The sequence below is a fragment of the Halichoeres trimaculatus genome, unplaced genomic scaffold, assembly GCF_033239565.1.
Source record: "Halichoeres trimaculatus isolate MK-OKI-2021-1 unplaced genomic scaffold, fHalTri1.1 fHalTri1_scaffold_12, whole genome shotgun sequence".
NCBI classification, from domain to species: Eukaryota; Metazoa; Chordata; class Actinopteri; order Labriformes; family Labridae; genus Halichoeres; species Halichoeres trimaculatus.
In genome coordinates, this window is record NW_027437190.1 from 14,694,068 (window position 1) to 14,815,963 (window position 121,896).

Below are 121,896 nucleotides of genomic sequence, written 5' to 3' on the forward strand. Positions count from 1 at the left end.
TTATATTTGATCCCAGCCTTTCACTCTTCCACCTAAAGAAGGCTCACTGGTGAGACTCACAGAGTCCCTGAAGACTGAGTTCTGGAGCAAAACTAAAGACAATCACTGTTGAGTATCGATACAAATTGACATGCAAACATGAACCTTCTGATCTACTGTCGCTGTATGTGATGTGGACACCAAAATACCTCCATCCACCATGACGAGTGTAGCCAGTAATCCAATGCTAGGCTAAAACTGAACTTTTGATTGATTTGCTTTGACAAAACCTTCTAGGATATATAGATTATATTCCCATGGTCTAAATGATTATTGGCAAAACATCTACTACACCATCCTTCATCTTCGCATAAGTCAACAGCATTGTACCCTTGTTTGCTAAATTGTGCAATACTGGTTTAAAAAACAACCCATCTGGGATTATGGGGCATCAAACCAGTTTGAGGTCACAAATGTTTTGAATGAGTAAAAAAATATTTTTGGGACAACTATCCAATCGGCGCAAGGAGCTGTGAGAAGTCTGTTTTTTTACCCATTTAACTGAATTGAATTTCACTGCTGACTTTCTAGAGTCTCTTCTGATGCCTTGTTTGAGCCAGCAACTTCAATATGTAAGTTCAGCGCTGGACACTGTAGGAGTCAAAGCTTTGGAGATGATTCATCAGTAGTTTACATCATCTGATGAGTGGAGGATGGATTAGCTGGACCGTTGGTGCCAATGATAAACCTTTAAAAACTATAACACACAACAAACACATGCTGCTCTTTTATTTACCTATATGCTAAATACTTTTCCTGACTCTACTAGCTAACAGTTTATGGAGAGTTGAAATGGCAGACTCACTCTATTACATGTTATTCATTGTCCTGTTTGGGAGTTTCCCCTAAACCTGATAATCCTTTCTGCTCTGATTAAGAAACAAACAGACAAACAAACAAAATACAACAAACAAAAAAACTGCATGTTGCTTCGAAAAAGGATGCAAATGTTTGGGTAATATTTGGTCCCGTTCCAAACAGAAGCTCTGGGGGGTATTCCACGAAGCTGGCTAAAGAAGGCTGGGCTATCGCCGGTAAGCGTGGCTTGAATAAGCGGCCACTTTAATCTTAGCTGCAAGTCGTTCCACTAACGAGGCTCAGCTGATTTTCAGAGACGCTTATTCAAGCCAGGCTGATCTAAGCTGCGGCTAAGCGCGCGTCCGCGGTAGATAAAAAGCCCCGACGTGTCGATTGTCGAAATGACCAAATCATGTCAAAACCGAGAGCGGAGATGTTTCCCTCAGCGGAGAAAACATTCCTACATGGAGTCGTATGATGACTACAAAGTGAAAATCACATAAAAGGGTAACACGGTGGCAATTAATAAAGCCAGAGACGCTGCTGGTTCAAGAATGTCATACTTATGTGTCAAATCAACACTGACTGTTTCTGCTGAGTTTGATGACCCTTTTTCTTCTCACTCTGAAGCTCCTCACACTGCTGTGGCTCAGAGGAGATTCTTCTTGATTAAATTAAAGCTGTTCATATATATAGGCCTATATACTTCATGGGGTGATGTTTCATCAAACACTGACTAAAACAGCAGAAAAAGACATGTAGATGAGATGTCATTTTTTTTTTTTATTAGAGATGATTTAGCTGTCAGATGAGATGTGTCAGTGATACAGTGCCCTATATTTAAATAAGGAGGAAGACACAAAGTTATGTCACCATGTGGAATCACCTTTACATTATCTTCATGATCAGAACGGACCGCCGGTAAAGGAGGGTATTTCTATGGAAAATTGTGGCTGTTGTCACCTTTTATATCATAAGACAATTTGTGCCTTTATTCTGTTATATGTTGACTGTACTTTGAGGGTGACAGAAGAAAGAAAATCGTTATTTCAAATAGTTACAAGTGGGATCGAGCCCACGCCGCAATCAAAGCATGGATAACCGTGCGTTTGTGCCCTACTCTCTAACCTCTCAGCCACCAACTTTCCTACCGTACAGTTAGACAGTCTAGTATCTGACATGTCTTGACTCACGGTTATTCCAGTCTAGTATAACTGGGGGCGGTTCACCTGTCAAAGGATCACGCAGGTGTCCTAAAGCGAGCTCAGGGAAGACGGAAACCTCCCGTGGAGCTGAAGGACAAAAGCTCGCTTGATCTTGATTTTCAGTATGAATACGGACCGTGAAAGCGGAGCCTCACGATCCTTCTGACTTTTTGGTTTTTAGCAGGTGTCAGAAAAGTTACCAAAAGGTCTCAGTTTATGTTTCTGAACAAGAACATCATCTATTACAGATATAGATTAATTTAATGTGACACCTGCAGTTCACAAGGCGTCTTTTAGAAGCCGGTCTGACCTTCTCTGAGACGCAGCTAAGGTAAGCCTGACGTTTAGCCTGACCGGGACCAGGCTAGTCGCACTGGCTAATTTACCATGGTTACCAAGCCACGCTAGCCCTAAGCCTCGTTTGTGGAACCCAACTCTCGCTAAAGTTAGCGCGGCTAACCCAAATAAGCCAGGCTTTGAGCTAAGCCAGCTTCGTGGAATACCCCCCTGGTAATGTCACAATCTATAGCTTTGCTTGTTTTGGCACAATGCTCCATGGGTAAGATGTTCCTCTTGTGCTGTGTGTGCTTTTAAAGCAGCGATGTGACCTCAGCAGAGTGCACAGTGTACAGTGTGTGTGAATGTGCCTCCTCTAAATATTTCCAAACACAGGTTAAGATGAAACACTACATCTTTATAATGATACAGGCCATGTCTTATCCAGGTGCATATAAAACACATTTGGTTCTCTCTCTATATGAAGAAAGAACATGTTGGGCTTAAACACATATCGTTGGAGAAACAGGTGAAAGCAGGTGAACTGATCCAGTCGATTAAAACTGTTTTAATAAACAACCAGGTCTAGACGACAGAGGCCCAAAATATAATAGTTTGGGATTTTTTGAGACATTTAATTTGAACTGTACTTTGAGTGTGTGTGTGTGTGTGTGTGTGTGTGTGTGTGTGTGTGTGTGTGTGTGTGTGTGGGCTGAGGTTCTGAACCAGTCTGTGAAAAGAGGGTGATGACAGGACAGAGATGCAGTAATGACAGAGATTTCACAATTTCATGCCACAACACAAATCAAACTCACCCTGGTCTGGTATCTGTGCTATTACCTCTCCTGAAAAAGGGTTTATTCACCCAAGGGAGCGGTTATCCTGTCCCGCTAGCCCATTATCCTGGGGAGTTTTTCGCCCTGTGCCTATGTTTGGTGCAGACTTTCTCTCTGCTTGTGCTGCCTCGTACAATGTGAGACAAACTTTTAGGGCTCAGCGTGGATCACGCAGCACTGAGTCAGGAAACTGAGATGTTTTAAATTAAGCTGTACTCGGGGAGCACATGACTTTGTGGATCTGACATCATCCTGAGGGTGCAAAGGGGAAACACATGTTCTAGTTGAACTGGATGATTGGAGCAGGCTGACAGTGCAGCTTCAGCTGGAGGAGATAAGCGGGACATTGTCTGTGTGTTGCTGGAGTACATTAATAAAAAATGCTCACAAGTTCATCGAAAGTTCTCCAAGACTTCAAACAGCCCTGGCTTAGATATTGAGCTCTCACATTATAAAGCAGAAATCCACTTCTTTTTGACACAACATAAAAACTGCTGTTATAAAGACTTTTTGCCAAAAGTTCAAGGGAATTTCATTTCTTTTAGTCCCAATTTTTGTTCCACTCAGTTCAACATTTAATTCAACAATTAGTTTCTGGCAGAGCTCATTGTTGCCTGTATTTCCACCAAGGGATGTAGTCCAGTGGAAATTATGCAAATCAGTGATGTCAGAATAAAAAAAAGGTAGTTGCACTGCTCTGCCAGACCAATAGAGAACAAAAATAAAGGTACTGGCCATTTACCATGGATGATGCTGTGAACAGCAACAGACGGGCTGACATCATTATGTGCAACACTACAGTTAGCCTATTAGCATGGAGGAGATTCATCTTGTGCACTTTTTGCACCATAAATGGATTCGTTGAATCAACACTTTAAAAGAAGGTTTTGTTACATTAGTAACAAAACTGAAACATATGAGTTGAGTGTAAAGACAGATTGTTTCAGCCATGGCAGAGATTTGGCTTGAAGAGTGACCCTGTTAAAGCCCCATTTCCACCAAGCAGTCCTGTTTAGATCAATGCGCTTTGGATCAGTTGCCTATAGCCGCATCAGTCACATAATAGCGTGATGCCATAACAGCCCGACAGTGTACCCAGCTGATAAATCCAACAAAGAAGAAAAACAACAACTCACCTTCTATGTGGTTTCCATGTGGCTCTTTGTTACAAGGCACATCAAGCTTTGTTCCAGAGAAGACTGTGTGCTGCCAAGAGGAACACAGTCGTAGCTGTTGCACAGAAAGTGACGATTCTTTCCACCAACCAGCGGTCTGTAGTGTTCTAAGTCCACCTTCTTGGATTGGATCTGTTTAGTCTGGCACCCCAATGGAAGGGTACCAAAAAGTGGGATGGCTCGTCTCGATCACATAAAAGCCCCGTTTCCACCAAGCAGTCCGGGTTGGTTCAGTACAGTTTGCCTCGGTTTGGTACAGTTAAGCCTGATCCCGTTTGTGTTTCCACAGCAAACTGAGCCCTTTTGTGGGAGGCGGCTTGTAAGCTGGATGCAGCAAGCCGCAGGTGTTAAACAATAGCATGAAGCCGTAGCAGAGCGACACAGTTTACCCCGCTAATTAATTCAACGAAGAAGAAAAACACAACACAGTAAATGAAGAGCATAGATGGAAGACATGCAGCATCTTGTCTTCTCTGTGATTGACACGTAGCTCTTTGATACAAAGTGCAATCAAGCTTTGTTTCAGAGAAGCCTGTGTGCCACCAGGAGAAATGCAGCCGCTGTGTGGGTAAGTGACGATTCTTTTGACCAATCAACGGTTTGCAGTGTGTTGCTCCACCTTCGGAGAGCGGATCGGTTCAGTCTTACACTGATATGGATGGGTCCCAAAAAAGTAGGCCGGCTCGTCTCAATTATTTGGGGATCTTTTCTGGGATAAGTCAGTGGAAACGCCACAAAATGCACGCCGTATTGAGAAGAGGCGAACCAAACCAGTCTGCTTGGTGGAAACGCGGCTAAAATGTGTGTCGTACCGAGACGAACCGAAGTGAACCACTGGGTGGAAACAGGGCTCAAGTGCTGACTGTCAGGTGGACGCATCCCTCCCAAATGGCTCAAGATGATCGCTATACTTATCTGCTGATGATATTTCGACATATTGATAAAGAATTAACCAGGATGTGTTCTTGATGTTCACTGTTAAACAGCACATCTATCTCAATGTCACCACTTTACATGGTCACTCTTCTAAGTGCTGTAAAGACAAATTTATGGTATTACACTAGATAAAGACGACTGTTTAGGGGTTATCAAAGTCAAGTGAAACACATCTGTGTGTGTGTTGTTATTGTGCCCCTCAAAGGAAAGTACAACCCCCTGAAGCAGAGGCTTTTTCAAGGGGAGAGTTTAACTACCCCAGAACTCGATTCAGACCCTGGTTCCTGTTATCAAAATGCACAAAGTTTTTCAAAACCTTCTAACTTTTAAAATGTTGATACTCACTAAATTCTGATGAATTTAATTCACTTTATTTTTGTTGATTACATTAGGCATGAAGATGTCAAATCTCTGTGTTTAAGCATGAAAACATTGAGATACAAGGTCTCCCCTGAACTGTAATGAAACCATAAAAGTATAGACAGGAACAAAGTCATAAATCGTGCCTGGTCTTGAAGGGCCTAAGCTTTCTTTCATTGACTCAGAGGTCAGACTGGGAACGGAGGAGCTTTTGGTTTGATGGCTGGTTAAAAAAACACTATAGCCTTTACACATGTACTACCCTGGGAATCAGACAAGACTGAGCTCATGTTTTTATTTGCTCTGGCAGATGTAGCTGGTCTGCTTCCCATTCAGACAGATTTCCCTGCTGCTTGATTTAGGCTGGACAATCAGCAGTTCAGCTAACATGAAATGGGTTAAAGGCGAGACGGCTACAACTACAACTGATGTCAAACCATCTTAACCTGCTTGTTTCCCATCATTGAACTTACTCGCTAGTTGAAAATGTTTCATAGGACCAGTGTTTATGACTAAACCATCCCGTCCAAAGTGTCTCTGCATGAAGCCACATCAAATAAACTGCATGTTGGAAATAGATACCTAGAGGCGTAGAGTTACATCTCATGTTTAGAGCTATGTTGGTCCAGAAACCAGGTGGCAAAGTACTTTAAAGTTGTAGGTCAAATAAAACAATCCTTTCTCCAAATGAGCAGTTAAAGTGATATATTTAAGCATGATTAAGCAGAAACCAAGAGCAGCTTTGTTCAGTGCTAACTCTCAATTAAACAAACAAAAAAACAAAGAAACAAAAAATCTTGAATGGAGACCTCTTACTTTTAAAATTTCTTGCATAGATAATGAACTAGTTAAACCAGAAGACTGATTATTTGCTATAATTCAAATGAAACTTAACACATATTTAAAAACTAACTTAGCTTACTTGCTACCATCACTATCACTAGTGTGACTACAGCTTATGGTTTAAATTATTTTGCTGTGATTGGCAAGTGTGAGACGCAACTACCAGCCCAGCTGCCCTTGCCTGGATTGCAGGACAGGATCTCGCTCCCTATCAGAGACAGACAAGGCCAAGTAGCTCCTCAGGCTTCACACATCTGAGTAAGTGTCATTAATCCCCGACTCTTAAGACCAGCCTGAGATGTAAAGTATTATTTTGGACGCTGTGACTCAGTTGGTTGTCACTCAATCAGAAGGTTGGAGTTCGAGTACAACTCCCGCAGTCACATGTTGAAGTAATATTGGGAAAAACAGTCAGTTTGTTAACATACAGCTTCAGAAATCAGACAATGAGCTTTGTCAGTGCAAGATCAGAGTATTGAAATGTACGTTAATAGCTTAGTTGAACCGAAATCGGACAAAGCGTACCTCGATAGACACACCCAGATAATGCGATTGTTGTCAGAGGACCCCCCAGCGTTCAGATGGAAGAGGAAGTAGATGATGTAGAAGATGCGCTCTACTGTGGTCTGTGGCTCAAACACAACAAACAAACACCATGGCACATACTTACATACAAATATAGAGAGCTACAACAGCGTCCATTTCCGCCATTGTGGTTAGAATGTTGCTTTCTCTTCAGGTGAGCCGAAGCTAGTTTGACACACCCGTAGCTTTGCTTCTCAAAAAGGACACAGCACCTCCTGTTGAATTGGAGTGAGACATTCTCAGCCAGAAATCCCATTCCCCTCTGCTTGTACAGTAAATGCAGACAGGACCAGACCCCTTGCTGTGGCGTTACGATTGAGCTAGTTGAACTGCTGTGTGCATGCTAACATTGCTCCTGCAAACTGCTCCTGCTGTTGCTGTTAATTTTGTAGTGGTGGTGGACACTGTAGCCTAACTATCCATCCATCTTCTACCGCTTATCCATGGTCTGGTCGCGAGAGCAGCAGCCTAAGCAGGGAAGCCCAGACTTCCTTCTCCCTAGCCACTTCGTCCAGCTCTTCCCGGGGGATCCCGAGACGTTCCCAGGCCAGCCGAGAGACGGTCTCCTCCCAGTGGGAACGTGCCCTGAACACCTCACCAGGGAGGTGTCCGGGAGGCATCCGTACCAGATGCCCAAGCCACCTCATCTGGCTCCTCTCAACGCGGAGGAGCAGCGGCTCTGCTCCGAGCTCCTCCCAGATAGCTGAGCTTCTCACCCTATCTCTAAGGGAGAGCCCGGCCACCCTATGGAGGAAGCTCATTTCGGCCGCTTGTACCCGCGATCTTGTTCTTTCGGTCACTACCCAAAGCTCATGACCATAGGTGAGGGTGGGAACGAAGATCGACCAGTAAACAGAGAGCTTCGCCTTCCAGCTCAGCTCCCTCTTCACCATGACAGACCTGTGCAGAGCCCGCATTACTGCAGACGCTGCACCGATCCGCCTGTCGATCTCTCCCTCCATCCTTCCCTCACTCGCGAACAAGACCCCGAGATCCTAACTATCAGACAGAAAAAGAATAGAAGCCCAGAAGAAGGCTTAATGGTAGAGTGATACAGCCTGGGCTAAAGGCTAATTAGCCTTTAGCTGGGGCTGTATCACTCTATAACACACAGGCTAAACTGTTTGTGCTAATGTTCATTCCAACCCACAGTCAGCAGTTATTCTGCAGTGGTCTGTTCAAACTTGAGAGTCTATCAATAAAATGAAGAGTGAGGTTACGTTAGCTGACTGGCACGACATAGCTAACCAGGATTTACTAACGTTACACATTATGGACTCATCTTAGAGCATCAGGCTGTCAGCTGCGCTAAATATAAATAGCTACTTAACTACACACAAACTGATGGTGTTTACTTGTTGTCACATTAACCTAAAGATACGTCAGAGCACGTCGGCTAACATATAGCCGGCTGCTACGTTTGCTTGATGTCACGTTTCAAACTGTAGCCCTATGTAATTAGCGCTATGGTAAGTCCCTTACCTCAGCCTGTTGTATCCACTAAAAAGTTGTCTTGAACAAATAAAATTTGTTTTGATCTGATCTCCATTTAATTCCAAAACAAACAGACGCCGCACTAAAAGTAATTACGACAGTGTGCGGAGACTCTGGGGGCGAAGGTAGCGAGGGGGTGCAATTAAAAATTAAAACAGATCCTCCTCATAACATCTTTAAATTAACTTCAGTATAACCCCCCAAAAAGCCATAAATACAATCTATGAACTTTTAAGGTATGTCTGTGATGAATTAAAAAACAAAGTGCTGTCGTTTCTTTGTCTTTGAAGACAAAACAGCACCTCATTAATCTCTACAATAACCTAAAACAGCAGATTTAGATCAGAGAGCTGAGACTCAGATGCAGCTGGACACTCGTTAGACTCAGGCTGTGAATAACCAGACAAATGTGTGTGTGTGTGTGTGTGTGTGTGTGTGTGTGTGTGTGTGTGTGTGTGTGTGTGTGTGTGTGTGTGTGTGTGTGTGTGTGTTCAGGTCAGTGTATTTACTCATTTAGAAAGTGATGTCATGATCACCCAGTAGAACATGCTAGAAAATGCCAGAGCAGAGCGGAGGGGGACAGGACAGTCTCTACTCAGGGGATGGGAGGTGGAGTGTATGGAGTGTGAGGTGGGGTCGGGTTGGGTGGGGGGTCACAAAAATAGCTTTTGGAGGGGAAATAGAATCTGTTATTTCACTCAGGGTTGAGGGAGCGTGGGGGTGTCGCCACAGATCCAAGCGACTGCTGGAGAGGCAAAATAAAGTGTGAGAGACACTTGCGCACACAGGGAGAGCCAGCACTGAGCATTCCTGGCATTACAGCCCGCTGACAAACAATCCTAACTTTATCCAGTGAGCCGGGCCAACTGAATGGCTGCAGTGTGTAGAGTTTACCCTCTAAGGGGGGCAGTGCCTCCCCTATCCTCGTCCAAACACTGTTATAACTGGAGTGGAACCGTCAACCTGATGTCGGAAATCTTAGAATCTTCAGTGTTTGGACGTGAACAAGAAATTCTCTATGTTGATTTCATTTTATTGTTGTTCTTTTTATAGCGATACCAGATGTCCAATGTTTCTTGGCTTAAAGATTTATACACAATAACATGTTAATGGGTTCTGCCAGATACATATGCACATGTCTGCTTCTACAAATAAAAAATAAAGTCCAGTCAGCTGGGATTAAAGATTTGAGAGCACAGAACAACATCCGCCTCCTTCAACTATAAAAGAGATTTTATGGGAACTCAAAGGGTCAACACCCTCCGCTCTGTGGCAAAGATCAAACTATTGCCTGTAAATTTAGCATCACACCCACGCAGACACACATGTATGTGCTCTGAACAACAACTATGTCACATAACTCTTATTGTCGTCTCATGTAAGGATAAAAGTAGACTAATGAATCTTCTCTTCACTGTTTTCTTTAATTTCAGCATGAAAACAACAGACATATTTATAACAACAGCATAGTGTCCAGTCTTAGCTCAGAAGCTAACTTGACACACCGAGTCTGAAAGATTTGTCTTCCTACACATACTACTAACTCTTAAAGTTAAGACAGTTCCACATATGTCCTGCTTACTGTTACCATTATTAAACTCTTCTTTGCTCTGGTGTATTCTGTTGACTCAAACAGATTGTAAAGTTGCAGGTTAGCATAGAAAATACCCAATAATGACACAGCTACAAGGAGTAAATGTATTGAGTTGAATCCAGTTTGATGTAAAGTTTAGACCTGAGTGGGTGCGGCCCAACCTGTGCAAATCTATGAATTCTGTTCTTCACCCACAGAGATATCAGTCATTTCTATCTCCAGTTTTTTCTCTCCAGCATAAGTTCAGTTTTTTCTAAATAGTACCAAGGCCACCAGATAAATCTTGAGCATACTCAGTTATTGTTAAGATAGCACAGTATTTCCTCAAAAGGCCTCTGGGTGAGTTTTTTCTAGGGTGGGCTGCAGTTTTAGTCACCATTTGATGCCCTTGTTTGGACCATTTCTCACCACTTTGACATCATGTGGAGCCGGTCTATGAGGCCCCTTTCACTGATGTCCCTCTCAATGAATTCTTGGAACAGGACAGGAAGTGTTGCTCTGAGAGAAAGCCTTGGTTGTGCACTTCAACAACACTGCTTGGAGTAGTTTTGTTGAGATCTCTACTCTAACAGTGTGTGATGGTGGTGACTCATGTGTGAGAACCTGGGGCCAAGCTGATGTGGATTTGTTTACCCGAGGCCCAGTCAAAGTCACTGTTCCACACTTTAAGTTTCCACATGTCTCAGAACTTTTCTTCCCCCCTGAAGTCGTCCGTCTGCTCGGCCCCCCTGCTGCATGTGAGTGCAGTTATTGGCTGCCATCTCATTCCAGCAAATCAGTTCAGTCTGGTAATAATAAGTTCATGGCTTTGTGTTGTTAATAATCTGAATGAAATCATTAAACGCTCCATGTCTCGATGTTGCTCCAAGGTCATTGGAGGACATTTGAAGATGGCAGTTTCCCCACTTGAAAACAACATTTCTGTCAAACAGTATTTTTCTGCTCTGTTTGCAAGTGAGATCAGATGGAAAATGCAGCCTAATAAATCAGATATTTGTTTAATCATTGAGCTTTTTGGGACAACGATGTTCCTCCGTAATATCAACATCAAGCATCAGAGGACTGTCAAAAAGATTGCGAAACTTTTACATATGTTTCTCCTATTTCTGATCAAACAAACGTTATTAAATTCAAGGAGAACAAATTGTGTGTTTGATACATTCATGTTGGGTAAAGGCTATAAACTGAGTCACAAGAAATGAGCTTCAGGCGTGAGAACAGATTCCAGGTGCATTTGAGGGATCTCTACCTGGGAACCAAATTAAAAGCTTATCATGCTCCTCTTCCTTGGAGTCATACCAGTCAGGTCTGCAAGGCAGACATCCTCTCTTCTTCAAAGAGTAGGCTTCAAACTGGTAAAACGTGCAGTTGGAGTGTGTTCTACACTGGACCAGGTCTTTGCTGTGCTACAATAGGCTCATACTCATAGGGTAAAAAGCTGTGAACCAAAAACAATTGTTCCAAAGGCCTTGGTAAGGGTCACGTCTTCATGGTGGTAAGTACAAGTGCTTATGGGATCATGGAAAGACACCAACTTTTCCAGATAGTCCTCACAGCCCTTTGAAAACAGAAATTCTCAAGATTAAAAAATATTTAAAAGCATTTTTTCTTGGCATGAATACTCAAGGATTTCTAATTGATTTCTAAAACCCATTTCCAAGCATTAAAGCGTGGTTGTAAAACAGCCACAGCCAAATTACGAGCACCAAAGCGCCATGGTGTGCTCCAGTTCTTTTGTTGATCATCTCAAAGCTTGTCAGATTTTTATAGTGAGACATAAAACTCAGCAGTTCCTTTTCTCATGAAATCATTTTGTCTGTCTACCACAAGTATAGTTTATTGTTTAAAGACTTGGCATGAGCAAGACAACCCCAGAATTAATAATAAACAGAACTGTTTTCCTTGGTGCGATAGGCACCAGAAACTCATTGTTATCTATTAAATTTTAAACACACGGCTGAAAGGATGTGTTCCTATTAATAAAATGAATATAGATTTCCGATCTGCAGTGTATTGTGTTGACTTTGGTCAGTCTGGTGTGTTCTCGGGCCAGTATGTTTTCCAGTCTCGGGTTTTATCCTGACTGGCTGGAAGCTCATGACCACAATGTTTGTATTGGGAACAAATGGTTTAATCCATATATGTCAGCCTACAGATTCATGTCGACTTTTACAGAGGATAAAATCACAGGAACTGGACAGTTTGCTCTGTGGTATCTGGCCACTGATGGCTGTGGTGTTCCCCGAGGCTCAGTGTTGGGACTCGCTGTTTATTGAGCAAGGCCTAGGATGTGTCCTGAAGTTTCTCCAATGAAATGGCACGTTTTCTGATTGTGTTTGTGTACCTTTATTTATTGTTGTTGTCCCAATTAATTCTGCCAGTTACCTTTTCCACACAACACATTTTGTTTTAACAGCCACAAAATCAGCCGTTTAATTTTGTGAAAATATTACAAATAAAATGCCTGTTGTTTACATACGGTGGCCTGCCGGTGTCAGACGATTTGCAAAAGCTACAACACAATGAAAGTACATCCAAAGCAGAAGTTAAAAGAGGTTAATCATCCTAACGAACACAGAAAAGTTGTAAAAATAAGTAAATAATTAACTTCATCTATGATAAATATAGCTTCATAGGGGTGTCACCTTGTGATATCTTTCATAGTACTTATATTTCTTTATTTACATTAGCATTAGAGCTATATTCATCATAGCTAAAGCTATAAAAAACAATCTTTTACTCACTTTCACAACTTTTCCGTGTCTATTAGAAAAACTGTCTTCCTAACTTCTGTTGTGGCTGTATTTCTCTTGTGTTGTGGTTTTTGCGTTCATGTTGTGGCTCTTGAATTTGCGTTGTGGTGTTTGCATTCGTGTTGTTGCATTTGCAAATCAGCTGACACCTATTGGCCACTGGATTTACATGACACCTGACCATTTCAAGCACTTTTAAAAAATATTTTAAACTTTTATTCCCAAAAAAGTTCAATCAATCATGTATTTTTTCAGCCTGATACACACCACCCTAATCCCATTCTTTTCTTTTAAAATCAATTAATACTATAATAATGGTGATAATTGATTCATTCATTCCTTTTCTACGGCTCATCCTGTTCAGGGTCGTGGCTGACTGGAGCCTATAGGGCGAGAGGAAGAGTACACCCTGGACTGGACTCAATCACAGAGTTTACACACAGAGATAGACAATCTTTCATGCACACGCTCACTCACACTTACAAGCAGTTTAATGCCTGCAGTTAACCTGATGGGCATGTTTTTGTGCTGTGGGAGAAAGCTGCAGTACCCAGAGAGAACCCATGCATGCACGGGGGACCATGTAGACTCTATACAGAAAGGCCCACCTTGTCCAAACCAGGGTTCAGATGATTTAAACAACCATTTTTTTTTTTACGTTTTGTGGTGTGTTATCTTTTTAAGGCAGCATAAAGCAAGCTGTAGGTCAGATGTCAAATTAGGATGAAATTTAGGTATGTCGGGCAGAGCACGGCCATGCAGTTGAACCAGCAGACATGGAAAATGTGCGTCATCCTTGTTGTCATGTGATCTGTTCACAGGAAGCAGATGAATGAAGGAATCCCATCCTCAGAGGAGACCCCTCCTCTGCTCTGAGACTTCCAAACTTCCTGGGCCCCACATAGACAGAGAGGATCTGTGTGCTGTCAGTGAACTGAAACAGAAACAAAAACATACATCATTCTTTCCCCACCAGCCCCCCAAAAGACAGGAACACACCCCCACATCATCTGTTTAGGCTCTCTGTGCGCACACACACATACACACACACACACACACACACACACACACACACACACACACACACACACACACACACACACACACACACACACACACACACACACACACACACACACACACACACACACACACACACGCAGTGCTGGTCCTGACATGGACCATGCATTAACACTTCTGCTCGTGAAGACCTCGGGGTGACCTCTGAAACCATCAGGAGACTTTTTTCTTTCGCGCTCTTGGACAGAGCTCCTTGTTTCCTCAGGGCTGTTTAATCTCGTGTGGTCGTAATAAATCCACCACAAACTTGAAACAAACACAACAGTAAAAGATTTTCGGGTAGCCCTTTGTGCCTCTATTTAAAAATCTGACCATTATTTTTGTTGACTTTGTTTTGTTCCTGATTTTAAATCTCAGTTTCTCACACACAGTGTGCGCAGTCCAGGGAGCATTAACAGCAAACGGATGAAGTAACTGATCGTTGTCTTTTTGTCCAAAGTCCAAAGCTATAAAACAATAGTTTATAAAAGGAAATGTGTTCAGCACTGTTATGTAACATGACTTGCACTGAAAATAAGACAGCTTACCATTTAAAAACAAACCTGCATTCATATAAATGAACTTTACTCAAATTAGTCCTTTATATCTTTAATTTTTTATCCCAATAGGATGGTGAGGACAGGCTGTTAAAGGTAACCATGAAGGCCGATGCTTGCATCAGTGTTTCATTCAAAGGAAACTTCAGGAGAGAAAAAATTCATAGCCTGCAGCTACGCACAAGCTGCATAGTCTTCATCATTCTGAACATAACGCAGAAGTCGCCTTAGGCTACATCTGAAAGGAGAGTGAAAAAAAGCTCTCCTAAAGGTAAAAAGATCCTCCTCTTCAGGGTCTTTTTTAAAGCTCTGAAAGATGAAAATAGAAATAAAAAGTCTGCCCCTTTTTAAGACACAAACTGTCCAACAGAAGATGTCAGTTTTATGTTTTTTGGGGGGGTTGTGTTAGTTGTATAATATGGTTCAACATGATGCAATCCAAAAATTCACTTAGACAACACAATATGATATAATCCCGCAAATTACAACATGGAATCAGCAATAGGTTTTGATGTCAAAGGATACAACACAATACAACAAATTTAAATTTTAAATTGGGAATGAGTTGGGAACTCAGTATCTGGGAGGTTTAGTGTGCAGATCTTGATCCTCATGTATGGGGGATGGACCCAAAAGTTTGTAATTCCTTTATCACACTCTAGGACTTCAGTGCTGCTGAAGCTCAGTGGCAGAAAAAGTTTTCTCTCAGTCAGAAAGCTGCAAGCCTACATGTCAGGCATCAGTAGGTGAGATACCAAATTCTGAACTGCTTCTGACAGCAATGATGTTTAGATGTGTTTGAATAATATCAGTATATATATCAGTAAGTAGTTTGCACAGCAGCGTCTAATGTGTGAACGCTGCCAAAAACTAAAATCAAAGCAAGTGTCTATGTCTTGTCTTGCTTAATATGAGCTACATTCGCCTGACAAGTCTGGAGCATGTTGTATTTCAAGATGTTGAGAGACAAAAATGATGCCTGAAGTGCTTAAAAAGAGTAAGAATATATATATTTGCCAGAAAGGTAATAAAATTTGCTTGTGAAGTTTTTTGAAATAATAATAATAATATTTTGTTTAATGCCAGAGACTGAACAAGCACATATTTTTTAATCCTCTGAAAGATTTTTCTTCACTCTTAACACAACTCAGGCATCATTTATGTTTTTCAACATCATTAAATGATGAGTTGTGTTTATACATGTTGTTTCCTCCAGAGTAGGATAGAATAGAATATTCCTTATTGATGCCTCTTAGGGAAAATTTTGGTGTCACAGCAGCTCACAGTAACCAAAGTGCAAAAATGCACTAATGAAAATTTAAGATAACTGCAAATTAGAAATGTAAAAAAAGAGTTAAAAATAAATCTCCACTCACACAAGAAAAAAAATAAAAATAAAAATAAATAATAATAATAATAATAAAAGCTTCATTTATATAGCACTTTTCAAAACAGAGTTTCAAAGTGCTTTACATCATAAAAACAAACAGTAAAAAGAATTTAAAGAGAAGAATAAGTACAAGAGAGGTAAAAGAGAAATGTGAGGATAACTATAGAAATATATAAAAGGCTAAAGGTACCAAATTAATGAAAGGAAAATATCTGTAAAAAAAAACAGTTTAAAGCAAGTAAGGATAAAAGATTTAAAGTCCTGCCCATGATACTGACAAAGAAAAAAAGTTAAAATAAACAAAATGAAATAAAAGCAGCATTTTGACAATTAAAACACACTCAGCTAAACTCTCCAAATAAGTACAAAATTAAACAATGAACAATGAATGCTGAGTTGACGTAGAAAAAAATGCTTTATTTTTTGAATACTGGATGGCATACGACTTGTTTTGATATGTTATAAATTTTCACTGCAGATGAGAGGAATGAGCTGCGATGATGCTCCGTCACGCAGGGTGGGGGTCTCAGTCTGCTGCTGAACCAGATCCTCAAGGCCCCCCCACAGTCTCATGCAGTGGATGAGAGGGGTTGTCCATAATGGATGCAAGCTTTGCCAGGATCCTCCTCTCATCCACCTCCTCCTTCAGGGGGTCCAAGGAGCAGTCCAGGAAAGAACTGTCCCTCCTGACCTGTCTGCTCGGTCTCTTTCTGTCCCTCTCTGTACCCCCTGCCCCCCAGCAGACCACTGAGAAGAAAAGTGCAGAAGCCACCACAGTGTCATAGAAAGTCCTGAGCTCTCCAAAGGACCTGTCTCCTCGACAGGTGGAGACGACTTCTGGCCTTCTTGTACAGGATTAGGTGTAAAGATGAAGCTGTATGAACTATTAATGTTTTCAGTAAATCCAGCTAATGAGGCAAAGATAACACAAAATGATGACCTTTGACCCCCAGGTTAACTATTTCAATCTTGACAGCAATGGATTCATCTCTTAAGAAAGTGAGTTTTCTTTGGGATCACACAGGTTTGGAAGTGAAAAGTGTCTGTGAGAGTTAAAACATTTTTTTAAAGTTCACCCTGAGTTTTAGGTACACACTTTTCCACCCAAGTCAAAACTGAGCCAAAAAAGTGATTCCTCTGCTTGTTCCTCTCCAACTGGATGACATAACGCTAAGTCCAGTTCCTGCTTTTCTTAAGTCACAGCATTGGTGTGAAAGCTGCTGATACACAGAGGAAAGGTAACTGTTTCAAGTTTTCAACTATAGAGCTCTAAAGGGATTAGTGAGCAGTTAAAAAGAAATTGGAGTAAGAGGGGATTTACACACTAACACAATTTGGCCATCTCGCGCCGGCAATTAGCATCGCTTAATCTGAAGGATTTGTGGGATGTGATGTTTGTAAACAGTTTATAACAGATTATGCTGAAATGAGTACGGTTGTTGCATCCTATTTTCTGTTGTTTGACTTGATACTGAAGCAAAAAATCTGCAGGATTATTCCAAATTACTCTGACAGGTTTGTGTCGGCCTGGTTCTTTATTTTGAAGGCTGGTTTCCTCTCTGAGTCTGAGGCCAAAGAGGTCACGGCTCTTTTTTGTAGGCATAAAAGGGAAATTTAAGCACACATATACAGGGGTTCAGGGATTAAAATCGCAGCCTTTGGAAGAACCACAGGACCTTTTTGCAGACACACTACACAAGTGACTCAGTCCGTCCAATGTGCCAATGTGTAATTGATGGTTGTAGAGGAGTTATAGAATGTATTTTACATATCCCTTTCAAGCTTTTTTGTCTCTCTAAAGGGCACGTTTGGAGCTGCAGAATGAAAGATTTTCTTCTTCTCATTTCTTTTCAATCTGAAGTTCGGCTGACCTACTGTAAAGGTAGTTTATACTGTGAGGAATTGGGTTAAACACCTCCTGCTCGGTGCATAATTCAGATTCAGTTCGGTCAGTCATTTAGATATTTTGGTCGGATTTCGTCTAACTGCAGCACCACCAGTTATTTTCGGCACAGGTAGCCTAAAATAGTGGCACCACCAAAACTGTTGTGGATCTTGCACATTTAGAGTGTGTGTGTGTGTGTGTGTGTGTGTGTGTGTGTGTGTGTGTGTGTGTGTGTGTGTGTGTGTGTGTGTGTGTGTGTGTGTGTGTGTGTAAATAGAGCCTTAACGACAGCTGGGGATACAAGGATGTTCTTAAAGTCTTTGGGTGGTCCAGCCTCTAAGGGAGGTTCAGCCTACCTTTTGTTGGTGCCAACACTGAACAGTGGTCATTATTAGCAGACGACGCAGCCCCACCAGGCTGGGATTACCTTCCAGCCGACTGCAGATGTGAACGTCTAAACAGTTCTCCCACTCTGTTTTGACGTGCTCTATTGCAGGTTCCGCGCGCTGCACCAAATCCAGAAAAAAAATCGACAGCTAAATGAAATCATTCATTTTCTGGTCTGATTTCATCCAAAAATTGCCATAATTGCCGAGGCCTGGCGTCACTGGTCTGTGACTGGCAGAGACACCAGCGCTGGGCGAGGTGCACGGGAGGGAAGCAGACAGGAGGACGTTCCCAGTCAGATCTGGGTTAACTCTTTGTCTGGTTAGGAGACAGAACAGTGCTGCAGTACAGTAAGGTGTGCTCGACCACTTTCTTCTGTCTGCGTTAAAACAAGCAACGGCATGACAGGACTTGATGTGGTCAGAGCAGAGAGACTAATGATAGACTCTGAGATCCAGCAGCAGAGGCTCAGGGTACTTCAGTTCACTGTATGGGTATGCACACAAGATGCACTTATGTAACCACAAGAGCCACCAGGAATCCAGAGCAAAGCAGATCCACCAACTACTCAACACATCAAAGACTCACTCCAGTCTGACAATTTTTGTTTTCTCAGGACGTCACAACTTTCTGCCATGTGCAAAGGTCTTCTGTTACCACAATGTCAAAACATCAAGTCCTGCATTCACTTCAAAAGAAAAGGTACATCTGTATTGGAATCAAAGAATCAGTTATGCTGTGATGTGCCTAAATTTTTAAATCATGATTAAAAGCAGAATTTTATTAGTTAATTGCAGTTTATCACTTTTAGAATTGTCGATCTTATACATCAGATGCAGTGAACTGAGTCTGCTGGATGTTTTTCACAGCAACTGTTTGATGAAAAGAGCATGAAGAGCCTGAAGTATTAATACTTAATCTGTAGTCCAGTGTGTGATGGCAGCTGCTTTCTTGTGTTTTTGCAGATTCAGAGACAGTACATACTAATACATATTTTGTGTTAGCAGTCCACTTAAGTTCTAGTTTGTGTGAGTTTATATCTGGTTTTCAATGAGTCCACGTGAGTTTCATGAACTTATTTACATGTACACAGTCATCAACTGGATCTCTGTCAGCATCCTTTAGAGCCATGGCTGAGGTAAGTTGCTTAAAAGAGCTGGGAGAAGTTTGGTCTTGAAAAAGTTTCCCTTCTAGATTTATGCCCGATTGTACTCAAAACTTTAAAACGAGATTATCAGCATCAATATAAGTTATTTGGAAATGCTACTTTGTAGGTTCCCGATCAGGTCGACCAGGACCAGATTGATTTACTGCACGTCCACGTGTCTATGACAACACCATGCCGGCTGACAAAATGTATAAGTGAGAAGAGATGTCTGTGTTTTTCTCTGCTTGAAAACAATTTCTGTGATTAATTTTGTAGTGATGGTGGACACAGGAGCCTAACTGTCAGACAGAAAAAGGACAGAAGAGCAGAAGAAAGATAAACAGGAGAGTGATACAGCCCAAGCTAAAGGCTAAAAGGGCTAAACTGTTAGTGATAATATGTGATAACCCACAGTCAGCAGTTATTCTGCAGTAGTCTGTTCAAACTGAGTGATATTGTGTTAGCTTTGCTTGGTAGATGAGCACTAGCACTAACGTTACATGTTACCGACACATCTCACAGCATTGGGCTGTCAGTGGCACTACGCATAGCCAGCTACTTAACGACTGTATGAATTGACAGTTTGGTTGTTGTCACGTTAGCCAATGGATACCCCATAGCACCGGGCTGCTAATCACGCTACATATAGCCGGCTACTGACGTACGGTGCAAACTTACAACGGTTGCTTGATGTCACATTTCGAACAACAGCGCTGATAAATACATTACCTCCTCGCATTGTATTAGTTAAAAAGTTGTCTTGAACAAAAACATACGTGTTGTAAAAGTGAAAGCTTTATGACAGAGTGAGGCAGTCCAATTAAAACAGATCCTCCTCATAGAAGCTTTAACACGGCAAAATGAAAAAAATATGTTTTATGTCTATTTCTACACTTTATGGAACACACATTTATGTTCATTTACTGGAATGTTGTTAATATAACAACTTTTTGCATTTATAAACAAGAATATTAGCTCTGCAGCTATTTTATATTTAACTTACTCTCCCTGTATTGTACTGCATAATCTGTAACGTACTAACTGCAAGGCTGACCAAAGATCATTATCTGCTCAAGCACAGACAGTACAAGCCCCGACATGCCCCATGTAAATATCTGATTCAAGGATGTGTTTATTTCATTTTTTATAATATTGTTATCTGTTATCTGTTTTTTTATATTGTGTTCCGTTTTCTGAAATGCAACACTCTGGAATTGTAAAGTAGCCAACAATCTGTTCTGTAATGCTCCCATTAACAAATTAATATGAAGAGAAAGGGTTTAGAAATTATTTGCGGGTCAGCCTAGTTTGAGTTTTGAGTATGGAGGCACAAGATGTACACAGAAAGATCTTTTCTTGAGAATAAAGAGATTAGATCTGTTATTTGTCTGAGCGTCTATAGAAACCAGGTTAGAGGTTGCAGGAGAGGAACAGCTCTTCCCCTTCATCCTCTGCTTTTCCTTTCCCTGACCTTTAAGTTGAAGGGTTTAAAACAAAGAGTTAAAGGATGTGAGTCTTGATCACTGGCTCTTCCTCTTGGCCTGCTTCCTCTCTTACCTCATGGTGACCTGTCCCACTTCTCTACTTGGCCAGCTCCGTCTCTACCTGCCAGACACACCGCAACCTCTAGGGACAAGGATCTACACCCAGCCTGTTGTGTAACAGAGGAGTAAAGAGATAATACTCTTTGCTCAAGACAAGCTTTCAGACTGTACTTTCACCTGCCGTCGTTAACACAGTTATCTTCAAATCCCTTCATGGCAAACAGCAGTGTCACACTTTGATCCTAGATTAATGGGACATGGTCCACATTTAAGGGTTTAAAACCTGAGTGCACTGTTGTATAGAAACTTTAACTTTACCTTTTAGGCTGACTTCAAAGTTTCCCAGCCAATACTGCTCTGTAATGACATACAATTAAGTCAGGGAGCATTCTGTCTACATAAACTGTGTCCACACAAACTGATGGGTACATTTCTAAATCCAAACTGATTAAAACCTCAAGTCTTCATCCTCTGATATTTAATCTTACTTTAAAAAAAGCAAAATGTTGCAACTTGCATCTCCCATGTCCTCGCATCCCACAAACGTCAAGACATCCGGCAGCAGGGATGTCTCAGAGGACTGCAAGAGGGCTCAGTTCCCAGTGGATTGTGGGAGTAATTGCCTGCACGGATTCAGTTCTGGGAGTGTGCTTCCCCCTGCACAAGGCTTCCTATGAAAACAGTCTGTAAGTGATTGCTTCCAAGAAGTTGTCAGGGATAATATATAAGCACATTTTTTACAAGGACACCACGGCTGTTGTAGAAAGCACTTGCTCCAATAATGGCGAGGAAATTCTTTCTGTGAATGTTTGTTTAACTGACCTCAGCTGTGTACAAATTAGGAGTCAAAGGAGGACTGTGGCAGCAGCACAGACTTATGCAATGACAGGACTAAGACATGTCAAGTAAAAATAACAACAGTTTAGTTTGACGATATCTGTTTAAACTCTGGGTATCAATGTTTTACCAGGAAGACAGCTATAATAGTCAGAATACGCATACTTATAATATCAATTTGAGAAGATATGCTATCAGTGTTTTTTTGTTATTTAAAAAAAGGAACAAATAATTTTAAGGTTCAACTTGCAATAAATGTAGCTTTAATTATTGGTATCTTTTTTTAAATCCAGAGAAATAAATGGAAGAAAAAAAAAATACAAAGTGCAAAGTCAGTGCTTCAAAGGGAAATGTCATGACAGGATCTAAACTGTTCTCCTGTGAAGCTGTTGGAGCTTCTGGACTTGCATCACAGCGCCCTCTGGTGGAAAACATTTATAATCAGGTTCATGAACAGATTCTTTCTTTCTTTCTTTCTTTCTTTCTTTCTTTCTTTCTTTCAAAAAACTTACCTATGAAAACTTTAGTTTAAATCTTGTTTTCCTCCCCTTCTGTACACTAAAGTGCAAAACTTGATTATTAACTGTGATCCAGAGCAGAAACTGAGACATGAAGCTAATAAACATCTTGGGAAATGATGCAGTCAGTGTTCTAAACACTTTACTCAAACAGCTGCCTCTATATCATCAGATTATCAGATTATAAAGTTAAAATGATATGAGATAATTTAAAAAAAAAATCCTTGGCTCTGATTGGCTGCTTGAATCGCGCTTAGGAGGAAATACAGCGTTGGAGTCTTTTAAAGGAAGTGTGATTGAACTGCATTGCATTGTGGCATTTCAGATAGTGGTGTTGCACTATGTGTCTGCTTGGGTCTATATTTAGTTGTTGTCATGTGTGGGGCAGGTCAGCTGGGATCCTGCAGCAGGACACGCCTCTGGCTGAATGGAGCGCGCCGCGCGTAAAGTCCGACCTCAGCGGATACTCATTTTTTTTAACTTAACTTTGTTTTTTTCCTCAGTTGTTAACCGACATAATCGTTTCGTTCTTTGTTAAGTAAATGCAGCAATGACACGAGATGAGGATCTCATCCGGATTGCCAAAAAACTGGACAAGATGGTGTCTAGAAATAACACGGTGAGTCTGTATTTTGACAACCACAGGTGGCGTGTTACTCTGCCACCTCGTGTTGTGCAGAAGGCCCGTGAACGCCTCTTGACGAAATGAAACGGTTTACTCCGGATTAAAGTCGAAGAAAATCTCTGACCTCGTTTGAATGTGTATTTGGACGGTGTGTGTGGCTGTAATCTGAACCTGACGGTGCTGTAACAAACGATCAACAGGTGTTTGACACATGTTCGCACACATTTCGCTCGCAGGACGTGAAGTTCTCCCTGAGTCTGCAGCGACACATGCAGCAAGTCTTGTCAGTTCATCGACAAAGTGTGCGCGAAAGTTTTGCTGGTGGCCATATTGAGTTTGATCGCTAACTCATGCAACAGAAAGTAAACAACGCTGCCAAGGTCGTGTGTGTGTGTGTGTGTGTGTGTGTGTGTGTGTGTGTGTGTGTGTGTGTGTCTGCAAACAGGGCGCCGTTTCATGGCGCTCGTGCACAGTTGCAGTAACAGTTGCAGCAGACGAAAGTGTAGCAGTCAGCAAAAACTGCAGAAACTGTTATGATACTGAGTAAAGCAAAGAGACACACAGCGTTACATGTTTGAGTTCTATGTGATCTGCTTCTACATTGTTACAACGCATCAATTAAAAGTTTTAAAGGTTAAAAGTGATTGGTTGTTATCTCCAGGAAGGAGCCATTGACCTGCTGAGGGAACTGAAAGGTTTCAATATGACACTCAAACTTCTCCAGGTAGGTTTCACTCCATGATGTGTGACTGTTTACTGCCTCATTGTCTGTAGTTATTCATTTAACTTATAGGATACATCAAATTATTTGGTTTAAAGCTCCCGTGAGGAGTTTTTCACTGGTATTGAAACAGGCTAAGTTAATACTGATGCACCGTTATCAAGGTTAAAGGTAGTCTTATTGTCAGTTCTGCAACATGTGTACATATACAGAGGATTGAAATTGTGATGCTCAAGGGCCCATGGTGCCACAGTTAACATGAGTAACAAAACAGTAAATGTTTGGCATAAAAAAACAAGAGTATAAAATAAGAATTAGTCAACTGTAAAATCTAGAAAAGCACTCAGAGAGCACAGACCTCCGCCAAGCATGTTGTGATTGTCACGCAACACATTAGTCCTACTTTAATGTTATACTTCCTTTCAGCAGACTGTCTGCTACAATTTGGTGTTTCTTGCAGGTTTGTACAATAATTTGTTACCTGACAGTGTTGAAAATTATGATGACCCAGTACATATTCCAGATCTTACTATCCAGAATAATTTCAGGATGTGGATTGTACTTTTAAATCTGTCAGAAATTATGGTGACCTTGTCTTGTATTGTTTTGCAAAGCAATCTGACCATTTATCGTGGAGTTATATACACATATGGTGAAAATGGCCTGATCTCACAATGATAAGGGGCCCTTAAAAAAAATCCTGAATCCAGACAGTGATCCAGATCACCTCAAAAATTTAATCACTTCTTCCTTCTCCCATTGTGAACATTTCCTGAAAATTTCACCAATATCTGTTTGTTACTTTCTGAGTTATGTTGTTCACAGACAGACAAACTCTCCCAAAAAGATAACCTCCTTGGCTGAGGTAAATATGAAAAATATAAAATCATTGAGGAGAAAGGAAACAATTGTGCAGAAAAAAATGGTTGTGCAGTACAAGTCAAAGAAGGAGTGGAGAATCTAGGCACATGTAGTTACAGTTTTAAAAATTGTACCTTCTGTAGACGGCAGTGTGGAGTCTCTTGAACAGGTAAAGAGTTCAGCTTCCTGACAGCCTGGGGGATAAAACTGTCCTTAAGACAAACTGGCTCGCAGACTTGGCTGTCTTCTTCTTGATGGAAGCAGGCTGAAGAGGCTGTGGGATGAGTGGGTGGCATCCCCTGCATAAGGAGGGCTGAGTGGGTGAGGCGGGTGCTGTAAATGTCCTGCAGGGAGGGGAGAGTTCCCTATGATTATTTCAGCTGCCCTCACTATGCCATGGAGGGTCATGGGCAGGATGTGGCGCAGGCTCTGAACCATGCAGGGATGCAGCTGGTCAGGATGCCCTCTGTGGTTCCTCTGAACGAGTACTTGATGGGGGTCGAGGCTCTGGCTCTGCTCAGTGATGACGTGTTGCTGGTCCAGTAGATGTCCTCGGTGATGTACACTCCCAGGAACTTGGTGCTGCTCACTTTCTCCACTGCAGCATCAATGGTGCTCAGAGGAGCATGCTGCTTCATGCTTATGAGCAAAATAAGCAAACCAGATCATCAGCAAAAAAAATCAGTGATTTACACTCTGTTATACATTTTCCTGCAAACACTGAATACAGGGACATCTCTCCACTATGGATAGATAAATGCATAAAAAATTAAACTGAAGACTGTTTGGAACAAAATCAGCATGGAGATAACAAAGACTGCTCAGTCCTCTGTGGTGTCAAAATGTACAAAGAAACTTCCTCACAGGAGCTTTAAAAATGTTCACTAAAACAACACATTCATGTTTGGTAAACTTTCATTTCTGTGTTTAAGGAAACAAGGATTGGCATGTCCGTCAACGGCATCAGAAAGCACTGCACAGACGAGGAAGTCATTGCTCTGGCAAAGGTCCTCATTAAAGATTGGAAACGACTCCTGGGTACTCTTCTTCATAATGTGTGGCATGATTTACATTTGTACAAAATTTACAGAAGTCTGTGCAATTGACAAACACATGCGATGACTTGCTGTCATGATTCATCCACACACTCCCACAGACTCAGGCAGCTCTCACAGTGAGAAACCGGCAGACACGAAGAACGGTCTGGACTCCAGCAAAGCGGTGCCGTCTCCTCACAGCTCCCCCTCTGACACCCAGAGCAGGTCAGTGTCTGCTTCACAGGGACACACATGACACCAAACACACACACACATGGCACACAGATGTTTGGTGTTTTCTCAGTCAGCACACCTGACTGCGTGTGACCTGGCTGCTTTCAAGGGACAGTTTTTTGTCATAAAGAGGGTTGTATGAGTTACTGGTCCCACAGGGGTCAGTTTGGCCCCGTAGCTGAGAAACAGGCCAGGTTGACTGGCACAGAAGCTTGGCTATCAACTGCTGCAGACTGGGTCAAGGCTGCCATGTTGTTAAGCAAACTGAACGAGGATAGTCCAACAAAAACACTGATGATGGTTGAAGTGTATGCTTTATTTAGAAACACGTCAGTGCTTTACCTCACTGCCAGAAAGACACTTTGTTTTAGTGTTATTCACAGATGCAACACATGCATGTTTTGCTAAGACTGACCCAGTTTGTGACAGCGGACTGCTTCACCTCAATCAAAGATACTCTCTTGGTTTCTCAGTCGAGCGATAGACTTGATGTGCTTCCTCTGGAGGTGCCACACTTTTTATTGACAAGTACCTCACACAACCTTCACTTCAGGAGGCCTGAATGGCACAGGGAAACATTTGCACAGCTTTAAACAGACAGCATTAGTACATGTTAAGACGTGTCTGATCTACGATACCTGCCTTTGAATGACTCTGCAGGAGGTTTTACAGAAACCACTCGAGAAAGTTTAAGGTGAAAGAAAATTGTCATGAGTAAGAAACCACGGCTGCTCTGAGGATTACTTTGAAGCAGGAAAATGAATATTTGTTTCAGGATGACGTAAAATGATACAAAGACAATTTATGTTTTTGTGCTATGGGAGACTTAAAATCTCTCTTCCTTCACCTCTTTGTCATATTCATTGACTTTCGTCATCATTTTATTTTGAAGAAGTGTAATTTTGTACCCACTGATGGCTGACAGAATCATCATGGTATGCAGTAAAAACACCTTTATTTCTGTAATAATTAGTTACTTTGCAGGGTATTCAGATCTCTCTGGGAACTTCGGAAAAGATGATTTCCTGCTCTAAAAACAAAGTCATATACCTAGACTGAGAAAAAGATTTGGTAACACTTTGTATTGGGGAACACATATTCCCTTTTAATTAGCTGCTAGCTAACATTCATTTAAGTAGCATGCTAGCTCTTCATTAGTGTTTATTAAGCACTTATTAAAGGTCCCATATTCTGCTCATTTTTTGCAGTTTAATATGGATCATTGATGTCTACATGAAATGTTAGTAACATGTTTTGGTCCAAAAAGCCAACAAATCAAGCACAGCAGCATTGTTTCCAGGCTCTCATAGCCCCTCTGTTCAGAACGATCAGATTTAGTGGGCGTGACCTTCATATGTAAATGAGCCACCGCTGATACCGCCCCGCTCTTCCGCGTCACTGAGAGTGGCGCCATGAACTCCGAGTGCACAATGCTTAGAAAACAGCGAAGCTCGTTACCGTAACATTACATGCTTAAACAACAGGCTAACCGCAGCTACAGTTAGCATCCTGAAGCTAACACAGAGACAGGGGGGACACTGAGGAAAAGCTCTTACATCTGCTCCACAGCACACAGCGTTTAAAATACTCACATTTCCAGGGTCTGAGGTTTGTTGGCGGATGGTTGGTAATGCGCCTGGATTCAGGACCAGTCTATTCACTAGCCCTCTGTTGTACTGTCCAAAGTTGGAAAAGCAGTCGGCCGTGAAGTGACTAGCACACACATGCACAGTTTTACTGAGTGTAGCTGGCACATTTCCCTCATAAATGAACTCTAGCCACTTAGTCTTGTCTTCTTCTGAGATGGGAAGCTTGTGCATGGAACTACGTGGCTGTTTACAGCCCAAAACAAAGCAGTGATGGCAGTGATGTCTGCTGGAGCAGCAGCAGGGAGGGGAGTGGGCAGGGAGGGAGTTCGGGGGCTGGACCAACTAGGTCAGACTTGCTCCTGATTGGTCAAAAAAGGGAATCGCTGATGTCAGCAAATCACCAAAATCCAAACAGCTGGTTTTAGGTCAGGATTTTACATTCACAGGCACTACTAAGAACAGGTTTTGTCATTAAATATCACATTTTGTGGACTGGGAGGAAAGCCAAAGTCCCACAAATTTCACTAAAAGACTTAATAAAGTGATTTTTGCATAATATGGGACCTTTAACACTTTATTCTACAAACCCTTTTCTTCATCTTTTATGATATGAATTAAGATTTTTTATTGTAAAAGCTCATAATTAACACTTCTGGACAGTGAATAATTGCACTGTTGATTCTAAATAATAATGTGAATAATGGTGTGGGTTAATAGGCCTTGTAAAGGGCCAGTAGTACAAGAATAGTAATTCTTCCTTTGTCACTCTAAAATCTTAAAATATGTGGACCCTGAAATTCACACACACACACACACACACACACACACACACACTGGTAATGGTAATGATATATACATATATATATATATATATATATATATATATATATATATATATATATATATATATATATATATATATATATATATATATATATATATATATGTATATATGTATATTTGCACAGTCAATAAGTGACAATCAAGAGTTAATTAAGTGAAACATTTTAGTTCATATCGTAATTAAGGTAGAATAAGGTGTTTACAAGTGCTTGATAAATACTAACGAAAGACTAGTATGTTACTTTTATGCACAGTAGTTAGCACCTAATTAATTGTAAATTGATTAATAGTAAATGTGTGTTTCCTAACATAAAGTGTTACCAAAAAAATTTTTGAGTTTCTTGTTGTGGAAGTGGAAAGTTTGTCCAATCTGCAAAGAACATCTGGAAACAGCTGTTAGAAGTTATATATAGTGTAAAGCTGTGTTAAGTAATTAGCGCTACCATTATAAAGAAGGATTACCTTTTCCTCTCAGGTTATCAGATTGGATAAGTGATCAGGAGGATTATTAAGTCATCCTGCAGTTTCAGTTATGAGACAATGCAGCCTAAGTTGCATTAGGATAACAGAGCTGAACGAGGTGAAACAAATGAACGTCCTCTGGCACCTGAACAGCAGTAAATACTGATGCTCCTTTATTTCCATTAGTCACAGGAGACTGGATATCAAACCAAAGCAGGACACAGATCCTGACAAAAAACAGCCTGAGATAACCAGAGAAGAGAAACACAATGACGAACACAAAAACAAAAAGAGACACGATGAAGACCCCGGCCATGAGAAGCGCCCACAAGAGCACCAACATGAGAAAAAATCCCAAGAAATCCAAAGAGAGAAGTACCTTGAAGAGCTCAAAAAACACAGAACTGTTGAAAACCACAAAGCAGACGTCTATGAAAAGAAACAAAAGCACGTTCAAGACCTGCAAAATGAGAAACACAAGCCAGAACCAAGAAGGGAACGGTCTTTTGAAGACCCAAAAAAGATGAGACTGATGGAAGAGGTGAGAAAGGACAAACACCAAGAGGAGGTGAAGAAGCACGGTTTCACAGACGACATGAAGAGACACAGAGAGGACAGCAGGCACGAGAGGCCCGTGAACAGCCTGCATCGAGACAGGCCGCCGTGTGAGAAGCCTGCAGACGCTCATAGGCCGTTATTTGAAAGGTGAGAGAGGCGATGGCTAACAACAGATTATCACTAAGGAAACAAACATCCAGCAGAGCTTCAGCCTGACTGGTTTATTTCAGGAGAGGAGTGTTGGACAGCAGCATCCTGTATCCCACTCGGTTCCCCTCTCCGCGACCTGAACGACCTCCTCTGCTGATCAAACGTCTGTCTGTGGAGCAGAAAAAGGAAAGGTCAGGACTCCTCTTTAGCCTGATCTGAAGAGCATGACTGACTGAGGTGTTCCTGCATGACAGGACTCTTTCTGAGTCACTCATTTGCAATAAAAAATTCCCTACAGATTTTTAACTCGACTCTCGGCCTCACAGGAAACCCTGTGTGCATGATGCATGTTGTGATGGTCAGTCAGGTGTGTTGTTATTTAAGAAGTTTTAAATTCAGCTTGGAGGGCATGACACATTGTCTCTGATTCTTGACTTGCTCTGCCTTTTACTGCTGTACCTCAGGAAAGATGTTAAGGACTCTGTCTCCAGACATCCCTGTCCTCGTCCTGCCTCTCCCCCGGCAAAGCGTCTTTCACTGGAAGTAAAGAAAGAAAGGTCAGGCGTACTCAGGTGCACGTCTATGGTGTGTGATTTGAGTTCATTGCAGGTTTTTGTCACGTTTTCTGTCAAACAAATGTTGATTTTTGCATCAGGAAAGTCCCACCTGACCCCAACGCTCCCATCGCTCCTCTTCCTCTGCACCTTCATCCTCCTCCACTCAGGTCTGGCTGTGCATGCTCACTGCGTTGCCTCGTATGATAATCACCCTAAAGACTTTCAGCTCAGGTCAATGCTGCGTTTTTCAAACAGAAGAGAACCTCCCGACCCAAACGCTCCTCTTCCTCCGCTCCCCCTTCACCTCCACCCCCCACCTCCAGTGAAGCGTCCCTCTCTGGACGGGAAAAAGGAGAGGTCTGGATCTCATGAGTTTCATGTCGGACTGCATGTGGCCCCTTGGATTATTTTGGAAAAAAATAAGCTGAGTTGTTCCTTCTCTGCATTGAATCCTTGTGTTGTTTGTCACAGCAGGAAGGAGTCATCAGACTGTAAACCTTCATCACAAAAGAAGACGTCAGATCGGGAAGAAAAGAGTGTGAAGAAAGACAGGTTCAGGATCTGGAAATTATCTCATCCCTCATTAAGCCTTGATTAAATGATGTTTGTGTTGTCTCTGGTGGATCAGTGACTCCAACTGTACTCAATGTTTCTTATTTGGATGTGAAGTATTGACACAGTGCAGCGTCAATACACTGTGTGTTTTGCAGTCATAAGAGATCATGTTTTGCTCTTGCAGGAAGGACTCATCTGATAGCAAAGTGCCAAAAAAACACTCAGAGGAAGCCAAGAGAGAAAGGTTGGCAAGGCACGAGTGTGAAAAGCTTGTCCAGACAGAAAGAGGCTTTTTGATTCTTTCTCTGTGATGGTTTCAATGCACGAGGAGTTTTTAATTTAAAACTATTACCAACCAGATCAAGTCGATGCCTTTGAACATAAAACAGATGTTTCCTTTTGTCAGGAAAGATTCATGTGACTCTAAACCGCTGCCTCCAAAAAAGCCCAGTACGGATGTCAGAAAAGAAAAACCAAGGTGTGCACAATCAGGAAAGTGAAACCCACAATGCATTGCATTTCTGTTCATGAGGCCTAGCGTCTAGTGCCGTTCTTTTTCTTTTTCTCCTCATCAGTGGTTTTAAAGCTAAAGTGTCACATCTCTTTTGTTGCAGGAAAGACTCATGCGACTCGAAGCCCAGCCATCCTGTGAAGCGTCAATCCTCTGACTCCAAACCTGACAGGTAGTGCTTCAAATTTCATTCAGACCTAAAAATGAGATGTAAACAAACAAAACCAGATTCTCTGAGAGTCTGTTGTTACTCACTGCAGGCGAGAATCTACTGATTCAAAGAAAAGCAGCCCACCACCAGCAAAGAAGCTCACAAGTGAGAGGTAAACCAGACGGTTGAGAAAGATAATTTTTGTTAATGACACATTCAGTGGTAATGATTCTGACTTTGACTTGAAGGAGGGAGTCTCATGGATCCAAGACCGTCCAGCCTGGACCCCCACTGAGGAAAGCCTCCACTGACAGTGTTGAAAGGTTTGTTCCCAGAGCTGTGAGTCACTGCAGCTTTATCACACTCCATACTGATGATGTTCATAAACACATGATGCTGTGGAGTTAAACTGTTGCTCTCAGGTCTTAGTTTGAGCTCAGTGAGCGAACATAAAGCCGATGAAATAGAGATAAACAACCAGGGCACTCAAAGCAAGACTAACCAGTCAATAACAGACGTATGCAAAGGGTTTGAAAAACAAACTCTCATTTTAGTGAAAATAACTGCAGAGAGAAAACATCACATTTTGTAAAGAAAAATTTTCATTCGAGAAAATTATTTTAAATCTTTAGATTTTGCACTAGAAACACGTACTAAATAAACTGTGTCTCTGCCATGTTTGCCTTTCTGTTTGCATCACCTCTGTGACTAGAGATGGGTACCAAACGAGGTACTTTTATAGGTCCCAACCAAATTCTGTCAAAAGTAACCGGTACCGATTCTTGAAAAACCAAAAGGTACGATGTTGTGGGGTAGTGTAAGAGTAGGTGATTTTCCATGGTGGACATAAAAACAGCATTACAAGGTTATATATTGGAGAATTAACAAGTTAAGTTGAAAAATTTTATATTGTATTTTTAAACAAATTGATATTTTTGCCATATAAACACAAAAAAGTACAGAAAATTGGTCTTCCTTTCCTTCTGTTTTTTTTTCTTTTTGTATTACACAACCTCAATGTATTACTGTCCCTGTCCCAGCTTTTTAGAAACATGTTGCTGGAATTGAATTTAAAAGGAAAAGGTAATCCCACAAGAAAGATGAATAACATTTCATGAGTTGTCTTTGCTCTGTCTTTGATGAAATATCAAGTTAAAATGTTTAAAGATCTGTTTTTTTTAACTTAACACAACTTTCCAGTCCTTTTGAATTTGGGGTTTTACACATTTTTTAAATCATCTTGCAGAAATTTCTTACATCTTAGGTCAATGCTCATCAATTGCAGAATTATAGTTTCCATCATCTCTTCAGTTTTGATGATAGCTTCAGCATCATTCAATTCAGATGTTGTGTTTTTATTGTATATTTTTTAACAGTCCTCTGGATTCTGTATTTTTCAGTGTCACAACCTCTTTTCTGCAACAGACCGATTATTTGGATAGTTGGAAAACCTCAAGGCCGCTAAACTTTAAGTACGACAACTTGTTAGCAGACAGCTGATTTAATTTGGTTAGAAAACTGAAAAGATGTTACACACTTTAGACTTACTTTAATTGTAATCAGTCTATTTCACAACCAGAGACTCCCCACAGGACCTTTGATGTAGAGTTTTATTGGTAGTATTCATTTATTTCACATAGTTAATTTTGGTTAGGTTAGGTAAGGGTTAGGGTCAAGTTAGACTTCACACTTCAGTTTTCAGACTTCTGACTGTTCTGAGGTTGTTGCTCTTCTTCTCTTTCAGAAAAGGCAGGATGGACACCCCTAAAACTCCCACCACCCCGACCAGCCCAATGTCGCCCAGCTTCAGCTCTCCTGGGGGTCCTCTGTCCCCTCACCTTGCTACTGGAGACTCTGTCAGAGACAAGTGCATCGAGATGCTGGCAGCTGCTCTACGCACAGACAGTGAGGACGACTTTACAATCAATAAGAGTTTGAAACACCTGCACAGATACACACTGCAGAGGAGCCACGTGAGAAACTAATATTTACCTGCAGAGCAGATCATGAGGTGTTTTTCTCTTCTCTTCACAGATGACTACAAAGACTTTGGAACCAACTGTGACAGCATGGCTGCAGAGCTTGAAGATCATATCCTTCAGTTGTTGAACCTGGGTTTGGGTGGTTTGCTGAGTTCATTCTGTGATGATCCAAATTATAATTACCTCATTCATCATCACTGCTGTGATCTTTCTTGACTGTACAGTTGCACATATCTACCAGGAGTCCAGGGCCACTGATATGAAATATAAAAACAGAGTGCGCAGCCGCATCAGCAACTTAAAGGACCCGAAGAACCCGGGGCTCCGCAAGAACGTCCTTGCAGGAAGCATTGAACTGAGTCGCTTCGCCACCATGTCTGCTGAGGTACTCAGCGCTGGAGCTGGATGCTAAACTCCGATGAAGTTATTTCACTAACAGTCTTTCACTTTGTCACCTCTGCTCTGTGTTTTCACACCTGGGTCTCTGCAGGAGATGGCCAGTGACGAGCTGAAACAGCTGAGGAACGTTCTCACGCAGGAGGCTATCAGGGAACACCAAATGGCCAAAACAGGAGGCACCACCACCGACCTGCTGCAGTGCGGCAAGTGCAAGAAGAAGAACTGCACCTACAACCAGGTAACAGACCCACATGAGAGACATGGACGGAAATATTTGCTCCATTAAACCTTCAGGGACAGGAAATGTGTTTTTGATGTTTTATTATGCAGAAGTTGTCAGGGCATGGAGGGAAATGATAAAATGCAAGTAGGCAGGTTTTGATGAATAATGCATAGAATAAATGTGCATGTCTGTATTTCTCCTTGTTATGTTTCTTAAACGAGAAAGAGTTCAGTACTTCACAAGTTTAAATGTTAAATCTGAGTCATAGTGGTTGAAATTTGTCCTTTGCTCTGTAAAACACAGTTCACATGAACACAGCTCCCTAAGCCCTCCTGTGCATGTGCGTGTGTGTGTGTGTGTGTGTGTTTGTTGTAGGTGCAGACACGCAGTGCTGATGAGCCGATGACCACATTTGTTTTGTGTAATGAGTGTGGTAACCGCTGGAAGGTAAGTCTGTCCCTTTATTTCAATAATTCATTCTTCTAAAGTAGAAACTCTTGCTGTAATATTTTTTTCCACTCTGTGTTTCAGTTCTGCTGATGCCTTCCAGGTGGAGCCAGGTTTTTATTTTTCTGAGCATATTGAAATGCTTTTTTTTCTATTTTTCAATGGGGTGGGGAGGGGGTGGGGGGTGGGATGAGGTTGGTAAATTATTGCAGTTTGTGATTTGAAGAGATAAAAGTATTCTTACAATTTTTACTCATGTTTTTCAGATTTATAAGCATGTGCTAACAATCAGGGTTTGCTGTAAACTTAATGGATCAGAGACTGAGCATGAACTTCAGTGTGATGACTGATATGAATTATGATCATGGTGCTGCCAACTTTCAGACACAACCCAGTAATCACCTGGGTGAATACTGTCTTCACACTCTTCTGTTTCTATTGAATTTCAATAAAACAGCTTCAGGACGATGGCTCGTTGAACTCATGACTCCTTCACTTACCTTTTATATCATCATCAAATCCTGGTTTGCTCCTACATCACACAGTATGGCTTTATTTGCTTTATTCTATCATGTATAAACACATACATATTTTATTCTACTACAGTTGCTTCTTTTTGGCAGTATAACTTGTAAAGATGACATGCAGACTGTCAAAAATTTGGTATTTGAAGAAAGAAAAAACAACCAAGCGAGGAAGCAAGAAAACAACTAAAGAAAGTAGTTATGAGTGAGCACCACAGCTTCAGTTGGTCTCCCACCTTTAATGTTATTGAAGCTGAAACGGAGCTCATTTTGTCCCTTCATTGGTCTCAAAAGGCTGCAAACACATGTATGATGTGGAGCGAGGACCAAGTAAACTTGTAGGAAATCAGACATGTAAACAGTGAAGAGGACGGATGTGTCATTACTCGTTCAGAGACATTGGCTGTGTCCCAATTCAGGGTCTGCAGCCTACGAAGGCTGAATTTGAAGGCCGATTACATCACAGCGGTGCATTAAGGCTGTCCCATTTCAAAGACTCCTCCAAATGCGGCCAACGAATCCGGCCTCCTTTTCAGGTGCCACGAAGGACAGATTCGGTGAATCCTTCATAGCCTCACATATCCCAAGATACATTGCGCATGAACGCCGCAGGAGTCCTGATTTATCCAGATGTGAAGGATATCTGGCAACAACTATGTGATTGTATTTCTAAAACATTAAATAAACTTAGGTTTACTGTGTAAAAATGTGTTGTTTGGGTTTTTTTTAAGTAATAATACTGAGGAAAAACAGTTCTTTATGAATTTTCTCATTATTAAATAAAAATAAGTTCATAAATGTAAATTCTCTGGAGAAAAAAAAATATTATTTTTTTTTTTTAATTAATTAATTTATTTATTTTTACAGGGAATTCAAAAAAGACATCAAATAATTTCAGCAGCTTTTATTTCATACTTTTTTTTTATCCATCGTCCCCCCAGCACTTGTTCCAATGTTGAAAATGTACGTTGTTGCCTAGCTCTCATGTAAATGGTGGTTCTATACTCTATCAGTAAAGAAATTAAAGAAAATAATAATAATAATAATAATAATAATAATAATAATAATAATAATAATAATAATAATAATAATAATAATAATAAAAATGATAATAATAATAAAGCAAAGTAAAATAAAAGATATAGTAAAAAAAAAATCATACTGTTTGAAATGTGAGGTTTTGGTTTACGTGTGTTTTAAAATATTGTAGGTGAGGGCAGTGCTGTGTGACGTCGAGGGTGACAAACAGGAAATGCTTCGTAGACCAGACCGTCTCAATTCAGTTCGGCCTTTGCGGTCTACGCACGCTACAAAGGCCGGGTCCTCCGAGGGCTACAGCCCACGGAGGCTGCAGCCCCTGAATTGTGACACAGCTAACGTGTCACTGGTTGAAAACTGTTTGTTCATGAAGTTTCTGTTGTACTACTCAAAGCTAACAGCAGATGGCACCAAGTCATCATGACCCCAAACACAACAGCATCGGGTCGTTTTGTTTTCCTTTGTCAGGTTACCATCTTTGACATAGTCAGGCTGATGCTTGTTCAGGTCAGTCCAACAATTTTCTAATGCCAAAATAAAGAGCTGCTGAAGGCTGACATGACAGCATTCAAGCTGAAACAAACTGTATTCCCGAACATTACTGGATTTGGTAAATAAGAAAACAGAATTCTTCTCAGTCATTTTGTGTTTCTCTGTTGTGGACAGTCATCTAGAAGAAATGACAGAGAGCAAAAGCTCCCCAGCAGCCCCCTGGCTGAGTGTTTACCATCTGGTTTCCTGCGAGTTGAGACCGCATCCATTTACTTCTTCTGCATCATTTCCAGCGTTAGAGGACTTCTGTTGTTGTGCAGACTGAGCTCAGAGAGCACCAAGAGGAGTTATTTAACACTGCTGCATCAGGGTAAGGGCCATCAAACAACACAGAATACAAAAGTAAACTGTGAATACAACACACAGAAATTCACACATAGCTAGAATGAATAACCTGTGCGTGAACTGAAACCCTAAAGACAATGTGGCAGTGAAAGAACTACAGTTTATCACATGTAGAGTCGATGCAGCTCCTAAAGCCAACAAAGCTCCCATTACTGAAATGGCAGAAGTGCGTCATAGTCAGGGTTGTTGTTGATGGGGTTGGTGAGTAAGTAGATATCCAGCTGTGCTCTACAAGCTATGTTCACTTCCTTAGCCTGATGAAAGGCTTCTGCTACCACATGACACAAAAATCACTCTATTTAACCAAACATGAGGCGAAACTAACTTTCACCAGCCACTGAATAGGTCACAAAGAAAGTCAGCCCAGATAATATGACATACGCTAAACCCTTACCACTCTGTAGCACCACCATCCCTTCCAGATATGGCAGCTTTTGGAGGATCACAGGCGTGTTGTTTAATACAAAGCCAGCCCTAATACTGTTAAAAGGGGTGTTTAGCCTGCTTTATTCCCATGTAGGGTGGCCTTCCCTGTCGTCACACAGGCTAAAACATTGATCTCTTCATTTATAAGTGTATCCTAGGTCTTCTTCCACTCTATCACCTTACCTATATTGTGCAGAAAAGTGCAGGAACCCAAGCCCTTCAATCGCAGGATCTTATTTTACGTTCTGTCCCCAGGGTCAGGACTGAACTTGGCAAAAAATCTTTCAAGTTCGCAGCGTCCACTAGGTGGAACAATCTTCAGGAAGACTTGAAACTTTGTGAACTGTGCTCTCTGGATGCTTTTAAACAAACCCTTAATAAAGTGCCTTGTCTGATATAACATGTTTTTAATTCCTGGAGGTATTTGCCATATTACCGTGCTGTGTAGTGTATAGGGATGGCTACCTTTCACATTTGAAACAATACAGTACCTGGCAATCAGTATCAGTACTCAACAGTACCAATTTTTGATAATTTTTGTGTTTATTTGGTAAAAAAAAAATTGGTTGATAATAAAAACTCTATTAAAAAATTTTTTTTTAGGATACTTATTCCTCCATATGTAGCCTTGCAATGCTGTGTTTATGTCTGGCATGGAAAATCCCCTACACTTCCAGTCATTCACAGTCGCAAGAATGTATTTAGGTACCTATTCATGATACCCTTATTACGTGAATTGGTACCCGGTACCTTTGACTGAATTCGGTCGGTACCTATAAAAGTACCTAATTTGGTACCCATCCCTAGTTGTGTATAGTGTGTATTTGTGGTGGAAATGTAACTTTGCTGCTCCTGTCTTGGCCAGGAAACTCTTGGAAAAGAGATTTTTAATCTCAATGAGTCTTTTTCCTGATTAAATAAAGATTTAATAATAATAATAATGATAATAATAATAATAATAATAATAATAATAATAATAATAATAATAATAATAATATATAATAGCACACAGGTCGTGTGTGTGTTTCCCCTGTGCTCATCTGGCTCCTAACGAGAGCTGACACTCAGATTGATTTGATTAGCGTCCTAAATAACATCCCCTAGGGTTAGAGCCTATTGTCTATCATGAGGATATAGTAATCTTTATGTCCTAACCATTCACCTTGTAAAATAGATACACTGGCCTATGAGCTAACCTTGGTGCTGAAAGACTGTTAGTCATAAGGGATGTTTCTTGTGTTTGATGTTTGTTTTTTTTTCAATGTAATTTCCACAGTAATAGGGTTTATTTACTATGTTGAGTGACAGTGTGTTTGGCATACTTAACTTATACAGAAGGAACATTTGGTTTCAGTAGTGATGTGTTTTTTAGCAAACAACCCTAACTAACCGCCTGGCTAACTTGACAGGTAAGCAACCGAGGCCCATGCTTTGCCTCATCTAAATACAGTCCATGATCTAAACTCAAACAAAGCTGGATTGAATTCAACATTTCCAATTAGGCACCAACCAACAATTGGCTTCAAAACTTTGTATCAGAAACAAATAGACGATGTCACGGACCCTACGTCCATTTATTGTACCATGTGTTTTAGTCATGAAGTCTTCTATAAAATTTTCAATAAGGGAGCACAATTTGTTCAACTGTTTAATCTTTCAGTGTTAGGGAACTGGAGTCTATTCACTTTTAGATTTTCCTCATTAGAGGAAGACTGAGGAGGTTGTCATCAGGATAATGGTTGTGGACGACATAGGTGTGGCTAAAGGGATAAATAACATACAATAAACAAAACAAACAAAAAATCATGGAAGAAGTCTAATTTCATTGTTAGAAGATTTATCATACTATTAAGATTTTTAACACTATCTAACACATCAAGTGAAGAAACCAGGGATGAGCTGACAAGATCCCAGCAGACCCTGGTTCAGAAATGTCATCACATACTGACAACCACACTGAAGACAGTTAAAACAACATTTTTATAGGAGCCTTGAGTGAATCTGACAGTCTCAATGACACAGTGGAGGATCTGTTTTCTGCTGTGGTTGCTGATGTAAGAAGAAGATGTTTTTTTTTTTTTTTTCTGATGGGCCCAATCAATGCGTTTGGTGATGCATCAATCATGAACAAAGACGTGTCAATCAAGATGAAACTCCCCAATGGATTCCTGGAGAAAGACGCGGGCTCAGGTGTATTCAGAGAATCAGAATTATGGCATGAATTCTCCGGCGGATGCATAGTGAGTGCCTACGTCAACGTTCCCTGCTTCAGGCATGATTACCAAACTTATGAGTGGCATGGAAACCACTGGAAGAGCACTTTTCAAAGACTGGCTTTCAGTCAGATATTTTCTTTTAGGAGGTAACATCACTTTAAACTCGCTGAAAGTGGTGAATTTCGTTGTCATTCTCAGCACATTTTTGATTATAGACGTTTTCTTGAAGATGGTGCTCCGTTACATGTCAGGTACAATAAGCTAATTTCAGCTTGGTTACATGACAATAATGAATGCTGCAGCATCCTGTCTCCTAGATACAAAGTTTAAGCAATCTGATGTACCAGACAGAATCTGGTCCTTTGAGAAGTCCTGACTTCTGTGATTTCTCCTTTGCTTTCTTTGTTTTGACCCCTGTGGATCCAGTTAGGCTGATCTGTAATATCATTGTGCACACGATACTTATCTATCTATCTATCTATCTATCTATCTATCTATCTATCTATCTATCTATCTATCTATCTATCTATCTATCTATCTATCTATCTATCTATCTATCTATCTATCTATCTATCTATCTATCTATCTATCTATCTATCTATCTATCTATCTGACTAAGGACTAAGAACAGCTGGTCTGGTGTTAGAAGAGACCAGTATATGTCTGTCTACTGTTATGTCAGTGTTTGAGGTTGTAGCTTCAGAGCCTTTAGTCTTATGGGGTCCACACAACAAGCTATGACCTTCAATAGGGCCACAACCTTTTATCCATCTGTTACAGAAGAGTCTGACTTTCAGTGAAGCAGCACTTAAAAGGTTTCTTTATCTTATTTAAAAAAATGCACATGGTCCGTTCATCTAAATGTCTGACAGCTTCAATAGAAACCTTTTATCAGCTCAGATGACAGATTTATTTCCTCTTTACATCAAAAAGAACAAGAGATTGAGTGATTCTGTTGAGCTCCAGTTTATTCCTCACATCATTCTTTGTATCAGTGTGTTTTATTAATTTTTGATACTGAGGACGTACTTTACCCTCATGTTCTGCACCATGATACAAGTGTTGGTCTATTTTTCTGGTGTGACCTATATCACAGATCTATACATGTGTCATAGTGACATGTAATGTCAAGCAAATCAAAGATGCATGCTGATGCAAACTGGATATAGATGTTACGGTCTCCAGAGAAAAGTGTGCCAATGCATCTCAAACAGCCACATTTAGACATCAACGAATGTCAGAGCTCTGTCAGCGTGAAAACACCAAGACCTCAGGAGGCAGAGTGGCTGCCAGTCAGGATGCATTTATTTCACTACACAGCAGATCATTTGGCCACAGTCTCTTCTCTCTAGAGAAGAACAGACTTTGTGGGAATTTTTTGAGTGCGTTCATTCATATAAGCCTTAATTACATTTACACCTCTTGAGATTTTAAAAAAATGCTCTTATAATGTGAGCGTGTGATTTTTCTGACTTGTGATAATCTTCGTCTTAAATGATGTTAACATGTTTTCACCTGATGTTGCACTCAACCTTTTCCTGTATGAAAACAAATAACACTTAATGGGATAGAGAGCTTGCCACTGCTCAAAGTCAGGATGGTAAGGCTGTAAGAGAAAAAAAAAAGCTCTGCCTACGGCTGTGAACGGTCTCATATGGTAGAATTGAGGCTGAAAAATGAACTATTTCAAGGAATGGTGGTTCAGCGATGATGTTTGTTGTCTAATGGCCATTTCTCTCATACTGATCGAAAACAGTAAAACTAAATTCTAGTATTTCATGGTTTTATACGATTAAATGCTACAGTTGTACTAACAGCTCAGTTCTACTTTCAGATTGTGGTGATTATAGCATAATGCAGACATTAACATGCTAACATGATCACATGACAGATACAAATGTGGTTATGCAGGAGGAATGTTTGCCTATGGAACAAGGTGTTAGCTAATGGGCAACATCCAGTTTGGAAAAATGAAGCCCATGTGGAATTGAAAAGTTGCTTTTCATTGAGATTCCACATGAGGCTGGCAGCAGAAAAACCAGAAACCATGTATACACCAATTAAAAAAACAAACAAAAACAAAACAAAACAAAACAAAACAACAACAACAAAAAAACCTGGCTCTTACGGCATAAAAAACACCAAAATATTTACAGCCTGGTTTGAAAAACAGCTTGGGTCTGAAATGTTTATTTTGATATCAGCAAACACTGTATGGTGATGACTTCTTTTTTCCGACTCAGGGGTTTAGAAGATATTTTTTATTGTCTGATTGTCCAATCAGAGACACAGCTCAGCTCACGTGACTATAGCTGTTAGAGAGGAAGCTGAAAGCCCATGCCATGTCCAATATGGCTGCATCCGCCGATTGGCTTCATTTTACTGTAACAGATGGGTAATGTTGCGGAGACCAAGGTTATAATAGTTTTGGATTTGTTATTATAGTTTAGTTTCAGTTCGTTTTGACATTGCTTTTCCCATTATAGTTTAGTTTTAATTAGTTTTAGAGCGGGCATTCTAGCTTTCATTTAGTTTTGATTTTTATCCAACATAGTGCTCACTGCTCAGTCAATGCTGTTACTAAACGGTTGGCTGCTGCCTTCAACACAAGAAAATAATATAAACTTAATATAAAAAATGTAAACATAGATTATATGAAGCAATATAATTTGAGCTTAAATGATTAGAAATTTGGATTCTGTAACAATAAAGGCAGACTCAAATACAATTTAAGTCAGACTCACATTAAATTAAACTATTACAGATGCTCTGATTCATTGCTCCACTACGTTTCGTCGCAGCACAGCGCACAGCCAGTCAGTGCAGTAAACAAGCTCGTCCCAGTACATCACTATGATGGTGCTGTGCGGCACTGACAACTGCCGATGGGAAAATGTGTCGGATTAATTTAAATCCGACAGGCTATTATAATTGTAAAAACGATAAGGAAGGACAATTTGTCTTTAATTTTGGTTAGTTTCAGTTAGTTTTGGGAACACAAGATACAGTTTTAGTTTACTTATCGTTTATGTTTTCTTTTGTAGTTTTTATTAGTTTGAGTTAACTGCAATGTATTTTACATTTTAGTTTTAGTTTTTAGTTTCATTTTAGATAATTATCATAACCTTGGCGGAGACTACGTTCATTTTTTTATACAGTCTATGGTGTTAGCATTCTGACATTTCCTAAGTATCATTAAAACCACAGTACATGAGAAATCTGTGTGATTCATACATTCAGAGTTAGGCTTAGGTTGAAGAACAAAAGCAGTAGTTTTAGTTTGGCAAACAGAAAAATCAAAGAGGACTGGATTCTGCGTGGCATGGTTTGGGTTAGTCCAGTCACAGCCCTTATGGAGGTTGTTTACACAACTTGTTTACGACCAGGAAGCCAGACTGTTTTGTGGTGACTTATGAAGCTAGATATTCTATTGTGTCAGTATGAAACATATCAGGAGATGGTTCACTTGACATTATAATACATTAACATGGTGAATGCTTCAATACTCCATCATGTCAAACATTTATATTTTACTGAAACAAGTTTTTATTTAACCTTTATTTAACCAGGTAAAAAAAACCCATTGAGATCATGATGTCTTTCACAAGGGTGACCTGGCCAAGAGGTCAGCAACACACGTCATGGTAAAAACAAATTGTTAGAAACAGTATACAACATAATAATGATTAGAAATACATTGTGGTGAATTAAGGAAGTGCAGTAAAGGGCAGAAGATTATTAAACATACATAGCTGTTTAGAAACACAGGCATTGCTGAATGGATTCACGCTGTTTATCCATCAACAAGGATCAAAAGGCTCCAAGTGAGATGAGCTCTGAGAGCTTCAGTTAAAGTCAATTTTCCTTGCATGCCAAGGCCACACCACAATAAACTTTTCTGTTTGGTTTGCATTCAGTCATGACACCCCATTTAAATTGGAAATGAGGACAGGTTCCAGACAAATGTGGTTGACAAAGAAAAGCAACAAAAGATGAGGTCACCAGCCATCTCTCAGTGCAGCATGTTTCAAAGAGTTTCACTTTGTGCTCAAAGAGTTATTATTCTTCTTAATGTCACATTTTCCTAGTTAATCTCAGCTTGTCACTGTGAGTAAGAACGATTCTGTACCTTTACAGACAGCTGAGAGAGTTCTGTATATGTAAAAGCAAACACATAAACAAGGTTCAACAAGAATGAACCTTGCTGCAGATCCCTGCAGAGGCTGTGGGGAAGAATGCGTCTTCACAGATGATTGCAATATCCAGTGAATAAGAGGTCAGGAGTAGGTAAAGTCAAGAGGGTTGGAGGAGGTTTAAAGCGAGAGCAGAACATATTCATGAGTCAGAGCCAAGCTCCAACCTCTAGTCTCAAGATACATCCTCAAGAGACCACAACAAACTCGCTGCAGAGACACCAGCCACGTACAAACAACTCAAAAAAATATATAATATAGCAGAAACAACTCTACAGGAACGTATCTCCCTTTGAAGACATCATATGTGTATCCCCCAAAGATGTTACATCCTGTACACGCTGTGGCTGATACTAAACTATTTCAATGTAAAAATCTTTTTCTTTATTCTTGATGAAGCAGAGCTTGTCTTTTTTCAAGCTTAAGGAGGATGTATATCTGTATTCACTGCAGCAGTAGTCACAGAAGCATGTATTCGTTATAATGCCTAATGACTTGAAACCACTGGGTTTAATAATTAACTCTATGAGTGGGCATGAAATTGCAAATGTTCACCTTTACTGATGCTGAGTCAGATGAAAGCGTGAGGCCTGAGACTTTGAAAGTACGGGTAAATGCAGCAAAGAAATGAGGGAATGGTTGATCTCTAACTCTGGCCTCCTGTGGAGATGACAACCTCTCTCAGCCTCCCGCTCTTTGCTCTCAAGCAAGCAGATGTTGCTTTCAAGTGGCTTTGGCTCTCAAACGGGGGAATGAAATGCGACTGATATTGAAAACGATTGGGCTGGAAAACTTCCATCCAGGTATGCATGTTTCTCTCTTAAATCTAAAATCCCAAAGCAAAGCACTTTCCTTACATGTGGGGTGAATTAATTATCCCACAGTCAGTGGGCCACAGCCTTAATACAGTAGATTCTTAACTAAATGTGTGTATAGTTTATAGTTTGGGGATTTCGGTACGGCCGACAGGTTGCTTGATGTTTCCTCACTCTCAAAGTTCTTTTTGCAAGACTGACAGATCCAACATTTACAGCAGAAAGTGAAAAAGAAAGAGTGTCATATTTTGGGCATTGATTTACTGAGACTGCAGCTTATCAGATTGTTTGGATTAAGTTTTATCCAGGTAAAAATCAGGTCATTTTGTATGCTTGTGTAACGCTGGAATAAATGGCCTGGACCAGATGGGACACAGTATCAGCTGGAGCAAGTCTGAGGACAAGCAGCAGGACTCCTCATCTTTAGTCCAAGGTTTCCTGACTTAAAATGCCCATATTATGCTCCTTTTCTGCATTCTGACATGGATCATTGATGTCTTCATGAAATGGTATTAACATGTTTTGGTCCAAAAACCAATAAATCAAGCACAGCAGCATTGTTTCCAGGCTCTCATAGTCCGTCTGTTCAGAACGCTCTGATTTAGTGGGCGTGACCTTCATATGTAAATGAGTCACCGCTGATACCGCCCCGCTCTTCAGCGTCACTGAGAGCGGCACCACGTAACCATGACATCTGTTTTTTAGGAAAATCATGCAGACCCTACCTTTAAGTCAGATAAACAAAACCAGATTTGAAAAAAAGTCTCAGAATTGTGGGAACATGGGGCCTATTTTTGGAACTTTTTTTTTTTTTTTCTGAAATGTGGGAACATAGTGCTGTGTGAATATAGGCACTCTCTTGGATGGCCAACCAACAAATCTTAGTATGAATATGTAAATGCTAGTGAATGATGCCCAAAATGTCATGTTCATTTCAGACGGTCCTTATCAACACTATTATCATGAGTAATGAGGCTGAAGCCATTCTCATGGAAATATTCTCCCCTCTCCTTTTGTGCTAAAAATTATTCAGTGGGTCTTGTAGAGCCCCGAGAGGTGGAAAAACTGAGGCAGAGACACGTCATTTGAAGTGGGCAATAACAAGACTGTTTTTGTGCTGCAGAAAGTTTGAGAACTGTACACTTTTGCTTTAAAACCATTTTGTCGTACAGGTGTCTTCAAAATTCAGATGTTTCAACTGAAAACAAGAATACATGTAAAAATGAATCTGCTTTTGTGTTTCTCTGCTTTTATCTTGCTGTTGGACAAATGAATTTATAATGCTGTGATTGTCAGTCAGAGACCTTGGGATGTCATCAGTGCAATAAAGGTTTCTTTGATAACATCAATAAGATATACACGCCTTTGGGTATGTGTGTCTAGCATAATAACATAGATATTTAAAAAGCAGAACATGAGTGCCGGACAAATGTAGACCACCACCCAGAGTAAGATGTTTGCCACCACTACTCTATCTAAAATAAAATAGCTGTTGTTATCCATGAATTTTCAAATGTAATGTTTAAAAAAGGAAAGCACATTAATATTTTTGATTGAGTCAAATTTGGGATTAAAAACTTGAAATCAGTTTAAAACTCTCCAGTCCTTTAAAAATGGTGAAGTGGTGGAAAGTCTATGAAAAACAAGGGCTGTTTCCCCAACCCCCTACTACATACTACATGTGAATGTGGAATGTAGTAGGCACTGCATACTGCCTGTGGTATGGAGTACGACTGTTCTGTTGGGTCTGTTTTGTAGTATACTACTCTGGTTTTCATTTTTCAGAAAGTGCAGCTACAGCTGATGTTTTTTTTTTTATTTTGCCTTTGTTATAAATGTACAAAATAAGCTATGGGCAGATCTTGACATTTTAGTTATTTTGTTAATCAAATCATAGCAGAATAATCACATTTTATTTTTTAACCCAACACCAAAAATTATATTGTCTATTAGGAATATATATGGAAGGGATTTCTTTCTTTCTTTCTTTCATTTTTTTAAAATTTTATTTATTTATTTATTTATTTATTTATTTATTTATTTATTTATTTTTTACAGCTGATGGAAAAACCACTTTCATACAATCCAGGAATGGTTTGAAAAATGTGAATTACTTGTTTACATAGGCTTTGATAAATTTGTAGAAGTACACACCTTTTTTTTAACTGGAAGTGACAAGATTTAAAGGTCCCATATTATGCAAAAATTATTTTATTAAGTCTTTTGGTGAAATTTGTGGGTCTTTGGCTTTCCTCCCAGCCCACAAAATGTGATATTTAATGACAAAACCTGTACCTAGTAGTGCTTGAGAATGTAAAATCCTGATCTAAAACAAGCCGTTCAGATTTTGGGGATTTGCTGACATCAGTGATTCCCTTTTTTGACCAATCAGGAGCAAGTCTGACCTGATTGGTCCACTGAGCAGTTACCCACAAACCCCCTCCCTGCCCACTCCCCTCCCCGTTGCTGGTCCAGTAGCCATCACTGCTTTGTTTTTGGCTGTGAATAGTCACATAGTTCCATATACAAACTTCCCATCTCGGAAGTGGTTAGAGTTCATTTATCAAGGAAATGTGTCAGCCACACTCAGTAAAACTGTGCATGTGTGTGCTAGTCACTTCACGGCCGACTGCTTTTCCAACTTTGGACAGTACAACAGAGGGCTAGCAAATAGACTGGAATCAGAGCGTTCTGAACAGAGGAGCTATGAGAGCCTGGAAACAATGCTGCTGTGCTTGATTTATTGGTTTTTGGACCAAAACATGTTACTACCATTTCATGAAGACATCAATGATCCATATTAAACTGTAGAAAAGGAGCATAATATGGGACCTTCAACAGAGTTATTATTTTGCATCACTTCACTTCTGCCTCACTGACCATCTAACGTTAATGTCGATGTATTGACATATAGTGATTTTTGACATACTAAAGATTTTGCACACAAATGGCAAATTATATCTCCAGAGATCTTCTGTTTTTAACAGCATTGAACACAAGAGGGATGTATGGACGAGGATGAAGGCAACTGAAAAAAAAAGATACATGCATTTTTTCCCCTTTTTTACTAAGATAAAGTCAGAATTTTTCAGCGGGCCTTATCCTCTTTAGTTGGAAGGTGATCATTAAATGTTACATGCTTTCTAATGAGACAAGCATGGTGATATGATTACATGTGGGTGGTTTGTGCTATTTTAAGAGCATTCCTCCCGGCGAAGCAAACATGAATACAACCTTGTTTACGACCTAATCCCTGTGATCTGATTCTACATCCTTTCTGTTGAGCCAACAGGGCCGATGATGTGGAGGTCGTTTGGAGCCTGGTGGCACCTGGTACAATGCTTCTCCTCTCTGTCCTCTGTTATTACCATACCAGCAGGGAAAGCACAGAGCGTGAGAAGGGAAGCAGCTGCAATGTTCACTCTGGCTCCTGTTTCCTCGGCTGAGTAGTCTCAACCAAGTTGGATTGGTTAACATCACTCTGAGAAAGGAGCTAATGAGGGCTTTGGTTTGCAGCCGGCCTTCTGACAGTGAAAGCTCTGACGTGTGTGTGAAGCAAAACAGGAAGCTTTGATTGCAATTATCCACTTTGGTGGCAGCTTTTAAAACATGCCTCAGAATCCTTGTTTTTTGATGGACGCTTTCACTGCTTTTCTACAGCAGAGACCTTCTCCGGACACAAGGTGCTGTAACTTCTATGTCCACATTCTTTTATCTGGATATGTGTAATGCTCGTTGGATTCATTTGTGGATACGATTTTATGCATTGTATTCATTTCTGTTTCAGATCTCTGGAGTTTAAAATGGATTGTTATTACAATAATACATAATTATTGGTATTCATTTCTTTTAGAGCTGCAACTATAGAATAAATGATGTTGTTGAAATAAAAAAATAATTTTCAGTTTCTCTGTTGTTGCAGCATGTCAGTCACTTGACAGTCACCATCAAAGCTTCATCTTATCATCTTGTGTCGGAGCCTCTTGAGGCTTTGTCAATGCAAGATGTGTCGAAGCTCATCCATATAATCTCCTCCCAGAGTCAAGCACAGCACTGGGTCACTCCAGCAGCATTAATTGCCTCCTATGTACATTACACATTCATTACACCTAAATCTCATTAAATCTGCTGCTTTAGAGAGCCCAAAGGCCCTCTGGTCACCCTCTTGGTCTGATTGAGAGACGCTTTCAGAACAGACCTATGCTTCACAATTCAAACTCATCTTCTAGGTGATTAAAACACTTTGAACAGGTCTCATATTTAATGAGGATCTGTACCTGTTGGCGCCTGGCTCACCTGCTCAGTCTGTAAGTTTAAAATGAAGCTGCCTGGCTAAAATTAAAGTCGTGTTGGGTTACCATTGCTTTACGAGCTCAAACCTAACATTTCCTGGACATTCGTGGACATTTCCTCTCAACTGTGAATGTCAGGATAAGCTATCCACTTCACCCATAATCATAGCAACGAACAGCAAAAGGCTGAATGACATTTACACACAGTATTTTGTGTCTGTGTGATACGTGGGCATCAAACTCCATCCTGTCCGTCTCTTTCTCCTCTAAGCCTTATTGTCTCCCTCTTCTGCTCTCTTGTCCTCACCTTTGAGTGCCCTCCTTGACTGTTTAAGGTCACTGCTTCCACCTCAGCTCATTAGCTCAGTATCAGTCGATTCACAGGAGCGTGTGGTGACTCTATTTCAGCCCCTACACATGGGAACGGTGTCAACACATACATGTTCGAGCAGTAATGGCACCCTGTCAGGCCTGGTCCTGAGGCTCCACATCATCCTTAGTTTATTTATTTATTTATTTATAGAAACCCTGCAGACTCTTTTTTCACAAACTAACAGCCTAATCAATAGTATGAAAATTCATGCTGGACACACTTCTCTAGTTTCCAGTCCATGTGTGGCTCTGGAAAGGCTGATACTTCCTATAAAGCAAATCTTCATGAGGTGTTCAAAGCAACTGGGGTAACATTAAAATCTTACGATGATTTGTGTCCCCAGTAAAAACATTGCGGTTCTGAAATCCTAAAACCCTAAAATTTCATTTAGCAGACGCTTTTGTCGCTTTTGTTGACGTAAAACACAAGCATCAATTTAGACAGAAGGGAAAACCTAAGTTAGTGCGCCAGAGGGCTTCAAGTTATTTGCAATAGCTGCAGGTACTGCCATAGAAGAAGTGTTTTTTCCCCCCATTTTGAATAATGTAGCCATAACTAACCATAATTAATTGCTGTAACAATATAACTCAACCTTCAAAAACATTCAATGATCAGAGCTAAGAGCTGGGTCTGAGACTTTCTGACTCATTCTACCCCTGAGGACAAAGAGGAGAAGGGTCAGATTAAGTGCCTAAGTGTTCCCTGAACAGGGGAGTTTTCAGACATCTCTTAAAGTAGAAAGGGACTGTGGATCGTTAAGAGTTAGGTAACTCAGTCCACCATTTGAGCACAACAGAGGAGAAGAGTCTGGCTAGAGATTTGGAGCCGCGCTGGGCTGGGAGCACCAGGCATCTTTCACAAGCAGAGCGTATTGGGGCGAGAAGGAGTGTAGACCTGGATGAGGGACCCCAGGTAGTCAGGAGTCATTCTGAGCAATGTTTCTTAAGCCAGAAGAAGAGCTTTGAATTTGATTCGAGCTGCCACTGGGATCCAGTGAAGAGAGATTAACAGCGAGGTGACGTGCTGTTTTGGGCTGGTTAAAGACCAGACATGCTGCTGCATTCTGGGTAATCTGCAGAGGTTCAAATGTACACACAGAGAGGCCTGCCAGGAGGGAGTTGCAGTAGTTGATGCGTGAAATCACAAGGGCCTGTACCAGCTTTGTGGCTGAGCTGAGACTGTTGTGTCGTCTGGTGGAAAAGAAGGTAAAAACGGAGTGTTGTCAGCACAGCAGTGGTAGAAGCCATGAGAGCAGATCACTGCTCCAAGAGAGGTGGTGAATAAAGAGAAGAGTAGGGGACCAAGCACTGACCCCTGGGGTACCCCTGTCGATAGGCCATGTGATTTAGCCTCTTCCTCTTGCCATGGCACTCTGAAGGATCTACCTGTGAGGAGGACTTGAACCGCAACAGCAACAGGGGTTACGAAACTTTGATGACAGCACTCCAAAGAACAACAATAGGGCTTTGCATTTCATTTAAAAACCTGCTACCTCCAGTATCTATGTGGTGTTCAGGACGTGTATTTAAAGACGTGTGAAGAATCACAACCCTACAGAAAAGAACAACACGGACCACAATAACAACAGGATAAACCAAAATCAATCAATATAAGCACTGATGATGCGTTTTGCACACTGCTTCACAGCAGGTATAATGATGGTCTCAAGGCAGCTCACACTCCATTGTGTGGATTGTCTGTTCTGGATCAATATTTCTCAAGAATGGGGACCAGATAGTGCAGAACAGCAAAACTGAACACTTTGACCCATATGTCATATATTTCAGAGGTTTTTTAAATGACCTTGTGCCACACATTGTCTATTGTTAAATTCTGTTTACTTGTGTTGATTGGCAGAAAGTAGATTTAGTTTATTAAAATGAAACATCAACTACTAGAACTGATACTTATGAGCAACTTTTGATGTAGTTTGTGCCAAGCATCCTCACTTTTTACTGCTCAGCTCTCAGGTGGGTCCCATCCTAACTTTAGTCCCCTTTTATCCAGCCTGCAGAGTCCCCTCAGTCTGTGTGCAGGTTCAGAGTCTGTCGCTGTCCTGCAGGTGTCACAGCGAGGGCTTTGGACCTCTCATAGGAAGCAAAAGGCAGCACTATTGAGGTGGTGTCCTCTGCTCTTTCAGGGACGATTCATATGGAGATTAGGCTTCTGTTTCCTTGACAACCAAATTTTCCAGCTTAGTTTTTGTCATACTGATCGCAGGGACCTCCAAGCACCCATTATCTTTTTTTTTTTTCAGCTGGCGTAAACGTACTTTCCTCTCAACCTTCCTCAAACATCAACTCTCAAGCTCAGCTTTCATCTCATTGTTGTGTACCTGCTCAAATGTGCAGACTCTACTCTCAAGCTTTCTTGTGATTCATTCAGCCCGTCTTTCTGGAAGTCAGAATATTTTCTTCACTGAATTCATCTTCATATTTCAGTCTGCTTTTTTTTTTTATTGATCTGATTGCTGTAGCTACTCTGTTACCTGCGGTTATACAGTATCTATAGACCTGAAAAGCTCACTCTCAGCTTGTGTCCTAATAGGACCCTGCATATTTAAAAGCTTGGAAAGCCTTTGGAAGATTGGCCATCCCACCAGGGCACATGAAAGTCAAATCCATTTCACCCTTTCAGAGGGTTTCTCTCCTGCAGGAGAAGCTAATGATCATTTGCCACTCCTACACTCGTGTGTGCAATCACATGTGACCTGTGCCTCAATGCTGTGTTGCATAAACCCTTCACCAGATGCATTTTTTCAACTTTCTGTTTTAATAAAAACAATATTTGCACATTGTTTGGAGTGTGCATCAAGAGTGTATGCACATGTGTGTTATAATAAATCTCCTCTCTGGTATGTTGTGCTCACTTCCAGCTCATTTCACACCTTTTTTGACACTAATACACTGCCCCTTCACTGCGAAATTAGTGCAAATATCCAGTGACTGCCTGAAACAGTGCTGTAAGAACAGGGATGGGTACCTTGTGCCTGGTGCCTAGCAAACAGTTTCAGTACTCAACGGTAACAATTTTAGTACTTTTGTGTGTGTTTATGAGGTAACAAATATATATATTTTTTAATAATAAAAAAATTCAAAGTTTTTCAATTTAACACATTTATTTCTGAATGTATAAACTTGCAATGCCGTGTTCTTGTCCATCATGGAAAATCCCCTACTCTTCCACTCCCTCACAGTCACAAGGATGTGTTTATGTGGGGAAGTGCTAAAATCTAGTGTTTCACAAGTGTCCGCTTGAGGATGGCTCTGGAAGTATTTACAGTCTGGTTCAAAAAACATCCCTTGTCTGAATCGCTTATTTATTATCCGCACACACTGTAGGGGGCTGAATTTTTTCTAAATCGGTGGTTCAGAGGATATTAAGATTGGGAGGTTGCCCAATCAGAGGCTCAGCTCAGGTCACATGACTGAAGGGTGCCCAATAGCTGTACATGAAGCCCTTGCCACTTCCAATATGGCCGCGATAGCCAATATGCTTCATTTTACGTGAACGGGTACTTGGTAATACAGATGGAATTCTACCTATAAAAGTACCTAAATTAGCACTCATCCCTATGTAAGAATGACAATAATTGGGTCAGTATCTCCTGAGGTGAGTTGGAACTGAAAAAGTTACAGAAAGCAATGCCATTAGATAAAAAAAATGTTGTTAGAAAAAAGCACAAAACTACATTTTTTTGATTATTAATGAAAAATAAAATACATCCTGAGGAGAAAGAAAGGCAGTCAAGGCCATTCTCATGTGTTCACAGTTATAAACAACAACTGAACATGAACATGAACTCAGCAAGCTTCAACATCTTGTGCACAGAGTGCTCCTTTTGTTTTGAAACGCAGTCCACTGACACCTCATTTTATTTTATTCATGCTGGAATCATTGTAACCAATTAATGTAAACAGTGGCTTTCTTCATCTTGAATCTGCTTCACAGTGCAGCTCTTTTCACATCGTGGTTTTTTTTTCTATCCAACACAGAGAGCGGTCTTAAGTCTGACAAGAAATGGCTTTTTGTGGGTCAAGGACAGCCACTCTGCCACCGCACATAACCTCCAGTGAGTGACTGAACATGACTAACACTGCTCAAATAAGGAGCTGGCTCAGACTTTAATGTGAAGACGAAGCTTTGGAAATCTCTAAAAAAAGACTGATCAGTCCGTCCAAGGCTGTTCACTTCACTTCACTGACCCTGTTGTCTTTGAATATTTGCCACTTTGACAGAGGGAACGACAAAGAAAGCTTCAGTGCAGCCCCCTGTTTCTCTACGGTAATCAAAATGTTTTAATAACAGAGACAAAGTGTGTTAGTTTAAATGTATTTTCAGAGAGTGCATGCTTCCTCTGTCTTGTCAAATCTAAAGTGCTTCCTGCCTCCATCAGACAGAAATCATCAGAAAAACTAATCAAGTCCTCGACACAGCCAAATTGCTGTTGCGTAACTAATTGTCAACCGCTGAAAAACAAACCAGATGAAAAAAAAAAACATTGTAATGGTGGAACTGTAAAATTTTCTCTCTGCAGAAAATCTCACTTTTCTCTCAAGGGAAACCACAACTGTAAGAGTGTCAATTTGACAAATATTATCACAGCTAAAGGTAGCAGTCTTCACAGTTTGCACTGAAGAAGGATTTATCACCTCACTAATTATGTTCATAAAAAATGGATTTGCCAAGCATCAGTAACTTTGCAATCAGAGGCAGTGACTGAGGTTGATGGGATAAACTATTAGTGTGACTAATTAGTTTCTTGTAAACCACTAAGTCAACTTTAAATTATGCAACATTATAATTATATATTTTTGGTTATGTTGAATGACCGAAGAGGCTGAACCTCCATGTGGGAAAGACTGTAACCAAATTATGAGTAGTATTTCTTTCTGACATGAAGTACTGTGTAGCATTATCGTGTCAGGAATTTAAGACATATAACTGTAAGTGGAAGGAAGCAGCTAACATATAAAACATCATATGTACAGTTAACATTTTTCAGATGTCCCTGAGACACACGTGCCTTTCAAAGTTAGTATATGTAGCGCCCACAGGTTACCCCCTTGGTGCTTTGGAGCTACTGACCAAATATAAGTTATTACTTTTATAAATGAAAAACTAAAATATGCGTGGAAAGATTTGATGAGTTTCAGCCATGCCATAACCATTAAATTAGTAATTTATTAAAAGAAATGTTGATAAAAATGAATTGATTGATTCAGAATCAAACTACTTTTCTATCCTCACAAATCCTAACCGATCATTTCCATTCAGTACCTGTAGGCTTGTAACTGAGCTGACTGTCTGAGGGGGAAGAGTGCCGAGTGGTGCAAATAGTACAGAGGTTAAAAAACACCAAAAGAAAAATGAGAAGTGTTTCAGATGAGCCTGTGTCAGCACTAAGCCAGATATTTCTCATTGTGGTGCAGGACCACGCCCCAACTGCACCTCTTCCAGTACTCTTTTAAATATGAACCCATTCCTCCTCTCCTACTTCATTAAACACATTTCACACCTCCCCTTGCCTCTCTTTTCTTCTGTACATCCGGCTCGAACCCCTGAGCTTTTGCAAACCAAAACCAGCAGCAAGTTCAACGTCATATTCAGAATCATAAAACAATAAATCATTGCTGAATTACATCCTGTTCAAAGTGTGGGCGTTGTTGGTGAAATAACAAAAGATTATCACAAAGTGAAACAATCACTAATGAGACATGTGCTACAGCTGGCTAAGATACCAAACAAAATGTTTTACCCATCTATTTATGTATTTTAACGGTCCTTTTATATATATATATATATATATATATATATATATATATATATATATATATATAGTTAACGCGTTATTTTCGCGTTATTTTCAGTCTATTAACGCCGTTGAATATTTTATCGCACATTAGTGCATGTTGCTCACATGCTTTTATTTTGTAAATGTCTGTTGCTGACCACGGCGGAACCGGAAGTGAAATTGGCGGAAAAACACGATGAGAAACCAAAACAAGCATGGAGAAGAGGGGCAACACCACGGAACTTAAAGGCGCTCGCCGCTTAGTGTATCAGTCCGCGCACGCGGCGTGCCAGATACAAACAAACGCAGGTAGTCTGCCAGGACGAAGAGACACGATGAGAACTAGAGCCTTATTTAGCGGCGTTTTTGTGTGAAAGTAACGCACTGAAAATTCTCTAAATAAAGTGTGAATGCAGACAGATATCAGATTTTTTTGGTGGGAGTCCGATTATTTGTGTGTTTGGTCAAGTAAAAAATGGCCCCGTCTGAGTGCAGAGGAAACCGACAGAGGAGCAGGGAGGGGGAGTTTGTTGCAAGCGCTCTGGGCTTCTGCTGCACAAAAACACTGCTGTAGGGGTAATTTCTGCCCTAATCCTTGTGATAGGACCCAACTTGTTCCATCCCGGAGTATCACTTTAATGCCCCGACATTGGCAATAAGCTTAATTTTGTAAATTTGATTTGCACTAAATATGTGATTTAACTATTACTATATAACAAGTACTGATTTAGTGTTTGCATGATAGATGTTATGGCACTTTTGTTCATATGGCAGAACATTCCAATAAAAGTGCGCTATACACTACTTTTGAATTCATTATTAGAGTTTGAATTTACAATGCAATTAATTATGATTAATCAGGGAAATCATGCAATTGATTACAATTAAAAGTTTTAATCATTGCCCAGCCCTAATAGTTATATAAACACACACACACACACACACACACACACACACACACACACACACACACACACACACACACACACACACACACACACACACACACACACACACACACACACACACACACATACACAAGGAATAGATAAGAGGAAAGGGGGAAGAAGTTTGTTGACATGCTACCTTGGAGTTGTCCTTTACAAATGTTTTGTCAATTGCAGAAAATGTGGGGGAAAAAAACCCACTGAACATTATAAGGGAAACAACACCTAGGTTTCAAGTTCTTAGTTAACTGGAGGTTAAACATAAAGTGCCTGAAAAACAAGGGGGATAAAAAACTGCTGAGGTGTTGCTGCTGGGAACGTGGGAGAGTGAGTGGCAAATGAGGAGGCCTGATAGACTCAGGCCGGCCGTCTGCAGGTGCTGACAGACAGGTGAAATTAACAGAAGGCACCAGAGGGAGCACTAAACAAACAGAAGCAGCATGTCTGCTGTTAGTACTGTTCCCTCCATATCAAAGGTCTCATGTCATGAAAAAAACACATTTTCCTTGAACATAGAATTTATCCATCTTCCAGCCTGGTAGTTCAGACATTATGTTTACAAAAAGCCTTGAAAAATATTCCTTTGGCCTGCCTTACAGGAAAACAGCTTCTTCAAGGCGATTTGAATTATTTCCATTTGGTCCCTAGAGCTGTGATCCACTCTTCAAGGCAATGATACCAACAACGTGAAAACACTTTCATGAGTTGTAAATATGCTGCAGTTAGGCAGACGTCTGTAACAGCCTAGAGAAGCTTAGAAATAGGTCACAGGATGGCGTTTACTTTTGTCACACAATTTCACACCACAGCTGCTGTCGCTTTTCTACAAATCAAAAGATGCACACTTACATCTCTTGTACTTAATGCACTAAGTGGGCTATCACTTTCCCTTTATGTAACAATGTTTTTCTTTTTTAAGGCAAAATTTTCAAAGGCTCGTGTTGTTGTAATCTCTGTAAATGCTCAGCAGTTGTGACTTAATTTCTAAATGGTTCAGGTTGCTGGCTGAATAATCTCTCAAGGACATGGAGTCTTGAGTGTGTCCTATTTCTCTGCTTCATTGAACACTTATTCAGTGAAACATAAAAACACAAAATGTCGACTTTACGAATAAATGACTTGTTTATTGACCTGTTACCTGTAGCACAGACGTCTTTGCTGCACAGTTAAATGACCACTGATTGTCAGATACAGTTGTATGGCGTGGTTGTGTCACAGTGATGCTTCTTTGAGTGTAAATTTGTTTGGTGTTCAATAGCAGGACATCAATATCAGGGAAAGACGACGCTCAGTCACTCACACATCTATTGATCTAGAAGGAGACATGGTGGCGAGGCAAAAACATCATTTGTGTGTGATTATGTTACATGAACATGTCATTTAGAAATCTCTTCTTCATCCTAGCCTATCCAGGAGCAAGAAAATAACTTGAGCTTACACTTGATGGGTGGTTGTATGACATAGTTGTGCAGTCCTCTGTACTGCTTCAGCTGCAAACAAACATGTAGCTTCTGACCCTTCAAAAGTTATGAAGCAGACCTGTTTGCATCAGTATGGCTGGAGTGCTGGAGATACTGCATCTCAGTCTGACTGAAGACATGAAACACTTCTACTCATAACAGCAGCAACACATAAAACACAAAAAAAGACCCCAAGAGCCACCGGTGAGACAATTCAGCTGATACAAGCTGATATTTGAGTGCAATAAGCTGCAGCTGGTTGGAGTCTCCCTCCCATGTGATGATCAGAAACATGAAAATGCATCATCATCACTCCACCTTTATGTAAAAACACAACACGAAGCTGTCTGTTAACTGCCAGCACCCTGTTTCTCCTTGCGCGAATGTGATGGGTTTTGGGGAGGCAGAGTAATAGTTCCCAAGGTTTCCATTGGGCTGATGAGTGATGCGAGTAATCAGGCTGTCTGTACAGTCTAATCATGACTGATTCTCCCTGAGGGGAGAACAGAAAACATAAACACAAAAATGTTCCCAGCACTTTGCTCCTGTTGGCTTCTGTACCATCCTGGTCCATTTCTCCCTTTTTGTTTCATATCACATTACAAAAAATGTCTCCTCCTATCCACTCAGCGTGCTGCCATTACCGAGAGTACACACCATCCATACCAGGGTTTCTAGGTTTTCTTTAATAAAGGCACTAAGTTCAAGCCAGAATATAATCACAGCCCCTGCAGCACTTGCAGGTGTCAAACACAGCCTTCCCCCGTAGCTGCAACATATATTAAACTTTCTATATTTACTTCCTGAACTGCTATGTAAGTAATTTTATCCTGTCCCATGTGGACTATTATTGCAGAGATTGTGGGATGTGATCAGAGTTGTGAAGGTATACACGGTAGATAACTGTCAAACACCAGTTTTTATGACGGAGTGCTCTGGAGATAGTGTGGGCTGGATTTAATAAAACATTAGTGAACCCTCTGACCTCTGGTTTCTCACCATCCTTATCTTACACCTACAAAAGACGCATTCAAACAGTTTAACCTAAGGATTTATTATTTCTGTTCAATCAGTTTTGATATGTTTATCATTTACCTTCACTTACTTTTAACTGTGCGTGATGTTTGCCATTGATGACTCTTTATATTTCCCTTTTAATCCATAGCAAGCTATACATCATCCCCTCAGTCTAAACCCAGTAATAGGTTCGGCAAAAGTGTGTGTGGGTGCAGCAGTGTTTTAAGCTAAATGCTAATATGCGATTACTATGCTAGAATCCAAAAGCTAAATTGTTTATGTTCAGCAGACATTATGTTTACTTTTTTTTGCTTCTTAGTTCACATTTAAGCATGTGTTGCAATGACTAACAAAAATATTGCACAAATACGGTGGCTGATAGGTGTCAGACAATTTGCAAAAGCCAAAATATAAAATACATAAGTGCCAACACCACAACGCCACAAGAAAAAAGAGGTTAGTTTTTCCAACAGACAGAAAAATTGTGAAAATGTAAGTGGATGAATGTTTCTTAACTTCAGTTATGATGATTACAGCTTTGTCTCACCTTGGGATGTTCTTCATAGTACTTATATTTCTGTATGTACCAGTAAAGTGTGATCTTATATTTAGCTTTATGAATCAGTCATGTCATAACGTTAGCATTATAGCTTTATATATCAGCTGAAGTTAAAAAAGAAAACAATCATTTACTTACTTTTACTTCTTTTCTGTGTCCATTGGGATAACTGACCTCTTTACTTACTTTGTGTCGTGGCTTTTCACATTTGAGTTGTTGCTTTCACAAATTGTCTGACACCTACCGGCCACCGTACACAAGTGATATTTTAGATCCAAAAGAACAACAAAGCTGACGAAAACAAGTTCTCCGATCAAACAAGAGGCTCGTGAGGCTGAACTTAGTCATGGCTGTTAATTTTTCTGACTTTTTGACTTTAAATGTTTTAGATTACAAAATATGATATGGACTACAAGACTGACGATAGACACTTTCTGCTACGTTTTGCTAACATGCTCAGGTGCTATTTGCACCATATTCATTTCAACAGCATGACATCTACTGACCAGCAATAAGCACAGCTGATCCCTAAAGGAAGGTCATCATCATTAGTTTTAGTTACAATAATCAAATGTTTGGTTAAAGTGAGTTCAGGAGCTAAGGATACAGAGTGTTACAGATCAACTCCTGGTTTTCAGTATTTTCCCACTCACCTCTCTGCGGCTGCTGCTCTTAGCCTGATGGTCACGCCCACCTCATCAAACACCTCAGTGCACCTAAGCACCCAGCTGCAGCTCATCTGCAATCAGGCCAGTGTTTAAACCTCCTCTGCCAGGTTGTTCTCAGCTTCAGTGCTGCAATGTCTCAGCACTTCAACATGTTTAAGTTTTCTGCTGCTGACCCTCTGCCTGTCTTTGATCTGTCATCTGTCTTCCCCTTTTTAGCTCCTGTGTTATGACAGACTGATGTCTGGTTTTGATTCATGTGCCCTCTTGATGACATTCTGTTTTCATACTGGAATTTACCAACAGGAAGGATGATTGGAAACTTTTACCAAACTTGAACAGACTGGCATCAGTAAAACATTTAATTTAGCTAAATCTCTCTCAGCTGATGTTAAGAAATGTCAAACCTGAGCCAAAGTGGTGGACTAACTGGACAACCAGCACACTGTTACAATGATTCACATTAATTATTTTGCACTGTGTAATGCTCTCAAAGTATCAAGAAACTGTCTGTTAAACAAAGGACCCCCAGGCCAGCAAATTAAACACTCATATTTTGCAGTTAGATATATTCACCTTTAGGGGGGATGCTGTAAAAGTGGCTTACAGAAAAAGAGCAGTGTGCCAAATGTCTATGAGCTCACTTCATTTTTCTTCACACAGTATCCCCATTATAGTCACTTCTCCAGCTAATGATCCTGACACATCCTCATCCATGCCAGGTTTTTTTTTACACTCATATGCCCAAAAATCTAAAAGTCTCATTGCACGGTAGGCATAAAATTTTTCTGGTGACATCTGAGATGGCTGACAACTTTTGCTAAGTGTAGTGTGCTTTGCCAACCCTAAACAATAATAGACTGTGTTCTCAAAAACAGCCTAAGCTCCATGTGTTTGTCAATTTATTCTATTTTGACTAATGTGTCTGTGTTTATAGATATACAGACGGATGTAGAGGATCCAGAGCTCTGACTGCTCCTCCAACCCCGAGGAGATCTGACCACCATCAACAAGTTTAGTTTGAAGTGGTTGGTCACTTCTGATGGTCACATTAGATTTTACAGGTTAGCAGAAATATTCAACAATGTAATGCTGTTTATTTTAGTCATGAAAATGTAATTGTATTAAAGGTCCCATATTATGCAAAATTCACTTTATTAAGTCTTTTAGTGAAATTTGTGGGTCTTTGGCTTTCCTCCCAGCCCACAAAATGTGATATTTAATGACAAAACCTGTACTTAGAAGGTCTCGAGAATGTAAAATCCTGACCTTAAAGGAGCTGTTTGGATTTTGGGGATTTGCCGACATCAGCAATTCCCTTTTTTGACTAATCAGGAGCAAGTCTGACCTGATTGGTCCACCGGAGCAGATACCCCCGAACCCCCTCCCCGCTGCTGCTCAAGCAGCCATCAGTGCCATCACTGCTCTGTTTTTGGCTGTAAACAGCTGCATAGTTCCATGCACAAGCTTCCCATCTCTGGAGAAGACAAGACTAAGTGGCTAGAGTTCATTTATCAAGGAAATGTGCCAGCTACACTCAGTAAAACTTTGCATGTGTGTGCTAGTCACTTCATGGCCGACTGCTTTTCCAACTTTGGACAGTACAACAGAGGGCTAGCGAATAGACTGGTCCTGAATCCAGGCGCATTACCAACCATCCTCCAACAACCTGGGACCCTGGAAATGTGAGTATTTTAAATGCTGTGTGCTGTGGAGCAGATGTAAGAGCTTTTACTCAGTGTCCCCCTGTCTCTGTGTTAGCTTCAGGATGCTAACTCTAGCTGCAGTTAGCCTGTTGTTTTAGCCTGTAATGTTACACTAAACGAGCTTCACTGTTTTCTAAACATTGTGCACTCGGAGCTCATGGTACCGCTCTCAGTGACGTGGAAGAGCGGGGCGGTATCAGCGGTGGCTCATTTACATATGAAGGTCACGCCCACCAAATCAGAGCGTTCTGAACAGAGGGGCTATGAGAGCCTGGAAACAATGCTGCTGTGCTTGATTTATTGGCTTTTTGGACCAAAACATGTTACTACCATTTCATGAAGACATCAATGATCCATATTAAACTGTAGAAAAGGAGCAGAATATGGGACCTTAAACAGAAATTACAATTATGATACTAAAATATCTCATATAGACACTTAATAAACTAAGATTACATTACACATTCCTTCAAGCTACCGCTCTGACGCTGCTCCCAGTCTCTGAACCAGAAGTCAAGGCATGGCCTCATGTTGATCACTGAAATGATGCACGCACAGAGCCAGTGAAATGCACTGAAAAAACATCCACCATTAATTAAAGAAAATAGGCTCACTGAACTCCTAAAGTGAGCTAGATCTCTTTAATTACTGCCCTTCATCGTAGGAGAACACGCATGATCTATCTTTAGAGGCTGGAAAGAGGAAGGATTCAGAGCTTTGTTCAGCAAGCTGGCCCTATTCTTCTGGCTGTCCTGGCTTTGTGCTGCACTGATGGTGCTTGCTCAAAGGAAGACTTCTGTAAAGGTCACATTGCAAAGTACAAAAAGACAGCTGCAGTTATGAACAGCACAGACACCGCCACAGGAGGCTTTTAATGTGTCAAATAAACAATTACCCCGGAGAAACACTGTTGTCCAGATTCCTAACTCCCACATGTGTATGTCAGATTTAGCAGAGCTACGCCATCACACACTGCTTGGTGCTCCTATTGGTTTCTATTGTTCATAGGATTGGGCTAAAACAATGAGGGGCACTTTTTATAAGTGAGTAGTATGAAACTGTAAATTTAGGCAACAGTTTAATGCAGAAACCTGGTTTTTAATGGTAGTTTTATTATTATTATTATTTGTGACTTTCATTCTTTGAATCTCTTTTTTTCTTTCCTTTATGGTCTATTGGTGCATTTATATTTCATAATACTGACTGTTTTTTCCTCCATCTTCCACTGTATTGTTCAGCTCTCTGAAGTGATTTCTCTGACTGAAAGACGCTGTAAAGATCAATAAATGATGTTTATAACTAAAAGACACACCCACTCTCCATGAAAAGCCAAAAATCCATATAAAATGAGTTACAGTATTTCTTTGTTGCATGGCATGCTGTAGACTGCAAAGGTCAAGTGTAGTATATCTAAAGATTTTACCTTCAACTGCCTCATCAAATTTTTAAACCCATGAAATATTCACAGCGTGATAAAAGCCAAACCATGTGGAAATCTTGCAAATGCTAGGAAACCATGATATTTTTGTTTTATCCTGCAGAGCATGTGCAGCATTGACAATATTGACCCATGAGAGCTCTTAAATGAATGCACCTGCATGTTTGTCTACCTGCTTCATTGTGTTTGCTCATACACATGTAATTGATACCAGCACAAGCTGCCCAAGCAGCAAATATAAAGGGTTAACGAGATCATTTGTAGGATTATCTTCACACTCAGCACTGCTGTAGGCTATCAAAACCCATCTTTATCATCTCATCAGCCTTTTTACTGCCTGGTGACTGCCACTCTCCCGTGGTGTCAGTCAGGTAATTTCGTGAAGATGCCTGCCTGCTGAGAGCAGTCAGACAGCTCCAGTAATGCAGCGACCACAGAGGAGAGCAGGGGGGAGAGAAGAAGTACCTGAGGGGTGAAGGCAGGCAGCAATAAGCAGAATGGCTCAATACAGACGTGTCTAATGGAGCTGTGGTGCTAATGAGAGATGCTCAGATTAAGTTTGACTGACATTATAAGACGAGGTGCTGGGTGTCAGCTGGAACAGGTGGATCATTTAGACAAGGGACAAATCTAATAAATAATGATAAAGATACAGTATTAAATAAAAACATATGATGAAGGATTTTCATATGTTAGAGCTAATAAAAGCACTTTGACGAATAGTTTTCCATTAGGCTGTATAAAAAATGGGCAGGACAGCGGTTCCCTGACATATTTCTTTGAGCTCCAGTGTGTGTGTGTGTGTGTGTGTGTGTGTGTGTGTGTGTGTGTGTGTGTGTGTGTGTGTGTGTGTGTGTGTGTGTGAAAGAGAGAGAGAGAGAGAGAGAGAGAGAGAGAGAGAGGAGGGAGACAACCCTCCTCTGGGCGCCTCATCACTAATTTGCAGTCCAGCTCTTGTGCGCTCTTGTGCACCTGCTTTGAAAACCACGGACTATACGCACGCTACAATTCCACCTGCCCACTTCTCCCTCAGAAATGGAGTTTTCCACTCTTTCTCCTGAATTTGCTGCCGATTTGTACGAGCGCTTCTCGGTCTCCGTGGGTCCTTTTAACGCCACCTTCTCCGAGGATGCGCTGCGCGCGTCTTCAAACAGCAGCGAGACCAACAGGGCTCCGAGCAGAGACACCACGAGTCTCATCATCGCCGTCTGCATCACGGCTCTCTACTCTCTCGTCTGTGTGGTGGGGCTGCTGGGTAACGTGCTTGTAATGTACGGGGTGGTCAGGTAAGAAACATAGATAACTTAAAAACAACTTTTTCATCAAAAGTATGAAAAAAAAAATCATCACTGTAGGTAGCAACATAACTTTAGTAGTGGAGCTTACCGTTGGCAATCAAAACACAACATATTACTACTAGAAAAATACCCAAAAAACAAGATGAAACAATGAAGTGATACTGAAACATTTACAGTTTAAGAGTATTTGACATTTTATGACTTAAATAATAATTTCCAAAAATTCACTTCTGTATTACTTTATTAATGATGGCTATTTGAGAAAATGACTGAGGATGTGAGTGATCCCCTCCAACGCCTACTTATCCACCCACTCACACTTACACACACACCCTCTACATAGAAAAGGGAAGAAGGACGGGGGAGGGCACTGATTTACAGCCATGAGCTGAAATTACCTCACTGCAACAATACTTTCCATCAGGACTAATGTTGTCATCTCAGAGGACCCGTTTGCATGTAGGGAAATAAGTGGCACGTTGAACCCCTCACCTGCAATCATTGTGGAGCTGTGTCCTGATCCAGAGATTTGAGGGTTCCTCCTGCCCTTTTGATTTAACTGAGAACTGAGAGGCCCTGACTGAGCTGCTTTCTAAATCCCAGCTGAAATTTGCCAGAGATGAAATGTGAGCCTCTGTGCCTCGGTTTGTCTGGTTGACAATGATTAAACAAAGTGAAAGCTAAAGGTATTGTGCCCACTCTCCCTGGTAATGCAATTACAGAGAAACATTGTGTGTAATAGAATAAATCTCTTTACATCCCTTTGTCTTCCCTTATCCCTTTAGAGCCTGCAATCAAACAAATATGACCAGCAACTGGCATGTTGTTGACTTGGAGAGCAATCCACCCTGCAGATGTGACAGAAACCACTCTGCAGATGTGAAAATAGAGAGGATTTTTGGAGTATTTTTCAGGAAATCAAGGCATAGAAGTGTAATTTAATGGAGGCTTGCAATCATTGGGGGAACGAAGTCCTCATGCATTCACTGTAGTGCCATCAAAACATTAAGCATCTGAAAAGCTCTTTTGTTGTTCAGTATTTTCAAGAGAAATAGCAGCTCATTGGTCTTGAAGAGGAAATGAATTAGACTGAAGAATAAATCAGTAATGTGCCTTGAAAGGTTTTAGCGGAAATTGTGAATCAGCCCCAGCCTGCATCTACCCTGAAACACAGAAGTAGACAGACCTTAAAAAATGTCTAACAACACTCGGGTGTGAGTCAGAAGTTTTTAAGCACTGCCTCTTTTTCCCAGGTACACCAAGATGAAGACTGCTACCAACATCTATATCTTTAACCTGGCCCTTGCTGATGCCCTCGCCACCAGCACCCTCCCCTTCCAGAGCGCCAAGTACCTGATGAGCACATGGCCATTCGGGGAGCTGCTGTGTAAAGTGGTCATTGCTATTGACTACTACAACATGTTCACTAGCATCTTCACGCTCACCATGATGAGTGTGGACCGCTATGTAGCTGTTTGTCATCCCGTGAGAGCTCTTGACTTCCGCACACCAGCCAAAGCCAAGCTCATCAATGTCTGCATCTGGATCGTGTCCTCTGCCGTTGGAGTCCCTGTGATGATTATGGCCGTAACCAAGGTTACAGATAAAGGTAAGGGACTTTCATTTCTTTTGATGCACAACTGGCAGGTATGTAGCTTTAAAAATGATTTTAAACTATATATTTATATATATATATATATATATATATATATATATATATATATATATATATATATATATATATATATATATATATAAACAAAAGATAAAGATAAAGATAAAAAATACTTTATTAATCCCAGAAGGGAAATTCATTTATATATATATATATATATATATATATATATATATATATATATATATATATATATATATATATATATATATATATAATATATATATATATATATATATATATATATATATATATATATATATATATATATATATATATATATATACAGTGTTTAAAATCATTTTAAGAGCTAAATAACTAAATATAATATCCGCAAATAATTAAAGATAAACAAATCTAAAAGTACTGACAGAGCAAACCAAGGCAGCTGAATCAAGCACTGCTAAACATGTAGGGTAGTCCAGTCTATCACCTGTGTGGTAAGGTCAGAAAACATTGATGACTAGCATTATGTCAGTCAGCAGAAGGTATTGCCACTTGCTTGAGAGGGGCTGAAATGCAATACCATCAAGTAGTAGTTTTGCACATTAGCATAAGAAGGGCTTGGGCACTGAGCCAATGGAATTTTAGTTTGAACAAATAAACAGCTAACATTTGTTCCCACAGACATAAAGTTTGCTTGGACAAATTGCTAGCTAGGATCTACTGTCTTGCAAATATTAGCCTACCTTAGATAAGAACGAGCTAACATACTTTCTAGCAGATGTTAAGTAGTATCCGGTCTACATGTTGACAAAGGACTGTCCAACCTAATGTTAGCTTAATAAACCCCACCCAGCTCATATTCCTTTTTAAAAAATGTGATATACCTCTGAGCTCACATGTTAGTTTGAACAAATAACAGTTAAGTTTTGAGCAGAGGCTCAGAATGACTAATTTTCTTGTACATGCCACATACTTTCTAGCTAGCTTAAACATATGATTACATGACATCCTTTCTAGCTAACATAACACTATCTTAATGCTATATGGGACTAGAGATTGCTCACATTAGCTGTTGTGTGATGGTAACAAATGGGTCGTTTTATTTTCTCTTTACACTTAAACAGTCCAGTGTCACTCAGGATTTCAGGTGTGTGTTTAGTCCTCTGTTGTCCGTTTATCTGATCAATTTTCAAAATGCCTCAATCGACAATGATTTTTAGCTAACCTGCATTTGATGACCTACAATTATATCATTATTTTGCCATTTGAGCTCCGATTCCTGTTTCCAGAGAAAAACAGCCACTGTGTGCTGATTTATTTTTACTGCGTAAAAGCTTGTGTTATGTAAGGGGGTGATCACAGTGTTAAAGAGAAAAACATTTGAGCTGGGTTATTAACTTGAATTAGCCCAACCACATGGCTGCCTATTAAAGCTCTAATTATTTCAACTCCACAGGAAACACTGCCTGTGCTCTCAGATTCCCCAAACCGGAGTGGTACTGGGACATAGTGATGAAGATCTGTGTCTTCATCATTGCCTTTGTGGTTCCCGTCCTTGTCATCACCATCTGCTATGGACTGATGATCCTGAGGCTCAAGAGTGTTCGTCTGCTCTCAGGCTCCAAAGAAAAGGATCGAAACCTGCGGCGGATCACTCGGATGGTCCTTGTGGTTGTAGCAGCGTTCATTATCTGCTGGACTCCTATCCACATCTTCATCATTGTGAGAACCATGGTGGATATCGATAACAAGAACCTGCTGGTGGTGGCCAGCTGGCATCTGTGCATCGCATTGGGTTACACAAACAGCAGTCTGAACCCAGTACTGTACGCCTTCCTGGATGAGAACTTCAAAAGGTGCTTCAGGGATTTCTGTCTCCCCTACCGCTCCCGGCTGGAACAGAACAGCTTCTCTAGAGCACGAAACAGCATCCGCGAGCCCATCTCTGTTTGTGCTCCTGCACCGACAGAAAGACCGCCAGTATGACTAGACATGGGTCAGTTAGAGGGCAGGACGGTTCAGGAGGACCTCCAGACTGAGGTGACACAGTTCTCCACCACAGGGGTCTGAGGCTGCTTGTAGGATTATCCCCATTTACCTCACGTAAATGGTAGATTGTGTTTTTGGTTTCATCTAATGAAACTTGCGCTGAATGTCCCTATAGCTTTGTGAAACACATGGAGATTATCTATCAGAACGGCTGTAAACATGCTTGTGTGTGCCTGTGCTTATGAACATGAGGAAAGGTACACATATGAAGAAGGAGTGTGTACAAAGCTCATGCATGAAGCAGCGATACAGTATGAAGAAACACCTGTTGGCTGAATATTTTAAGGCTTAACTTTTCTTCAGTGTAGAACCATCTCCTGAAGATCTGAGAACAAGTTGATTAGATACATTACAGAACCAAACAGCACAATATGATACCGTTTTCTATTCAAGAAAAGTATAAAAAAGACAGGTACAGCATACCACTGATTCAGGGTTGAGAGGATGAAGCACAAAATATATTTAGTCCTATACCTTTTTTCCATATTAAATGAGGTGAGTATAATCCCTCAAACACAGACTGAGGCAATCAAGTAACGCTACAACAATATGATGTGATAAGATACAATCTGATAGGATATAATAGGAGAACAGGGTGGAACACATTAGGCATGATACGACTTGATGTTGTGATACATATAGTTCCCCTGTAAAGAAATTAGCCATGGATTTGAATACTGCTTATACTGAGCTCACTTACAAAGCCCGTGTGACCACTACAGAAGAAGACAACAAGGTCAGCTCTTCAGTTTTATATTTTTCTTTCATTTTCATAGATGAAAGCCATTTGGTGCCAAAACTGGGGAAGTTACATCTGTTTGGGAACAGATTGGCTCTGGTTTTGCCATTGTTCCTAAAGCAGTACAATCACTGAGACTCTTCATCGCTGTAAGGGAACAGATGATTGCCCTGGAAAAATTACACCCTTACTTTCATCATAAGTCTGTTTCATAAACAAATTGATGAGTACGATAAAACAGGGTTACTCTTTTTGTTGGTATTGTCACATTTATCTTTAAGGGCATTCAGATCCATAAAAGGATAACAGTACAGGACTTCAGAGGGTAATCAGTCAGTTCACACAGAAACAAAAGGATGACGTTGTCCAGAAAGACAATGTTCCTAAACACAAACTGAAAGCGGACTGAAGAACCTCTACAGCAAATATGTGATTGGTTAATTTATCCACTTGACCTCAATCAGAGAGATCTTCATCTGATGAAAACCAGAGTTAGAGTAAATATGCCCCGTGGCAGCAAGAAGTGAGTCCACAGACCATCAAAGCAGAAAATCAATGTTAAAAATACCTCTGTACCAGACGATCGTTTCATATGGTAGTACCTTAGATTTAGGCTTATTTGTGAAAGACCTACTGTACCCTTACCATTAAAATAAAACTTTCAGAGATAAACACTTGTTGTCCCCTAACCCTCCTGCAGTTACTTTATAATTATGATTATTTTTAATATAATATTATTATTAATCTAAGTTATGTACAGTTACATACAAAAGCTTGTTGCTGAATCAGAGTAGAGGACAGTTTTAAGTGATTTAGGGTAACTGTAAAAAGTGTCTGTGACTTTTTTTGGACCATCTCATGCCTCTTAGAGAAGATTTGTAATAAAACAATCTTCATGAGTGAGCAGAGATGACTGGTGCCTCCAGCAAATATTCACCGTGAACAGCAGTGCTCAGCTGAGTCACTGTTTCCACTCCTCGAGCTGTTGGGATTCTGCTCTATGTTTCTGCACAGACAAACGCTGGGCTGACAGTAAGCTGAGAATCCGGTGGGGGAAGTGGCACCACTGTTTCCTTTTAAAGTTGTAACCATATGACCTTAAGCTGGCACAGAGAGAAAACCAAACTGGATGGAAAGCATCAGTGAACAACCAGAAGCTTGATACTCAATGGACAGCTAATGGACAAGGAGCCACTGATGGACATTTACAACAGATTTTACAAAGACATTTTTACACATTGTAGGTAAGGGAAACAGTCATATTGATGGCCTTTTTCTCCAAACAGCATATTTTTAAGAAGAGCAGAAATGAAACTGATCTGTAACCTTATATAAGTGATGTCATTTATTTTGTGTATTGTGCTACTGTAACAGAAATCTTTGCTTGTAGCCAACTAGTAAATACAAGTGTTATTTGACAAACGTGGTATATATATATATATATCAACACAAAGTGCTATAAATGTTAGGTGAATTTTTTTTTTTTCAACTTCACCCGTTTCCACCAAGCGGTTTAGATCAGTACGGTTTGGTATGAGTTGGCACGATTAAGCTTTGTCCTGTTTGCGCTTCCACAGCCAACCATGCCCCCTTGTGGTAGGCAGCGCGTAATCTGGATGCCGACAGCCGCATCAGTAATATAATAGCGTGACGCCACAGCAGTGCGACACAGTGTACCCGGCTAATAAGTCCAACGTAGAGGAAAAACGTGACAGTAAACAAAGAGCCATGATGGAAGACATGCAGCATTTCGTCCTCTTTGTGATTGGCATGTGGTTCTTTGATACAAAGTGCAATCAGGCTTTGTTTCAGAGGAGGCTGTGCTGCCAGGTGAAATGCACATCTGCTGTTGCACAATAAGTGACGATTCTTTCGACCAATCAATGGTCTGTAGTGTTGTAGCTCCACCTTTCGAGATTAGATCGGTTTACTCTGGCACCGCTACAGAAGGGTGCCAAAAAGTGGGACGTCTCGCCTTGGTTATTTGGTGGTCTGTCCCAGGATTTGTCAACATGAAATGTGAGCCATGCCGAGACGAACCGAACTAAACCTCTTGTTGGAAACAGGGTGATATATATTGCTCCTGTTTCGTTTCTGGGCTATCTTGTAGCTTTTTTAACACCATCAATGTAAGAAATGTATTCTTGTGGTTGACAGGACGTTCAGCTGAATGAAAACGCACCATATTGCCTTATTCAGCATTATGTTTCAATCTTTTTGAAAAAGTAAGTTGTGCTTAATATTTTCAGTCCCATAATTAGTGTTTTGGCTTATAAAGTATATTGAAGTATGATATTGTTTAGGTATTATTGCTGCTTTGTATTGTTTTGTCAACTTAAACAGCAATCATGTGTATCAGCAGTGGAAATTTGTAAGTGCTTTAAATCTTTGGATATTTTTTTTCTGGTGCTTTTATTTTATCAAAGATTTCTTTCAATTTAAAGTTTTTACAGTGTTATATTTTCTTTCTTCAGAAATGAACCAATTATGATATTCACAAGGATAAATAAATGCATTATAAATGTGAGTAAATCTATGACTGCAGATGGAATAATGCCTCTTTATGGATGGAACACACACACACACACACACACACACACACACACACATATATATATATATATTGTGTGTGTGTGTGTGTGTGTGTGTGTGTGTGTGTGTGTGTGTGTGTGTGTGTGTGTGTGTGTGTGTCTGATAACAACATCATCAGCTCAGGATAAGACAGATCTATGTCTACAGGGGGCGCCAAAATTAACATGACTCATTTCTTACAACATTTCAACATTTTAGTAGAGTCAAATAGAATCACATTCATCTTACAAGCCTAGAAAAGCATATTAATCCAACAGAAATAGAGACAAAAAAAACACCAGAGTACAATGAAGTGAGAGAAAAAATTCCAAGGAGGTCAGAAAGAATGACTGGTTAAGTTTCTTGAATTAATACATTGGTTTGTTTTCTCTATGCCACTTCAAGTTTATTTTTTCTCACTTAAATCAACTGACGTGTCCGTCTATATTTTGTTTCTAGATTCATCAGGTTAACATCTTATAGATCGTATTCAGTCAGACAGGATGCTTTTACTGAAATAAGGTATAAGCACTTGGTTAAGTTTTTGCAGTGCTTAGGAAATATCATTTAAAAAGTTTGGAATAAATTTTATGAGGACCTGTAACATCTTTTTTCATCCTTCCAAACAATTATCAGACAGAATTTCTCACAATTGATGTCACAAGCCCTATTCTTTAGCAGCTCAAAGGGACACAAACCCCAAATTAATAGAAACTAAACCAACGCTGTCTTTCTTAAGAACAAAATTCCCACAGTAATAAGATTTAATCTCAGCTCACACTGAACTATAATAATTAAATGCAACATGAGTGAGTATGATGGAGACATATGTATTATATCTTAATGTCTTCTCCAAATGAATTTGTTGCACGCATTAAAAGGCTGAACTCACTCACGACTCACAGACTGATGATGATGTTGTGGAGAACAGAAACAGTGATTAGAAGTAATCAGTCATCCTTGTTGCTCTATGCGCAGCTGTCAAAACTGGGACTAAGATGATTTTGGCGAGGGAGGTTGAGTCTGAATATCAGCGATGCTCCTCAAAGAGCGCCTCGTGGCAGTGACATTTGGGAGAGGCTGGTTGTGAGGTAATTTCCTCAGAGCTGAGAGTTGTATGTGTCCTATAAAATATACATATTTCAACCTATGTTCACTGTGTGCATGACAACAAGAAAAACACTACCAAATGAATAATACAGCCAGAGAGCAGAAGCTGGACTGCTTGCTGCCTAAAGCATTAAATCCAAAGGGCTTTGTTCAGTGGAGCAGTCAGGAGCGTCTGTCATGTTTGACAACTCAAGTGTAACTATAATCTCCAGCATACAGAAACAGGTCTTATTCAAAACCCATCTGTCTCCTCGAGCTTGAATGAAGAGGCAGCTCTTTTTAATCTCCTCTCTATCGGACACATACAGCTACCTGTAGGGATGCTCTAAACTGCTTCCAGAGAAACAGGCAGATAATTAAACGCTTTCATCTTCTGACCTGAACAATTGCTGTTCGCACACTCAAACAAATTAACACATTGAAACAGGAACAGAGAGAATTGCTGTTGTGTTGTGAATATTGCCTCTGCAGCATGAAACACTCAAAGCATCTCTTCAGATTAAAAGCTAAATGTTTTCTCTCATTTTCATCTGGCAGACACATTTGCATGTCAGGTTTGTTGATTGTTTTTTGTTGAGTTCTCCTGAAAACAAATGAAAACACACCTTGCTTGCTGCCAGGATGAAAGCACGACTCTAGGTCCTTTATATACTACAATATTACAGCCTTGAAATTCTTTCAGCGAGACAGGCTTTCAGGCATCACATTGGTAGACACCCACATGCTGTGCGTGAGCTTTTCACAACACAGCATCCTCACTGACATCGCACAACCTGTCAGAGCTGACTCACAATCCTACTGTACATCACAAGACTGACGAGGAAAAACACTCGCAGAAGGAATTTGTTTGTAAGGTGATGATCGAGCAGACAGTGTGATGATGGACTTTCTTTGTGCTTTGATACAGTCAGAAAATCCTGCCTGAGGTTGTTATGAAATGCTAGAAGTGCAAAAAACTCTTAAGTTGTTAAACTAAATGTTCTATAGGCAGCCAACACCGTCTTTAGCTCCCGCTGAGGAGCACGGACAGGGATGCAAACTGGGTGCCATCTGCCAGCTGAGTCATAGAGGGCTGTGTGAAAATGGATTGAGTGCTGAAATAAGACTGAAACTTATACCTAACTTAACTTTATTTATGTTAAAAAAAAGTTCTCCTTAAAAGGTTATAAATGATAAATTTAAAGTTGTGTAGTGGCTTAAATGTAGCAGTCAGAGAGGCAACCTCGCCAACATACTTGCAACCAAAAGCCCATACGGCTGTCACTCTCCAGTCTGTGAATGAAGTCATCAAAAGCTGGCCCTCCCCTGTCCACTAGGGACAAAACCATAAAATCCTCTGCCCTTTGCCCTCTTAAAGAGTCAGTTGCATGTTTGAGGCCAGCCTTGACAAAGAATAACTTAAAGAAAAGTTAAATATGATCAAGAAAACAAAAAGAATTGACTTAAAAATCTTTAAAGTCCCCTAACGGCAAATTGGTTTGTAACAGAAGTTTAAATATACATTCATACAACCCTGACTAGCACAGTAAAAGCAGGTAAAACACATACAGCCCACAATGCCTGAATCAATGTATTCACAGCAACATGGCCGTCCTTTACCTTTGCCTGCCCACTCAGAACACTCAGAAACAGGAAACCATCATGAACCTTCCAAAAATACACCCAAGGAAAAAGCGTCTGTCACCCAAACTCGTTACCCAAAGGAAGACAGCCAATCTACATCTGGTAGAGAATGGACAGCTAACACTATAAAGTACAAAAAACGCTGGAGTCTGCAGGAGGCCTTAGGAAGCCCCCCATACACCCAAAAGACTTTCAGCAGAACCACTTTGACCCACTGAACTGAACTATGCCAACGTAACTGTCCTTCAATATCTGTTACCTCTGCCTCCAGGTTACATTCAGACGAAGATGCACTCACCAGCCAGAACATTTACCATGATAGGTTTCTCAGTGAGTATTAATTAATGGTTTTTGGCAAGAGCTAATGTCATGATTTGGTTTTGGGTTTGTGTTTTTTTGTATTTCAGAGTTTAGGATTCTTCTTGTCTCACTTGTGTTTCCTATTTGAGTTTGTTTTTTTTTGTTATGAATAATAATAATAATAATAATAATAATAATAATAATAATAATAATAATAATAATAATAATGTCTTAATACAAGAAACTTCTCTTTTGTTCAACTGGCAGATTTTTTAAACTTGTTATAATTCAGCAACTCAGACCTCACTTTTGTCTTTGAATAACTTGAAACAGGACATTGTTCTGGACTTGTCAGGTGAATGTGGCTCATATTAAGTCTCCAAAGACATTTTCTTCTGAAAATATGACAAAAATTTTTGATACAATTTCAGTTTTTTGCAGGGTACTCATGGTGGGTTAAGACGTGATCAGACCGTTTTTGTCTCAAAGTCAAACAGCTGTTATCTTGGGATTGAAATCAGTATTGAAAACTGTCCTTTACTTCTGCAATTTAATGCAGTAAAAGTGGGTTTGTTATTGAAATGGTTATAAAGCCTGTACTCACAGTAACTGTATACATTATCCAGAAATAAACACATGTACCAGCATTTCTAAAAATATATTTAACAAAACTAACCATCAAAACCCTGAAAAACAAGAGCTGTCTTTTGTGTTGGGCTCTCACGATGAGGGGTTCACTTGTTTTTGGGCGCTCTTTGTGTTTGCTCACTTGATGAGTAAGTTGAACTATTGTTCAAGCTCTTCTACTGTTGGGTAGTTTTCCTTTTTTCTGTCATTTTTGGGGCAATTTTTTGCCCTATTTGGAACTGAAGAGAGATGGAAATGTGGGGAGCAAGGAGAGAGGAAAAACATGCTTTTTTTATTGGAGAAAGGAGATTGGGGGGGGGGGGTTTCCTGTTTTTTTATGTGTTTTATTTTTCTCAATTTTTCTATTATTACCTTGTGATTGATGTACTTTAAATGACATTTAAAATAATTTATGTACTTTAGAAAAAAGATTTTCATTTTTGTGTTGCTGGGCTTATAAATTCAACTGTGGTCCATACCAGCTACTGTATGAGGTAATATTCTTTGAAGCTTTATTAGTGATAAGCACAAAACTAATGTGACACTAATGTGTAACAAGAGAAGGGATGAGTCACTCTCCATGCTTCTTCATTAGTGTGGTTTGATTCCTGTTGACATCTGCTCCACATAACAGATCTGCAAACTAAATCACATCAACAGAACAGCCCTTCTTAGAGTCTCTGCACAGCTGTTGGTCCTCCGCTGTGAGGCTCCTGAGGAGCTCTCAGCCCGCTGGACGAGGAGTTCACTCTTTAGAGCCAATCTGCTTTAATTACAAGTATGATCTGCAGGCGTGGAGTAGCAGCAGCTTAACAGCAAGAGGGGTTCTCATTTGACAATAACACCCTATTTGATTTCCTATGCAAACGCTCACAGAAACACATGTTTTTCTCAGTGTAAACTGTTCACCAAAACAACACCCACTCTGCCATGGCAACAGTTGAGTCTTTAACCTGTGCAGTACTTCATGGATCACTTAATGCGTCCAGTAATAACTGGGGATGAACACGATGTTGTTGTTGTTGTGTAACTGCCACATGAAAGGCAGCTTTTTTTTCCATCAGGTTTCAAACATGTGAATGCATACTGTATTCACACTAATGATGATGACGAAAATAGTAATATAATAATAATAATAATACACTTATACTAATTACTCTTTAGATGTTGTAATATCATCTGAGGGTAAAGAGCAGAATTCCGGCTGTTGAGTTTACAGCTTTGCTCTGAAGCTGATGTTGTGCTGATGTGTGATTTTACAATATTAACAATGAAATCACTGCAGAGCAGGGAGAAGTTTTTTTATTCTTCTTTTTTACGTAATTGCCCACTCATTATACATTATCCCACTTTTCCTCAGCCTACCAAGCCAAGATATTAACAAGAAGACGTTAACTGTGTACTGAACTTTAATCTTATTGATTCAGAAATGATGAACAAAATCATTTCTCATTATCATATCTGATGACTGGTAGCACTTTCATGGCAAGCGTATGCCTATCAGCCTACTTGTGAGTACTATACAAGCGGCAACCCCCAGTCTAAAAATATGAGACATTGAGGAAGTGCTAAAACCTGCTGTTTTTCCAAGCGTCCACCACGGTTATAATAGTTTTGGATTTGTCATTACAGTTTTGTTTCAGTTAGTTTTGACATTTTATTTTCCATTACAGTTTAGTTTTAATTAGTTTTAGAGCAGGCATTCTTTTTTTTATTTAGTTTTGATTTTTGCAACAAGGCTTAGTTTTAGTTTAGTTTTAGTTTTAGTTTTAGTTTTTTCATACCTTATTAACCAGATGCAGGATTCAAAAAGGTCAGAGTAAATATTTTGTCATACTGTCTATTTTCAAGTCCAACATAGTGCTCACTGCTCAGTCAATGCTGATACCGAAATGTTGGCTGCTGCCTTAAACACATGAAAATAATATAAACTTAGTATAAAAAATATAAGCATCAATGATATAAAATAATGTTGACATAAATTACATAAAAATAATACTAACATAAATTTTTAAAAGAACAATATAATATGAGCTTCAATAAATAAAAACGTGGACTCTGTAACAATTAAACTATTACAGATGCTCTGATTCATTGCTCCTTGACATTTCATCGCAGCACAGCGCACAGCCAGTCAGCGCAGTAAACAAGCTCGTCCCTATACGTCCCTATGATGCTGTGTAGCACTGACAACTGCCTAAAACTGTCTAAAATTGGTTGGGAAAAGGTGTCGGATTAATTCAAATCCTAAAGGCTATTAATATTGTCAGAAACTATAACTAAGGAAATTTTGTCTATCATTTACTTAGTTTCAGTTAGTTTTGTGAACACAAGATTCAGTTTTAGTTAACTCATCGTTTTTGTTTTCTTTTCTAGTTTTTATTAGTTTGAGTTAACTGCAATGTATTTTAAATTTTAGTTTTTGTTTTTAGTTTCGTTTTAGTTAACTATTATAACCTTGGCGTCCCCTAGTGGCTGAGTCTGGAGGTACCGAAAGTCACATACACACATCAGCCAAAAATAAGCTGTTTTACGTGTGAGTTTTTTTTCTAATTGGCAGTTGAGAAGATATTAAAATTGCAAGCTCGCCCAATCAGATGCACAGCTCAGCTCACAGGCGCCCTGTAGCTGTTAGTGTTGAGACTTAAAACTTGTGTCCATTCCAATATGGCCACTGCAGCCCATCTGCTTCAAAAATCAGTTTCAGAGACAGACGGGTGACGTCAGGGAGACTATTTCCATTCATTATACTGTCTATGGTGCTATCAAACCCTCCAGGTTGTCAACTAATGTAGTAAAAACAAGTATTTTTCCACAGCAGCAGAAAGAGTTAAAATATAAAACATGTATTGATTTAATGTGAACAGCGTTTAACAGCTGGATGATGAGATAGAAAGCAGAGTTATTTAATTGTATACAGTGCATCCTTCCCCATAATTATGCTCTGTTTTTTCCTTCCTTTTTTTTTTTTTAACACAGAATGGCTTTTTTAAGTATACATTTAGCAGAAAATTGAGGAAGATAAATCAGGTCATGACACCGGGGGAATTTAGTGAGCAGCAAGGGAATTTTGAGGACTAGAACTTTCAAATCAAAGCAGGATGCAAAATGTGCTCCTTTGTGAGGTAATTAATTGTATGTCATGATGTGGCTGTTCAAACACACACACACACACACACACACACACACACACACACACACACACACACACACACACACACACACACACACACACACACACACACACACACACACACACACACACACACCCAGTCAGAGATTTGGTTGTCTGTTATTACGGTGAATGTATGATGGTGCAGGTGCCTGAGACGGCTGAATCTCCTCTGTGATTAGTTTAGAGAGAGGGAGAGATTAGAACCCACCTGCATGATGAAAAATCCTGTTACATTTTGGCAGTGAAAGAAATTAATCACAGGAAGTCAGTGTTGAGTCTCTCTGTATGAATGTTTCTCTCTGTGTAAAAAATGAAGAACTGGTGAGCTCTTTTTAGAGCATGACAGCTTTTGAATTCTCCAGCATGTGGAAAGCTTTTAACAGATGTCAAAGAAGGATGCTTTCGAAGACTTGCTTCAGTTCGCAGATGAAAAAACAGACTTGTGTACGAGTATGTGCACCTAGGTTGTTATTTTAGTCTTAAAGAGCATGTTGTTTGGAAGTCTGAGAGTCCTGGAGGTGCAAAAGTAAAGGGCGGAGAGGAGTGGTAACATTTCAACAGGTGCAGAGTAGTGCAGTGTGGTGTAGAGATCAAGAGAAAATGTTCAAAACAAATGTTTTCACTGTTCAAAAAAGCTCTCCAGGACAAAATGAGTGCATGTCTAAAGGCCACTCAAACAGTCTCATCATAATATGAGTGAATATTGTGTTCTTCTCTGTGCTCATCATCAACTGAGACAACATTTCAGGAGAGTAAATGTTGTGTTGGAAAAATACCGAGCTGCTGACCTGTCGGTGAAAGCTTCAAAAATTGCAGCAACATTACAGCGAGAAATGTCAAATTATCTTTTCTGGTTGAGCCACTGCCAAAACAGACCAGTTTTCTCATTTTAGAAAAGTCTAACAAACAATAATGTGTATTACAGCGCTGCAGAAAGACACTTCAAAGCTGTTTTGGAAGATTTTTTCCACAAGGGTTTTTCCCTTCATTACAGGTCGTCTTTTCTGGTCAGTTAAAAGCAAGATGAGATGAGCAAGGACCCTTTGCATCTTTACCCCAGATAAGACACAAAAGCCTGCAGCTTTGATGTGCATCATTTGCATTCTTAAGTGCTTCTGATTTACATTCATGACTCCGTGTATGGAATGTGTTGTCTGCATCCGTAATGGGCTGAAGTAACTGAGGTACGACTGCTGCACAGCTTTATTCACATGCAAAAGCACATTTATTTTAATGCCTTTTTAGGAAAGAAGATAACTTTTCAAACATTTCCCACAAATTTGCTAAATTTCATAATAAATAGTTTATTTCAAAGTTGTGGTCATAAACACTTTTCAAGCAACATGTGTGAAAAGAATTTTATGTTTCTTTAATTACTTTGAAATTAATTGTCCTGTTCTGACGCACCTGCCCAAGAAAGCAGTTCTCCCACTACTGTGTCTCCCCAGTGACAGAGGCGTGGTATTTATGCAAGACAACCTGCTTCCTCATTAAAACTTTAAATCTCTAGGTGTGCTCGGTTAGCCTCAGGCGTTAATAACTGAAAATTTTTTTCTACACATCAAAAAGGTCCCACAGTCTTTATGGTTCATATCTGTACGGACTATGAATCAGCTGGTCTCTTTATGAAAATGAGGACCTAACTTTCACTTGCATAACAGGGACTTGACTCATATTCTCATCTGGTGACTCAGGCTCCACTTGGACTTCAGGTTTTGTTACAGGACTGCTGCTCCGGTCCTTGTGTCAGAAAATATCCAACACATTTCCCACTGATATTTCATTTTTTTATTTAAACTGTTTAATTCTTAAAACTAAGCATGAACAGATCATTGTAATATAAGCAAATGTTTCATCATCAGAGGACTTTCATCATGACTGTGAAATAACAGTGAATAAGAAAAGGCTTAAAAAAACCAACCAAGGTCATCTTTATTTTCAGACCTGCAGAGCAACAACAGCTGCATACAGTGTCACTTGTTACCCATTAGAAACCTGTTTGTGCGGTCCTTAGTAAAATCAGCAGTAGACTCACACATTAAACTCACTGTCCAGAATTATCCTGTTTGAAACAGGATCAGAGAGTATGCTGCTTTGAAGCAAAGAAAAATCATTAAAAGACAATTGTTCAGAGGATTCATTAAAAGGCTTGCACTCATTTCCTTTCCTTACATGCAAACTTTCAGCCCACCATGTCATCTTACAGTCACACTAACGAACCTTAATGAAAAAAAAAAAATCAAAGGGAGCATCAAACACTGGGTAAAAAAATAGTCTCTCATTTGTCATGATCTACCAAACATCCATGAATATTTCCTCAAACCAGGAAGAGAGGAGTACTCATGTAAGGGCCTGAGCCTCTCCCCTGCACCCTGGCTCCCCCCGGCTCTGACAGTCCAATTAAGACTAAGCCCTTCCCCCTACGATGAGGCACCGTGAAAAAGGCCACCTTAAACAGATCCAAGCATCCCCCATCACTCTCAGTCTGAGAGGGACATCAGCTCTCCTGCTTGTCTTTGACCAGAAGAACTGTGTGCTGCCCTCCGCTGGAGGCCATCAGTACTGCGCGGTTCTCCAACTGCTTTCCCGTCATTTTCACAGGACTCCACTCGTCGTCCTCTTCACCTGTGCCAAGCTGCAGGTTGGTGCCCATGCCCCAGGCGTACACGGACCCTGGAGAAGAACGACCAACAGGTAGTGGAGTCAGAGTCTTTTTGTAACCACCACTCAGAAACTGCTCAGTGACAGCCATCCCTGGCCTCTTGCATTCAATACAGTACAGTGGTTTTTTCTTGTCTTATCCTCGCTCTTAAAGTGAAACTACGGGATAGGTCAAGCTGGGTCCTTTAACAAGGTTTAGGGCAGAAAATACCCCTACAAGCAGTGTTTTTGTGCAGCAGAAGCCCAGAGCGCACGCACCAAACACCAATCAAACACCCCCTCCCTGCTCCTCTGCCAGTTTCCTCTGCACTCAGACGGGGCCATATTTCACTTGACCAAAAACCCAAATAAACAGGCTCCCACCAAAAAAAAAAGGTCGCCCTCGCTCTTATAGTCACTCATCTTTACGTTGTTATTGCATAATTCGTCCTGGCAGACTACCTGCGTTTATTTATGACTGGCACGCCGCACAAGCGGACTGATACACTAAGCGGCTAGCGCCTCGTAGCCAGCTGCGGCTCTGCAGCGGAGGTAGCACCGTTTTACGACACGATGAGAACTAGAGCTTAATTTAGCGGTGTTTTTGTGTGAAAGTAACGCGCTGAAAATTCTCTAAAAAAAAGCGTGAATGCAGACCGATATGAGATTTTTTCGGTGGGAGTCCGTTTATTTGTGTTTTTGGTCAAGTAAAACATGGCCCCGTCTGAGTGCAGAGGAAACCGGCAGAGGAGCAGGAAGGGGGTGTTTGGTGAGGGCGCTCTGGGCTTCTGCTGCACAAAAACACTGCTGTAGGGGTAATTTCTGCCCTAAACCTTGTGATAGGACCCAACTTGTTCCATCCTGGAGTATCACTTTAAAGTGTCAGATCATAATACTCCCATCACCTAAGATGAAGGAGAATGACTCACTTTGTCTAAAGGACTTGAAGAAGCAACACTCTAAAGTTAAAAACCTTGTGTTTCTCACCTTCTCTGGTGACAGCAAAGCTCACAGATGCCCCACATGTCACTGCGCAGGCTGGCTCCATCCCTGTCACAGGCTTTGGTTCAACTGTCTCCTGAGCATCTGGGCCAAGACCAAGACGACCGTACTCTGCTCTGCCCAGGCTGTAAACCTGACCTTAAAGACAGAAATGACATTTGTTTATCACCGACATTCTTTGTATAATGACTGCTTTATGTTGTTTCATACAACCGTAAAACCTCAGTGAGGAAAACATAACAGTTAGCTTATTAGCTCACAAGCTAATTTAGGGATCATCCCTAAACACTGGAGTGCAGCTTTTGTGCCATTTTGGTGAACATGCTTGTAGCAGCAAGTTGAAGAGAACACAGATAGACGAGATCTTACTGGCATTAGCCTCAGGTTAACCGAGCTTTTGGCAAAGCTGTTCCCTTTGGAGAAAGACTACAATGAGCAGCATGTTGGTACTCGCGAGAGAAATTGCCACACCTCACATCTTTCTCCTAAATGCCTAAAGCTTTTGGTTAGTCCAGATGTTTTTGTCAACTCATTGGCTGCCATTAACGTCTATTTGATTGTCTGGTGGAGCTTGTCCACTAGGATCAGGTTTATCAACTAGTGTACTGATGGACTGACCCCTGTAGGAGGAAGCTGCACTTTCTTTACATTACAGAACAGCATGGGTTATGAGAAGATGTGAGATTATGAGAAAATGGCAAAATGTCGCAAGTTGGACAAGTTCAGGCAGCTCACACCCCAACGGTAGTTGAGAGAAAAAGAGTGTCACAATCATGTGAAAAGACAACAGGGATGGAAGAGAGGAACAAAGGCTAGAGACTAAAACCCAGGGCCAAGCAGTGAGTGCCAGTATAGTCATCTACATTGTAATATTTTTGTAAATAAATTTTTATTTTGCCATCAACAGCCCTTTCTCAGTCTTGTTTTTGTTGTTTTACAGAAGGGAACAACCATTCAGATGTTAGGATGTCTCTAAAGCAAAGAAAATACAACCATCAACGGCTACGTAATGTGCAGTCAATAAGGTTAAGGTCAATATTCCAGTTTCTGAAACATTCTGAATAACCTGTTTACATGCGTAAGCAAACTTGGTTGTTCCTGTTTACATGGTATAAAAGAGACGCACGGAGAGCATCATGACGTGATGCACGTCATTTCTTCTTCTTCTTCTTCTTCTTCCTTTATCCATAGCAACAGCAGCAACAACAGCAGCAGCAGAGCAGCAGAAAATGAACAAGCCAGGGCAGGTAGCAGCTGCCTTCATTTGTGCTTTGGTGCTGGTACTGACCCACCCTCAGTGCTTGACACTATTATTTGTCTATTTCCTTAATAATCGAAAGTGAAAACGTGAAAAAAGTGGAAAATTTGTTTCGCTATTTTACAGAGATAGGACTTCCTGTACTCAGAAGACCAAGATTTGAACAGCACATGCACAGAGCTCAAAATAATGTTCCTTTGGATGGGGATATCCCAATAGGCTCATACATGACCAAGTATATGGGTTAGAAAAAGAGTAACCCAGGGGTGATTTGGGAGTTTTTAAAAACTGGAATATCCAGTCCAGTTAGTAAACTGGTTAATTGCTGATATTCAGATTATGAAAAGGTTAATGACTGCATGTAAACGTAGCCACCGTCACTGTTCAACTTGATAAGTTCCTTTTCACAGAAAGCTTGTTTTCTCTGTTTTTAGGGTGTTTTTGAAGAAACCAGCCCATGTTCTACTGCAGATTATTAAAGAATGAGAAAAAGGTAGAAACAGGTAGAATATTCTGTGGGTCTTGAAAGTTGGATGTCATGCTGGTAGCTAATGAATGAACCAAGGAAGCAATAATGTTAAGAACTCATCTTTTCAATCTGCACTTGTTGAATACATCCCCTAAATGTCTTTGGTGCTTTACAAACTACTTCCAGATCACAGAGTTTAATTAAAAGTCTTAGTCATCATACTGCTGTCAGAGTCTGATTGAGCTTACCTTCAGCATCAAGGCAGAGCGAGTGATGTTGTCCTCCATGGAAGCCCACCCAGGAGGTGGTAGAGTTTCTGAAGCAGGTCAGTTTCATTGGGAAGTAACACGGTGCAGCGCTTTTATTACCTGAAGAAATAAATTTCAAAAACAAAGTGTGATGAGACTAAACGTCAACGATCACCGATGAAAAAACTTCATGCAAGAATGTGAACGACTCAACCAGAGGTGATGATAAATCAATGCCAGATACAACTGCAATCAAATTTCTGAAAGAAAACGAGATATTTTATATTGGGAAGAGAAGTGTTGACTGACTGACCCAGCTGGTGGTAGTTGGAGAGTCCAAACCCATAAACATGCCCCTCACTTGATAAAGCAAAGGTGTGGTATGAGCCACAGAAGACGTCAGTGAAGGAAACTTTCTTTTTGAAGTGAAGCACATGAGGCTGAAGCAAAGGAGCTGAAATCAGAGATACGCAGTCAGAAAAACACAATGACAGACTTTACATAGACTTAGATCTGTAAACCTGCAACACTTTGGCATCATGGGCTGAGGTTCGGGTTTTTACAGCTTTGTGTTTCTTACCGAGGCCTCTTCTGGCTCCTCTGTCTGAAAAACACTGAGGTACTCTTCCCAGCTGCCCTTGCTCTGCGTTTCCAAATGAGTAAAGATTTCCCTCCAGTGTAATCATCACCACATGGTCACTGCCTGTTAAAGCATTTATCAGACAAGAATAGCATCAAAAACTGGCAGCGTAAATAAGGTGTGCATTGAAAGTAAGTCTACCACGAAGGAGGGCTGTTCTTACCTGATGAAATCCTCACAATCGTCTCTGTCACAGGGACTTTGACTGGAAAGTTACAGGGTTTCATGGGCTCAAGAAGACCAATCACACCGTTGTTATCCTGTGGAGAAAATGAGTGCAGCCTGTTAATAGTTAAACCAGGAAGCAGGAAGTGCTCATTCTCCGGATAGTGAAAAACAGTTTTATGGCATCTACAGGGAGAGATTTTTACATATCTTCCTTTTAAATTTGTTTTTATGAATCCCCTACAGCTGTTTCATTTTGGTAAAATAAAAAAAAAACAATATTTCAATGGTATTTTATTTACAGACTTCAGTGTCTGACTCAAACCCTCTTCTCTGCCTCTATGTTGATGTTTTGGTTGTGTCTGGGACATTTCTTGTCAGAGTTAGCATAGTTGCATCAGCCAATCACAGCTCACCCAATGCGCGTTGTGTGTTGATTAGCAAGTGGAAGAAGCTACCCTGAGCGGCTACGACAGTGGACGTAGCACAGAGAAAGAAAAAAACAACCAAACTGAAACAAAATGCCAACAAATAAAGCTTTTTCCAAAATGAGGGTGAAGCTTGGCTGGACTTTCACTCACTTTCAGGAACTCGGAGAGCAGCTCGGCTTTCTGCTGAGCAGGTATGTGTCAAATATCTCCGTGATGAGCTTGTGCTAACATGCCAAGTCTGGTGCACGGCTCTTGACTCTCTTCCACGCAGAAACGCAAAGCTGCTGGTGGTTGCTGGGCTAGTAAGTGTGTTCACGTAGCTTTGGTCAGAGGCAGTGTAGTGGGTGTGTGCTGCTGCTGGCACTGAGCCAAGAAGGAGGACCCCAATTTGAATCTCATAGAGGAAATGCTGCACTCAGCCTGGCTTTGTTCAAGTTAGGATGAGGCAAAGAAGTGAGCCGGGTGTAAAAATGGACCAGATGACGATGGTTTGGAAGACACCGAGAAATTACATTGTTCTGCAGTACGGGTGACGTGAATAAAGGCTTTTTCAAAAATCCTCCAGTTTTGAAATAATTTGAAATAAATTGCAAGTACAGACAACATTTCCTTTTGTTTGATACAGGACACCAACAAACACAGTGCAGTTTTGAAGTTCATCTACAATGTTCAAGAAGAGTCACAGTGTTGTCAAACACCAATGGGAATGCAGAAGGTAGGCAGCGGTAATAGAGATGTAATTGCCAGTGTGCCATCGAGCATTAGTGATGATAATCAAGGAGTAATCCTTCAGGAATGACAAGTGCTGAGAGGCAAAATCAATTAAGAATATCATCACCAAGGATCATTAATCTACATCTAGATTGTTTTTTTTCTTTCTACAAAGTGATGCCATTTTTGCTCCTGCAAAAGCTTTTAAGTGTAAGTTTGAAGTATTTTTTAATAATTTCTTCATCTATCTTCCAGTAGCAGCACGAGCAGCTTTCACATAATCGTGATGCAGCATCAAACTCAAATTCAACTAAAGGAGTTGGTTGTTTTAATTTGGAATTGATACAGAATTGGAAAAAGCATGTGTGAGTTATGCCAATGACTCATAAAATCAAACATCTTTGATGCCAAAATAGCACACACCTTTGATGTGATGTCAGCTGGTGCACATTATTTCACCAGCAGCACTACATGTAAGCAGGGGTGTCCACGTTGTGTGTTGTTCTGTAGTACTCCGCCCAAATGTGTGTATGAAGTGTGATTTACTGGCCAAATGGTCAGTTTCGGGTCCAACTACATTCCAGTCTATTTGTGGAGAGAGACTATAGTGACCCTGAGCACATTATGTTGAGTGTGGAATGATATATATTGCTGTTGGTTATACTGTCACTGATACAGAAAAGAGAAGAGACTGAATACAGCAAGAACAGAATTGTTGTAACTGCTGCACAGCAGACCAATCAAACAGCTTGCGATAAGCATTGTTTGAACATGTAGTTGCATTTTGGATGAGGTGTACATCATGCACAGGCCTGAAAATCTGTGGACTGTGCACCTTTAGTGAAAAGTGAGTTAGAAAAGTTTGCTCCTTAAAGGCTGATGGTTACTCACCCTGAAGGAGCCCCAAATGTACACAGTTCCATCATCTGTGAGTGCAGCTGTGTGGCTGTCTCCAGCTGACACCTGAACCACCTTCCCTTCTAGTGTCACCTTTCCTGGAACAGTGTCGGATCCCATCTCTGAAGTGTCTCTTCCCAGAGCCCCTTCGTCGTTACAGCCAAAAGTGTAGACCTACAGAACGGGACAAAAGAAAGGTAGTCCACTGTGAAACACAAGAAACTTGTTCAAAAAAACACATAAGGGCATTTAGTAAAAGTACATTTCACTTTAAATACAAAACTAAAAATGCTTACAGTTCCAGATTCACTTAGGCACACAGTGTGCATGCCTCCAGCAAACACTTGCACAGCTTTTTCAGGCAGGGGCACAAGAGCTGGCTTCTTCCTCTCAATGATGTCCTGGCCAAGGCCCAACTGTCCAACGTCTCCCTGACCCAGAGCAAGAACCTGACCAGCTTCTTTCCCATGACTCCTGTGGGAAACTGTGACAACGCACACACACACATACAAACAAATGAAGTGGCTGACTTTATTTGACTTCCGTGTATTGGAACAAATACATCTGAAACTGTGGTGGATTTGGTGTAGCTTACATGTAAGCTACATCTTTTTCTGCCAAAAAACACAAGTAAGCAGGTAAGTACACTTTATTTATATAGTGCTTCTCAAAGACAATTGCCACAAAGTGGTTCACAGTAATAAAAGAGTATAAGAATACATAAAAGTATATAAAATATACACAAGATAGGTAAAATAAATAGAAATATGTATGAATATGTGGAAGAAGTATAGTTAAAAGAACAGACAGGTATCAGTAAAAGGCACAATAAAGTGCAGTGCTGGAACGTCTAGCATGCCAGCCAAAATAAATGGGTTTTAAGTTGCTAGGTGCTTCTTGTTTTATAAGACTTCAATTTTGAAAAAAAGTCATTTACACATTATCACTGCTCTTTTGGGGGGGGCCACTGACTCACCTTTTACTTTCTTCGGTCCCTTATCCTCCACTATCGCATCAGACTTCCTTTTGGTGGGGGCTTTTTTACCGGGCATGATGGCAAAGCTTTAGGGAAAAGAGGAAACTGATTTATATAACTCATCAGAGGCTGATTCATTGAGATTTACACTTAATAAAGAATATGACAAACTCAGATTACAGCAAGAGTTCAACCTGTGCTAACAAGATAAAGTTTTGTCTATTACTTAAACAAAATTGGGAGATCAAAGAGAAATGGGTCTAAAATGAACCTCAGGGAAACTGATCATATCAGGGAGGAGCATAAGACAAATTAAACCTACCAAAACAAAACATTTTAAATTACGTAGGTTTTCCAGTATACATTCAATAACAGGACGGTGAATATGAATGCATATTTCTAAACATGATCACTTGGGATAAATTGATAACTTGTTCCAGCAGAGAATAGCAGTCGTTATTTTAGTCGTAATATGAGCCAGGAGCTGTTGGGCTTCAACAGCTGTCTATCATATCAATGACTTCTTTCATGGCACGGACAGCTGTGTCTCATCTGCTTCTGCACCCACCGTAGTCACGTCCACAACTAGACAACCTTTGCTGTGAGTTTAACCCAATTCAAAATGACATCAACCACAGTTGTTGGACTGCAAAAACTGTCGGTAACCTGATGTCGGCACGTGTTTGGAGAAGCTGCTACAGCTTTACCATTTAGCATCAATGATATGCATACCGAGAGTTAAAACAGGCAACGTGATCTAACGTTGGCAGTACCCATGTGTCACAGCTAACATTTAGATAGCTAGGTCACCAGTCGAGCTGCATATGACCGAGCTTATTCTGGGACAAATATGTCGTGGCACCATGAGCTACCAATTCAGTGCAAATATTTCACGCATTATCCATGTCTGAAGCACACTGTATTTCTCATTGGACAACAGTTAGTCTGTAAAGGCACGAGCTCACGTCCAGAACTGTTTGCTAGCACGCGCTAACATGAACTAGCTAGCGGGGTTAGCATGGCATTCAGGAATGAATGAACCAAAAGATCTGGTCTGATTATCACTAAACGCATTCTGCAGGTAATGTGTATTATCGCGTCGCTCTTCCAGTTTAAAATCCTAGGAGCCCACAATTAACAAACCTGTAATAACGAAGAAGTTTCGGTTCGCCTTGAAGTGAACGTGCAGAGCCTGTTCCCGGTCTTGATTGAGAAAGTGAGTTCACGCACGTACGTCTGACGTCACTTTCTGTGGGGCCTGGTGGATTGGTGGAGTCCTGCCTTCTTAAAGAGACAGTGCTACAGTGGTGGCAGAGGACAAGCTGTTTAAAAACTTAATAAAAACCACGCTCCTCTCATGAATAGACATGAAATATGTTCAAAGATATTTCACACTACTTCTTTTTATTATGCTATTGTTTGATATATTATTAAACTCGTTTACAGATATCTGTCATTTGAGATATTCACATTAAAACAATTTCTTTTACCAATAACAGTTTCACATTTATGTGTTGTAGGGGTTCACTTTTGAATAGCACATGTTTTTTATGCTTAGAATGAAAATTTGAGGTATATTATCCCACTGTCAATCTTTTTGCTGACAGTCTCTCTCTCTCTTGTCGTTTTGGGTAAAATGGCATTTGTATCAACTTCTGTCTATCAGGAAGGGATCAGAATCAGATCTTAATGATAAACAAGTCTGAAGTCCTCATTTTCTGTTTTTCAAAATTGATTGTTTAAGATAATGCCTTCACAAAATACATCCACTTTTTTAAAAACTTCAGAGTTTCTATAGGTTTAGCTATATGCCGATTTCTAAACACAATACAGTATTTGATTCTATTCGGACTTCTAAGGTTGCTGGAACATGTTGTGTGAATCTTTCATATTGTTTTAAAAGTAAACTTTAGGGCTGCTCTTCGTCAGACAGTGTTTCATATCTGAACTCATAGTTTTTCTGCATAAAGAATAAATCTCCCCCACCTCAAACTGTCACCTTGCCCACTGAGATAAAAAAAAAATCAGATTTACACTCGTTTACGAATTTAAAGATACCTAAAGATGATGCCTTCACATGTGGTGAAAATCAAGTTATCAAACTCCTGTCAGGTTAAAAAAAAAAAAAACAATCCTGCCACTAGATGTCACTGCAGCACAGCACTCTCACCAGACACGCCATTCGAAATATCCCCCCATCAAAATGAGCCCGGATTAGTGAGTAAAGAGCCAGGTTTAAAGTCATAGCACTGAGAGGTCAAGGAATTGCAATTAGTTTAATTAGATCCAGATGTGACTATTTACAAATAAAAAGGAAAGTCAGTCCATACAATTCCACATTCAATTAAAAATGAACTTAGTTTTAGAGAAAAGATACACTTTCATATTCCCATTCTTGTAGCATTTTAATAATCAACTAATAATTTGTGCTTAAAAAAATAGCAACCTATAATACTTTATATTTAACATTTTCTTTTGAAATGAAAGGAAGACAAGATATACACAAGCGTCAGTTAAATCTATATTAACCTGTACACAGCATAAAGAGAGAACCCTGTAAGCTACTGGCCAGACAACAATAGATATAACACTTCTGCAGTTTTAAAAGGCTCTAGCCAATATGACCCCGTTGACCGTTCATACATTTTCACTTTTTTGGGAAGATTCTCTGTTCTACACCAACAGCAACTTACACACAACTGCCAAGCTTGACCTCATTCCAGATGGCTACAGAATGCATTGTATTATTTGATTCTTAAAGGGAAGTACAAAAACTCATAAAAAAAAGTATAAAAGAAGAGAATATCCAGATCCAGAGGCATTGGATTCTGTATTGGCTCATGCAGTGGATTGCAGAAATTAGTGGTATGCAGGACTAGTATTCTGTAGTCCATTAGGCATTGGGTATGTTGGCACGCAAAAAAAAACACCAATGGCCTCCTGATACTTTTGCACATCTCTAAACCTAAACTGACGCATAAATGGCCACCTCACATCACAACCATAAATACAGGCAAGCCAAATTATAAAAAGGCTCAAATAAAATCTGTCACTATTCATGTGATCAAAATTACAATAAAAATATCTTGTGCATCACAGACTAGTTTTAATTAGACTTTTCCAAATTTCATTCTAAAGTATAACAATAGCAGTCTGTACACAACTTTAAAAAACATACACAATATCCCAGAGATGTCCAGTCCTAAAGCAGAATATCCCAGTCTTCATCCTCCAGTCTGCTCTCCCTGTTGGTCTCTTATCTATTATTACTGTGCAGAGTATCACACATCATCATGGAAATTATTACTATTATTATTTTATGTTATTACATTAATAAGATGAATGAGCTTTTCCATGTACAGTTCAGAAAAAAAGGCAACACAGAATGAGGCCGCATTAAAGGTTGTAACTAGATCCAAGTCCCTGAGGGGTACCACATAACAGCAGACTGAGAGTAAGCCCTGTAGGTCCTCTGCCTCTTCTCCTCTTCATTGGCACGTGGTTCCCCCTGTCGGCTGGGAGAAATACTGCATCTGGTCCTCACTGCCCCCTCCTCAGTTTAGTGTAAGCAATGGAGCGGGAGGGCGATGGAGGGCAAGCAACAAGCATTCTTGTTTCAGTCAGTTCAAGGCTTCCCTGATTAACTGTACATTACATTCTGGAAACGTAAAAGTCTGTCTGCATAGGGAGCAGCTTTTGGACTCAGGTTTTTAAGTGCTTCAATATCCGGGAGAGGGTGGAGTCTAAGGCCGATGAAACCTAAACGAAACAAGATATCTCATGAAGCATGAAAAGACATGTACATCTTTATATCAAATCAAACCATGTTTCTGATGCCACTGGTGCCCAGTATTATTTCAGGAGATTGCTTGAAAGAGGCTTTTTATATTGCCATTATGTAATTATGTCTCTATATTTTACATGTGATTTCTATTGGCAGAGTCCACAATTTCTGTACTGGATTAAATTTCCTCACCATGAACAAGGGAATTGGAAGAAAACCCAGCACCGTTACTGTTTTAAATGCGATCACATTAACACCAGTCTCCAAATGCTGTATGAAGGCAGTCAAAGTCCCTGTTATTAATGCTAACCTGCACCACATTTTAAGTGTTTAGAGGGATCACACACGGCTTTAATTGTGGAGCAGTCAGTGGGGAAATTCAACTGTATTATTAATGGGTTTGGGGCTGCTGGTGCAAACTTAAAGAGGAGATGGTGGTAGCGATGTAACTGTGGCTGTCACCAATTCAACCAGGAATGAGATCAATAACAGTTCCATCAACAAACAGATAAAAGTGCACCTTGTGTATATTCTGCTCTCTTCATGGACCTCCATTTCAGTGCTCTTATAGTCGTTGAGCTCCTTCCGGATAGCCGCCTGAAAAAAAAGACAACATACTGTCTGCTAGATTTTAACTTGAAAAGAAACCTGTGCTTAACATCAGGCTTGATGCTAATATAATGTGACGTTCATTCCACTGCAGTTAGGTGTGTCGGTACGTTCACTGGGTTTGCTAAGTGCTTGCTGGAGATGGTGAACTGAGCGAATACCTTGTCAGCTGGAGTCAGCTTAGTCCATGGCTTGTCTGCTCTGCGATCATAGTCTTGGGCGTCTGTGACTTCCACATACTCGTGGAATCGCAGGATTTTTCTTGCCTGTAGTTCAGCAACTGTGGGTCTTTGACTTAGCTACAACGAGCAGAGTTTTATGTCAGTTTGATATCCGGCAAATATGATTTTACACCGGGATGTCTGTTTTGGATGTGTTGCCTCACCTTTCGGGTCAGCCGCCGCTTAATCTCTCTAACCTCTGCCTGCCTGTCAGCCTGGTTTTTGGCTGAAAAGAAGAGACAAGAAAAAAAAAAGAGCTTTTTTTAGAAGCTGCATGAAAGCAATGTGTGATGTGCACCAAAGGCAGAGTAAAAGGAGCATCTAAAATTAGACAACTGAGCTGTAATCCAGGTTTCAAACTGTCTTATTAAGTGTAAGGTCTAGCTGTTAATGCATGGATAAATGTTCCTCTGACAAACAGCAAACGGTGAATGTTTGGCTGAAGAGTGTAAAAACATGTCTATTAAAATGTTACAGATAATTCATGAGCAAATTATCTTCCAATCTGAGGTGTACAGAAAGAAAAATGTTGAAATAAGACCCCTGACACAATGTTTATCTCAGCTGAAGGCTTTATCTGACTCGGTGACAGCAAAGGTGAAAAGGAAATAAGGACTTAAGACTAACGCTGAAGGATGTTTCTTTGCTCCAGCTCCTCAACAGTGGGTCTCTGGCTAAGTCGCCTGAAATGGAAAAAAAGGAAAAAGAGACAAACTATTTTTACACAGCTTCATCACTTTGTCATTCAGGCAATAAGTAGGACAAGGATCCAAGAAAAGATCTGATTTTTTTTGAAGAAATGAACTCAGACTGCTGTCAGTATGAGGGTATATAAAGAATTAGGATATACTGTTAAGACTGTATTTAAATGTCACTTTTTACCTTGTGAGTGCAGTGCCGATTTGTGTGCGAATGGCCTCCCACTGCTCCCTGCTCTGCCAGGTGAGGCCGGTCTGTCCTGGAGGCTGGTTGTCCCTGCTGCTCCTTTCCTGAGTAAACCTGTCCCTGTCCGGGGCCGAGGGACGGCTGCTCAGCTTTAGAGCCAAGGTGTCCTTCCTTTTGACCCTGCTGGCCAGAGCGCCTGGATGACAGCCAGGTAAAGATGTGATCAGGTGTGAAGCAGCATTAAGAAGAAGTCCTGATAACTTTAAAACAACTTAAAACTGGTCACATCTTTGTTTGTAGCTGTGATTAAAAAGTGCTTGTGCTTACTTAGGGGCTCATCCTCCTCATCTTCATCTGAGTCTTCATCTTTATAAAGCACAGGACCTTCTGAGTCGCTGTCATCCTCATGCATGTTATGATCTCTTCCCTCATCATTTTCTTCTTCTTCCTCGTCCTCTTCCTCCTCACTGCTGTTTCCCCCTGGGATAACGCAGACACCTGTGTCTCCTACTAAGCACCGACGACTCCGAGGCTCTAGCTCTGGTTGGGGAATCTCCCCATCGTACTCCTCCTCTTCCTCATCATCTTCTTCTTCTTCTTCTTCCTCCGAATAGTCATCCTCGGATCTAATAGATTGAGGAAATGAACACATGGATCAACATTACAGATACAGATAAAGAAGGTGTTTGAAGAGATCTACTTATCTAGCGGTAAATTTGGGCTGACGTGTTTTGGACAAGAGCTGAAAAATCAAAGTGTGTCCAACCTTGAGATGACATGTTTTAGCCTAACCAGGATCATCATCACTTTATTGGTTACAACTGAACTTGTTGGAAGACTTGCTCCAGTCCTAAGTACAGAGTGTACCAGGCTAAAAAAGTGAATGTGGAGGCTGATCACGGACACATAAAAAGATGAATCACTGGTGAAATGGATGAAATCACTGCAGAGAGCATTCACATATTTCAACATCATGCAGTCTTCGTCAAGATTTCTGGTTTCTATCAACACGGTAACTTGTAAAGCCTTTTATCATTTATTAAAAGACAAACTCACAGTTTCAGTGGTTGGATGCTGACAGGAAGGGGACGACCACGATCTCCTTGGTACTCTTGAGGTGTTTCAAAAAGTAGTGTGTGTGCTCTCTGTGATCCATCTGGATGCGGCTGAGCCGGACCAGGACTGGATAAGGCTCGCTGGATCATGATATGAAGTGGGACAGGAGCCGGCCGTTGAGGGGACTCATTGGTGGGGCTCGGAGGATCAAACAGCATGGGTATTGGCTGAGGCAGTGGGTGGGGATAGGAGTGCTGATGGTGGAGGTGGTGGGTGTGTATGTGTTGGCGTGGGGGAGATGGTGGTATGTGTGTTGGCAGGGGAGGGGATGGAGGAGGGGGAGGCAGCTGGAAGGCCATGGAGAGGTTGCTGTGGTCCTCCAGAGAAAACTGTGAGGGGTTGATAGGATGGCTGGAAGCAGAGGGCTCCTCCGTGTTGCGTTTAGTGACGGGAGTGGTCCTCTTTGGAGGCATTGGTGGAGACGGCTTGGCTGGCATGAGACTGGCTCCCCCTTGAGTGAAGTCACCTGAAAAATTACAAGCATGAAGCTCAGAAGAAACGTCTTTTTCCCAAAAAAAAAGCTGCAAGGAATGCTTAAATTTCCTACATGACGTGAGCGCACATGCATCAGCTCTGCCTTCACAAAGTACCCAGAATGACCGAGTACACGTGAACAAACAAACAGTGGGATTACATGTGCGGCTGAGCATTATTGTGTACAGTGTGCCAGATCACATGACCAGTCACCATGAATGCACACATTGCTCTTATAAACCAGTGTGCAGCATGTGCCCCAGGTCACAGAGGGGGAGGAGGGACATACAGCTCACATGCTCTATGTAGCCAGAAACTACACCTGCACTCAAACTACAGACAAAGCATCTTTAAATGCAAAAGCTCTAATGCAAACCTGCTATTCACATGCACGTGTGGACTGGCAAAGTAATCTTAACATTGTATAAAGGTCTTTAAAGCCAAGTTAAGCTGTAGCAATGCTATAGATGCATCAATACAGGTTCATGTTAGCCCTAAAACATGCAGCAGCAAAGACTGAACAGGAAAACATTTTTTATTCTGAGTAAAGTCATTGTGCTGAAACTCTTTCCTAGCTCAGCAGATGCTAAGTGGAAATAAACTCTACTTGAGCGTGAACCTGCTGAAGGCTGCTCACTCACACAATCTCCTCTCACTTTATCCATGTACAACCAGATCACCGATTAGAAGCTCAGCATGTGCATGCGGCTCTTATCAACAACATCTAAGGAAAAGCAAACACGGCCAGTCAGCAAGCTCGAGGCATAAAGGGGAAATATGTTGGCAGTTTGAAAGGAGGCGACATGATGAAGAACGCAGACTCTTAAGGGTTGGCAGAGGGGAAAGGGGACATTCCAGACACTGGCACCCGGGCCACGGGGATACCAGGCGGTATCCTATTACCTGAGCGCAGGCCTCCAGCCCGCCGGCACAGGTATACAGGTAGGGACAGGTAGACATCGTAGTCGCACTCTCGCTTCCAGCAGGACCAGTAGAGTGGAAGCTGAGCGTTCTCTCCCCCCTGCAGGGCGGAGACTAACAGGGAGGAGACGCATGCCTTCAGCTAGTGTGTTTAAATAATGCATGTTTAAGGTGGTACTGTATCATCGTATCAGTGCAGCTTCAAGGAAGGTGTGGTCACCTGGATGCCATGAAATGTGCCATGATTTTTTATTCCTCTTATTTTTCTCCCTTCTTAAAGTAAGAAGGTTCAGTACTTTGAGAAAACAAGTGTCACTAAACAGTGTATGAACTGGCTGCTCTTTTGGTTTGGCTGGGCTGCATGTTTTCTAACTGTAGCTCTGTAGGTATAAGAGTTGAGTTAATTCTTTTAACATAACATTGAATATGTGCAAACACCAAAATGTGACTCATTCCATGATATGGAAGGGGATTACAGCTTGTGGACAGCTTGTAAAAACAAAAATGCTTCTTGTTTCTACCAGTTATTAGAGACAACTATAAGCCTAAAGAAAATAAGCAAAAAGTCACCTCTAAGTGTGTTTCTGTTTGACAAGTCACATGACTGATACAAACCACTAAGCATATCGTGTGGAACAGCAAGACTCAGTCACAAACTACCAGCATCATGAAAGAAGTGCATACAGTGTGCAAACTAACATCAGATGTCTAATGTGTTTGAAATTAATTAAAGTAGACAGCCTTGTCCAAATGGGAATTACAGCAACATCCCAGATGAGAGAAACCAACAATATACAGCAACAACAATCACGACAGTGTGTCTGCATGAGCCACAGGAGTCCTGGTTAACTTCTGGGAGTGAAATGCAGGAAAAAGTTGCAGCTAAAATAGTCCAGGCGTAATAAGGAATTAGCAGGGGAGAAGCTGCTCAAGCTGTTCATATAACATCATTACCAGGGTGTGTGTGTGTGTGTGTGTGTGTGTGTGTGTGTGTGTGTGTGTGTGTGTGTGTGTGTGTGTGACTTCTCTCAGCCATCACTTGTGCACTGACTCATAAATGTACATATTGTTTCCAGCAGTGGGAGGACGGCATGCTAACTGAGCAGCTCAGTGTTCATAATGCACAGTTGTGACTGCTGATGTACGCTGCGTTTGATCAACGCCCACAGCGCTCGTCACCTGTTAACAGAAATGCACATTATGCAGCAGAGCTTACCCAGCATGGGAGCGTTGCCCCGGTTCACAGGCTTGGGTGGAGGCAGAGGAGGCTGCTTTGCACCCTGAGGCGTGGAGGTCGGGGCTAAGGATGAAGACTGTTGGGTGGATGTGCCGGCAGAGGAGACGGACCGAACAGGTTTGGAAGAGGCGGAGGGAGAGGAGTACTGGGTCGTGTGTTGGTTGGAGGGGGTGCGCGGAGGGGGGCCTTTGCTGCCTGGCTCAGCGGGTGAGGTCATCAGCCATTTTGGTGGCATGACGGACTGTTTGGGGGGCAGAGGCTCACGCAGGGTGTCCCGCAGGGAGTCTGGGTCAGGGATGAAGTGGGTCTCTGACTCTGAAAACAAAGCATCATCAGGATATGCTACATAATTAAAGTTCATTCCACTAAAGTAACTACTGGGGCTGTGACAGTATGCTGTTCTCGCGATTCGATTCTACTATAATTTCTGGGGTGCAGATTTGATGTAAACTGCAATTCTTTGATATTCAGATTTTGTTTTCTTTTTAACACCAGGCTAGGGCTGCAAGCTATCGAATATTTTAGTATTCGAGTATTCTACTGAAAATCCCATCGATTAATTGGATAAAATACATTTGTGTTTAGTTAAAGAGCAGTTATTTTTCAAATGAAATTTTTTCTCTTTAAGGAATAGAATTTTCTGATACACCATGTCAATAAGAGCACTTGCTTTGGTAGCTCCAAAATTTGTAAACACACTTTGACACATTTTTTGTGCCTTGTACATCTCATCAAATGTTGCAGACCCAAATGGCACCCGTTTCGTAGAATGACCCACTAGTCTCCAAACTTCAGAAAAGAAGCTAGATTTGTTGCAAGTTGCTATTTTGTATAAGAGGTAGCTTGAGGGGTCTGAAAACTCTCTTAAAATGGCCTCAGCTCTATTTGAAATACCACTCTTTGATCTTTTTTAAAATTAACAATTCCTCGAGGCAGAGAAAATTACTCGAGTATTTTTTGTAATCGAAGACCTCGAATCATTCGAGGAATCGTTTCAGCTCTACACCAGACCATGTGCAAAAGTCAAATGATGATGATTATGTCTACAGACTATACCAGGAGCCATATTTTCCCATAAAATGCACATCATGTGAGTCAGAGAGAAACATTTCACCCTCTGCTGGAGAAAAGTGGTACCTTTTTTCCAATACAGTTTATAAACATAGACTGAATTGAAAAACTTGAATTTGGAAAAAAAAAAAAAAACGATTTTGGTAAAAGAGTCTATATTTTGATATTGTCAAACAAAAAATCCTGATATCAATTTTTTGATTTTTCCTCCCACCTCAGTAACTACAGTGCTTGGTTCGACCAAGGGAAATCTGTGCAAAGAATGTCCAGGCTGCAGTTATCCAGCTGTGGGACAAACTGAATATTCTACTTGTCAGACGTTTAAAAAGGCACTTATCTTTTTCATTATTGAATTAGTGATCTCATTATAAAATACCTCCCCTCATGGCTATAAATGTTTCAGTTGAGGGACTGAGCAGTGAGCCATTTTCTGCTGCCTCACCACTCAAAGCACTCTGTGTGATAGCACTTGTTTGAGAACTGCATTATCTGGGGATCAGCTGTGAAGATAAACAAAGTAGGCGGCTGCAAGTATCACCAAAACCCACATCCCTGTGCCCACCACACAACGTCCTCCCACGCTGCTGCCCCCCAATCCCAAGCCTCCTTCCTTGAACCTGCCGCTCTAGAGTTCAGGGTTATTTATTTACCGACAGGTTTTTATCAGCATGACATCACACAGCCAAACAGGAAATAGTACGAAGGAAAGGAGGAAGTGAAATGTGGAACACGGAGAGCTGAGGATGGGATAAAGATAGAAAGAGAGTGGGAGAGGGAGAGGGAGCGAAATGCAGCATGAGAGAGAAAGAGATCATTTCAAAGAAGGAAGGGAAATGAGACAGAGAAAGAGCTAAGTAGAGACACATCATGAAAACACGAGACAAAACCTCCGATCAGCTGAATATTTGTTGCTAAAAAGCAGTCGTAGCCAAAACATGGTGAAGAGAAAAAGGAGATCACATGTGCCAAAGGGCAGAGGTCAAGGGGCCAATCAACAAAGAAAAAAAATCATTTTTTGATCATTTTGTTTAACAACTGACTGACTGAAACACTTTGGCAGCAGCACTAAAACAATCAAGGAGGATTATGTGTCATATAAGTTTTAAGAGGGCAGCCTGGATCTTTATAAAAACACAAAAACAGCTCAAAGGAGTTTTAGAAAAGAATTAATTTGCTGCGTTTATAACCAATTATCAGTGAGTTGACAGTGGTAGCATCAAAGGGCAATAATGGGTGTAAGTGATCGTGCCTCAGTAATTAGGAGAGGAGAAGAGAGGACAAGTTATTCCCTCATGTTCCTGAATAAGAAGCTGGTAGCTGGAGCAGGGCCCCCGGGAGCCACCAGGAGCCCGTCTATATCTGGGAGGAGAGCACATAGGCAGGAAAGTGACATCAAGAAGGAATGAAAGAAATCACCTGAAGAATGGCTGATTATCATTAAAGGTGAAAAAAAAACAAAAACAAAATGAGCACTTCCTCTTTCCCTCTCTATAGGAGAAGAACCAACAGGTTTTCATGTTTCTGACCTTTTTCAGGTGAAAGAAGATGAAGAGGGAAATAAGGGATTTACTCACCTCGCTGAGCCCTTCCCTCCTCTGCAGATGCATGACGAGGGAGCATTGGTTTCCAGTCCACTTCTGCAGGTCGGCTTCTCCTCCCGTCTTCTGACGGGGCCTTCTGCAGCCCGGGTCTCTTCTGCCCATTCTCTGGGTGAAGTCTCCCCCCACGTCTGCAGTCCTCCATCTGGCCGTGAATCTGGCCCTGCCAGACCACGTTAGTTTTCCACTCGCCCTCGACATGTGCACGTGACCCTCCCCCTCCCCCTCTCCACCCGTCTTCATGCAGTCCTGTGCCCCTTGAGCCTGGAGCACCCTGGCGTTCTCCATCTAATGGAGAGCGACCTCTGCGATCATCTGGCTGGGCGAGCCAGGCCGGGTTCATCCTATAGTCCAACTCAGAGGAGAGTTTGATTTGGGTGCAGGGGCTCCTGCCCCCGCTGACACCTCCACCCACTCCACTGCTTAACGGCAGAGTGTGGCCGTTCTTCACATAGGGCTGCTTCAGGGTTTGTGTGTCTGCATCTGAAAAAGTAGACAAAGGGACATGAGCTACAGACACAGCTGAGTGAAAAAGCAAGAGCGCTAAAAGCAAACTTCATAATTCTTCTATCTGAACTATTCACTCTAAAGTTGAGTGCCTTTGGGTTTGAGGTTGATGGTTTTTGTCATGTTCCAAACAAATCTGTTCATTCAAAGACAACAAGCACATTCTGAGATATAACAATGGTCCATTTGAATTTGACTATTGAGGATTTTGTTACACTGATGACAAGTTAATGACCACAAAAATAATCTTTGTTGTTATGGATAAAAAAGGAAAGGTGCCCCCTATCCTCGTCTAACAGACAGCCCTGTTGGTGTGAGCAGCTGTAGGTTTTTATAAATGGGCTTCTGCAACAGCAGGGCCAGCACTACGCTTTGCACACACCCCTCTCAGAGCTATTTCGCTGCAGGGCACAATTTGTTCCACTTTCCCTCTGCTCCAGAGAGTGGCGTGCCATTTTAAACAGATATTAATTTAAAACACAGCAAGGTGAAAGTGAATTTGCCTGTTAAAATATGTCTCTGACACCTGCTGGTGAGGAGGACAGTGTTCCTGCCGTAATGTACCGATGACTTCATGCACTGTGTGTGTGGGTGTGATAGCCTTAGGGCCTCTGCTGTCGGATACAGACTCTACTGTGCCGAGAAATCAGATGAATCACAGACACATCCTCACCGTTGTCAGGGACCTCCTTCAGCACTCCCTGTTCTATGAGCTCCTGTCGCGTACGCCTCGTCGACATCTTCCTCTCCAGCTCTGTGGTCAATAAACAGAAATTATGTCGACACAAGTTTTCAGAAAAACATTCAGCAATGAAATGGCTCACATGTAGTGCGTGACCTCGTGTTCTAAATGCAGAGTTAAGAGCTCAGGATATTTTGTTTGCAGCTTATTGTTGTTTTGCAGCTTGTACTATAAACCTCACAGCCAAAGGAGCGTAATAACTCAGGCAGGAACACATGCATTGAGAAATCTTGATGAAAGCTGAATTAAACTGATGTGACCAGTGAGAAAGGAAGGAAGTTCACCGGCTCGGCCAACACAATACATTCACACCACAAACCTTCTGAAGTCTCCTTGAACTTTTCGCTGCTTTTCTTCTTTCGCCACTTCCAGGGCTTGAAGATCTTACCGAGGGTAGAGAACTTGCCCTTGCGCTTGGGGGTGCTGTCCCCTGTGCTGCCCCCCTCTCCCACCATTGTGCTGTGGTGCTGCTCAGCGTCATCATCTAAAATTAAAAACAGTCATTATTAATAAACAGTTTGCGTGGCCTCAATCAAGAAGCAGACTTTAGACGGACCATGCTGGTCTTAACCAAATTCTCCCCTCTTGACATTCGGGGGAAGTATCTGTTTTTTTCCTCTTGTTGGTAACTAAGTTGACTGCTTCAAAATCTTTTCGAGTGGCTTGTAATCCCATCAAGGCTGCTCCACTAATTTTATACATGTATGATATTTAATCTCTAAAATTTTTAAAATGAATAACCTGTGAAAGTGCTGTCTAAGGCAGTGTTATTCATTTTTTTTAGACCAAGGACCACTTATTCCCCCAGAAAACTCTTGTGGACCACCACGAGCTAAATAGCCCCAGAACAACACCCCAGAGAACAAACTCATACGCTATAAACTCGAATCATACATGTTACAACTTGCTAGGGCTGCAACTAACGATCATTTTGAGAATGGATTATTTGCCAGTTATTTTTATGATTAAAATTATAAATTTTATTTCTTTAATTCCCTTTATTTAGAACAAGTTTTTTCAAAATGAAGTGTACTCATTTCCTCATAGTTTGGTGATTTGTTTGTTGTTTTCTTTTAGAATGAGGGAGAACATGGACCTCAAAATCTGTGTATAACTTCATTACTGATACATTGTTCTAAAATACTCAATACTAGTATTGAAACACTTAAGTATTTTATCAATTTGCGTAGTAGCCGAACAACTCGCACCGCCACCCCCTCTTTTTTCGTGAATGTTCCATTAAAAAAACAAAATTTTCTCATGGTCTTTGCGGACCACTTGGGGGCACTGGCGGACCACTAGTGGTCCGCGGACCACAATTTGAGAAACACTGGTCTAAGGGAACCATAGCTGATTCTAATTTGTGTGGTTTTCTATGTATCACTTCTTCACATCTGTTTTGCAAATGAGCTTTGAGATCTGATGTATTAAAATGTCCCTCCTTTTGAGTCGCCCAATACTTTCGGCAATACGAAAAAGACCAAAAACATTGGCTACTACAATGATGCAGTCCAACGAACAGAGATTTCCCCACTACTTTTTGTGCAAAACCCAGAGAGATGTTGCTGTTTATTTCAAGCACATGTATACGTTTGAGCCTCTGGCTAATGATAACTAGCATGCTGCTGCAGAGAAACGACAGGTAAATCTCACCTCCTGCTCATGCTGTAGATCAGACATCATGAGTTTAACATGTTTTCCCAAAACCTTTTTCCAGCTAGACTTAGTTCAGCCTCGTGCTTCTGTTTTTTTCCCTCACTGTAGAGCAATAATCCTCTGCTGATTCATTGAAAGGTGACTTGAGACCACATAAGACACATGTAAGAAGCCACAACGCCCCATTCATTCAGGATTTTACAACTGCGGTAATACATTTTTTCATCACTTTCTCAGGTTATTTTCTACTGTGCTCATGCACTACAAAAAGTGTTATTTAAACAAGTGTTAAGTGGTATTTTAGAGTAATAGAGAAATAGAAAATGTTTTGTTAGACTTGATACAAGCCACACTCAAAGAATGTCTTATTTTAAGATATTTAAAAACAAAGATGCTCTTAATACCAAAAAAGACAATAACTGCATCCTGGCTGAGACCACTGCCCCCCAGCATTAAGCAACGGAGAATGAAAGTCAAAGTTGTCTTAAACATGGAAATAAATCACTGCAAGGTTACAGCTCAAAACAGATAAATCTCTGAAAAGATGCGAACCAGTGATCCATGCAACGCCTAAACCATAATTATTTCTTATTTTGTATTTATTTATTTATTCAGTTTTTTTCTATTTTTTAGTAAGTTACCGCCACCAAGAAGGTTATGTTTTTGGGAGTTTGTCTGTTTGTTTGTTTGTCTGTGAACATTATAGCTCAAAAACTATTGAACGGATCTGTATGTAATTTTCAGGAAATGTTTAAAATGGGATAAGGAAGAAATTATTGCATTTTGGAGGTGATCTGGATCACCGTCTTGATCCAGGATTTTTTTAAAGGATTCTTTATCATTGTGAGATAGGGCTGTTTTCACCATATGTGTATATAACTCCATTATAAATGGTCAGATTGCTTTGCAAAACAATACAAGACAAGGTCATCATAATTTCTGACAGATTTAAAAGTACGATCCAGATCCTGGCAATATTCTGATACTAAGATCTGGAATATGAAATATGTACTGGGTCATCATAATTTTTAACACTGTCAGGAAATAAATTATTGTGAAAACCTGCAACTAACACCAAATTGTAGCAGACGGTCTGCTGAAAGGGAGTATAACATTAAAGTAGGACTAAGGTATCGCGTCACAATCACAATATGCTTGGCAGAGGTCTGCGCTCTCTGTGTCCTTTTCTAGTTTTGTGCACTTGTAATGTACAGTATAAAATGTGTTTGTATTGTCAATAAGACAACAAGGAAAGTTAAGTAAGGATTATTATTTCCTTTTCTTTTTTTTCCAGAAAATGGTCTTAAAAGATGTATGTTTGACAAGTGCACTGTTAATGCATCTCACTCATTGTGTAAAAAGTAAATAAAAAGTTGGAAAAAAAGAAAAAAAAGACAAAGATGCTGCCTGAATTGCTTGTCGAGAGTAAAAAAAAAAACCCGCCATTGGGGTAAGAAATATTTGCTTGACAAGTTTCGCAAAATAAGAATAAAGTCTTAATACCAGAGAGAAAATCTAAGTACATTTTGTTTCCCTATTGGCAAGATTTTTTTTACACATACAAGCAATTTAGTCATTTTTGTCTTTTATATCTCGAAATAAGACATTTGCCTCGACCTCTTAGGTGAATGTGGCAGATATGAAGTCGTACTAGCATAATTTTACAATAAGCAAGACAGAGACACTTGCTTTGATTTCAGGTTTTAAAGTGTGTTTACAAATCTTTTTTTAGCATGGTAAAGGTATTTGAAGCTTGTGTAGTTTAAGTCCAGCCCGAGCATATAGACCCATCAGCAGTTGCAAGATTCTGATAGCAGATCCTTGTAAAGTGAGGACCATGCTCATTAAGGCTGTTATTATCTTTAGCTGTTAGTTCTCGGGGACTCAGTGTGCTTTGGCAGGGTGATGCCTGGAGCTCATGGACTCCTCCACAAATCCACAGTTAACAGGAGAGGTCTGATGCTGGCGTTCAGCCAGGATTTCTCACTGTCAAGTGCTCACATTCCTTGGCTGGATGGAGAGCAGTGCCTTATCAGCCTTTCAGCCCTCGCTGTCTCAACAGAGAGGACAGGCTCACACATGGATGCTGTCGCAGTGGCAGGGGAGGAAACTTTCAGCCGCCACACATACCGCTAACAATGAACAAGTAAGGAAGGCTTGTCCTTATGAGATGCCATTAAGGCTTAAAGTGCCCCATTAGACGTCATTCTTCATTCAGGGAAATGAATTCTGGGTATACCTGATTGAGAGGTCAGCTGACTGGGTGCTGAGCGCAGAGAGATTTTCAAACATTAGCTCTCTCAGACTGCTGCTGCTGTATTCTGCAGACAAAATATTTACAAACTGAGGAAGAATGGGCTCCAATTTAAAACATCCAGCCTCATAGAAAAAACAGGAAGTTTTGACAGCAACAATGCCTCGCAGCTTGATTCCCATAACAAATCACTCCCACACAATACCTACAGTACTGATATGACACACTTAAATTCCAGTAAAGTATGCTGCATAATGACAACAACAAGATCATCCCTGGATGGAAACTGTCTCTGTGTTTGACGCAAACAGCGGGGCTTTAGGGTTAGTCGAGGACCAGCGCCCCTGGAGCTGGCAGGGTTTCAGTTTCTAGCTAAGGGACATTTTAGCACAGTGGACGGTTGCTGACACAGGATTCAAACCCATTTTTGCAGCTGAAGGACAGAGCCTTTAACCGCGGCTCTGCACAGCTACCTCAGTGCTGCTTGCTGGGTAAAATTTGAACTGAGTGCTTACATAGTGTTTAAAAAGCCTGGCTGTCGGTAAAACCTCCAAAACAACTTAAATCTGCATCACAGTTGGCTCATGAATCAGAAGTTTTTAATTTGTGAAATTTAATTTGTGTCAAGATTCTTTTTTATTTTTTAGATTTTATCCTTTGAAAGAATAAATAAATAAACAAAAAAGCAGACAACTGTCTACCTGACAGAGGCGTGTTAAGCGTCCAGCTTCCATGATGGTGGGACTTGAAGCAGCATGCCATGGGAAGGCAGGGGGCATTCAGAAAGGCCAAAATCAACAATCTTGTGTAAATCCAACAGATAAATCTTGACAGACAAGTTGCAGAGAGCTCAGAACAACAGAAGAGAGGGTCCAGGTTCAAGCGACATGTCCGCACCATGTAAAATCCAGCTTATCTTGGTGAAGTAGAAGTTTGAGGACTCAAACCAGCTGCCATAACATCCAGATGAAGCGTTGCTCCAGGCAGCTTCCCTGTGAACCAGAACTGAGGTTCTCACACGGCAGACTTGCTCTGTCACAGCAGCCGCTGACACAGTGGCTCAGCTGAAGCCAGTGAAGCAGGATAAGAGCTGCCTGTGCCAGGCCTGCACACTCCAGAGAACTGCAGAGATGATGATAGCACAGGATTCAGCCCGTACAGCAGGCGTCTATTTGAACAAGATGACGGCACAGATCCTTAGGAGGCTTGTACATCGGCCTCAGATGCCTGGATATAAAAGGCGTCAATCCAGTGACAGAAGTATCCAGAAAAAAAGGACAAAAAAGGCTGTAGATATCAGTGATCATCACACTCATGAGAGCCTTTGATCCAGTCCAAACGATTCTCCATAAATTAATTTAAAAAAGGAAAAACAATGCTCCAACTTTGTTATTGTTTCAGCAGCAGTGAGAAGAAGTCTGGTGTGTGGTGGCACTCCAGCTGAGAGTGACTGTGGGTCTGGGAATGGGAGTAGAGTGGAAAAGAGAGCGACAAAGAGAGAAAAAGTACATGAGTTATGGAGCCAGGGGGGTGGTGGGGGTGGGGGGGGGGGCAGCCTGGAAACACAGGGAGGAAACCACACTCCACCCTGATTCTGTGACTGAGAACAAAGACAACCTCTTCCCCTCACACTCAAAACAGACTGTACCGCAAGGAAGCACAGAGCTTCAGTGACATAACTGAAACCAAAGAGAGAAATTAATAATCTGACTGTAAACCCAGATTAATACTGATACACCAGCAGTCAGAGCAAAGCCAGAACCAGGAGTCTAACAGCTCTGTCTGTAATCAGGAGCTGTGCTGAGATAAGGCACCACTCAGGAAACATTGGGGGGAACTTTGTGTGAGTGTGTGTGTGTGTCCTGCTGACGTACCCCTACACACTCTCAGACCTCTCCTGCAGGGATTGATTTCCCACTAACCTCATGATCCAATGAGTCACCACAGGCCTGGTCAGGTGAGCATGTGGTTAAAGGATTTTGTTGTTTTTAAGGACTCAGACGACCTGATCACTTATGTGCGGTGGTTGGGAAATTCATGTAACCTCATTATGACCCTAACCCTTGCCAGGCTAAATCCTAATCCAGTTAACTGGCAACAGAAAGATGTTGAAATCACTGTGACTGGTACCTGTGGTAATCTTTCACCTCTTGTATAAATCGTTCGACTATTTATACCCCAAAACAAAGTCCTGGCTATTCAACTACTTCTCTGTGTCAGATAAAGCTTTAATTTCCATTGAGTGCAGACTTTTTCAGTATCGACCTCCCTCAACAAATTACTCTAATATGTAAAAATGTGCAACAGAGGCACGAGTGTGCCATAAAAGCTGAGATTCATCCACGTGATTCAAACTATTTAACATTCTTTGTGCTGCTAAAAGTAACGGAGGGGGCACGGAGCAGTCTGCACACTCTGAAACCCTCAGCTCTCCTGGTTGTTTTGATATTTAGGAAAAAGTCTACTAATCACAGTCTGTCTGTTGCTGTTGAGGAACAAAAGGAAGGTTGATAAAGAGAGCATGAGTGAGTCCAGAAACTCACCGCCATTGTTGTGTTGTTGCTGTTGTTGTGGGTCTGGTGGTGATTCCACATGAAGGATCTGTCCCATGATCCAGCCCCTCAAGGGGCCTCTACCTGTCCTACACCCACACCGAACAAATCATCAGCCACACCTGCCACACTCCCTCTGCAACCTCCCGGATCCTCCTGTATTTCTTTTCTTCCTCTTCTGCGTTCTACTCGTCTGCCCTTCCTCCTTGCCTTTCAGTTCAGTCCTCCCTCACTCAATCTCCTTAAGACATTCCCTCCCTCCAGGAGCTGGACTCCCTCTTCAGCCCCCCCACTCGCGCTTGCTCGCTGACCCTCCCTCCTTGGCTCATAGCGCAGGTCAGCATTCAGTGAAGATGCCTACCATTCCTGAGAGGACGACGAGTTATGTTTTCAATTTGATGTGTTTTGAATTTGCTGCGGTATGTGCTGCAATGCATGCATCCAGAAATGTACGTGCAATTAAATGTACGCTCTCAGGAGAACAATGACATGCTTGATCAAACACTGAAACAGGCTCAACACGGGAATTAAAACATTCAAACAAGAGAAAAACTTAAAACCACAGAGCCTGGACAACTTTGCTAGCTGACACAATAATCTACCATACACACTTGTAAGTGTTCACTCGATTTCCAAGCAGCGAAAATCACAAGAGGAGAGGACAGCGATATGAGCAGCATCTGCATTAGCGTGTCCTCACTTACTGTTGCACCCAACTTGGCAAACAAACACCTAAATTCTTCAGTCGTACAGCAAAGGGTTAGTGCAAAGATACCTTTGCTATGTACCATAGCTGTGTAAGAGTCATGTCTGCAGCTCAGACTCTGCACAAACACATCAACAAAAGACTCAATGCTGAGCAGATTAACAGCTGCTCCTTTAACACTCAACTAACGCAGGCAGGAGGGATCACAATCCATTGGATATATAAGAGGAGGCGTACATCAGGCATATGCTGTCATTCCTATATCCAGTGCGCACACAAACGCAACACATCATCATCATTAGGAGCTGACAGAGAGTGTTTGTCATGCTGCTCACCTCTCTTAATGCCTCCCCAGACACGCTTTATGCACATCTCCAAGTCTCATCATAATTTGAACTCTCTTGAAGGCATTTGCATGACTTTGAAACATGTTTGCAAGGGAGAGCTGCCCTGTTTGGGACCTGAATTTAGGGGGAACAGTAGCAAAAAAAAAAGGAGCTGTTTTTTTAACAAGATGAAAAAAAGGGAGTGGAGACTGGACCTGAGAATTAGCGCTTTGATTCTTTTTGAGGTTTGTCTGTCTTTAGAAAACCCTGCCCAGCAGCTCCTCAGAGGAATCCGGAGCATTGAGCTGTGTCATTATGCCTGGTAGATCAGAGCTTTCACAGTGTTTGGCCGTATCTCGAGCTGTTTCTAAAGATGGAGAGCCCGTGTGTTCGGCTGCGTTCCTTTTCTCTCCCCGTGCCCCACATACAGACTCCACACCGGGCCTGCTTCCAGAGAGAGCTGAGCCAATCTGCATGAGCCCAGAACCTGTTGGCCTGACCTGGATAACAGACTGGGCCAGGCCCCTTCAGCGGGAAGGCAGATCGGGGCAGGTACAGCCATAAGTGTACGCACAGGGCTCTGTTCACGATGAACAAGTACAGAGCATGCCCAGTTGAATGCTCTGTCACTGCCACAGTGTCATCACTGAGTGAACACAAGTCTATGAGGAAATCTCTCTTTATGGGTATGTGATTGATTTAAAGAAGCCTTTGAAGGATAAAATGATCAGTAACAGGAAGGCAACAAATGTTTTTACTTGTACATTATTTTCCAATGTTTGTTTGTGGTTTTACAGGAATTCAGAAATACACCACAATTAGCCTTCTTACAGAGATCAGAGCTTCTCTGTGTAGAAACAGTAACAGTAGGCTGCTAACAAGCTAGTTAGTTGATTAAAGATTGGATACAACTAACTGAAAGCTTAGCGTAGCTTAGTACAGGTTCTTAAGCAGCTAGCTGAGCTCCACTCACGGCAACAAAATCCATGTTGCACCTGGTAAAGTAAATTTCATATTTATAAATATATCTTTTTAATTATATAAAGAATGCACTCACAGTGCACTTGGTCAAACATACATCTTTTGAGACCATTCTCTGAAAAAAAAAGAAGAAAATCATAATACTTACTTCACTTTCCTTGTTGTCTTATTAACAATATAAACACATTTTATACTTTACATTACAAGTGCATTCAAGGTGAAACAAACAAAACTTGAAAAGCACTTAGAGAGCACAGACCTCTGCCAAGCATATTGTGATTGTGACGCGACACTTTAGTCCTACTTTGATGTTATACTTCCTTTCTGACTGTCTGCTATAATTTGGTGTTAGTTGCAGGTTTGTACGGTAATTTGTTACCTGACAGTGTTGAAAATTATGATGACCTAGTACATATTTCATATTTCTGACCTTGTCTTGTATTTTTTTGCAAAGTAATCCAACCATTTCTCTTGGAGTTATATACACATATGGTGAAAACGGCCCTATCTCATAGTGATAAAGAATCATTTAAAAAAGTCCTGGATCCAAACTGTGATCCAGATCACCTCCAAAATTTGATCAATTCTTCCTTATCCCATTTTAAACATTTCCTGAATATTTCATCAAGATCTGTTTGTTACTTTTTGAGTTATGTAGTTCACAGACAAACAAACAGACAGACAAACTCTTCCAAAAACATAACCTATATGGGGTTGGGTGGAACAGTGCTATTCGACCCCTTTTCTCCCTGTGAGTGACTGCAGTCAAAAACTCATGAAGAGGCATAACTTTTATTATTTAGTCTCATCAAAACAGAGGATGAGGTTTTATTTATTGAAAAATGTGTAAACCATTTCTAAAATATAACTTTTGTTTTATTCCATTTTATATTGAGCCGTTGATGGCAAAGCTTTTATTTTGAAGTACCCACAGGAAGTCTGGTGTGACAGTAAAAAGAGGTACCTTGGCATATGCACATTTTGACATTTTTAACTTCTTTCTCGTCTTTCTGGTTGTACAAAAAAAAAGAACTTGCTGGCTGGGAAGCAGAAGGTGACAGTGAATTTAAAAAATGCCCCTGCACACCATTAGGGTTACACTTCCTTTTCCTACATCTGCTGTGTTTACAAGAAAGGATGGGCCAGTGCAGTCATGCTAAGTCAAGCACACAGAAAGTCATTACGATTATCTTGTCATCAGACACATGTAACACAGATGTGCTCCAGGGGAAACTATACAACCAAGTCTTGAACAGAGAAGATGTATGGCTTGACTCCTGAGTGGCTCATAAAATGTACAGAGGACTAGACAGACCTCAATAAACACAGTGGATGTACAACCAGATGAGTGGATCTACAGCTCTTTCCACAGCATTAACACTGCACTTAACAAACCACAACGAGCAACACAGTACTCACCACGATTTTCCATTACAGAGTTTGAGGCACACCAATCAACGGGTCCTGAAAAACAACAGTTTGAGCGTCAACACTGGCTTAAGCTGTGAGAGGAGACACATTCAGAGGTAAACCAGGGTAGAAGAAGCAGTCATTTGGGTTTCTCTAAAATCTCTTTTTGGCAACTAATGCACAAAACACATCAACACTGTGGTCTGGGATTCATGGGATATTTAGTCATAAATGTTTTCATTAAAATTCCCTTAAAGCCATAATTAATCCTTTAATGTTGAGAGTATCTGAAGCATCTGAGTAGAAGTCATCTAGGGGAAGATAAACCCAATAATCCCTGAACACTTTGAAGCCAAATTTAAAATCAAACATTGCTCATCAAATACAGTAAATTATTCACAGAGTCTAGTAAAGTTTGTTCTTCATTATGAAACGCTTTAGGGAAAGACTTTGTCATCAGATAGTGAATTAGAATAGAGTAATGTAGAAGTGATGCAAACATATCTAGGATTTATATTTCCAGCTCCAAATCTAACAGCAAAGTAACATTTAACACTCTAGCATCATTAACCACGGTTGCATGTCAATATAAAAAGGTGGAGACATACACTGTAGAAAATCATTGGTGTGGTGGTGGTGGTTAAGGTCCTCGGCAGCAGTACAGCAGTGGATTTCAGGTCTCCAGCATGCGAGAGATGGCAGCTCCACCCATCTTAACCCCTCTGATAAAGAAACATAAAGACCGTTAGATCAAATTCAGTTTTTAAAAGAAAGCATGAAAAAAACAGAGTTTTTATCACTCCAAAGCACATCGACACAGTAAACTAGACAAAGCCTGGGAGCCAGGGACCTGTTAACAGCTGACATAACAAGGCATGAGTGGTGTTTCTGTATCTTAAAGAGTTTTCAGAGGAGAGTTTTAGACCTTAGGGGAAAATATGCCATGTTTACAGCTTCTTTTCAGTGAGAAAATCTGATACAAGAGCTGTGAAGAAATACTACCACAAAATGGTGCTCTACCTTGACCACTGATTCAATACCGGTATTTCAACTCTGAATTTCAGTATTCTTGTTAAAATAAAAATTCATATTTTAGCTGAGTTGAATGCAAAATACAACTTGCCCGGAGAGCTACTCCGCTGTCTGTTGCCCATAAACTGTATAATAAATATTATCTTAAAGTACATTCAAAATATTTTATTCCTAATCTTAATGACATGGGTTTTGATGCTGTAGATATTTGTGTTTCTCTAATTTTTTGGGATCAGTTGGTTTAAAATAATCTTAAGTTAAGTTATTATGGTGTAGTAGACTGATAAAATCATTTTCATAGTAACTACAAAATATCATACCAATATCAGATTTTTTATGAGAAATATTGTTTACACCAATTAAAATGTATCAGTTTCACCAACTGACCACATCTTTTACCCGATGAGTTCTTTGCATCATTAGTTAAATGTCACAGTAGTGTAAGTTACAAACTTGAAGCACCTTATGTTTTTGAGTTAAGTGTATTAATGTCACACTGCATTTCACTTTCAGTATTTCAAAATCCATAACAAAAAATAATACAAATAATGATTAAAAAAATAAAAGTTGTTTTCAATCAAATAGTTTTGACTTTATTTGTCCTTTCAATTTTGACTAATACTGTATAATTTACATTAACATCATCTTTACTTTTTAACTGTGTAGAACATTGCAATATTTCACAATGTTGTGAGATCATGATACATAGTGACACTATCATGACCCAAGTAGGGATGCACGATATTGGATTTTTGCCGATATCCAATATGCCGATATATCGAAACCCCTTTTGGCCGATACCGATACCGATAATCACAAGTTTGTTTGTTTTTTTCACTGTAAAGAAAGCTAAGTCTATCCTGTACTGGAATTTATATGTTACTCTTATTGTGACGGCCTAACTTAAGAAACACGCATAAAACAAGTAAAAAAACATTTGATTTTAACATAAATAAGAAATGTATTATTTTTCAAACTCAAGACATTCAGTATTGAAATACAGAAAAATCATTTCTTTAGATCACATGAAATTTAAATGTACAATGCATTTTTAAACATAACCAAGTTGCATTTGATTATTTTAGAGCTACTGTAACAACCTGGTGACAGACACAGAGCTCTGCAGTGCAAATAAATGAAGTGCTACATTTTATTTAAGGAGCTTATTTTTCAGATGGAAAATAATAATAATCCTTGCTGAATAGCACCTTATCGGCTGTGCCTATCGGCAGAAATTTTCATATGTGCCGATACCAATAAATGTGTTTTTAAGCTTTTATCAGCCGATACCGATATTGTGCCGATAATATCGTGCATCCCTAGACCCAAGTATTGTGGTGTGACTTGTGTCATGAGGTTCTTGCCCTTATCTGATACATGCACGTTTTTTTTTCCAAATATGACAAAAGGTTGAGCAAAAAAGATGTTTATATGCCTTTGTACACAATTTGCCCATGGCACTGTAATACACTGGGTGGGTTTAAAGGAGAATACAAAGAGAGAAGCAGGAAACAAACATTGAATAAAAGCGTGTAGGATCATCTTTTTAACACTCAGTCTGGTCAAATTGAACTGGATGGACTTTAGCAGAACACTTCTTCAGGCCATCTCAAATCAAACAGTGACGCTCAAATCTTGACTACTGAAGTGTGAATCAACTCGAGATGCCTGTCGAAGTTTAGTGGGAGAACAGTTTCCTGGCATACAGTCAGACCTTTTGTTCCAAACAAGCATTTTTCGAGCTAATCAAGAGTAAAAGTCAAAATGCTCTCATAGAGACACTTCAGTCATGTAATTAAGCACTTGAATGGGCCCGGTGCACCACTTCATAACCCCTGTATGACCCCCTGTGAACAACTGAGGCAGGAGAACTTTTTTGCCCTGACTGTTTCAGCTCATAAGGAATTACAATGATTATGGTGAAATGATTTAAAATATATAAGAAAAATAATCTGCTTAAAAGGATAAATCAAAGGATGCAACTAGAATGGGATATTTCTTGTGTGGAAAATTAATCCTTTCACAGATTACACCAGAAAGCCTTTAGAATATCTGATGATAGTTCTTCTTAAATGTAAGCTTTTTTTTTAATTATTTCAGCTAAATATCAAACGGGCAATAGTTTTCTTTATCAATAATGTCAAATATATTTTAGGAAGCGCATGTTCCCCCAGTGTTTGCAGATCCCTGTTTTGTATAAACAGCTTACCTGCACTTTATTTTTCTTTGACTCGCCTGTTTTGGTATGCCTATATCAGGAGACTCCTTACAATCATTAATTAGTGCTTAAAATGTACAAACTGGGGGTTGAATTATCCCCTCTTTGTTTAGAACAGCTGCCAATACTTTGAAAGCAACATTTCAAGAGCATTTAAAGAAATTTAGGACAGAAGTGAGATTTTTAAGCCAAACCAAAATGCAGATTGAAAAATTCTAATTGGTACTTTTACAGACAAAAAATGCACATAACTCAAACTTTAACCCTCAACCAGACCACACAGATTCCTTCAATTTTTTAAAAATATCACAGAAGAACCTCATTCCCAAGACATCCATCTGGTGGTTTGACTGAGTTTTATATCTTTGTTAATTCAAAATTCTCTGTCCATATTGCAGCACAGGCAAACATTATTTTCACCATGGAGCCATTTAAGGGAAAAAGCAGCAGATCAATCACAGGGATTGGGTTCTGTGCCTTTTAATGTGTAGTTACACTTTTAAGGAGGTGAATGTTAGGCTATGTGCGGGGTTAAGTGAACCTATAGCGCAGGCCAAAGCATAAATTCAACCCAGATGTCTAGATCAGGCTAACACTGCGAGGAAGGCTGAAGGCTGGTGGTGCTAGCTCTGCTTCTGTAGCTGTACTTCACAACCAATGTCACTGAAGTCATTTACTTGGAGACCCTGTGATCCTGTGTTCAGAAGGGCTAGGATGATCCGCTTTCTCGTTTTGAGCAGTTAATTGTTGGAGCACCAATTTGATTGAAATTCCGATTCCTTGATATTTCAGTTTTTTTGTGATTTTTATTTTGCTTTTTTAACATCAGACGATGTGAAAAAGTTGAATGATGATAATGTCTACGGACTATACCAGGAGCCATATTTTCCTAAAAAAAATGCACATCACATGTAGGGATGGAAACTGAATTGGGTACTTTTATAGGTACCAAGCAATTTCTGTCTGTAGTACCAAGCACCAATTCAGGTAAAATCGAAGGCTACAATGTTTAAAAAACCTGATACGCCAGACGGATAGTTTCATATCCGCCACGGAATTATTTCACAAGTCCATCTGGGTAGTAGCTCTTCCGATTTGTTTTCAGAGGCGGGACTTAAAAAAAAATCTGCAGCTGGTGATTGGACAACCATTCTGATTAACACACTCACCACAAACCAATCCACATCAAGCCACGGTATGACGTAGCTTATGTGAGCCGATGCTTCTAAGAAACAATAGATGAACAACTACTGAATCATGAGAAACAGCTGTGATAATGGCGTTAGACGACAGCTTCCGTTTTTATAAATTTAACTTAAGAATCAAAGGAACGCTGACTAGTACAAAAGTCTGCTGACGTCATGTATGCTCCCACAGCTCCCGCCTCTCTTCCCTGATTGGGCCGGTCAGAATTTAGCCAAGTGAAATTGTTGGTCAATGGAGCCTTTCTAGATGGACCTGCAGGAGTTCAGAAACTGAATCAGGCAGGTCCATCTGCTCTGCAAGGTTAATGTTTAGGTACCCAAACACATCCTTGTAACTGTGAGGGAGTTGATCTTCCATGTTGCAGCATTTCAAGTTTATAATGACAAACAGATATGTTAAATTGAAAAACTTTAAGATTTTATCATCATCAACAAATAAATATGTTTTACAAAATAAATACACACTTATGTACCAAAAATTGAGTACTGATACCAATTGCAAGGTACTAGTACTGTATCGTTTCAGATGTGAAAGGTGCCCATCCCTGATCACATGTGAGTCAGTTTTTAGGATTTATTCAGGGGATCTAACATCTGAACCTTTCCAACCCAGCTTATAAACAAGGACTTAAATTTTAAAAAATGAACAAACATCCTGATACTTCTATTGATCTTTTTTTTTCTCCCACCGTGTTGAAAAGCCATGTTGAAAATTCAGCCCAGTTATGACAGTGTTTTCTGACCTTTAGACTGGATGACTAGATGGAATTTAAATAACCTGTTAACTTGGTCATTTGCTGCCTCAGAACATTAAGGGGCCCCTCTACTATTAAACATGGGCCCGGCGTGGCCTGTTCATATCAGCTCATCTGACAGATAAATCAGGCTGGTTCTTCCCTCACAGAGTCAGTGACGTGGTCTGTGCAAAGAATGTGTGTGGCTGTCATGTGGGCTTGATAAAATAGAAACGGTTTCCTACAAATATAATTCAATTCTGTATCTTAACATTCTTTTGTTCCTCTTTCAGCCAATTTACAAGCAGGTCAAACTTCCCCATTAAAAGAAGAAGCCAGAGTAACGGCACTCAGATGTACATCATCCAGGCCATTCATCCTGCTTCAAACCACCTGGAGTGGGCTTTTACTATTACGGTTTTGGTGTTAGAGTCACACAAACACACTGGAGGAGTACCCTCACACTACTGAGAGGGGGCAGATGTATCTGTGGTAGAAGATGAAATTTTTTACACTCCCGCCCAGCGCCACAGCCTTGGCTGGATGACTAAAAATAATCGAGCTGAGTGGTGAGTGTTTCGCTCTATCCAGGGAAAGAGAAAATATCTTTGGTGTCTGAAAGTGAGAGTGGATTTGAGGCAGTGAGGGGGTAGAGCTACAAACACAAAATTTTCCAACCTCATATGTTGCAAACACACTTGAATGCACCACTGTAAGTTAAGTACAACAAGATCCAAGGGCTTCAGACGACACATTTTCACCTTCAAATGTTGCTGTTTCTGTCTTACTCACAAACTCCCAATCTGAATGCGCCTGTTAAAAAAAGAAGGATGCTGATGGCCTAGTTCCCTTTTCAGTTGTTAACCCTCTCCCTGCCGTGCAGGGCACATTTGTGACATTTGACAAGTTGGCCCAAACTCACAATCATGACAGACATCTCCCCTGTAGCTTTTGACAGCTGCTACAAGTCGCTTCACAACATTGTGCAACCAAATCAAAGAAAAAACAGTTCACAAAACCAACGAAAGGCAAACACGACAAACTGAAGATTACACTTTCTGACAGAGAAGTAAATAAATTACTAAAAAAGCTGCATCTCCATTTCATCCATTGCTCCTTGAACTATAATCTAGTCCTGAAAACCATATAATCAAGATGAATCAACTTGTGCGAAAAGTCCCATAACAAAGCCACATCCGCTTCATGGATGATACCAGCAGGGATGTGGTCCTTTTCCCAGCTTCCCGTCCCACAAACACATTCACCAAGAATAGGAGCTACCAATCAGGTATATGAAAGTGGAAGTTACAGACTGCCTAGAAGACTCCACTGTATAATCTTGTGTGGAGTACAGACACCCTCACACCGGCGCACTCTACTAGCGCTGATTCAATTACGATGGAAGCAGAAACAGCCACAGCTGGCTGAGTTATGCCATCTTTAAATAGAATTGCATTTTCTACTTCGGCTTTGGGGACAAAAAGCAGCCAAACTAGAAAGGAAAAGTCATTAACACACAGGAATACAACCTTTTGAACAAGTACTTACTCTGACATAGATTTTGAAAAACTGGTTTAAGCAGGAGGTCCTGAGTCAGGTGGATTATGCTGAAGCATACTTACAACCCTGCTCCAGGAAAAGTCAGCTGAAAAGAGTAACAACTGTTTTAAAAGCAAAGTTAGATCAAACTCACTCCTTACTGCAGTGTGTATCCAAGCATTATGCTACAGCGTCTGCACCCATCTCTGAAATGGTCGGACCAGGGTGTCTGTTCCCTATCCGGGCCGGGTAAGCGTCATCGCCAGGCCTGCCCCAGAAAAGCTTTGCTCACCACAGGGACCAGTGGCCCACTTTTTTTTTTTTTTTTACAAGGGTTTCAAAACGCTCATCGCCTTTGCTAAAACTTTTCCTCCTCAGTGTCTCTCCACCTGTGTGAGTACTGCACTGCAGTGGAATGCAACATAACTCTGTACAATGCATCTTAACAATATCTAAGGGTAGCTGCAGGTAATACTAGGTCTCTTTAGACATAACACACAACATCCACCTCTGCTCCCATAGGTGGGGGGTGGAGGTGAGGCTTTCAGCCTGGAGGAATCGCGAGCACAGATAGGTCTCATCTGTGGTCTAACCGAATCAATCAAGCCCAGCTGACAGCTTAACCATCCTGGTTGCCTCTTAATGGCCCATTAAAGAGGGGGGAGTGCACTTCCAATGGGAAGTGGAAAGAGCTACAACACAAGATATGAGGCAGCATTTTTTTTTCACTTGGAAGACCATATTAACTTCAGGAGCAGTTACACATAGGTCAGAAGAAAAAGCATGAAACGAATGTTATTGTTGAGGAGAAGAGGTTCAAGACAGAGGAGGCATTTGACTAAAGTGATCTTTAAGATGTCTTCATAGACATGCCAAGTACACTGCAAAAAACTGAAATCTTATCAAGTGTTTTTGTCTTTTTTTAAAGTAAAAATTGTCTTATTATACTCGATATGAGCCACTTTCAACTTATCAATCCAGAAAAACGTCTTGTTTCAAGTTATCAGAGTACAAAAATGAGGTTTGAATCGCTTGTAACCAGTAAAAAAAATCTGCCGATGGAACAAGAAAAAATTGCTTGAAAATTTCCTTGAGACTAGAATAATGTCTTAATACAAGTAACTTTTCTCTTGTTCCATTGGCAGATTTTTTTTACTGGTTACAAGCAATTCAGACCTCATTTTTTTCCCTTAAATTACTTTAAACAAGAAATTTTTCTGGATTGGTCTTGTGAATTTGGCTCATATTGAGTCTAAAAGGGAATTTTCTACTGAAAATAAGACAAAACACTTGATAAGATTTCAGTTTTTGAAGTGTAGCCTGATAGAATGGTAAACTCTGTTGGATAAGTACAATTAAAGAGCTGCTGACATTATCTACACATTTTGGTGCCTGTTGAGAACAGTTTCCATAATGTGATATTCTGACAAACATGTATGTTAGCTAGCTCACTCTTGGCGTGACACCTGTTTTAGATGACGCTCGCAATTAAAGCAGTCTTTAAAGGGAAAAATATTTATCCTGTCTATATTATAGCCAAAGACTAAAACATGTGAAAATAGCGTGTGCTAGGCTTTCACAGCCCATACCACACTTAAATATTGAAGCCATGCACGCGCTCCATCACCATGGAAATAAGCGAACCACGTCTTCCATCTTTGCCCGTTCACTCATGTCCTAGTTAGATCCAAACAGAGCCCTTATGTCTAATTATACCGTCGAGATTATCGTGACTATTAATTAACCGCTTTGTTTCTGCAGGCAAGCTTATATTACCTGAGAGGTAGACCAGTTCTATCGTTGGAATAGCACCAAATGAAGAGCAGCAGCTCCCCCCGGCAGGAGGAGGAGAAGAAGAAGACGGAGCCGAGTGAAAGATTCCTACACGGACCTGCCTCCTTCCACCGCGAGCGGATCTCGCGCCAGTGGACTCAAGATGCTGATGAGTGACGGTATCAAACTAGCAGCAACGGTTACCATCATTTCCGGTAGTAAACTTCACAGTAGCAGCATATCAATAAACGCATTCTGCGACGTTTCGACTCATTAAGATACACTAGGTTGATTTTTTAAAATTTACGTGTATTCATAGTTGTTGGTGAAATTACACTCAAGTTTCTGCTTTATACGTAAATGCAGATAACCTTTAAGAGCATTTGACAACTATATTTAAATTAGCTCATTATTATTTCGAAAACGGTAGCTCCAGTTACTCTCTTTAGATTATCGTTAAATAATGCGCCTCTATATTAAAGCAAATGTTCCGATTCATATTAGCGAACTGACCACATTATTGATCCATCCAGCCTCCTCATTCCAGTCCGAAGCCGAATCAACTGTTGTATGGATCTACAAATGTATTCTTTCACAGAGTGACGCAACGTAATGGAAAAAACGCCATACGGACCTTGGCGCTGCATCCCACTGACAGAAGCATCCGACTCCAACCATCGACTCACACTATCTACATCCTGGAAATCACACCATCCTTTGTTGTGCATGGACGCCTGTGCTGGTGTCCATGCAGTTTTCTGTGAAAAACGGAGTTGCAGGTGGCGAAACCGTGGCACTGATTTCGAGGAAAATGCAGTGCTTAGACAGGCATCCCACAGTACCCTGGGTTTGCAGAAAACAAAGCTTTTTTGATGCGGTTTGTGAGCGTGCAGTCTGCTCCCAACACCGGCTTGTTTTGCATGGGCTAAGTTTGGAGCGTAACTCAGGTCATTGTCTGCAAAGAAATCCTCCCTCCAAACTCAAACACAGCGGCTCATTCACTCTCCGAGGACCTCAGTGTCGCCTCTGACTCACCCTCCTCTGCCTCCTGCTTTGAAATTAGTGCAAAAATAGCATCCCGGTCATTTCCTCACCTCACACTTTCCCCCTCCTTTAGCACCCGGTCCAAACATTTTACGCATTTACCGGAAACCATCCCGAGCTGGGCATCTCGGTACCGGTAGTTCTCGAGAGAAGCTGCAGATGCTCGGTGGGCGTTGCTATCACGGCTCTTCTTTGTTTCGCGAAGACTTCATGTCCCTGCAGGCATTGCGGTGCATTGATAATGGGCGAGAAGGGGGGCGGAGGAGCATTCCGTTATATGTTTTGTCCAGTCTCCCACCACAGTAATGAAACACTGAAGCTGAGGTTTTCTCTGCCTGTCCCTCTGTGTGTGTGTGTGTGTGTGTGTGTGTGTGTGTGTGTGTGTGTGTGTGTGTGTGTGTGTGTGTGTGTGTGTGTGTGTGTGTGTGTGTGTGTGTGTGTGTCATTTACCGAGTCAAGTTAGCCCCCGTGTTTGAGCCCGACATAGTCAGTAGTGATAAACCACTTTATTAATGTCAAATATATTGTCAGTGTTGTACTTGGGATTTAACAGAACAAGACTTTAAAATACTTTTCTGTGCTTGATTTAAAAGTGACAGGCAGACATTCAAAATACCTTATATCAAACGAAATCTAGTGTAAGATTTACTGGATAGCACCTCTATAAAACTTAATGTTACGCTCAGTTACATTTATTTTTATTTAGATGTTTGTGTACATGCCCAATCATTCCAGAAAGTATTAAGCTTATACGTAATATGTGAATTAGTTTCACGTTTAACAGCCAGAACATAATGAGGTAGCCTATACAAATTTATCAACTGATTATCATATTACAAGAGCCAGTATCTATATTACTATGAAATGGGCCTTATTAGAGCCTAAAATGTAAAAACAAACAATGTAATGTAATTTAATAAACATGCTGGGTCTGAAACGTAATATTTAAAAAATGTAACATAACCCAAAATGCAATAATTTTTGCCAAAAACGCTTAACTTGTCATATTTGGGTCAGTCAATACACCTTTTAAATTGCATTTTGGGCACCGTTTTTTTTTTTTTTTTTTTTTTACACTAACCTCATTACATTTTTTTATATTATTATTAAATTTTAGGTTTTTCTAACATTAAAGGTCATTGTTACATTTTGGGCTAATTTCAGGCTCTAACGGGACTTATATCAGATTCAAGACATTTACTTTTTAAAATTTATGTATTTATTATCACTGCTTTTGTACATTTTTTGAGTATAACTCTAATACATGAATTTGAAATCTGTGTGGCTGATTTTTTCTTTACTTTAATCAAAGAAAAGGGCTCTGCCTTGGGTTTGGGCCTCATGAAAATATAACATTGAGCCCCATCGCATCATCATTGTGTTCCACTATTTGTTAGAGCCTCTGTCAATCATAGGCCCTTGGGGTCATCTTAACCTGTCTCCTGAGTTCAGGCAGAAGCCTGTCCAGGTGTGATATCATGGCCCCCTTGAACTTTGACAGCCCACTCCCAAAACACTAATACTGGGCATTCACTTCATTGGAGGCTGGACTGTTTAGCTGATTTACTGGCAATTCTAATTCTGTCAAAAAAAAAAAAAAACTGTAAAATTCAGCACAGGACTTTATTTGTAATTGTTTATTTACCTTATTTGTGAATTTTGACAAACATTTTCTTTTTGATTCCTCAAAGAATGAGGCAAAAAATTAGAATAAGTAATGTGTGCAGTGCACACGTACTTAATGCCGCCTTTGTATATGGTACCTCTGTTAAGCCACCCTACTGGAAAAGTCTGGACCAGCCCATATATTCAGCCCCTTTGGTCTGAGAAACATTAATGTAACAGTCCTACAAAAAAAAGGCCAGTGCTGATTCTGAAATTGACAAGATCACCATTCTGCTTGACTAGTAACTTATTAGAAACTGACTAGTTGTACCAGCAAGAAACCACAGAGGGACAAACTTATCATAATTAAGACTGCCTGTTTTTTTTGTTTTTTTTAGTTTAACTTGCTAACAACATTGCGTTAATACTCATCTTACAGTCTGGTTCAGATACCTGATTTCTTTCTTTCTTTCTTTCTTTCTTTCTTTCTTTCTTTCTTTCTTTCTTTCTTTCTTTCTTTTAAAGCGTTGTTCATGCATTATCATGTCAGATCATTTTCTCCCTAAATGATAATACAGCATGTATAAAAACACAATAACCAGCTGTTATTCATCCAGTTAGTCTTTGGACGTAATTGATTGTGTCCATAATCAAATTCTCTGG

General features: G+C 40.6%; 4 protein-coding genes across 16 annotated transcripts; 2 read left to right on the plus strand and 2 right to left on the minus strand.

Moving 5' to 3' along the window:
- Positions 1-22,546: 22,546 nt before the first annotated feature.
- tcea3 (transcription elongation factor A (SII), 3) lies at positions 22,547-35,182 on the plus strand. Of its 4 annotated transcripts, XM_074682626.1 has the most exons (14): positions 22,557-22,837; positions 23,505-23,567; positions 25,358-25,463; positions 25,582-25,687; positions 30,817-30,888; positions 31,025-31,093; positions 31,182-31,244; positions 31,321-31,395; positions 32,817-32,977; positions 33,107-33,162; positions 33,284-33,439; positions 33,545-33,691; positions 34,052-34,123; positions 34,208-35,175. In XM_074682626.1, the coding sequence occupies exons 1-14, from the start codon at positions 22,769-22,771 to the stop codon at positions 34,214-34,216; spliced, it is 1,224 nt and encodes a 407-aa protein (XP_074538727.1). In that variant the 5' UTR covers positions 22,557-22,768; the 3' UTR covers positions 34,217-35,175. The 4 variants fall into 4 exon arrangements, with proteins under 4 accessions (XP_074538729.1, XP_074538727.1, XP_074538728.1 ...); XM_074682627.1 differs by lacking the exon at positions 30,817-30,888 and having other exon boundaries at positions 22,561-22,837; positions 34,208-35,173; XM_074682629.1 differs by lacking the exons at positions 22,557-22,837; positions 23,505-23,567; positions 25,358-25,463; positions 25,582-25,687 and adding exons at positions 29,771-30,212; positions 30,327-30,407; positions 30,595-30,654 and having other exon boundaries at positions 34,208-35,182.
- A 28,270-nt stretch (positions 35,183-63,452) lies between these two features.
- Positions 63,453-70,654, plus strand: oprd1b (opioid receptor, delta 1b). The gene is given in 4 exon segments (XM_074684421.1): positions 63,453-63,769; positions 65,035-65,390; positions 66,859-67,358; positions 67,360-70,654. Coding segments are annotated over 4 exon segments (1,140 nt in total). The 5' UTR covers positions 63,453-63,518; the 3' UTR covers positions 67,393-70,654.
- An 8,849-nt stretch (positions 70,655-79,503) lies between these two features.
- rcc1 (regulator of chromosome condensation 1) lies at positions 79,504-88,305 on the minus strand. The gene is made up of 10 exons (XM_074682594.1): positions 88,177-88,305; positions 87,034-87,119; positions 86,354-86,541; positions 86,052-86,231; positions 84,017-84,113; positions 83,794-83,916; positions 83,527-83,667; positions 83,214-83,333; positions 81,224-81,376; positions 79,504-80,269 (listed from the first exon to the last, which is right to left on the minus strand). The coding sequence occupies exons 2-10, from the start codon at positions 87,107-87,109 to the stop codon at positions 80,094-80,096; spliced, it is 1,254 nt and encodes a 417-aa protein (XP_074538695.1). The 5' UTR covers positions 87,110-87,119; positions 88,177-88,305; the 3' UTR covers positions 79,504-80,093.
- A 994-nt stretch (positions 88,306-89,299) lies between these two features.
- On the minus strand, positions 89,300-119,833 carry phactr4b (phosphatase and actin regulator 4b). 10 transcript variants are annotated; one of them, XM_074683332.1, is made up of 16 exons: positions 119,679-119,833; positions 110,692-110,805; positions 110,093-110,137; positions 100,518-100,682; positions 100,130-100,210; positions 98,926-99,432; positions 96,260-96,595; positions 95,026-95,157; positions 93,589-94,114; positions 92,860-93,158; positions 92,530-92,728; positions 92,275-92,330; positions 91,812-91,873; positions 91,588-91,725; positions 91,338-91,414; positions 89,301-90,792 (listed from the first exon to the last, which is right to left on the minus strand). In XM_074683332.1, the coding sequence occupies exons 3-16, from the start codon at positions 110,103-110,105 to the stop codon at positions 90,777-90,779; spliced, it is 2,607 nt and encodes an 868-aa protein (XP_074539433.1). In that variant the 5' UTR covers positions 110,106-110,137; positions 110,692-110,805; positions 119,679-119,833; the 3' UTR covers positions 89,301-90,776. The 10 variants fall into 10 exon arrangements, with proteins under 10 accessions (XP_074539430.1, XP_074539431.1, XP_074539433.1 ...); XM_074683333.1 differs by having other exon boundaries at positions 119,620-119,740; XM_074683334.1 differs by lacking the exon at positions 119,679-119,833 and adding an exon at positions 119,219-119,544.
- Positions 119,834-121,896: the final 2,063 nt, after the last annotated feature.

What these genes read in the sequence shown, in the direction of transcription:
- tcea3 (XM_074682629.1), top strand. Translation starts at nt 29,881, where the DNA reads ATGGTGTGTGATTTGAGTTCATTGCAGGTTTTTGTCACGTTTTCTGTC. An exon ending in GTCAGAAAAGAAAAACCAAG is followed by an intron (nt 30,889 to 31,024) that starts GTGTGCACAATC and finishes CTTTTGTTGCAG; the next exon opens with GAAAGACTCATGCGACTCGA. An exon ending in TCGCCACCATGTCTGCTGAG is followed by an intron (nt 33,440 to 33,544) that starts GTACTCAGCGCT and finishes GGGTCTCTGCAG; the next exon opens with GAGATGGCCAGTGACGAGCT.
- rcc1 (XM_074682594.1), bottom strand. Translation starts at nt 87,109, where the DNA reads ATGCCCGGTAAAAAAGCCCCCACCAAAAGGAAGTCTGATGCGATAGTG. An exon ending in GATTGTGAGGATTTCATCAG is followed by an intron (nt 83,917 to 84,016) that starts GTAAGAACAGCC and finishes ATGCTTTAACAG; the next exon opens with GCAGTGACCATGTGGTGATG. An exon ending in AGGAGCCAGAAGAGGCCTCG is followed by an intron (nt 83,668 to 83,793) that starts GTAAGAAACACA and finishes CTCTGATTTCAG; the next exon opens with CTCCTTTGCTTCAGCCTCAT.
- phactr4b (XM_074683329.1), bottom strand. Translation starts at nt 105,008, where the DNA reads ATGGTGCGGACATGTCGCTTGAACCTGGACCCTCTCTTCTGTTGTTCT. An exon ending in GGAGGGAAGGGCTCAGCGAG is followed by an intron (nt 96,596 to 98,925) that starts GTGAGTAAATCC and finishes CTTTGTTTTCAG; the next exon opens with AGTCAGAGACCCACTTCATC. An exon ending in TGAGGAGGATGAGCCCCTAA is followed by an intron (nt 92,729 to 92,859) that starts GTAAGCACAAGC and finishes GCTGTCATCCAG; the next exon opens with GCGCTCTGGCCAGCAGGGTC.